Source organism: Salvelinus alpinus, chromosome 12, assembly GCF_045679555.1.
Source record: "Salvelinus alpinus chromosome 12, SLU_Salpinus.1, whole genome shotgun sequence".
In the NCBI taxonomy this organism is placed as follows: Eukaryota; Metazoa; Chordata; class Actinopteri; order Salmoniformes; family Salmonidae; genus Salvelinus; species Salvelinus alpinus.
Window position 1 is genome coordinate 32,103,376 of NC_092097.1, and position 121,896 is coordinate 32,225,271.

At 39.6% G+C, this 121,896-nt stretch overlaps 5 protein-coding genes and 1 long non-coding RNA gene across 6 annotated transcripts; 5 read left to right on the forward strand and 1 right to left on the reverse strand.

The window, feature by feature from the left end:
* The first annotated feature begins 37,761 nt into the window (after window positions 1–37,761).
* LOC139535881 (homeobox protein Hox-C13a-like) lies at window positions 37,762–43,085 on the forward strand. Its single transcript, XM_071335765.1, has 2 exons — window positions 37,762–38,564; window positions 42,041–43,085. Exons 1-2 carry the CDS (start codon window positions 37,904–37,906, stop codon window positions 42,298–42,300), a joined length of 921 nt encoding a protein of 306 aa, XP_071191866.1. The 5' UTR covers window positions 37,762–37,903; the 3' UTR covers window positions 42,301–43,085.
* A 10,619-nt stretch (window positions 43,086–53,704) lies between these two features.
* Window positions 53,705–57,933, forward strand: LOC139535882 (homeobox protein Hox-C12a-like). The gene is made up of 2 exons (XM_071335766.1): window positions 53,705–54,332; window positions 55,246–57,933. The coding sequence occupies exons 1-2, from the start codon at window positions 53,732–53,734 to the stop codon at window positions 55,482–55,484; spliced, it is 840 nt and encodes a 279-aa protein (XP_071191867.1). The 5' UTR covers window positions 53,705–53,731; the 3' UTR covers window positions 55,485–57,933.
* A 12,578-nt stretch (window positions 57,934–70,511) lies between these two features.
* LOC139535883 (homeobox protein Hox-C11a-like) lies at window positions 70,512–92,712 on the forward strand. Its single transcript, XM_071335767.1, has 4 exons — window positions 70,512–71,337; window positions 72,643–73,135; window positions 78,576–78,611; window positions 92,026–92,712. The coding sequence occupies exons 1-2, from the start codon at window positions 70,632–70,634 to the stop codon at window positions 72,873–72,875; spliced, it is 939 nt and encodes a 312-aa protein (XP_071191868.1). The 5' UTR covers window positions 70,512–70,631; the 3' UTR covers window positions 72,876–73,135; window positions 78,576–78,611; window positions 92,026–92,712.
* Window positions 75,242–103,939, reverse strand: LOC139535892 (uncharacterized). Its single transcript, XR_011667219.1, has 2 exons — window positions 103,825–103,939; window positions 75,242–76,151 (listed from the first exon to the last, which is right to left on the reverse strand). It is a non-coding gene; the product is annotated as an uncharacterized lncRNA (long non-coding RNA).
* A 135-nt stretch (window positions 103,940–104,074) lies between these two features.
* Window positions 104,075–107,034, forward strand: LOC139535887 (homeobox protein Hox-C9a-like). The gene is made up of 2 exons (XM_071335770.1): window positions 104,075–104,719; window positions 106,001–107,034. The coding sequence occupies exons 1-2, from the start codon at window positions 104,179–104,181 to the stop codon at window positions 106,243–106,245; spliced, it is 786 nt and encodes a 261-aa protein (XP_071191871.1). The 5' UTR covers window positions 104,075–104,178; the 3' UTR covers window positions 106,246–107,034.
* An 88-nt stretch (window positions 107,035–107,122) lies between these two features.
* Window positions 107,123–114,277, forward strand: LOC139535886 (homeobox protein Hox-C8a-like). Its single transcript, XM_071335769.1, has 2 exons — window positions 107,123–111,734; window positions 112,374–114,277. The coding sequence occupies exons 1-2, from the start codon at window positions 111,299–111,301 to the stop codon at window positions 112,730–112,732; spliced, it is 795 nt and encodes a 264-aa protein (XP_071191870.1). The 5' UTR covers window positions 107,123–111,298; the 3' UTR covers window positions 112,733–114,277.
* Window positions 114,278–121,896: the final 7,619 nt, after the last annotated feature.

Consider the following 121,896-nt stretch of genomic DNA (forward strand, 5'->3'; position numbering starts at 1 on the left):
TTATGGTTACATAAGACAGAAGCCGGGTTAGATGGGTAGGCATAAAACGCAAACATCTAGCAACCAAAAAGGTTGTGAGTTCTAATCTCAAACAATTTTAGCTAATTAGCAACTTTAACTTCTTACTACTTTTTAGCTACTTTGCAACTACTTAGCATGTTAGCTAACCCTAAACCTTAACCCTTTTAGCTAACCTTTCCCCAAACCCTAATCTTAACCCTTTAAGCTAACTCCTAAACTTACCCCTAACCTTAACCCTAACCCGTAGCCTAGCTAACATTAGCCACCTAGCTAGAATTTGTAACATACTACGTTTTGCAAATTCGTAACATATAATACGAGTTGTAATGTGTAACACATCATACGAAATGAGTGATGGATACATACAAAAAGTACCGTATCATACTAAATGGAGTGTCTCAGATTTACATACAGAATAATATGAAATGCTCTGATACCAGGTTGTCTACTCATTGCTAAGTTACATGTGTGGTCCTTGAGTTATGTTGCCAAAGACAATTTGATTTTACAGGTCAGGAGGTTAAATTATTGGCTTTAAGCTGGCTTGCTGTACTAACTTTCATTGACCAGAATGTTTGGTTTGAACTTTTCTCTTTCCCCCCACCTCTCTCTCTGTCTCTCCCTTTATTAAACCACTGTGTAAAACCAACACCTGCATGTCGACACAGTGAGCTACTCTGAAATGTCACTGCCAGCTTTATTATCCAAAGATGCTATAGGGCCCACACACGCACAGAATGTTTTTCCATATCAATCCCAGTGACTAACCACCTGCAAAAAGTATGTACAGTGCATTCGGAAAGTATTCAGACGCCTTCACTTTTTCCATTTTTTTTTACGTTACAGCCTTATTCTAAAATTGATTAAAACTTTTTTCCCTCATCAATCGACACACAATACCCCATAATGACAAAGCAAAAAGAGGTTTTTAGAAATGTTTGCAAATGTATTAATTATAAAAAACTGAAATATCACATTTACATAAGTATTCAGACCCTTTACTCAGTACTTTGTTGAAGCACCTTTGGCAGTGATTACAGCCTTGAGTCTTCTTGGTTATGGACGGCTATTTTCAGGTCTCTCCAGAGATGTTTGATCGGGTTCAAGTCCAGGCTCTGGCCGGGCCACTCAAGGACATTCAGAGACTTGTACCGAAGCCACTCCTGCGTTGTCTTGGCTGTGTGCTTAGGGCCATTGTCCTTTGTCCCAGTCTGAGATCTGGAGCAGGTTTTCAATCAAGGATCTCCTTCTCATCTTTCCCTCGATCCTGACTAGTCTTCCAGTCCCTGCCGCTGAAAAACCTCCCCACAGCATGATGCTGCCACCACCATGCTTCACCGTAGGAATGGTGCCAGTTTTCCTCCAGATGTGACGCTTGGCATTCAGCCCAAAGAGTTCAATCTTGGTTTGATCAGACCAGAGAATGTTGTTGTCATGGTCTGAGAGTCCTTTAGGGTCCTTTTAGCAAACTCCAAGCGGGCTGTCATGTGCCTTTTACTGAGGAGTGGCTTCCGTCTCACCACTCTACCATAAAGGCCTGATTGGTGGAGTGCTGCAGAGATGGTTGTCCTTCTGGAAGGTTCTCCCATCTGCACAGAGGAACTCTGAAGCTCTTTCAGAGTGACCATCAGTCTCCCCCGTTCTTGGTCTCCCTCGTTTGCTCAGTTTGGCCCGGTGGCCAGCTCTAGGAAGACTCTTGGTGGTTCAGTTGGACAGTGTTTCCTCCGACACGTTGGTGCAGCTGGCTTCCAGGTTAAGCGAGCAGTTTGTCAACAAGCAGTGCGGCTTGGTAGGGTCATGTTTCAGAGGACGTATGGCTCTCGACCTTCGCCTCTCCCAAGTCCGTAGGGGAGTTGCAGCGATGAGACAAGACTGTAAGTACCAATTGTGGAGAAAGAAGGGGTAAAAGTTTAAAAACATTTAAATAAAAAATGAATTATGGAGGCCACTGTGTTCTTGGGGACCTTCAATGCTGTAGACATTTTTTGGTACCCTTCCCCAGATCTGTGCCTCGACATATTCCTGTCCAATCAATTGCATTTACCACTGGTGGAAACATCTCAAGGATGATCAATGGAAACAGGATGCACCTGAGCTCAATTTCGAGTCTCATAGCAAAGGGTCTGAATACTTATGTCAATAAGGTATTTCTGTTTTTTTAGAAATTTGCCAAAATTCTAAAAACGTGTTTTCGCTTTGTCTTTATGTGGTATTGTGTGTAGATTGATGAGGATTTTTATTAAATCAATTTTAGAATAAGGCTGTAATGTAACAAAATGTGGAAAAAGTCAAGGGGTCTGAATACTTTCCGAATGCGCTATATCTCTCTTCCCAGTGCAGTAACTCAAGGTCACACTTAATTCTCACAACTTTGCAAATAGTAATGCTGGTTGCATAGGAACAGGGTTCTTTTCTAAATGCATTTCAATCTAGATTATGTTGTAGTTCTTATCTTAAAGTCAAGGTCTCCCTTTGTCGTGATGGTTGCAGAAGGAGCTTTAATGGCTTTGGGGAGTGTTGTGAAATGCCAGGTTTTAGTTTGTCTGTAGCCCCAGGGCTGGGAGAGCGATTTCAGTCAAAACTATTTGAGTCCCTCCGAGCACCAGTGATTTATTACCCTCAGGGACATCTGCAAAGAGCCTTCACTCCTCCCTTCCTTTCTACCCCGCCCCCTCTCTCCACTCTCTCTTTCCTTCTTCTTTCTCCCCTCCACCCCCCTTCCTCGTTGCAGAGATTCAGCAGTAAAATTGAAGATTGTCGACTTTGATGTGACATGAAGAGGGCAGACAAAAAATCCCTCAAAGACTCATAGCCATCTTGGCTCTGCACTGCCATTTCCTTATGGGTCCGAACCAACTCTACTCACAGTCTTGCTTGTCTCCTTTCTTTTCAACATCCTTTCCCTCGCTGTCGCTTTTTTACCGTCCAGCGGGACTTATCAATCTGTGGGACAGCTGACCACCATCTACATCTATAGCACTGGGCAGAGACTATTTTGAAATGTTTTCTTTCAGGTTCTAAATAGTATATTTAAGTAATAATGCCCATTGGGGGTGTGGTAAATGGCCAATTTACCACGGCTACGGGCTGTTCTTATTCATGATGCAAAGCGGCGTGACTGGATACAGCCCTTAGCTGTGGTATATTGTCCATATACCACAAACCCCCGATTTTCGTTATTGCTATTATAAACAGATTACCAATATAATTAGAAACAGTGAACAAGTAGTTTTGTGTCATACCCGGGGTATAGTTAAGCAATAAGCCCAGAGGAGGTGTGGTATATGGCCAATATACCACGGCTAAGGGCTGTTTTAGGCGAAACGGAAAGTGCAGTGGCAATATAGAACAAACCCCCGAGGTGCCTTATTGCTATTATAAACTGGTTACCAACGTACAGTAATCAGAGCAGTAAAAATAAATGTTTTGTCGTACCCGTGGTATACGGTCTGATATACCATGGCTGTCAGCCAATCAGCATTCAGGGCTCGAACAACCCAGTTTATAATATTACATATGAAATACTGTGAGTGTTGTTTCCAACCATTTCAACTGTAGTGTATTGATATTGGTGTTACAGGCTTTGGGGTTTTGGTTGAATTCGTTTTTGATTTCGAGGTTGGTTCTGTTTGGGTGTGGCTTGCCCTGATTGGAGTCACCTCGTTGGTCAGGAGGTGTTGGACCTGTTACCTCGTTAGTTCCAGATGTGCTGGCACAGGTGATATTTAACCAGTTAAATGTAACCAAATGTAATCGAAAATGTAATCTACATAATACCCAAAAGTAATTATTTATAATGAGAAGGCCATAAACAATAACTAGTAATGCTGCATACTCAAAGAAAGGTTATTATCTCACCTTTCTGTTAAAAACAAGTTATACATTGCTGAGGTGTAGTCACTTTTGAGGACACAAGCTCAAGAGCACAGTACAAATATGATACAAATACTGCATGAAAGAATTTATATGATGTATTTTCTATTCAACAAAACTGTATGAATAAGGCTTGAAATTACGTACACTGCCGGTCAAAAGTTTTAGAACAACAACTCATTCAAAGGATTGTCTTTATTTTTACTATTTTCTACATTGTAGAAAATAGTGAAGATATCAAAACTATGAAATAACACATATGGAATCATGTAGTAACCAAAAAAGTGTTAAACAAATAAAAAAATATTTTATATTTCAAAGTAGCCACCCTTTGCCTTGATGACAGCTTTGCATACTCATGGCATTCTCTCAACCAGCTTCGTGAGGTCAATTAACAGGTGTGCCTTGTTAAAAGTTAATTTGTGGAATTTCTTTCCTTCTTAATGTGTTTGAGCCAATCACATCAATCAATGATCGGCTATGAAAAGCCAACTGACATTTACTCCTGAGGTGCTGACTTGTTGCACCCTCGACAACTACTGTGATTATTATTATTTGACCATGCTGGTCATTTATGAACATTTGAACATCTTGGCCATGTTCTGTTATAATCTCTCATAGCCTGGTTCCTCTCTAGGTTTCTTCCTAGGTTTTGGCCTTTCTAGGGAGTTTTTCCTAGCCACCGTGCTTCTACACCTGCATTGCTTGCTGTTTGGGGTTTTAGGCTGGGTTTCTGTACAGCACTTTGAGATATCAGCTGATGTAAGAAGGGCTATATAAATACATTTGATTTGGGTGGTATAGAGAAGATAGCCCTATTTGTTAAAAGACCAAGTCCATATTATGGCAAGAACAGCTCATATAATCAAAGAGAAATTACATTCCATCATTACTTTAAGACCAGATGTTCAGTCAATCCAGAAAATTTCAAGAACTTTGAAAGTTTCTTCAAGTGCAGTCACAAAAACCATCAAGCGCTATGATGAAACTAGCTCTCATGAGGACCGCCACAGGAATGGAAGACCCAGAGTTACCTCTGCTGCAGAGGATAAGTTCATTAGAGTTACCAGCCTCAGAAATTGCAGCCCAAATAAATGCTTCACAGAGTTCAGGTAAAAGACACATCTCAACATCAACTGTTCAGAGGAGACTTTGAAATCAGGCATTCATGGTCAAATTGATGCAAATAAACCACTACTAAAGGACTCCAATAAGAAGAAGAGAGTTGATTGGCCCAAGAAACACAAGCAATGGACATTAGACCAGTGGAAATTTGTCCTTTGGTCTGGAGTCCAAATTGGAGATTATTGGTTCCAACCGCTGTGTCTTTGTGAGACACGGTGTGGGTGAAAGGATGATCTCCAAATGTGTATTTCCCACAAGAAAGCATGGAGGAGGAGATGTTATGGTGTGGGGCTGCTTTGCTGGTGAAACTGTCTGTGATTTATTTAGAATTCAAGGCACACTTACCCAGCATGTCTATCACAGCATTCTGCAGCGATACGCCATCCCATCTGGTTTGGGCTTAGTGGGACTATCATTTGCTTTTCAACAGGACAATGACCCAACACACCTCCAGGCTGTGTAAGGGCTATTTGACCATGAAGGTGAGTGATGGAGTGCTGCATCAGATGACATGACCTCCACAATCCCCCGACCTCACCCAAATTGAGATGGTTTGGGATGAGTCGGACTGCAGAGTGAAGGAAAAGCAGCCAACAAGTGCTCAGCATATGTGGGAACTCCTTCGAGACAGTTGGAAAATCATTCCAGGTGAATCTGGTTGAGAGAATGCCAAGAGTGTGCAAAGCTGTCTTCAAGGCAAAGGGTGTCTATTTGAAGAATCTCAAATATAAAATATATTTTGATTTGTTTAACAGTTTCCTGTTTACTACATGATTCCATATTTGTTATTTCATAGTTTTGATGTCTTCACTATTATTCTACAATGTAGATAACAGTAAAAATAAAGAAAAACCCTTAAATGAGTAGGTGTTCTAAAACTTTTGACCGGTAGTGTGCATGTTTTCTAATGATAAAATAATCAAATTATAAAACGACTAACTAAGATTTCACCTTCGTTTTAAGTGTAAAATACATATTTGTATGTTTAGTGTTAGGGAAAATGTGCATATTTTCTAAAGGTTTCTCCTGATCAAAACGTCTGCCTCGATCCCTGTGAACGTTCCACAGATCTTTAGCTTGCCTTCCTGAACTAGTTAGGAACTCGCCTTTCATCTCACATTAATATTATCTGTCTATGACAAACAGAAAGTGTTTTTTGTTTAAATTATTTTTAATTAATGGCTATACATCGATCTCTGGATGTGTTACCATGATGAAACAAGTATCTCCTACTGCGCTACGATGTCACGATTACAGGCATGTGATTTGTCAGTGGCTGTGATGTAGGGTTCAACCAGGATTTGAAGAAGAGTCGGAAGAGCAAATTAAATACTAGTAGGGACATCCCAGCTTCAAATGGTTTCATATTTCACATCCTACATCATACAGACTCAGAAAACAATACTACTCTGAACCAGGGCTATTGCTCAATGCCATTTCAATCTACTGTGTCAGAGTATTCAGACCCCTTGACTTTTTTCACATGTTGTCATGTTACAGCCTTATTCTAAAATGTATTAAATTGTTTTTTCCCCTCATCAATCTCCACGCAATACCCCCAAAAAACAAAAGCGAAAACAGGTTTTTATACATTTTGGCAAATGTATTAAATAAAAAAACTGAACTATCACATTTACATAATATTCAGACCCTTTACTCAGTACTTTGTTGAAGCACCTTTGGGTATGAAGCTACAAGATTGGCACACGAGTATTTGGGGAGTTTCTCCCATTCTTCTCTGCAGATCCTCTCAAGCTCTACCACTGAAAATATCAAAGAAGAAGATCCAAGTGTCATCGACAGAGGGGATCAAGCTGATTCTATACCAATTTACAGAGGCCAGATCATGAAGGAAAGCTTGCTCATTAAAGTCTTTTTGCAAGCATCTATGACAAGTCAGGACAGGTCGTTTCACTGAGCAGCCATTGCGAGCACAGGTTGTAAAACAGTGATCACTAAGGTCATTACAGAAAACACCAGACTGATACCTATCAGGATTATTTGTAAGGATAATATCAAGGAGAGTAGCCTTTTCTGGGTGTTTGGAGTCATACCTTGTGGGATTGGTAATAATCTGAAAAAGAGTTAGGGAGTCCCATTGCTTTAAGACTTGGTCAGGTGGTTTAAGCATGTCCCAGTTTAGGTCACCTAGCAGGACAAATTCAGACTTGGTGTAAGGGGCCAGGAGAGAGCTTAGGGCAGTTAGGGTACAGGCCGGTGCTGATCAGAGGACAATACCACCCAGCAACAGTCAACAAAGTTATTTGAAAGTTTAATGCGTAAAACCAGCAAATCAAATTGTTTGGGGACAGACTTGGTAGAGACAACCCGAGCACTTAAGGTGTTCCTTGGTAAAGATTGGCACTTCACCAACTTTGGAAGATCTGTCTTGCCGAAAAAGGTTATAACCAGAAAGGTTAACATCAGTATTCAAAACACTCTTCTTAACCACGTCTCAGTAATGACCAACACATCTGGATTGGAGCTGTGAACCCACACTTTGAACCGACACTCATTAGGAACACGCCTTTCATCTCATATTAATCTTGTATGTCTATGACAAACAGGAAGTGTTTTTTGTTTAAAATCTATCAATTATTTTAGATGAATGGCTATAAATCGATCTCTGGATGTGCTACCGTGATGAAACCACTCTCTCCTGCTGCACTACGATGTAACAATTGCAGACATGTACTCTGTCCGTGGGACACAGGGCTATTGCTCAATGCAAGCCATTTCGATCTACTTTGTCCAAAGATCGATTTATAAGCCAAAGTTTCAGTCGGAACCGGTACCTAAACAGGGGACCTTACATCTTTAAGATCAGCTGGCCCATTGCTCCAGTTGGCATGAGAGATGTTGGAAGTGCTTGACCGCGGTTTAGCTCTTCCTCTTTGGAGTGTGATAAAAACAAAGCCTTTTATCTTGTGTTCTCCCCTTTGATTTGCTACACTTGCTTTTAGCTCCATATTATAAGTTGGTGTAGGTTTTTATTTTGGTTTGCCTTTTCTGGGGCATATTTATTAGGCGCTTATGGTGGGTGTCTTTTAGGGCCCAGATTGTTGTTGCTAGTCAGCTTTCAGTGGACACCCCACGAGTACCTTTGAGAACGCCTCATTAAACCCCACCTGTTTTGTTCTGGTAATCTGTGGCTTATTTGTTAGTTCCCTAATTTTTCTTATTGGGGCTCGTCCGGGATATTGTTTTCACCTACTCTGAAGCTCTACTGTGCCCAGATATTTGAGTTTTCAAAATACACTTTTGTGGTAGAGTTTCTGTCACTGACAACCACTGAAGGGTTATAAGATTGGTGAAATAATTTTGAAGTTGCATAAACACACAGGCTAAATAAAAAACAAACAAAGAGGGGCCTCTCGAGTCGTGCAGCGGTCTAAGGCACTGCATCAAAGTGCCAGAGGCATCAGTACAGACATGGGTTCAATCCTGGGCTGTATCAGAACCGGCAGTGATCGGGTGTGCCAAAGGGTGGCACACAATTGACCCCATAATTGGCTCTAGCAACTCCTTGTGGCGGGCCGGACGCCTGCAGGCTGACTTCAGTCATCATTTAAATGTAGTTTCCTCCAACACATTGGTGCGGGTGTGTGTTAAGAAGCGTGGTTTTGCGGGTTGCATAACTCAACCTTCACCTCCTGAGCCCGTTGGGGAGTTGCAGCGATGAGACAAGATCGAAATTGGGAGTGGAAAAAAATAATACTAATAATAAATAGATAAAGCCAAGGACTTTAAGTTGAATGTATTTGTGGGAAACCCTACAGGGGAGATGCTAGATAAATGTACTAAGGCAAATCTGATCATCATTTCCAGGTATTTTGACATCAGTGTAACCTCTGCCCAGTCAAAGCAGTAGGCAAAGAGTTGCTCGATGCTGCTTTGGTGCAGGAAATCCTCCTAGCGAGAGCGGCTGACGAAAAGGTGGCTCCCTTAAATGTGCAACTGAGGGAGTTAGAACTACAGGCAAAGTTGGAGCAACAGAAATTAGTTGGAGCACAGAAAAAGACAACAGGAGCATGAAGTCAAACAGCAAGAGCGTGAGCACTCCATTAGATTAAGAGAGATAGATTTGGAAGCACTCTAAATGCACCCTAAAGAGGGTTTGATCTTGGTCGGAACAGTCGGATTGTACCACATTTCAATGAAAAGGAGGTGGATGTATATTTTACTCTGATTGAGCAGATTGCCACATGGCAATATCTGGTCACTGGTCCGTGGGGAAAAGCTCAGAAAGTGTACACCACTTCATCTCTTAATCAGAGTCCAGATTATGACACTGTTAAAGCTGCTATTCTTCGGGCTTATGAGTTGGTCCCAGAGACCACAGTTCCGTAAATTACGAAAGACAGAATCGCAAAGCCATGTTGAATTTGCAAGGGAACAAGCATTTCTTTTTGATCGGTGGTGTGGTTCTCAAGAGGTCAAAGACCTTGAGGATTTTAGAGACACTCATACTATTTGAGCAATTCCAAAATTGCCTTCACAAAAGCCTTGCTACCTACATTTATGAGCATAAGGATCTCACTCTTGAGGAAGGTGCAGTCCTTGCAGATGCGTTTGTATTGACACAAACTACCTTCACAAACAAAGCACCCAGTAGTTATCCCTACACAAAAAGCAATTCCGAGAAGTCACAGCCTACTGCGAGGTTTCAGTCTTCTTCCCCAGTGCCCAAAGACAAGGATCAGCAGAACTGTTTTTTTGTATCCTCCAATTTGTTGTCATTATTTCTATGAGAAAGGACACATTGTCTCTCAGGGTCCTAAATTGAAACAGAAAAATGAGAGAGAAAAATATGTTTATTCTTGTGGGAGCACTCCAGCTTGTTAAGTCTGGTTGGGACTGGTTTATCTCCTAAACAAGATTTTGGATCAGATGTGTATGAATCGTTTGTTTCAGACGGGTTTGTGTCTCTGCAGACTGGTGACGCTGTTAAGCAGATGGTGAAGATACTGCGACACCGGGGCCGCCCAGTCCTTTATTTTGGAGGCTGTTTTCCCTTTGTCTGACACTTTAACAACTGGTTACAGTGTGTTAGTTCAAGATGGGTTGCATGGAAATTAATTTGTATAATGTGGAACTCGATCTTGTTTCTGGTTCCGTTGTCGTAGGAGAGAGGCCTGGCATACCAGTGAATGGGGTCTCATTCATTTTGGGCAAAGATGTGGCTGGTTGTGCCAAATCCTGTTGTTTGAAGGGAAACCGAAGTGGAGGAACCTGATGGGTTATAGGAAAGTACCATAGAGTGTTCCCAGCATGTGCCGTTACACGTGCTATGTCTAAGAAGATAGCTGAGAGAAAGTCTCATGTTGTGGAGGATGTCAGCGATCACACCATGTTCGATCAGTCTGACACATTTATGTGGTCCTGATTTCGGTAAACCTCCTGAGTTGACCTCTCCTTTGAAAACCTCAAAGGTGAGCGAGTTTGCAGGACCTCTACAAGAAGAGGGTCCCTACAGTTGACACTTCGATATCTTGGAAGTGGCAGATTGCTGAGCGGAGTAAAGATGCTTCCCTCTCCTCTCTTTTTGCTGAGATATTTATTTTTACTTTGATTTAGTCAGGTGAAACCCAGTGAGACCACGGCCTCATTTTCAAAGGTGCCCTCTGCACAACAATACAACAGTACAAAATGGTCACTCTGACAAAGATTTTTTTGGTTTAATCTGATGAGGATATGGCATTTTCTCGCCACTTCTGGCAAGATGATTGGACCAGTGTACGTCAAATTGTCATTCCAGTTACACTTCGACAAAACACTAAGGTTGGCTCCCAATAGCAATACGGCAGGCCATCCTGGGGTCAACAAGATGAATATCTTGCATAACTTCTTCTGGCCTGGTCTGAAACAGGACGCTGAGGCTTACTGTAAATCCTGTTACATTTGCCAGTGGATGGGTAAACCAAGCTGTACCAGTTGTACCTTTGTAGCCTTTTCCTGCTTTTGATGAACCTTTCAGCAGGGTTCTGGTGGGCTGTGTTGGTCCTTTGTCCAAAGTAAAGAGTGGTAACCAAATTCTCAAATTTATCAGACTTTGAAGTCTATGTTGAGAGCTTACTGCCCTCTTGTGCAAATGAAAATGAAATGTTAGTATGATCGAAAGGCCCGAAGCCACACTTTCGATGTGTGTGACCAAGTCCTGGTTTTGTTGCCCATTCTGAGGACAACGTTGCAATCTTTTCTTCAGGACCTTACACCATAGAGAAAAAAATTGGTAATCTGGATTACCTCATCACCACACTGGGGAGCAGGAAGAATACCAGGCTGTGTCATGTCAATATATTGAAACCGTACATCTCCTGCTGCGATCGGGCAGAGAAATCGATGGGAACCGGTAGTGATCCTCTACCTGTGGCCACTGGCAGGACCCGGATTGTTGTTGCTTGTCAACTTTCAGTGGACACCCCCATGAGTGTCTTTGAAACCCCCCCTCTTTAAACCCCATCTGTTTTGTTTTGGTTGTTCGTGGCTTATGTTAGTTCCCTATTTCTATTGAGAAACAATATTTTGGGTTTTCTTATTGGGGAACATAATATACTGAACAAAATTATAAACTCAACATCTGTTGGTCTCATGTTTCATGAGCCGAAATAAAAGATCCCAGAAATGATCCATAAGCAAAAAAAAAAAGAGTATTTCTCTCAAATTTTGTGCACAGATTTGTTTACATCCCTGTCAGTGAGCATTTCTCCTTTGCCAAGATAATCCACCCACCTGACAGCTGTGGCATATCAAGAAGCAGATTAAATAGCATGATAATTACACGGTTGCACCTTGTGCTGGGGACAATAAAAGCCTACTCAAAAATGTGCAGTTTTGTCACACAACACAATGCCACAGATCTCAAGTTGAGGGAGCGTGCAATTGGCATGCTGACTGCAGGAATGTAATGTTAATTTCTCTACAATAAGCCACCTCCAATGTCGTTTTACAGAATTTGGCAGTACATCCAACCGGCCTCACAACCGCAGACCACGTGTAACCCCGCCAGCCCAGGACCACATCTGGCTTCTTCACCTGTGGGATGGTGATACCAGCCACCCGGACAGCTGATGAAACTGTGGGGTTGCACAACTGAAGAATTTCTGCACAAACGGTCAGAAATCATCTCAGGGAAGCTCATCTGCCTGCTCATCATCCGCATCAGGGACTTGACCTGACTGCAGTTTGGAGTCGTAACCTACTTCAGTGAGCAAATTCTCACCTTCGATGGCCACTGGCACGTTGGTGAAGTATGCTCTGCACGGATGAATCCCGGGTTCAACTGTACCTGGCAGATGGCAGACAGCGTGTGTGACGTTGTATGGTCGAGCGGTTTGCTGATGTCAACATTATGACAGAGTGCCCCGTGGTGCTGGTAGGTTATGGTATGGGACGGCATAAGCTACAGACAACCAACACAATTGCATTTTATCGATGGCAATTTGAATGCACAGAGATACCGTGACGAGATCCGGAGGCTCATTGTAGTGCCATTCATCCTCCGCCATCACCTCATGTTTCGGCATGATAATGCACAGCCCCATGTCGGAAGGATCTGGAAGCTGAAAATGTCCCAGTTCTTCCATGGCCTGCATACTAACCAGACATGTCACCCATTGAGCCTGTTTGGAATGCTCTGGATTGACCTGTATGACAGCGTGTTCCAGTTCCTGCCAATATCCAGCATCTTCGTACAGCCATTGAAGAGGAGTGGGACAAAATTCCACAGGCCACCATCAACAGCCTAATCAATTCTATGCAAAGGAGATGTGTCGTGCTGCATGAGGCAAATGGGGGTCACAAGATACTGACTGGTTTTCTGATCCATGCCCCAACTTTTTCATTTATTTACCTGTGACCAACTGATGCATATTTGTATTCCCAGTCATGTGAAATCCATAGATTAGATGCTTAATTAATTGATTATCTTACTCAGTAAACTCAGTAAAATCTTTGAAACTGTTGCATGTTGCTTTTATATTTTTGTTCGGTGTAGTTACCTAAGTCAACAGAAGTCTCTGGTTCATTTCGATGTGTACATTTTCTGGTACATTTACCCTAACCATAACTCTTAAATATTGTAGCTAAAAAAGCTTTTGGGACTGGCCACCCCTGACATGTGATGGGTGAGGTTGCTGTGGATTTAAAGGTTAGAGGGGGGATTTAGTTGGCATCCAATCACCCCATGACCTCATTTGGTGCCTGCCACCCAAGACTCCACCACATCCTGTCTCTCAACGTGGCCCATTAGCAGAAAAAATACATATTCAACACCTCAGGCTATACTACATCCACCAAATACACATTTTCATCTAGTCCCCTTTAAAGTTATTTTAATTGGCAGATCAATTAGATTACTTTAAATAGACATTTCTGTGGCTCAGTGTTTAAATTGCACTGTCAGATGTGTGTTTGCCTGGCTGTGGTAAGGATGACTTCAGTGGGTATGACATTTGCCATCCTTGGTGCAGCAAGCTGAGACACTCCTCTGGGCAGTGTAGGGCATAAAACACAATTATCTGCTCATGTGAAGGAACAAATAAATAAAACAAACTAGAATACACGCTGTAGAAAGGGCACATTGCTGAATGATCAAAGGCAGACAACAAATGGAGAACTCTGCACGGTGTAAAAGATGTGAGGATGAATGAACAAAAGAGTGAAACACAGTGGGCTAGGTGCTGTGGAGAGACAGCGATGAATGAGTTATTTTTACAAGTCCAGGCGGATAAAAATGCAACGTAATGATGCAGAAGGTGACCCACCCAAGGCATCTTAGTTATTTATCAGTGTTTTTCTGAAATTTTCCCAGCAGCCTTTTGTAAAACGTTGTTCTAACACACTGTAAACAATAGTCATGAAATAAATCAAATGATTGTGAATTAATTTGACTTAATAAAAAATTATGTTTGTTCTATTTAACTTCAGGTATGTTGTATGGATCATAATTTGCGTAGGACCAGTCTATAGTCTGTAATGGACATGTTAATGTGAGCTTATGACAAGAGCCTCTGAGTCTGAACCATTTATCTATATAACATTAGGAACTACTTCCTAATATTGAGTTGCACCCCCTTTTCCCCTCATTACAGCCTCAATTCGTCGGGGCATGGACTTTACAAGGTGTCAAGCGTTCCACAGTTTCCCGTGTGTATCAAGAATGGTCCACCACCCAAAGGACATCAAGCCAACTTGACACAACTGTGGGAAGCATTGGAGTCAACATAGTTGTGTCAAGTTGGCTGGATGTCCTTTGGGTAGTAGACTATTCTTGATACACACGGGAAACTGTTGGGCGTGAAAAACGTAGCAGCATTGCAGTTCTTGACATATTCAAACCGGTGTGCCTACCATACCCGTTCAAAGCACTTAAGTCTTTTGTCTTGCCCATTCACCATCTGAATGGCACATATACACAATCCATGTCTTAATTGTCTCAAGGCTTAAAAATCATTCTTTAACCTGTCTCTTTCCTTTCATCTACACTGATTCTAGTGGATTTAACAAGTGACATCAATAAGGGATCATAGCTTTCAGTGGGCGCTGAGATGAAGCTACCATGCCTCCATCTTGGCACTCCCCCACCATTGAAAAAATATTTTGTAAGCTATAGAAATGCATTTTATTCTTGTCTACATTTGTTTTTGCCACCTTGACATTTTTTATTTACAATGATTTCTAATAGTTAGAAGTATAATACTTAAATACTGTACATGTAATTTTGTCCTTGAAACATTTAATTGAATACTGTAGAATTCCATGAATTCCTATAGAGGACTACTCTTACTGGGGAGTGCAAATATACAGTATATTGCCGACCACTGGCTTCAAAGCCTCTCAATGGCCAATAGATAGCATCAACAATCCAGGGTTTCTATACATAATTGCTCTTATCGTGGTTTGATACCATGAAGTGTATGACAAAGAGTCCTTGTAGTAATGCTGGGATGTATAGTCAATAAAATGTGATTGCTCTATAGCACGCCAGTCCGACTGGATGCCAGTGTGGTATAAAACAATGTTTTTAACAGAGGTAACATACATTTTTTAATTTGTACATTTTAGTCATTTAGCAGACGCTCTTATCCAGAGCTCTTATCCAGCAGCTGAGTGCATAAATGTTCATACTTTTTTGTGCATATAAAAGTAACTTACACCACACTCATCTTCATACAGGGTTTATATTCTGGTTTTAGGAGTTAACAGAATGTCAAAGTAAAGCAGACCGGCAGCTAGGCTTACTCGGAATTCAAAATAACAATTAGACTATTTCGGGCCTCTGCATACCAGCTAAAGCCACACTCATCAAAGTGGGCCAAAAACAAAATTGCAAACAAATGGAGCAAATGCATCCCAAGACATTCACACATGCAAATAGCATTAGATTTTCATGACATATCTAAGTGTCATGACAACAAACAAAAAAACATGAATGGAGTAATCGGTTCTTTAGATTTTTGGTTATGATAAGATAAGAATATTGTACCAATTTATGTAGGTTCTTTGAAGTCATATTCTTCCAAATCTAGGGGTATATTTCATTAGTTGAAATTACTGAAGCTTTAATGAATAAGAAGTAGACACAATTACCAACGTAAGAATCATAAATGTACTAATTGTAAAAACTTCATCAAACGCTATACTTTGGCACTTTTGTGATAATTTTTAAAAAGTAAACATAGAAAAGGGTATATCAACAAAGGTTTTATGTAGGGTGAGTGATATATTGTATACTTGCAACCTGGTCTCAGAGCATTTTGTATGTAAATCCGAGACACTCCTTTTAGTATGATATATCACGTTTCGTATGGTATGTATTAATTTGTGTATGTCCATCACCCATTTTGTGTAATATGTTAAGAATTAATATTCAAATTTTATGTTACAAATTTGCAAAAAGTTCAATATGTTATGAATTTGAAAGAAGTATGATATGTTTCGAATTCTAGCTAGGTGGCTAACATTAGCTAGCTGGCTAACATTATCTAGGCTAGGGGTTGGGGTTAAGTATAGGAGTTAGGTTAAAGGGTTAAGGTTAGCCGTAGGGGAAGGGTTAGCTAAAAGGGTTAGGGGAAGAGTTAGCTAACATCCTAAGTAGTCGCAAAGTTGCAAAAAATTGTATGTAGTTAAAAAGTTTCTAAAATGCTAAAGTTGTCCGTGATGAGATTTGAACTCGCAACCTTTGGGTTGCTATAGACGTTTGCACTACACGCCCACCCATCCCCCCAACCAATCAGCCAGCATACTTTCTGTGTTGCCTTAAGTAACCATCTGTATTATGTAACCATACCAAATGTAACATATACTAATTTGATTGTCTCCGATTTATGTTTACTATGTTACGTCTAGTCTATGAGACCAGGCCAATATTTATTATGATGTGGATGGGCAAAAACAGTGTCTGTGGCTGTCGGATTTCAGCATCCCACAACATTTAGCCTGCGTGCTAATCGGTTTGTGCCTTAATGCCACTTCCCTTAAAAGATAATCACCACAGGTAATTGATTTGATAACATACCCAACAGCTCCAGTGTGTTAATCTTTATTGCTTTGTATAAAGCAATAAGAACAGTGAATATAAATATATTTTGAAGAGGGAAGGGGTAATACCAGCAGGGATATTACTTTGGGGTGCTTGGCAAAGGTGTTAAATATTTCCCTGGCTTTGTCATGGATGGAGTTTGACAAGGTTGGTCCCCATACGCAACATAAATTTACTTGGCTGGAAAAAACAACAGTCTGTTGCTATGGGTCTCCAACCCCACCGAAGTTCAATTACCATGGAGTCCATCTTTCTTCTGCAGCTTTTAATACAAACCATGCTCAAGTGTAATGTTATTCTTACTTCAAAGATCCCACGCATGCACACACACACACAACTGTACTTGCAGACATTTACAATTGGTCTGCAGTCATAGTGAGTAATTGTAGTTTCGAATGACTCTAGAATATTCTGGACAAAGAGACATTATCTTTCTTAATTTGTTTAAAGTTTTGAACTTGATTTTCAGTTCTGTAGATGCAGCTTGTTTGTGCCAGATCTCTTCTTGAGTTTAGGTTGTGTGTCATATTTTGCCACAGGATTTGACAGTTTGCTTTATGGTTCTGCCATTATTTTGGAAATAATGTCTCTGCACGTTTTGATCAATCAGCTTAAAGCTTGCCTATATTACACACATATTGTGGATAGTCCAATGTGAATATCAATTTCAAGTATGGAGAAGTTATTAATATGGATACATGTTAGCCCTAGATAGCAATAGTGAAAAGTTCTTAAGTAAAAATACTTTAAAGTACTACTTAGTTTTTTGGGGTATCTGTACTTTACTTTAATATTTATAGTTTTGACAACTTTTACTTCACTACATTCCTAAAGAAAAATATGTAGTTTTTACTCCATACATTTTCCCTGACACCCAAAAGTACTCGTTACATTTTGAATGCTTACCAGGACAGCAAAATGGTCTAATTCACATACTTATCAAGAGAACATCCCTGGTCATCCCAACTGCCTCTAATCTAGCAGACTCACTAAACACAGGCTTCATTTGTAAATGATGTCTGAGTATTGGAGCATGCCCCTGGCTAACACCCCCCCCCCCCCCCCCAAAAAAAAATGGTACCTTCTAGTTTGCTTAATATAAGGAATCTGATATAATTTATACTTTTTCTTTTGATACTTAAGTATATTTAAAACCAAATACCAATAGACTTTTACTCAAGGAGTATTTTACTGGTTGGCTTTCACTTGAGTCATTTTCTATTAAGGTATCTTTACTTTTACTCAAGTATGACAACTGGTTACTTTTTCCACGACTGCTAGATGGTATGGACCTTAATCCAAAACGAATGATTGGAGAGTTGTCAGATACACGCATGTCCAGAACCTAACGCCAACCACTTATGTATGTCATGATGGTTATGAGACTATTCTTTAGTCCTGGTAGGTACGGAACTAAAGGTGATCTTTCACATATTTAATGTAACCAATAGACCTATGTATTGACATGATTAGAACCTGATTGGCTACTATTACCACAAACAAAATCCACAGGTCAATTCTCCATTGAAGGTCTCCCGAGTGGCGTAGTGGTCTACGACAGTACCTGGTTCGAATCCAGGCTGCATCACTTCCGGTCGTGATTGGGAGTCCCATAGGGCTGCGCACAATTGGCCCAGCGTCGTCCGGGTTTTGCCGGGGTAGTCCATTGTAAATACGAATTTGTTGTTAATTGACTTGCCTGAGTAAATAAAAAATTTATTTGGCAGCACAGCTCTCAGGGCAGAGAAAAGACTGAATGAAGTGCACGTCTGCATCCCAATAATGGGATTATGCCCAGCAGTTGTATACTCTGCCTATTTACTCAGTTACTTTCTCTATTTACCAAAGACTGACAAGCCAAAGATCTAATCCTTACTCTGTTACAGTTCACTCAGCTAACTTTCAAGGAGGTATTTTTCCACTGAAACAAATGTATGTGCATAATCGGTTGTGAGACCTTTCCAAACATGCGACATTGACCTATCGAAAGCCCCACGAGGCAGTTTAACTTGCACGGTGTATGAGTAGAGGGGAAGCCTACTGTTAGGCCTACGTGTCTTACATTTCTATTTGAGAGGCGTTAGACATCACGCAGCCATTTTATGCACACTTTGGAAAAGTATTGGATCCTGTATTTCTGCAGTGAATATTTCTCAGTGAAGCTCAGCAACGTGTGGTTATGTAGAAGTCATACAGTGGCTTATCAAAACAGATTGCCATGTATGCCTACTCCACGCATACTCAATCATTTAACTGTTAAGTTATGATGAGACCAATTCCAGTTTAGTATATATTTAGAGTATCTAGTTGGATTACTTTCATTGCGTTGTTGGGAGATATTAGCTTAATTTATGTAGCCTATATTCTGCTTTGGGTTTAAGAAACATTTTAACAGAATCTTGTGTTTTGTCTCCCATAAATGCTTATTCTGATGGAATACAGTTGCAGCTTAAGTACAGGCCTACCTTTTGACTGCGATATGCGTTACTTTTAGGGCCTTCTTCTATTTTAAGAGTCGTATGGGTAACCCAGCTAAACACAAACGTAACACTTTGGACATAAATAAGGAACCAATACAAGAGTTGTAGGCAATTGTTGGTATTAAAGACTGTATATATATTTTTTAATTATGATTGTTTTTACACTTTGTGCATGCCTGAGTGGCCTGTTTGGTTCCTTTGGCTGCATAAAGGAATCGTATTCCTTTACGAGTTTGAATTAAAGCGCCTGCCGAGACAAATAAAACGTACACAATTCGTTTATTTAATAGATAAATAGAAGCATTTGACTTCTTTAAATATCGTATTAGTTTCACTCTAATGTATTTTACATTGTTTATTTTCACATATGCAATTTTAGGACAACAAGAGCAGGTGGTCAGGTAGTCATAATTCTGATACAATAAGATGCCGAATTTGTTTCCATTAACCGTGAGGATTTAGCTAATCTCGTTAGTCGATTGAAACATGGCATTTTCCGATAGCATTGTCTCAAATCAACTTTTTTTTGTTACATGCACAGAAAACAACATGTGCAAGCCATACAGCGAAATGCTTACTTACAATCTCTTCTTTACTATGTAGTCTTTTTTCCCGACGGCGCACATAATTCATGCTGAATTAAATTCTGTAATGTTTGATTTTAAATCGTCTTTTAAAATAAACATAGGCCTATCGTTGATCAAGTAATCTTATTTCACCCTGTATAATTTGCTCGATTCAAAAGGGTGACTTGGATATGTCTAACTATGTGTTGAGATGTGGCATTAAAGTTTCAAATATTGTCAGCAAAAAAGTATACTGACAACTATTTTCCTCTCCCAATGGCCCATCGATTTACTTGAACCTTTTCATATTATTAGTATTGATGGTGTTCCTATCAATTCTATATTGAAAGCTATAGGGTTTGCAGTGGTTTATTTGTCGGCTAAATAAAACAAACGGTTGATTTCATGTCCTGGTTGTTGTGCCTCGAGAGTCACAATCTTGAACTTGAACTTTGATCTTCCAGAGAGGACCAGTTCATTCTACCAGACGTCGGCTACAACTAGTACCACAGTATACTGTAAGTGAATTTTCTATATATAGTATAAGTAAATATAGCAGATTGTGATGGACCTCTTTACTCTGGGTCATGCTTGGTTGCATCCCAAGAAGTGGTGGTAAATTCAAGTTAACTTCATTGGCATGGCTAAAAGACATGTCAGGACAAATGTGTCCTTCCATTTATTTTAAACTACTACTAGTACTATGAAGCTGTATATAAATGCTCTGCCATAATGCTAGGCTATACATTTGCAACTGTGGTTTCCCCTCCCTAATGTGGCAGCAGGGTAAGTGCTCTGTATAGACAGGGTATCTATTTCCAGTGCTAGCCCTTAAATGTATGGGGAATTGAATGATCAGCTGATGCTAGTGCATAGCTATCACTCATTATACCCTAAAATGGGTATGCGTCTCAAATGGCACCCTATTTTTTATATAGTGTACTACAGTCCTATGGGCCCTGGCCAAACGTTGTGCACTATGATGGGAATATAGTGCCATTTGGGATGAATCCATTCCTACTCTCCATCCCACATGGACCAATGCCTCCTCCCCAAGATGGACCCTCTCTTTGACTCTTTCCCCCAAGATGGCCTCTCTCCTCTTTTTCTTAAGATGGACCCCATGCTCCTTCTCCAAAGATGGACCTCTTCCAGTTACGCTGGGCCACAGTGCTCTGTTACACCTGACTCGTTACACCTCCTCTTCTTATCCTCTACATCTCTTGGTTATGCAGGAGATTAAATAGTTGTTTTAAGATGTTGCATAACTTTTAACGTAGCAGTTGTAGAATAAGATTGCTAAGAATAGATCACTTGATTTCTAGGTGCACTTGCTTCTTGATTAAGATTATATTGTATTTTTATATATTATGTTAGTTTTTGAATTGTTCCATGTATACTGTTACCATCAATATCATTATCCTCAGCTATAACTCACAAATAAACCCATTCCATACCATATTCCTCTTTTGTGAAGTAGTGGAATAGTTTTAGTTAAACTATATTTACTTAAACTGTTTTGACAGTATGACTACTCTTGTTAGAGAGGTCAATGGAAAAACTTGGATTAACCATGCTAACCTTTTTCTTACATTCAAACTATATCCTTAACATTAACTTCAAATTCGCTTCCCTTAGCGGCTCCTAAAAAATAACCCTAAGCCTACTTTTAAAACTTTAACAAGCTTCCATTGCAGGCTATGTGTAACGGCTTTCTTCTTCCTCCTCTGATGAGGAGTAGTAGGAAGGATCGGAAGACCAATGCGCAGCGTGGTATGTATCCATAATGACTTTTAATAAGAATGAATACAACAAAATACAAACTAACAAAGTGAAACAAAAAGGGAAACCGAAAACAGTTCTGTCTGGTGCAGACACACAAAGAAATAACCACTGAAAATAACCACCCACAAACCCCAACAGAAAACAGGCTACCTAAATATGGTTCCCAATCAGGGACAACGATTAACAGCTGTCTCTGATTGAGAACCATATCAGGCCAAACACAGAAATAGAAAATCATAGAAAAACTAACATAGACAACCCACCCAACTCACGCCCTGACCATACTAAAACAAAAGACAAAACAAAGGAACTAAGGTCAGAACGTGACACTATGGGTGTTACTCTGGGCAAAGGCTCAGCCACTTAAACAAACGTGTCCTCGCATTTTATTAAATCTGTTACTTTTCCACAGGCTTAAATCTGTGGCCCTCTTACCATACCATACCCCTTAGGATATGTTTTATAACACCTTAATGTTGACATCGCTTGTAATGATAACCCTAATGGCTGTTGTTTTGTTTTATCTTTTCTATAAGTTATAGGCTACATGAAGGTACTTCAACCATTCTAAAGGCTTCCAGGAGCTGATATCACATATTTTACCTGTATCCACAAGTGCATTTCATATGTTATTGCTTATATAAGGTTTGTGTAGTCAGCACTCACAACAAACATGTTTATTAAACTATTGGGTATACTGTGCCTTCAGAAAGTATTCACACCCCTTGACTTTTTCCACATTATGTTGTGTTCCAAACTGAATTTAAAATGGATTCAATCAATATGTTGTGTCACTGGCCTGCACACAATACCCCATAATGTCAAAGTGGAAATGTGTTTTTAGAAGAATTTTTTTTGGAAATTTTTTAGAATTTTTGTAGAATTTTTTACAAAATGAAAAGCTGAAATGTCTTGAGTCAATAAAAATTCAACCCCTTTGTTATGGCAAGCCTAAGTAAGTTCAGGAGTAAACATTTGCTTAACAAGTCACAAAATAAGTTGCATGGACTCACTCTGTGTGCACTAATAGTGTTTAACATGATTTTTGAATGACTCCCTCATATCTGTACCCCACACATACAATTATCTGTAAGGTCCCTCAGTCAAGCAGTGAATTGCAAGCACAGGTTCAAGCACAAAGTCGAGGTAGGGAGATTTTCCAAGGCCTCGCAAAGAAGGACAACTATTGGTAGATGTGTGCAAATTTTAAAAAGCAGACATTGAATATCCATTTGAACATGGTGAAGTTAATTACACTTTGGATGGTGTATCAATACACCCAGTCACTACAGAGATAGAGGCACCCTTTTTAACTCAGTTGCCGGAGAGGCAGGGAACCCCTCAGGGATTTCACCATGAGGCCAATGGTGACTTTAAAACAGTTAGCGTTTAATGGCTGTTATAGGAGAAAACTGAGGATGGATCAGCAACATTGTAGTTACTCCACAATACTAACCTACATGACAGAGTGAATAGAAGGAAGCCTGTACATAATACAAATATTCCAAAACATGCATCCTGTTTGCAATAAGGCACTAAAGTAAAACTGCAAAAAATGTGGTTAAAATAAATGAACTGTCCTGAATACAAAGCATTAATGTTTGGGGAAAATGCAACACAACACATCACTGAGTATCACTTTTCATATGTCCAAGCATGGTGGTGGTTGCATCATGTTTTAGGTATGCTTGTCATCGGCAAGGACTAGGGAGTTATTTAGGATAAAACACAGGCAAGGCCTCCTGAGTGGTGCAGCGGTCTAAGGCACTGCATCGTAGTGCTTGAGGCGTCACTACTGACCGGGATTCGATCATGGGCTGTGTCCAAGCCGGCCGTCACCGGGAGACCCATGAGGCGGCGCACAATTGGCCCAGCATCATCCGGTTTAGGGGAGGCTTTGGCCCGCCAGGATGTCCTTATCCCCTCGCGCTCTTGCGACTCCTGTGGCAGGCCAGGCACATGCATGCTGACACGGTCGCCAGTTGTACAGTGTTTCCTCGGACACATTGGTGTGGCTGGCTTCCGTGTTAAGCAAGCGGTGAGTCAAGAAGTAGTGCGACTTGGCAGGGTCATGTTATTGAGAACGCATGACTCTCGACCTTCTCTCCCGAGTTCGTACGGGAGTTGCAGCAAACTACCAAATGGATATCACGAAATTAGGGAGAAAAAAAGGGGTAAAAATAGAATAAATAAAATAGAATAAATAATTAACACAAGCAAAATCCTAGAGGAAAACCTAGTTCAGTCTGCTGTCCACCAGACCCTGGAAGACAAATTCACCGTTCAGCAGGACCTTAAATATAAGGCAAAATATGCAGTCGTGGCCAAAAGTTTTGAGAACAACAAATATTAATTTTCACAAAGTTTGCTGCTTCAGTGTCTTTAGATATTTTTGTCAGATGTTACTATGGAATACTGAAGTATAATTACAAGCATTTCATAAGTGTCAAAGGCTTTAATTGACAATTACATGAAGTTGATGCAAAGAGTCAATATTTGCAGTGTTGATCCTTCTTTTTCAAGACCTCTGGCATGCTGTCAATTAAATCCTGGGCCACATCCCGACTGATGGCAGCCCATTCTTGCATAATCAATGCTTTGAGTTTGTCAGAATTTGTGGGGTTTTGTTTGTCCACCCGTCTCTTGAGGATTGACAACAAGTTCTCAATGCGATTAAGGTCTGGGGAGTTTCCTGGCCATGGACCCAAAATATCGATGTTTTGTTCACCGAGCCATTTAGTTATCACTTTTACCTTATGGAAAGGTGCTCCATCATGCTGGAAAAGGCATTGTTCGTCACCAAACTGTTCCTGGATGGTTGGGAGAAGTTGCTCTCGGAGGATGTGTTGGTAACAATCGGAATGCCCCAAACAATCGGAACGGGGATTCAGAGAAAATTACTTTATCCCAGTCCTCAGCAGTCCAATCCCTGTACCTTTTGCAGAATATCAGTCTGTCCCTGATGTTTTTCCTGGAGAGATGTGGCGTCTTTGCTGCCCTTCTTGACACCAGGCCATCCTCCAAAAGTCTTCGCCTCACTGTGCGTGCAGATGCACTCACACCTGCCTGCTGCCATTCCTTAGCAAGCTCTGTACTGGTGGTGCCCCGATCCCGCAGCTGAATCAACTTTAGGAGACGGTCCTGGCACTTGCTGGACTTTCTTGGGTGCCCTGAAGCCTTCTTCACAACAATTGAACCGCTCTCCTTGAAGTTCTTGATGATCCGATAAATGGTTGATTTAGGTGCAATCTTACTGGCAGAAATATCCTTGCCTGTGAAGCCCTTTTTGTGCAAACCAATGATGACGGAACGTGTTTCCTTGGTGGTAACCATGGTTGACAAAGGAAGAACAATGATTCCAAGCACCACCCTCCTTTTGAAGCTTCCAGTCTGTTATTCGAACTCAATCAGCATGACAGAGTGATCTCCAGCCTTGTCCTTGTCAACACTCACACCTGTGTTAACGAGAGAATCACTGACATGATGTCAGCTGGTCCTTTTGTGGCAGGGCTGAAATGCAGTGGAAATGTGTTTGGGGGATTCAGTCCATGTGCATGGCAAAGAAAGACTTTGCAATTAATTGCAATTCATCTGATCACTTTTCATAACATTCTGGAGTATATACAAACTGCCATCATACAAACTGAGGCAGCAGACTGTGACAATTCATATTTGTGTCATCCTCAAAACTTTTGGCCACGACTGTACACTGGAGTTGCTTACCAAGACAACTTTGGATGTTCCCGAGTGGCTTAGTTACAATTTTGACTTAATTAAATTGGCTTGAAAATCTATGGCAAGATTTGAAAATGACTGTCTATCAATGATCAACAACCAACTTGACAGAGTTTGAAGAATTTTTAAAAGAGTAATATGCAAATATTGTACAATCCAGGTGTGCAAAGCTCTTAGAAACTTATCCAGAAAGACTGCCAAATGTGATTCTAACATGTAATGACTCAGGGGTGTGGATACTTAAATAAATTAGATATTTCTGTATTTCGTTCTAAATAAATTAGCTAAAAAAAAATGTAAACATGTTTTCACTTTGTCATTATGGGGTATTGTGTGTAGATGGGTGAGAAAAAATGTTGTTAATCAATTTTGAATTTAGGCTGTAACACAACTAAATGTGGAATAAGTCAAGGGGTATGAATACTTTATGAAGGAATTATAAATGTTATGAAACATAAAAGTATTCCAAATGCATTTGAACATGTTCAAGTTTAAGGTGTATTCACAGGTGACTAATCCTGCTTCAAATTCACTGGTTATGGTAACTGCCAATTTAATTAAGCAATTTAAAGGTATGATCTGGGATCTGGGAACCTGTTCAATAGTCATTTCAATTCTTGATGTTTACACATTCTTGAAAAAGGAAACTTAAACAGTGCATTCAGAAAGTATTCAGACTCCTTGACGTTTTCCACATTGTTACGTTACAGCCTTATTCTGAAATGGATTAAATAATTGTTTTCCCTCATCAATCTACACACTATACCCCATAATGACAAAATAAAAACAGGTTGAGGAATTTTTGTACATTTATTAAAACAAAAAAACAGAAATACCTTATTTACATAAGAATTCAGACTCTTTGCTAGGAGACTCGAAATTGAGCTCAGGTGCATCTTGTTTCCATTGAACATCAATCAAGTTGTAGAAACATCTCAAGGGAGTCCACCTGTGGTAAATTCAATTGATTGGACATGATTTGAAAAGGCACACACATGTCTATATAAGATCCCACAGTTGACAGTGCATGTCAGAGCAAAAACCAAGCCATGAGTTCGAAGGAATTGTCTGTAAAGCTCAGAGACCGGATTGTTTTGAGGCACAGATCTGGGGAAGGGTACCAAAACAATTATGCAACAATGAAGGTCCCTAAGAACACAGTGGCCTCCATCTTTCTTAAAATGGAAGAAGTTTGGAACCACCAAGACTCTTCCTAGAGCTGGATGCCTGGCCAAACTGAGCAATCGGGGGGGGGCTTGGTCAGGAAGGTGACCAAGAACCCAATTGTCACTCTGACAGAGCTCCAGTGTTCCTCTGTGGAGAAGGGAGAACCTTCCAAAAGGACAACCATCTCTGCAGCACTCCACCAATCAGACCTTTATGATAGAGTGGAAAGACAGAAGCCACTCCTCAGTAAAAGACACATGACAGCCCGCTTGGAGTTTGGTGTTTGGTGAAAAAGGCACCTAAAGGACTCTCAGACTACGATAAACAAGATACTTTTGTCTGAAGAAACCAAGACTGAACTCCTTTGCCTTAATGCCAAGTGTCACATCTGGAGGAAACCTGGCACCATCCCTACGGTGAAGCATATTGGTGCAGCATCATGCTGTGGGATGTTTATCAGTGGCAGGGACTGGAAGACTAGTCAGGGTCGAGGGAAAGATGAACGGAGCAAAGTACAGAGAGATCCTTGATGAAAACCTGCTCCAGAGCGCTCAGGACCTCAGACTGGGGCGAAGGTTCACCTTCCAACAAGACAACAACCCTAAGCACACAGCCAAGACAACGCAGGACTGGCTTCAGGACAAGTCTCTGAATGTCCTTGAGTGGCCCAGCCAGAGCCCGGACTTGAACCCGATCAAACATCTCTGGAGAGACCTGAAAATAGCTGTGCAGCAACTCTCCCCATCCAACCTGCCAAAGCTTGAGAGGTTCTGTAGAGAAGAATGGGAGAAACTCCCCAAATGCAGGTGTGCCAAGCTTGCAGCGTCATACCCAAGAAGAAGGGGGCTTCAACAAAGTACTGAGTAAAGGCTCTTTATACTTATGTGAATGTGATGTTTCCGGTTTTTATTTTTAATACATTTGCAAAATGCTTTGTCATTATTGGGTATTGTGTGTAGTTTGATGAGGGGGATTTTTTTTAAATCAATTTTAGAATAATGTTGTAATGTACATTTTTGGGGGAAAAAGTCAAGGGGTCTGAATACTTTCCCAATGCACTGTAAATTCCTCAGAAGCTTAGCACAACTGTATAATAACCAATATGTTATTACTCAATTGTTTAAAAACAACAAACAACCCCCCAATAGCCTCAAACTGAAACATAGATGTTGTGGACTGTCAATTATTGCATCTAGAGCACTGTCTTTGAGAGGGGTTACATTTCCCCATGCCTCTGTATACAAATCAAACCAACTGGCAAGGATATCATTTTGCTCAAAGTCGATTCCCAGATTGTAGCTTTAATCTATGCATTTTACATGTAGACCCATACTACATATTTAGAGGGTGCATGTGGCCCTACCTTTTTCAAACCCATACTAATAATATTAAGACATATTGAAGGATTCTGTAAAGGTGAACACATTTAGCGATTTAGATTGATAGTAGCCCTATCCTAGTCGACAGACATGAGGGATGATAGAAGTGACATTTAAATACCAGTATTTTCCAAACATATTGAGGGAGACGTGCATTTCTGACCGGTGAATAGTCTCATCAAAGCCAGTGATGTGGCCTATACCACCAGATCTGGTGCAGTATTATGTATTTGCCTATGAACCCCCCCCCCCCCCCCCAAAAAAAAAAAGTGAAGCTGTGATTACTTTCCTCTACAAAGACATGTCCATCCAACAAGTGAAAAGTTAAGTAGAGACTTAAACTTCAAAATATAAACAGTAATATTTGCCTATTTATTATGACACGACATTTGCATACCATTTCCTCAACCGAAACAGTGTTAGCAGAGAAATGTTTCCATGAGAGAAGACGGACCAATCCATGTCAGATGTATAGGCCTAGTGCACATGGTGGCCTAATTAGAAAGACGTGGCCTTTTTTGTGTAGCCGTCTGGACAGAAGAAGGCAGTAGACGTCTCTTTTAACTTGAACTTGGACTTCTGAGGTACATGTGACAGGTATATTACCATCGAGCTATTTGCATCATGGTACCATGAAACCACCTACACATTGAGATTGCAGTGTTTTACCATATTATAATAACAGATGATGTTGATTAGAAAAGACTGTCCCAATCCATGTGAGATGGAATATAGTGCACATGGTGACCTGACCATAATAACGGATGATATTGATTAGTCTAATTTGTGCCAATGTTAAATATTGTCTGAATAGCCTAATACAGTAGGTCCAGTTTGACCCTAATCCACTAACGGCCAATTTTAGACTCGCGCGCATAACTCGAATTCAAGCAAATTAAGTTCGGAGTATTCTCAAGATAGGTTGCAACGCCACGTGTGACAGTTTGATCTAGTTTTACCCTTGTACAATTCAGCAATGTAAATGTAATTGAAATTGTAAGAGGAATCTTAATTTTCCGTTAATAGGTTTACAGTTATGATTTGGTAAAAGTAGAAATAAGGTAACCTCCAGTACCCTAAATTAGCAATAAAGGATCATAACCCCGCTTTTGGTAATGTGAGGTTGGGTTTACAACGATTTCGATTCTCATATACTCCCAGACGATATACTATATTCATCCAGGCGATTAGTACATCTTTATACAAATACTTTGTGTGCTTTTTTCTGTAACAGCCTTTGCATGAACTTTTTTCATGTAGGCCTATCTGACATGAATGAGTTTCTGTATTATTTTTATTTATTTGATTTGACCTTTATTTAACTAAGTCAGTTAAGAACAAATTCTTATTTGCAATGACTGCCTACCCCGGCCAAACCCTAACCCGGACGACGCTGGGCCAATTGTGCGCCGCACTATGGGACTCCCAATCACGGACGGTTGTGATACAACCTGGAATCAATCGAACCAGGGTCTGTAGTGACGCCTCTTGCACTGAGATGCAGTGCCTTAGACCACTACGCAACTCGGGAGTCACTTTCTGTCGTTGATGCAATTATATACTGGCGTTATCATTGTCTCTCTATTTAGGTTGACTGGTATAACGTGCTGAAGTGATCTCAAACTGCTACTTCGACTAACTAATGTGCGTAATGTTACATGTTCCAGATTTGGAATTGGAGTCCATGCTGTAGAATATGACAGGCAATGTTAATGTCACTACATAGGAGCATGAAAAACTAGTTCTGAATGCTATGAAGCACATCATCTAATTTACCTGCTGCTTATTTTACATTCTGGAAAATATATATTATGGCCTTTTTATGAATTAGTTTAGGAAATCCATTTGATGACGACCAACCCTGGTGTAGAAGTGTAGTGTAGAAGTGTAGTGTAGAAGGAACATTATCTTAATTGTCATGTTTTTTTGGATGCTTGTGAGAAGAAGAAAAAAATCCCAGAAATATATTGTTTTAAAAAATCGACTTTTCAGGTATGTGGACCTGGCTCACGTTCAGAAGTGAGTGAAAGCATGTAGGCTAAATCAAAACCATGTTTTCCGTTAAGATTTAAAATACTTTGCCATGATCCTTGATCAAGATAAAAGCAGAAACCCCATCTCGTTTTTTGCATGAATCAAATGAATAACTTTTTTCCACAAAAACATGTATGGACGTGTGTTTTCTATTGAGGTTCTACAGAGGTGGATGTTCAATAGGCTACTGTCACCACCAGTGCAATGACCAAGCTTAGTTTTAATCTAAATCTCCACCTACTGTTAGTTATTACAATAACTGGGAGAAGGTATATGGGAAAACTACTCTCTCCAACTTGACATGTGTTTCTGATACAAAAGATGTCCATTGGCTTTCGGGGAAAAGTGTCTGCCCAGCTCTATGAGTGACTCCAGCCAGCACTGGAAGCGAAAAGCATACCCACCCATGATAGGCTTACCTGGTTTGAACATATTGCCGGAAATAAGACTGAATAGCCTACTCGTTCCGCGGCTTGGGTTTGTTCTTCAGTTACCCGAACTTTACTTTAAATTCATCCTCTAATTTAGATGGCAGCAACATTGTATTGTTGAGGGTTCCGAGGTGGCTCTGCACAGTGTTATCATTCGAACACTGCTGAGGATCCATGAAAAAATCTTCCAGAGGGCTGAATCTTTACTAGGCCTTTGTTGTTTGCATGATGCCACGTGGCTGTGGGACAGTCCATACTTTTCACCAGGCCTATCGATACATGTAAATAATATACAAGTGTAGGCTAGCTTGCAGCTATATTGAATTATGTGATTAGTAGCTTATGTGTCTTCTAACTTTAGTCCGGATGAAAGCGCCTATAGGCCTAAGACTGAAACCAACGAATATAATAACACAAATATTGAAGCCAATCAGTAGCAGTTCCTCATTGGTAGCTTCAGATAATGTTATGTCTTTTTTGCAGAAAAGATTATCTCAATGAGAATATGCCCTTGATGTTTTAAGAGTATGCCTTTTAAATTAGGTTATAACTGTGATGTAGTTGACTCATTTTGGTTTCCTTTGACATTTCTAAACTTTGTTAACAATTTATGGACGATTCAAATAATTAAGCTCTCACGGAATGCCGTACCCTGCATAGCAACACTTCTCATAAAACAATCTAGTATAGTGTTCCAATCATAGGAAGTGCTATTTATGAATGCACCTCGGGAATATTGCCCCAAGGTTTACGTTTTTTTCTTGGTCCCATTTTTGATGGTATGCACATATTACAGTGTAGCTTTAATGATTACAGAATGTATATTTATGATATTGTAGCCTATAGACCTATACCATGCTTGGGAGAGAAATATATTTTTCAACTTTAGTTAGTCAGAAACATTTCAAACAAGTTCAAACAATCCAGTCAGGCTATTAAATAAACAAATATTAATAAAGTAAAAATAACAAAAATGAAAAGTTTGTACTCTGTAGCTCCATAGCATTAACAATTAACGTTAATAGCAAAAGGACCTCTGCAACTTCCCAAATGATTATAATAAAAAGGGTTTTACTTGTTTATGTTTTATTGGAAGACAGAATGCATATTTGTTTATTTATTATGGACTGTACAATGCAATTCAGCGCTAAGCCAAAGTTTTTACCATGGAAATTAACTAAACCTTAGGCTACTTACTATATATGCCTTTCAAGTCGTGAATTTTGAATCAAAAAATGGTGGCTTAGACTTTTAACATCCATGGATAAAGAAAAACACGTTTAAGTGTATCTTCCGAAATACGTTACACTGTATCTTACAACTTTTACATTTTACTTATAAAATATAGACACATTTCCGCTATATACCTAGGCCTACTGCTTGTAATTTAAAAGACATCCCCATGTGTTCATCATATAGAATTAGTTAGCCGGTTGATTTTGTCGCATTCTTGCTGATAATGGAAATGCGATTATATTGTGTGTAGGCCTAATAGGCCTATGTGATCACAAAAACGGTTTAAGAGACTTGTTTTGTTTAGCCCTCTACCCAGATGTTGTTTCCATGATAGCTAAATGTTTGGTTTGATGTAGACTATGGCGAGACAGGACTGTTCCGTCCAGATTTTGTTTTCTGAAACTGGCTACTCGGAAGCGTCATTGATGGCTCTCCTAATTGGAACGAGTTTACACTTAAGCTCCACAATGCCGGTGTGAAGTTAATTCTTGCCTGTCTAGACTTATTACGACAGTGTTTGTCCGCGTTCCCTACCTTGACCTTGGACTTCCTTGTGTCTGCCATTTTTGAATGAATGGCAGGAATGAATGGTCAATATTTGTGAGTAGCTCCGCTGGCCGATATGAGTTCCTATTTCCTGGGACAAACTGAAGAGTTAGTCCAACGATTTTATTCCCTGTATCGCTTCAATTCCAATAGCCTAGTCCAGGGTTCTCCAACCATGTTCCTGGAGAGCTACCATCCTGTAGGTTTTCGCTCCAACCCTAATCTAGCACATCTGATTCTAATAATTAGCTGGTCGATACGCTGAATCAGGTTAGTTACAACTGAGATTGTAGAGAGAACCTGCAGGAGGGTAGCTCTCCAGGAAAAGGGTTGGAGAGCCCTGGTAGGCTGTGGTTTGTTTCATGTTGCTTTTGACACAGCGCCCATACCTGGTCAGCCCAGCCTCACATTCAATTCGCGCATATATGTACAAAATGTATTTCAGCAGATTTCGTGCGTTTTTGTGCATTTTTGGGGTGGTTCAATTCGTTTGAAAATACACGAATTTCTGTGCTACTTAATTCGTGCAAAAATACACGAATTTCTGTGCTACTTAATTCGTGCGAAAAGACACGAATTTAACCAGTAGGGACGACACACAAGCCGTTGCAACAACCATAGACGCGATCGCCTGTATTCATTTATTTTACGTTATGAATATATAGATATTTTGTATTTTTTTAACCATTTAACCATAAGAGGTTATATATATATTGTCTTTATTTAATCCCTATTAAAACATTGTGGTTTTATGCCTATATGTACTGTTTTCGATTTTTCTGAACAGACTTTTCAGGATAGAATGAATGTAAGCAATGCATGATGGTTAATGGTGTTTTATTCGGTTGTAGTTCCATGTATTTCTTAAAAAATAAACGTGTAAACCATATTTATTGAACAGAATGTAACTGAAAATACAATGGCAGCCTTGCCATTGTCCATCAATAACAAAACTTTTTTTTTTCGTATAACATTTGGGGAAACGTATGCAGTCATTGTAGTCTTACATTTTGTTGGCCAACCAAAATTACCAAAACGTTAACCCGTAATAAGGCTAGGGTGGCTGAGTGTAAATACATGGCTCTGAGTGTAAGCACCTTTTCACTAGAAACGTTCTTGTGTTCAAATTACCGTCAGTGCGAAATAGCTAGAAAGCTTTCGTATTTCCACTTGGCTGCACCTACGGTTACGATAACGATAAATCAAGTGCAATACCTGCGTCGACCTGTGTCGAGCAGCAAAACACCGGAAAGCTTCTAGCCTACCGGAAAGTTACAAGAAGAACAAGAATAGTTACCTCATCCGGTCATGTGACACTCTGGATGCCCCCTAAAAGCAATTTCAACCGTTTTGAAAAATGACGCCTGGTAACCCCAAAAAAATACCAGGTGCATGAAAAGTTTGGACTTAGAATATTTTTTGAAAACCTCCATAAATCACTCAGGCCAGCACCCATTGATTTGGGGCGGTAGTATAGCGCTCCCAGAGCGGGTATGGAAGTCTGGATCCCCCCTAAAAGCATTTAAGGCTCTGTGTGTCTTTAAGCACCATACTTTTTCACTCCATCCTTGCTGTGTGTGTGTGTGTGTGTGTGTGTGTGTGTGTGTGTGTGTGTGTGTGTGTGTGTGTGTGTGTGTGTGTGTGTGTGTGTGTGTGTGTGTGTGTGTGTGTGTGTGTGTGTGTGTGTGTGTGTGTGTGTGTGTGTGAGAGCTTTTCTTTGACATTTGTTTAGCGAAATTACTGATTTACAGTTCATGAGGGTTGACCGATTCACACATTTAAAGTTTTGGAAAGATCTGACTTTTTTAAACCTTCGAAACAGCACCTATGACCCCATTTTAAGGCACTTCCGGTTGGCACAGGAAGCTATAAGTAAATACATATCCTGATCGGGGTATGCTTTTACAGAATCCTGAGTTTTAAGTCTATACGTTAAGAACTGACTGATTTACACAAGGTTGAATGCACTATATATCACAAACTGCTGGTTGGGTATGGCAAAACACTTTTAGGGTGATTTTATCACTTCCGGTTGCTCCAGGAAGCTTAGAATCAACACAGGTAGACCTCATAGTGGCTTGATGGATTGTCATTGAAGACAGGTTCATAAGACATTCATAACCCACATAGGCTTCAGGTTGAATTTAGGGGTGCAGGCAATGTGTTCCTATGGGGTGAGATGTCATTGTAAACTGTTTGATGTAAACACCTTCTTTTAACTGTTAAGGGTTAATGCCACACGGTCAATGTTAGGCTTGCACAGAGACCTTAGGAACGTTCCTGAGGTCAAATTGTGCTTCTAAACCTTAACAGTTCTCTCTCTGTCTCCCAAAAGCAAAAGACTTGAAATGTAGGTCAAGGGTCATCTTCCTGTCACTGTCGCTGCGCTCAGACCGAGCAAGCTACGGTCAAGCGGGGCATCTCGTTGAACTCGGCACGGCCTGGAGATAATGGCAATGCCATTTCAGGCTTTGTGTGTCTTTAAGCACCGTACTTTTTCACTCCATCCTTTTATCCCCTTTTCTTCGTGGTATCCAATCGCTAGTAATTACTATCTTGTCTCATCGCTACAACTCCCGTATGGGCTCAGGAGAGACGAAGGTCGAAAGCCACACGTCCTCCGAAGCACAACCAGACCAAGCCGCACTGCTTCTTAACACAGCGCGCCTCCAACCCGGAAGCCAGCCGCACCAATGTGTCGGAGGAAACACCGTGCACATGGCCCCCTTGGCTAGCGCGCACTGCCCCCAGCCCGCCACAGGAGTCGCTGGAGCGCGATGAGACAAGGATATCCCTACCGGCCAAACCCTCCCTAACCCGGACGACGCTAGGCCAACGGACCTCCCGGTCGCGGCCGGCTGCGGCAGAGCCTGGGCGCGAACCCAGAGACTCTGGTGGCGCAGCTAGCACTGCGATGCAGTGGCAGAGCTTTGAGACCCACTTAAAAAATGTTCGTCTGAACACACTGCAACTGGATCTGTAACTTTTTTTTTTTTTTTACTCCTTTTTGTGAACATGACCAATTTGTCAATGTACGATTTCTCTTAAATTACGATAGATAAATGGCTGGTTCTTTTTTTCCTGACACCGTATGCTTATGTACTTTGACGTGAAGCGGTCAAATTAGCACCCTACTTTACGTTTTAGCCCTTTAATCCCAGAAAAATGGCCATAACTCAAAAAGCGTTGAGGCCTCGACGCCATCTTGTTCGGGGCCAACTGTCCATTACGTCTTCGAAATATTTTCCGTTTAGGAGAAAAGGCCACATGCATTTGCAATGTGCTTGTGCATTTGCAATATTATTTATTTTCCCTCTGGTGGGAATTTCCTAGACTGCGGAAAAATGACCAAAATGTGTTATTTTTATAAAACGGAAACCGAACGTCCGAGAGATTTAGTTTGATGACTTCCTGAAAGATCTCTCCCCCGCGCACGGCCCGACGCCGTCCGCGAATTTTAGAAACGTCGCAGGACGTCTAGTAAGGGACCTTACATTTGCAATGTGGCGTTTCTCACTAACGATATGGCGAGTGCTAAAATGTTCCCTTAAGGTATGGAAAGGCCTTGGAAAGGCCATAAGTGTAAGCCAACATAATTCATTATTTTACATTAACATGTAATACATGCATTATGAAGAAAATGGTGTAATTTAGGCTCCACGAAATATGAAATGGGTTATGAAGAAAATCGTGTATGGTTGCCTACATGACAAAAAGGCGTTCTGATTACAAGTGCACCAGTATCCAAAGTATTAAGCGAAATCAAGCACAGAAAACAGCATTGGCATTAATAAAACAATATTTCCCACGAATTAAGTCGCAGGTAAATGTGCGTCTTTTCTCAAAAATTCTGTTCAGCAAGTCTAAAACAGTACATATAGGCATACAACGACACATTTTAAAACATGGTTAAACAAAGACAACATTTCTGTATATTCATGACGTTGAATTAGCCATTAAGAAGAACAAAAATGAAATATAAATTATCCGTCTATATGGTTGTTGCAAAGGCTTGTGTCGCCTACTGGTTAAATTCGTGTCTTTTCGCACGAATTAAGTAGCACAGAAATTCGTGTATTTTCGCACGAATTAAGTAGCACAGAAATTCGTGTATTTTCAAACGAATTGAACCACCCCAAAAATGCACAAAAACGCACGAAATCTGCTGAAATACATTTTGTACATATATGCGCGAATTGAATGTGAGACTGTGTTGACCTGGTGCATTCAGCTATACAGGACTGCCTCATGACCACCATGGTGTCCTTCTTGTGTTGTACTTAAATTTTAGATGGGCTTAAATAATCACAATTTGTGTTTATAGTGCGACTGAAACTTCACGAAACACGTTCTCGCCCAGTACATACACGCCCCCAAAACACTATTCTTAGAATATAGCAATATCCTACATTTTTGGCAAAAATAGGCCTACATTTTAACTATGTTTAGCACATCGTCTATGCAATTATTACTAAACCTGAAATGTAAGGCATTATAGTTGGTCAATAATTTATTGTCCGATTAAATAATTTGAGTACAGGTGCAAGCATGGGCGTAAGACCAAGGCCTTGCGTCCCTAACACAGATTCTTGACTCAGATGACAAAAACGGCCAATACACATCTTTATTGTTCATTAGCCTATACTGGAGAAAATAATACATTCTGTTAGATTGAAGAATATGCATGGACCACTACTTTGGAGAAAACGTTCATGTTATATTAGAGAATATGCAATTTAGGAGGGGTGGATAGTCTGTAGCCTATGTTTTTCATATTTTCAGTTTTGCCAAAATTGCACCGCAATTTATGTTTAATAACCCCAAATTATAAAGACCAAGCAGTTGCATGTCTCAACAAACCACTATTTCCGAGTATCCAACCGCCATAAGGATACGAGCAAAACAAAGTGGTTTCTCTGTGCCGTAGAGAAAAGTTTTATTTTATATTTAATACCTTTATTATTTCCATTGTTAGTTTCTTGTGTCAAATGTATTTGCCTATTGTTTGAGATAGTGGTAGGCCTACATTAACGCAAATAAGCCTACCAATCATTATTAGATTCAAACAAACATGTCTTAGAATTTGGAAAAATGAAAAATGTCAGTCAAGTTAAATAAATGTAGCTGTCATTACGCATTGAGAATTATCAGAAGGTTTCAGACAGGCCTATCTACCATTGACAGAGCCTACGACGAGAAACATCATTTCCTACCAAAAGTCCTATAAATTACAATCCCATTTTGAAGGGTGGTGTGTTATGCTGCACTCTACATCTTCTGGTAAGATTAGACATTTTGAGTAAATCGACTGTTATTTAATGTCATATACTACATTTAAAAGGTCCCACAGCCAACAAACTCAGGTTCTCTTTACAGACATTGTAACTTTTAAAACGCAAACGTAGCCTATCCTTTCGCTGATGGTTGCTAAATGTTGTATTTCAAAACATTAGACTATAAGTGATGTACCTTAGCCTAGTTGATTACATCAGAATATTGTTTAACCAAAATACGCCCAACAAGCCTAATCTTTACCTTATCAAGAACCGAAAATACTCACACGTATCTAAATAGTATCACTGGCCCGGCGAATTGTTCAACATCGCCAACGTTATGTGGTTTAGATTAAATACTTTTCCGTTTTGTAAAATATGAAGATTATGGCCTCTTCCACCTTCAAACTGTTGAGCATGTTTTACGTCCCCTTTAAGGATACTTGCCTCTGACAACCCAAGCCAATGAGAGTATCCGCTGGACTTTGCAATCAAGAAACAAACACCAGTGGTGGTTTAAAGGGATGAGCCACTCGCCCCCACCCCTAGCACACTCTCGTGTCGGTCTCGTTATTGTATCACGTGTCGGCGGATCTAGGGTCTCAATAATGACCTGGACACTTGAGTATTGCGCATGCGTAACATGTGCTTGGAGATGAGGTGTCAGTCTTGGAGTAGTCGACTTTTAAAAAGCTTCGGCAACCCGTGATATGACGACTTCGCTGGTTCTGCATCCACGCTGGGCGGACACCTTAATGTACGTATATGAAAAAAGCCCGAATGAAAATAATCAGAATAAAAACCAATCAATGGAGGGACTAGGCGGGAATTGTTCTGCTACTCACTGCAGGGAACTGATCTCGCACTCAGCGTTGGGACGACACTCCGGCAGCCTAAACCACCAGGGTTCTGTGTACTCGGACATACCCTCCCAGGACACAGGGCGACATTGCTCCGCTACCCAGACTTCCTCTAGCACCACCCTGGGTTATGGCTACCCGTTCGGAAGCCCTTATTACGGTTGTCGATTGTCACACTCGCACAACGTTAACTTGCAGCAGAAGCCATGCTCTTACCACCCTGCCGAGAAGTATACAGAACCAAGCGCGGCACTGCCCACGGAAGAGCTGTCAGGCAGGGCAAAGGAGTTCGCCTTTTACCCGAGTTTTGCCAGTTCATACCAGACTGTCCCAGGTTACTTGGACGTGTCTGTGGTTCCCGGTATCGGTGCGCACCCGGAACCGAGACATGATACTTTGATTCCCATGGATGGATATCAGCACTGGGCTCTATCTAATGGCTGGGACGGACAGGTGTACTGTTCTAAAGAGCAAACACACTCAACACATCTCTGGAAATCTCCATTCCCAGGTATGAAAACCTTTTCACTTTTATTAAAATGCATGGTTCATGTAATGTTTTATAATACCAGTGGTTTTTACGTTTCACACTTGTTAGTGTTACCTGCACTGCACTAAGACGAACAGGACCAAAAGTGTGTGTGTGTGTGTGTGTGTGTGTGTGTGTGCGCGCGCGCAGTGTTTCCCCTATTTTCATTTAGCAGTGGTAGCCCACCGTTGCTAAATTGTTGCCACCCCTGCAAAAAATGTCATAAAAAAATGTGTATATATATAATTTTTTTTGCAGGGGTGGCAACAATTTAGTAACGTTGGGCTACCACTGTATACATATCTCTCTAAGAAAGGATCGACATTTCATGACATACATTTGCTTTTATTTATTCATTTAAAACCCGTTTCCTTTGTATAGCCTTGTCATATAAAACAGCTTATGACTATAACGCACTTGAAGTGCATGATATCACAGGGTAGTGAGAGTGTTTGTTTATGTTCGTCTTTGCGTTCAATTCCGGAGAAGAGGCCATTTTTCAATAGCCGGATATTGGACTAGAAACAATGCAAAAAAACAATACCTTTGAATTTATAGTCGCTACAATGAGGTTTATGGATTGGAGCAGGGCACTGTTGCCCTCCCAGATAAAATAACAGATATTTGCTCATTGCAGTAAATATAGTCATAACAGGGAGTGGTGCCTTGAAGCTCGCGATTTTTACGCCTTGCGTTTATTCTCAATTTGCTATTGCGAGCACAGTTGTTTTCAGTTTTTTTCGTGAATATTTCAAATTCAATGCCAAATCAATGGTAATCAAGGGCGACTCCATATAGGATCGGTGAGGTGTGTGTGAGAGAGAGAAAGAGAGAGGGATAAATCAATTATTCATAGACTATGAATGCGTTGAGTCAATTCATAGAAATATGCATTTTCAGTTTTGTTTCCATTTTATAAGTAGCCTTAGAAACCTTTCATGTATAAATTGTCTAGTTCAACCGAATAGATCCGTTAGTTATGTGGTGACACTCCGTTATATAAACAGCAGAGAGACAAGTAGGCCGATTGCCACTATTGAATAGCACATTCAATTTCTGAATACTACCTTGTTGACGAATAGCTCAGATTGATTGGCTTATCATTCACAATCTAGTAAAAAGTTGACACATATGACATTTGGAGCTTGTATTACCACTTGTCGTAGGCCAATACAGTGAATAGCCTATTGTAATATCATGTAGTATTGGGGCTATATGCCCATAACACAGAATAGACTTACTGTGTTTGAACAGTCAAACATTTTCATATAGACTGTACAGTTTTATTTTGTATTGTCCTTGGTTCGACTGACCAATTAACCATTCATAATGTTGTTCATGACCTCGTTAAAATACTCCTTTATATCATCTCTGCTGTCGATGCGCTCTTAAATGAAACCCTCTGAAATAAAACTCAGTAGAATGAATAAATAGGCTATAATAGGACTGTTAACAAACCAAACTAATGAGCACAACCCATCCGTATGATCAAATGAATAGGATGTGATGTCTTCTATTACATCAATTGAAGCTGCATTCAAGTTTAAAATCAGGGGCCATTAATATAGATAGGATTAGCTGCCCAGCCTATTCCCAACCTATTACAAGTGACATTATAAACTGGGTGGTTCGAGCCCTGAATTCTGATTGGCTGACCGCCATGGTACTGTATATCAGACCGTGTACCATGTGTATGACAAAACATTTATTTGTACTGCTCTAATTACATTGGTAACCAGTTTACAATAGCAAAAAGGCACCTCGGGTGTTTGTGGTATATTGCTAATATACCAAATCTAAGGGCTGTATCCAGGCTCTACGCGTTCTGTCATGCATAAGAACAGCCCTTGGCCTTGGTATATATCACATATACCACACCCGAGGTGCCTTCAGATTATTAAGGCTTAATATTCGCAGTGTTTTCCTGTCAGTATGCCAATTTCATTTTTATGCATAGGTTACATATCTATGTTTGGACTAAATGGTCATCATGGTGTGCCTAGCCAGCAGGTCGCCGTGATACAAGTCAGTATTAGACATACATCCATGTCTGAGGACTTCAGGAGATGGGCTTGGCAAGGCCGAAGTCATTTAAACATTTAGATAATACGCTATATATACAAAAGTATGTGGACACCCCTTAAAATTAGTGGATTCAGCTATTTCAGCCACACCTGTTGCTGACAGGGGTATAAAATCGAGCACACAGCCATGCAATATCCATAGACAAACATTGGCAGTAGAATGGCCCGTACTGAAGAGCTCAGTGACTTTCAACGTGGCACCATCATAGGATGCCATCTTTCCAAAAACTCAATTTGTCACATTTCTGCACTGCTAGAGCTGCCGTGGTCAACTGTAAGTGCTTTTATTGTGAAGTGGAAACGTCTAGGAGCAACAACGGCTCAGCTGCGAAGTGGTAGGTCACACAAGCTCACAGAATGGGACCACTGAGTGCTGAAGCGCGTAGCACAGAAAAAACATTCTGTTCTCAGTTGCAACACTAACTACAGAGTTCCAAACTGCCTCTAGAAGCAACGTCAGGACAATAGCTGTTCATCGGGAGCTTCATAAAATTGGTTTCCATGGCCGAGCAGCTGCACACAAGCCTAAGGTCACCATACGCAATGCCAAGCATCGGCTGGAGTGGTGGAAAGCTCGTCACCATTGGACTCTGGAGCAGTGGAAACGCGTTCTCTGGAGTGATGAACCACGCTTCACCATCTGGCAGTCCGACGGATGAATCTAGGTTTGGCGGATGCCAGGAGAAAGCTACCTGCCTCAATGTATAGTGCCAACTGTAAAGTTTGGTGGAGGAGGAATAATGGTCTGGTGCGGTTTGTCATGGTTCGGGCTAGTTCCCCTTAGTTCCAGTGAATGGAAATATTGCTACAGCATGCAATGACATTCTAGATGATTCTGTGCTTCCAACTTTGTGGCAACAGTTTGGGGAAGGCCCTTTCCTGTTTCAACATGACAATGCCCCCGTGCACAAAGTGAGATCCATACAAAAATGGTTTGTCGAGATTGGTGTGGAAGAACTTGACTGGCCTGCACAGAGCCCTGGCCTCAACCCTATGAACACATTTGAGATGAATTTGAATGCCAACTGCGATCCAGGTCCACATACTTTGGTCATGAAGTGTATATTTTGATATAACTATACCATAATGACTGCAATCTAACCGTAGCCTACCTCAAATATTTAGGCCCATCTTAATAAAGTAGCCTATAGCCTAGCCCTGCCCAGCCCAATCTACGGGGACCATGAACTTCACAAAATGATTTTAAATGCAATGCATCAGAATCCAGTGCAGGGTGCTTTCACATTGTTCTGCCTGTAATAAAATCAAGTAAAAAACTATATTTCCAATAGTTTCTTCTCATTTTCAAATGTAGGCTAACAGTCGTTGTTTTCTCGGCCTTCCTTTCAGTGTGTTATGCCCTTCTTTTCTCAGATGTCGTGCCTTTGCAACCAGAGGTCAGCAGCTACAGACGAGGCCGCAAAAAGCGAGTTCCTTACACCAAGATCCAGCTGAAGGAACTAGAGAAAGAGTACGCAGCCAGCAAGTTCATCACCAAAGACAAGAGACGTCGAATATCTGCCACTTCAAATCTCTCCGAACGCCAGGTCACCATCTGGTTCCAGAACCGGCGGGTGAAGGAGAAAAAATGTGTCTGTAAATCTAAATCAAGCTCTCACATGCATGCCACTTGATTCAGTCCAATCTCACTGGCATGACAACTCAAATACTTTTTTATCACAGAAACGCTCGATATTTATATCGACAGAATTCTCACCTATGATGCATTGCGAAACACAAACTTAATCTCACCTCCCTATTTGGACATAAACTGGGGGAAAATACAGAAGATTGAATGAAAACTGGTTGGAACGAACGATCACATCCTTACAGGAGCATCGAAAGCAATACCAGCATTGTTGGTATAGCCTCAGACCTGAATTACAAACTTTTGTGCCTGATAAAGTAAACTGAGGTCTTTGGGGATTTCATACAGTTATCTTGTTCAGACATTTTCAGGTATTGGACGCATCAAGACTGAAAACTCACTTTTCAATGATATTGTATATGGCCATTTTAGTTTGATCCCACGGGATTGAGCAAGGTTACTATTGTCTATTGTACAGTGCCATGCATATTTAATTAAAAGTTGTCTCGTGTGACGGGTTGTAAATTGCTACAGACTATTTTATGGTTCTCATATTTTGATCATTTTTGTCAGTGAAGGATATGTCTCTGTAATGCAACTGGAATGATTGTAATCAGTATAAGAATATTAAAAAGTATTGCATATTCATGCAGAATCTTTTGCCATTTGGTTTGTATAGTGAGTTAGGTCTTATAGCATTCGGGCTGTGCATTCCGATTGTACGACATTTTATTCCTTTTATTTGGTGCAGTATTTGAACTGTGTGGTGCTCGATCGAAATGTACTCAATGGAAACATGTTTCATAAATAAATAAATATACCGATCAAACAAGATCAAATGGATCTGTTTTCTATAGAATCTGTTTTCTATTTTATCGACATGACCCTCTATCTGAACCCGTCTCCCACTTATCAGGTTTTATCGCTTAATGTCTACTCTGGGTTGTGGTGCCAGGAAAATGACCTCTCACTCAACGTCAACAAAACTAAGGAGATGATCGTGGACTTCAGGAAACAGCAGAGGGAGCACCCCCCCCTATCCACATCGATGGGACCGCAGTGGAGAAGGTGGAAAGCTTTAAGTTCCTTGGCGTACACATCACTGACAAACTGAAATGGTCCACCAACACAGACAGCGTGGTGAAGAAGGCGCAACAGCGCCTCTTTAACCTCAGGTGGCTAAAGAAATATGGCTTAACCCCTAAAACCCTCACAAACTTTTACAGATGCATAATTGAGAGAATCCTGTCGGGCTCTATCGCCGCTTGGTACGTCAATTGTATCGCCCACAACCGCAAAGCTCTCCAGAAGGTGGTGCGGTCTGCCCAACTCATTACCGGGGGCAAACTTCCCGACCTCCTGGACACCTACAGCACCCGATGCCATAAGAAGGCCAAAAAGATCATCAAGGACATCAACCACCCGAGCCACTGCCTGTTCACCCCGCTATCATCCAGAAGGCGAGGTCAGTACAGGTGCATCAAAGCTGGGACCGAAAAACAGCTTCTATCTCAAAGCCATCGGGCCGGAAACAGCCATCACTAGCACATCAGGGGCGGCTGCCTGTAGACATAGATTAGGAATCACTGGCCACTTTTAGAAATGGATCACTAGCCACTTTAATAATGTTCCGTATCTAGCGTTACTCATCTCATATGTATAAACCGCACTCCACAATATTCTACGGTATCTTAGTCGCTTTTAAATTGTGTTTACATATTGCATCACCCATTTCATATGTATATACTGTATTGTATTCTGGACTACACCACTGACTGTTAAACAGCCATCTCCAGCACGTCAGAGGCTGCTGCCTATAGACATAGATTAGGAATCACTGGCCACTGTCTCCGTATCTTGCATTACTCTGGGGCGGCAGGTAGCCTAGTGGTTAGAGCGTTGGACTAGTAACTGAAAGGTTGCAACATCAAATCCTCGAGCTGACAAGGTAAAAATCTGTCGTTCTGTCCCTGAACAAGGCAAGGCACTGTTCATAGGCCGTATCTTAGTCACTTTCGTTGTTTGTAGATATTGCATCGCCCATCTCATATGTATATTCTGTACACTATGCTATACTATTCAACCAGTGTGTGTCAGTTGGTGAAGACATCAGACAAAGATAGATATAATCAAAATGTATGTATCTTAGTCCAATACTGTATATATATTCTTAATCCATTCCTTACTTAGATGTACGTGTATTTTGGGTATATGTTGTGAAACTGTTAGATATCACTTGTTAGATATTACTGCACTGTCGGAGCTAGAAGCACAAGCATTTCGCTACACCCGGAATAACATCTGCTAAAATGACCAATACATTTTGATTCGATTTGATTTCGATTTGATTCTATTCTATCTTTGTCTGAGGTCTTCACCAACTGACACACACTGGTTGAATCAACGTGGTTTCTATGTAATTTCAATGAAATTACGTGGAACCAACGTGAAATTGACGTTGAATTGCGCATTGACAATTAGTTGGTGCATGAGAGATAAGACTGTATGCGCAAATGTTGTGCAAATCAGAAAAGCATTTGAAGTTTTGTTGAGATACCAAATTATGGACCACAATCCAAAAAAAGGAAATAATAACCTATGTTGATATTCTAGTAATGTTCTTATTTGGTAAATAAAACACAGTCCAACCTCAAATGTTCAAGTGGAATCTTTAATAAAAGTGCCGAAAGTTGGCCACAGCCTAATTTGATAACATTATCTCTTTGAATTTGCATGCAACCAGCTTCACTGACGTTAAGCATGGCTACTCCTGGACTAAATGGTTAAGAACCCCTCAACTGAAAAAGGATCCATGACTATGGTTTAGATTCCAGAATGATTACGTAATCCAGACTTTGTCCTCATCATATCATTTTAATTCTGCTTTCAAGACCAAAAAGTCGATCTACTTGAGGACCAGCTGATACAAATGAACCTCCTTACTATCTCAATTCGACATTGGAAGATTGTCATGCCAAATAAATCACTTTCAAAACTGGGTTTAGTCGGTCTATAGGTTAAGTGAAAATATCTCAGTGAAAACTAAAACTACATATTCTGAATATGATTCTGTCAAAATGGAATGATAGGCTAGGTATTTTGTCGAAAGAAGAATTGTCTGTGTAGATTATTAACAAAACGTTTAGTCAGTAGCCTAAAAAAAATCTGTTATGTCGCTTGGCTGTTTCAGTTTTTAGTCTCCACAGCAACGTGATTAATTAATTAATTCATATGGCATTAACTAATTTGAGATTATCATATGACTCTTATAGCCTACATTTGTAATATTATAATATATTATCTAAAGCCTATATATACCTATGTAGACTACATTTTATTTTATTTAAATTCGACAAATGGAAATGTCACACAGTTTTGAAACAATCGGTGAATAAATGGATAATATTTTTGAGGAAATTGTCCTTTTTTCGCACGCGTTTAGTTGTGCGTAAAAAAAGTAACCCTCGTGTAGCATGTATTCCTTGAATACGGTGCATTTTACCCTAAAACATGTTAGGCTATAATTTCTTCATCAACATTCAAAAATGATTTTACAGGTTCAAAATAATCCATATTTCAACTCTATTATCTTGCATCTGTGTCTCAAATGCACTTTTTTTGCGGAAAACGTTTAGTGAACATGCGAGCCCACCATTTCAAAATGAAGGTGTAAACGGATACGGAGCTAATAGTTGCGTGCGAAGACTGCATGAAGCATCTCCTATCTGAATTGACAGATCCTAATGGTTTCATTTTTAAATCTCAACTAAATACTCTATAGGCCTACGTGATAGTGCTTTTGGCATATTGGTAAGATTGCTTGTGGATGACGTGTGATTAGAGCACATAAAATAATATGTCGTTCTGCCCCTGAACAAGGCAGTTAACCCACTGTTCCTAGGCCGTCACTGAAAATAAGAATTTGTTCTTAACTGACTTGCTTAGTTAAATAAAGGTAAAATAAAATAAATAAATAAGAGGCTATACGAATCTTTAAATATGATATCTAAGGTATCCTGAGTGTTTCTTAATAATCGAGCAAAATTCGTTTGGTTGACTTGGTAGGCCATGTGCTCAAATAGTAGCCCAATTTGCGCCATAGTCGTGTTGATTATTAATGTAGCCCATACTCAATAAAACGCAAAAATCCGTCCTAATTTTAACCATAGGCCTTGGTTGCTAGTATATTTTGTTGAATAAACTTTTAGCAGAAGTTTTTGGGCTTGTATCGTACCCTGGAATGCAACTGCGGAGCTCCTCGTCTTTTGTGTCTGTACGTCACTTCTTGGCTACCCTTGACCATGACTATGCAGTCACTTTGACCTTGACATAACAACAGCTCGTGCATAGCAAACAAGGGAAGGTTGTGCTTTCTTTCTCTGGTGGGATGGATGGTGGGCACCGGCCTCGCGGTTTGTTTGCAAGGCAATAGAATGTTTGTTCTAGTCTAGACAGGTTATCGCTAGCATTCCATAAAATAATTTACTGTCAATGCTTATTTGATATCATCCCCAAAGTATAGCCATTTTAATCCGTTTCTGTCGTTCATTTATATTTATTATTCTTAGTATGTTTCCTTATTTTCTGCCTGACGGTTTTACAGAATAATCTCGCCCCGGTCTCCAGACCTTAAATGATACAGCACACTTACACAGTCATCATAGGGAGTGTGTGGTATTTTGAGCATGTATAACAGTCATCATAGGGAGTGTGTGGTATTTTGAGCATGTATAACAGGCATCATAGGGAGTGTGTGGTATTTTGAGCATGTATAACAGTCATCATAGGGAGTGTGTGGTATTTTGAGCATGTATAACAGTCGTCATAGGGAGTGTGTGGTATTTTGAGCATGTATAACAGTCGTCATAGGGAGTGTGTGGTATTTTGAGCATGTATAACAGTCATCATAGGGAGTGTGTGGTATTTTGAGCATGTATAACAGTCATCATAGGGAGTGTGTGGTATTTTGAGCATGTATAACAGTCATCATAGGGAGTGTGTGGTATTTTGAGCATGTATAACAGTCATCATAGGGAGTGTGTGGTATTTTGAGCATGTATAACAGTCATCATAGGGAGTGTGTGGTATTTTGAGCATGTATAACAGTCATCATAGGGAGTGTGTGGTATTTTGAGCATGTATAACAGTCGTCATAGGGAGTGTGTGGTATTTTGAGCATGTATAACAGGTAGACAGACCATTGACTTCTTGCAAGTCCATCAGGTTTGACACTGACAAGTTTGAGCTGTAGCGTTCTTTTCAAATCGAGATTTAAGGTGTGCTCCTTGCGATGAGCTGTGCATCTGCCTTAAAGGAAAACAGACGTGGCCATGAACTCATTTTGAAGGTATGTAGGTTGTTTTTATACCTTGAGTTCACATAGATGTACAGAACTGTATGGCTATATCAAGAGTGTATACCTGCCCCGTTTCAGATTTAGGACTTCAATAATAGGAAAGAGAATAGCGGCATGAGATTTGTCCTCATAAGATTTAACGTTATTTATTTATGTGTGCTTCACACCTATGGTCGTATTTTTGCATGTGGGTTGTGCAGTAGCCCAAGGTTATGAACTATCACTCATTTTGCTTACACAATTTCATGAAGTAGCCTAGATAGCACTGGTAGAAAACAACCTTAAAGCTTCTGTAATAGGAGTAGCATGTTTTAGTGAAGACAGGCAGCTTCGAAACAAATTGGTTTGTTATTTTGTTTCATTTTAAATAGCAAGAAAAAACTATTTTATTGGAATATATTGCGAGAATTGTACAGTCATAGGCCTATGGAGGCGTTTAGAGCACACTTTTGATAGACTGTACATATTGGAATAGCACGGCCTAATTCTTGCTTGGTTTCGATGACTGCTCTTACAAGACCAAATATCTGAAAATCTACAAATTCATTTCTAGAATGGAAATAATTTGAAACAGTTGTTGAACAAATGGCAAACATTTTAAATAAATAGTGAGCCTTTTGCGCACGTGTTTATTTGTGTGTAAGTAGCATTCACTTATCCAATTAAATATAATACAATGTGGATTATATTTTCAGTTTAGCTTTTTAATGTTTAGGCCCATGCATTACGTTTCTGAGCTGTGGGCCAATCTGTATTCCTTAGACCATCTGTAGTTCCAATTTCACATTTCGGTATATCGAAAAACTTGAAATGGCTTTTGACAAATATCACTTTGTTATGTCTCGGTAAACCACGTAGTTGAGCTGCTTGTTTACAATTAAAATCACTGGGCCTCTAGACCGTAATACTGTATTATTTTGTCTCACTTGTAGCCTGCCTACATTTGAACAGTGTTCCTAAACTAAAAAGTTCACAATGTAGCTCGTTTTTGGATAACATCTTAAAATATTAGGCTATATTTCTTTGTTGAATATCTTGTCACATTCTGTCTTCGGTTTTATGTTTTATAATTTACATAATTTACTTTTTGTCCACTCGTGAGTCAATATCTTAAATTAGAACCGTGGGGACCGATCTAGGGAAAGAGCTCAGAGAGAGGAGGCTTTCATGGTCAGTCGACCAGAGTTTAGGCCGGAGTATGAGTGAGTGAATATATTCTGTCCTGAGTGGGCATGCTGAACTGAGAAGGAGGATGACAGCCTCTGGTGGTGGATGGATGGAAATTTCAGGAAGTAGTGGATGGATTAACCCTTTGCAGTGCATAGGTGAGCAGAATTGGAAGAACAACATTGTCACGTTTTAGTTGTTTTTATCAAAAGATTTGTCTTAATGATCTGAGATTTTTTTACGTATTGCCTTACTCTAATCCAAACAACCACCTCAACCACCCACGCAGAAATGTTTCGTTTTTATCAATTGTAGTTGAAAGTAGTAGTCTAATTAATATTTTTTTGAATTTAGGTTTTTATAGCATGTGCCATGTTGCATGATTTAAAGCTAGTTTGTCAGCCAGAAGAACTGCCTTTATCCTGAACAGCTGAACTGTGTTCGAGTTGACATTGCATCAGCAAAAAGCTGCAGCCGTTCCTTTCAGATGACGCATTCACACGCAGGGAAATTACATATTGTAACATATTATGGCAGATGTTTATTTTAAGCAAAAATTCTTGACGCGAAATATGATTAACAGTTTTTATTGTTATAACTAATTCTGGATGAGTAATTTGGTAGGTAATCGGAAGTCTTTATGACACACACAATCATACACACACATACACACACACACCACAGACAGACAGATTTATGAGATTTGCATCACAGTGCCAAAACCGCATGTGTGTCCATAATATGCGGTTATGCCTTACCAAACAAATCACACGGACTGTTGCAAAATAGGTCATATAGCCTACAAATAGAAAACATAATTCCAAACGTATTTGAAGCCATCCCAGGTGATGTCTTTAGGCTATGTATTTGTTGTATATATTTGGGGTTTAGGGTAAACAAAATGTAGCCTACCAAATAATGTAGGCCTATCGATTGGAGTAAGGATGCTATTGACTCAGTATGAATATTTTCTTAATCAATGCCCATGAAGTATATTATGTGCCCATGAAGTATATTATGTGCCCATGTAGTATATTATGTGCCCATGAAGTATATTATGTGCCCATGTAGTAGCCTAAGTTTCATATTACGAATTGCAGATGTCTTGTAAAGTAAACCTTATAAGCCTAGTTAAATTGAGACTTGTTTACTTTATCCAACTGGTTAAACCCTCTTCTTTTTGTTTACTTTAGCTGTCTTTATACGATAATACATTATACGGGGTAAATTGGTACTAAGGTTGTGCATTTGATTTTGACTGAAGTAAAAACACGTTCTGTTTTTATTGAGACTAATCAAATCAAACGTGGATTACATTTAAAAATAGCCTTGTAATCTGTGTCAAACTCAGATTAAAATTGTACAAAATGATATCGATGCCATGTGGATGAAGTTGCTGAAATAATGAAGAAACAATCAAGTGCTAACACGTGCTCTGATGAAGGCGCCCCGACACGCGTCAGCATGAAACATTATTGAAGGGGATTAAGTTGCAGTCCTTAGTTTCTTTTACATTCCAGTGCCCAATTGTGTTTCTTAGATTGCCAATTTAATATTGCTATTGGTGTTGCCTGTACGAAACCTATAGGCTGTAGACTGAATAATTATATAATTTCATTCTGAAACATTTCTAAAACGTTCATATATTAGGCTATATATTAGGCTACTCAACGATTAGATAACTCAAGTGCTATACTTTTTATATGCTACCATCTAAGAATGAGCTATAGTGGCCTAATGTAAACACGTCTGACAAATATTTGGCTTCAGGATGATTTTTGGGGGGACAAAAGAGTCTCATGAGTTTCAAAACGGTGCTGTAACTTTGACAACATGTTGTAACGAACTCAAAGGAAGGAAACGCTCTTTGTTGACGCTATTGTCCCTGTCTGGACATGGCGAGAGATTCCAAGACAGTTGTGTCAATGAGCCAGCAGACATCAATGCACTAGACAGTGACCTTGAACTGCCGAAGCGCCAATTGGTAGGCCCATTGCGTTCTAAGGTTAAAAAAAAACGTAAAGAATGAACTTGAGTCAGAGAAACGCGGAAGTTTCCCCACCTTTTTACAACTAAACTGTATGTTAAAATGTGATTCATGAGTCTTGTGTTCAATATAAATATAAGTGATCTTGCTGTTTTTTCTTCTTCCTTTCGAGGCGTCAGGTTTTGTAGTTATTCTTTTTTTTCAATGGTTGTCATTATGCGGCCTTATCTTCTTTTTCACCAAGGTAACTTCCGTGTTTGCCAAACTGACTGTTCTTTAACCTCATAACTTGTGATAAGCACTGTGTGCGCTGATAAATGGATAGGCTACATTAGCACAAACATCAAATATGTATTGGCCTGTGTGTTAGTGATCGTAGAGATCATAAACTGTTGTTATGAGATTCCCCTTGCTACTTTGGTCATTACCATCCTAGCACCCTAACCTTTGCAATGACTGAAGCGGTGAATGACTGGAGGTCGATGACTAATGGTGTCTTTTTCTGATAATAATTATAATATGCCTACAACATTTTGTGAACTTTTGCAGCATATAGGCCTACTCCGCGTAAGTAATTGCGGCAGGTAGCCTTGTGGTTAGAGCTTTGGGCCAGTAACCGTAAAGTTGCTGGATCGAATCTCCGAGCTGACAAGGTGAAAATCTGTCGTTCTACCCCTGAACAAGGCAGTTAACCCACTGTTCCCCGGTAGGCCGTCATTGTAAATAAGAATTTGTTCTTAACTGACTTGCTTAGTTAAAAAAAATATGTAACTTTTTTTTTAACTAATCCGAACGCTATTGATTTGAAAATCCACAGCAAATGACCCATACACAAAAGTCGTTTTGAACGATCCACTAACTACATCAGTTATTTGAGGCAGAACAAAACAGGTTATAAGTACAAGACCACAAACAGTCCTTGGAAATCCATGTCATGTGTTTCATTAGTTTGTATTTGCAGTCATTTGTTTATGGAAAGGGTCCTATTTTGGGTAGTCTATTACGCACGACATTTTTTTAAATACTCGGGGTTTACCCCCCCTAATCTTTACCCCCCAAAAAACATACTAGCCTGGGAATCAGATATTGTTTCTTTTTTCTTCAATTGTCTTTTATCATTGGTAAAAAGGGGACACATTGATTGACAGCTGAAACAGGCTATGCGTGCTCTTTGAACATCTATTGCATATGCAGTTTAAGACCCGTGGCACTTTTTTAACTCACATGTCCCAAATATTAAAGATTGCACTTATTGTAGCTATATTTTTAACTCCTTCTGACCTCAGAAGCCTTCCTTCCGTAGCTCTAATGCAAAGCTTTCGTTATCCCATTTAAATGTTCCATACAGAAAAACTATCTTTATTTTGGGACTAATGTGATATTTTCTTTCTCACAGAAGTATGCAAATGCACATGCAAATGCACTGCCGACTTCCAAAGCTGACGTTAGTTATAAATGTGGCATTGTATATTAGGCCTAGCCTCTTTCCAGCCTTCTTGGCGAATATCAATCCTTACAGATACAATAATACTTTTTTTTGTCGCATAGCAGAAGCTGCTGCAGAAGCCAATGCTTCCATGAAAAGTGATATGTATGGGCAGGTTTATTACACATTGATAAAATAGCGACTCCTCTCTTTAAGATGTGGAGTATGCACACATAGGCCCACTATTGCACTGTAACAAGAATGGCAATCCATTAGCAATTTCTTAATATGCAATGTTTTGTTTACAGCTTACGTAATTGCTATCATTTGGCAAATAGGCAAATTATTAGAAAGCGGTGAAGGTTGTCAGGAATTTCGAGAATAGCAACATTAGGCCTACACGAGTAATGTTAAAATGAGAAGTGGGTAGTGGGTAGTGGGTAGGCCTATGTCTAAGCCAAAAATTAAGTCTTTGTTCAATTCCATTTCCTACATGTTGTTGTGTTTAGAGGCAATGGAACACTTTCCTAATTGCACCAGCCAGTCTCCTCATGGAAATGCGCACGGCTCAATGCATGCCTATTTTGCAATTTCTTTCGATTAAATATGATCATTACTCGGGGAGCCCTTGTTTCACAGTATCATACAGATGTTTAGTTACCTTACTCAACTTGTTTGCGACGGGGGCGCTCAATTGCAAATCAATTAATAAAAACGCTCTGTGATGAATTTCGACTGATGAAGCGCTTTTAAGCTGCTTTGACCACCTTGTTAAACCCACATAAAAAATAATAGTTTATAACAAGCTACCCAATGTATGGCTACGAACGTTTAATAGGATAAATGTTGAACTTGTTCCTTGGAAATGCTCTTAAAATAACCTTATTGCAGATCATCTTTTTTACAGAGTCAAAGGTTTCAACTTACTGACTCCGTTACTGTAAATACCAGAGAAATGAGGCTGTGAGTATCAGTCGTTCCCTAAAATAGACCCGTAAAGTGGAGCATCACAGCTTTATATGACATTCAATTCGTCTGTAATTTGCTCTAAAATAAAGAGTGAGGCATGCACACCCAACAATGGTAGATATTTGGTGGGGGGAAAACAATATAACACTTACAGGCCTTTGTGCAGCTGCCTTGTAACCGTTAAATGACATATTAAAAAGAAAAGGCAGGCTCTGGGAAAACTTTACTAAGATCAATATGGCCTGTAGCCTAATATTAATGGATTGGGTCATCACTTGAAAATAAAAGAGTAGAGTATTTTGAAGCAATAAGGAGAAATCAAACAAGCAATAAAGAGAAAACAAACCCAGATTTTCTTTTGCATAAAATGTATTTTAAAAAGCATATAAAACCCATAGTACAGAAGTTAATGTTTTGTTTGGTCAGACATGGACATAGTGGGTGGCACCTTCTGTAACACAAGTTGGTGAGGACATGTGACCCTATTCCGACCAATCAGGCGTGCCGCTCGGTTTCACTATGTTAAATGTCAGATCGCTATAAACTAGAAGCTCTTGGTCCGGCCCGCCGAAATGGGCGAGCATAATCTTCTTAATCCTGGGTCCGGGTTTGTGGGACCTTTGGTAAACATCCACACTGGAGACACATTTTACCTCCCCAATTTCAGAGCGTCTGGGGGACAACTGGCGGGTCTACCCTCTCTCTCCTACCCAAGAAGGGACAATGTATGCTCGCTCCCTTGGACCCCTTCGGAGCCGTGCAATGGATATCCTCAACCCTACTTTAGCAGTCCCATGCCCATTAATCCCTCTTTCAACCGTGCATGTGAAATCACCAGACAAGATGAAAGCAAATGTTTTTACAGCAACGGTGGCGGCAACAGGGAACCCTGCGCTGAAAGCGCAATCCTCAAACGTGAAGAGAGGGCAAGAGGAGACTCCTCTTCTTCCATAACGACGGAGCATGGACAGCACAACGGGATGGGCAACAATGGTCCATTTTCCAAGTACGACTATGGCGCCGAGCAGTTGACCCAAGATCCGCCATCCTGTCAATCCCTAGAATCTGACTCCAGTTCATCGCTGCTCAATGAAGGGAGCAAATCTTCTGCAGGCATCGCTCAGGCGTTGACATCCCCTGGCAATCACGCACTAAGCACAGAAGCGGGTGGAGGTGAGTTATTGGACATTAACAATGGAATGTTATGTGCTTGTTTTTGTCATTGGAATCTTATTTCTTGATTTGTTGATAGTCCTATTGCTCGTCTTTATAAATTCTTAGGATGCTGAATTGACACGAGGCTTGCATGTTGGGGTGAGCGCCGCTAGGGGAAGCATTCAAGGAAGGGTACATATTTTCGTTTACACTCAGCCTTTTACACACCAGTAAACCCTTACAGCACCATAAAAATTCGATATTGTTTGTGGTAAAAATGAGAATGTCTTGTGGTAAAAATGAGAATTGACACACAATATTTTGAACAATTTCAACCTATAGGAGATCAGGATAAAGTCAGAAAAAACATAGACTCAAGGTTTTTGATAGTTTGTTGCAAATTAAATCAGACACCGAAAAAATGCATGCTGTTATTCACAAGAACTCTAGCTTGCATGCCTTTGGCAATTCGATATGCTTGCATGCTTGAGAGTGAGACTATCGTTATTGACGACCTTAACTGCCACTGTAAACCTGACACAGACTAATGTGAATTACAGCGTATCTATCCACAATCAAATTACAAGATGTCATACGTCCCACTGTCTCACCACACATTCTTTGGTGAAATTCAAAATTGTAAATGCCATTTACATAATAAACAGTAGTAGTATAATATAATTTGTTTGAGTGTCCATATTCTACTCCGAATGTTAACTCATTGTTTTAAATTAGTCTGTTTTAAGACTGGGCCAGGAACTGCTCACACTGATGACAAAAGCTTTCAAAATACGTTTGATAACCAGCTCTATAGAATCAACTGATGCAGTGCAGGACTTTTACCTTAGCTTGGCGATGTATGCCAAACTATAGGCTATAGAGCCTATACGTTCATCCATGCTCACCCATCCACTTCTTCTACCCTCTCCAGGCGCCCCGTGGTATCCAATGCACACCCGAACCCGAAAGAAACGTAAACCCTACTCCAAACTCCAGCTGGCTGAGCTGGAAGGCGATTTCATGCTCAATGAGTTCATCACCAGACAGCGGCGGAGGGAACTCTCTGACCGCCTAAACCTCAGCGACCAACAGGTTAAAATATGGTTCCAGAACCGGCGTATGAAGAAGAAGAGATTGATGCTTAGGGAGCAGGCCCTGTCCTTCTTCTAAAAGGGAGAGAGAGGGGAAAGAGAGATTGTGAAGCGGAATATAGGCAGGCAGTATTTTAAATTAAACGTACTGTATTTTGGTGTTATCAAATTCGATCGCATAGCATGCACAGTATGAAGTCTGATGTCCTTAAGAAGGAGGACGCATCTGGTTTATCACTACATACTTCGAAAAACATATTTCCAAATATATGTTTATCTGACCTTGAGTCGCATAAAACGTTACTAAAGTAGTGACAGTGCAAGGGGGTAAAGTATTCCCTAGCCTGTATTCTGTGTTCTTTGATAGGCCTATAGAAACATCTAATTAGTAAACGCCCTGGAATGAAAGGCACAGTAATTTGGGAAAATATAATTTGTGATTTGTAACTTTTTTGATACATATATATTTGACTGTGTAGTTTCCCATAACTTTACCAATACAATAACTACACACTTGTGGCTCACTCGCTATGGCGGAACGTCCTAGATCAACCAAGGTCACAATCATTGAAAAAATGTTTTGGAACTAATCAAAGTTTATCTGGGGTTTAAAAATTTATTTGATTTAAGATATGAACAAGTAGCCTATAGTTGTGAAGAATATGAAGCTAACAGAAAGCTACGGATGTCATGCTATTGGCTTCAAGTCAATTGTAAGTATCAATTAATAGCTCAGTTCAATTCACGAATGCATAGCAGCCTGTATTTATAAACCATTTACGTCCATTACCTGAGTTTAGTGGAATTATGATTGAACTGACCACGATTCTGTTTCATAAGTTAGAATTTATAGCGCTGCTATAGCCTATACGTCTATGTAGGCGACGGTGCATTATGGCTATGGCGCATAACAGTTTACATCTAATCTACATTCCACCAGTAGTCTATTTAATAAGTCATGACATTATATTTTTCCAAAATCGACCCCAGAACCTATAACAATCATTACATTGCAGAATCCTAAAACAATTACAATGGTAATGCAAGGCTGAATTTGAGCTATGGTCTAAATAAGCATAGGCCTATTATTTGATAGCCTATTATCTTGATTGTATAGTGGACAATAAGACATTTTTGGGGCATGCAATTAAAATCCTTAGTTACGTATTTTCAATCAGTCACCGGCTCTAGGGGACGTGCATGGGCACGGTCAAGGACAACAACAATGCCCTACACCCTACTGCTGTTTTATAAATTGCGTTTCGATATTGTTTGTCAATCACAACACTTTGATTTGCCAAAATCGGTTATCTGGTATTACATTTCTCGTCCCACTTAAACACACAAACACACACACACACACACACACATTTGTTGAGTTGCAGTCTTTAAAGGCTGGGGGAACTGCGATAAGCTATTTGAGGGTATTTTGGGACGGGTGGGCAAGTGTCCATGCTGCTATTTCTGTGCGGAATGATCCGCTGATTCTCTCGACGCTTGAGCGCAAAGTAATAGCCTATGTACGGTCATGACTATTTATCGACTGCGATCTGTTTACTGCAATAATAATTGGCGGCTTGTGTAGACTAATATCTTTTTCCGTAAACACTCGGACACATCCCTATTAGATCCCTCTTTAAAACGTGTATTTCCTGTGTAAATAACTGAGCAGTTGTCATGGAGTAGGTGAAAATGGTCTGGTTTAAGGCCGTCCCTTACTTAGCCCCACAAGGGTATGAATGAGAGCAGTGAAAATGGGTCCTAACTGCAAACGGCTCTTCTTTCGATTGGATTGATATTTAATACCAAAAAGACATGTTTTGAGAAGTACATGTAATGTAGGCTTGTATAGGATATCCACTGTAAGATGTGAATTAGGTCGAGAAATTGCGCAAAAAGGATTTATTGTCGCGCAATTTGGGCCTATCCGTTCCATCACCAAATACTGAAATTCACTTACCTTCTATGCATTGATGATTATTGCTTGTTGTCTACTACATATTTTCTATTATCCTTATAGTAATTATCATATTGAAAGCTATAATTAGGCTATATTTTAATGTTTTAAAAAGTAGTCAGTAGCTGTATTATTGTCGAAGTGACAGTGTTTGCAAAGAATTTGGAATAAGTTCTCCCCTATAGGAATTTCGTTCATGAAAATACAGTATAAATGTCCTGAATTGTTTATGCTGCTCTCTCTCTCTCTCTCTCTCTCTCTCTCTCTCTCTCTCTCTCTCATCTCATCTCATCTCAGTATTATTCATATGTTACCCGTTTGTTGTCTCCACGTAATCAACTCACTTGCGAGTAGGCATATGCTATATTGTAAAAATTAGAATGTAGATAACTGCATTTTAGAATGTCCAATGTGATAGATTTTCGTTTTGTCTGTGTTGTTATGTAACATCATATCCAGTGTATAGAATACATTGGCGATTGTGTGCCCTGCCCTATACCAATATGAATTACATGAATGTTTCAATGTATGTGTAAGGTGTATTATGTCTATTAAAATATGTTAACTTTTATATTATTATCATATTGTTAAGGTAATTATCCAGATTTTTCTGAGTTACAGTTCATATAAGGAAATCAGTCAATTGAAATAAATGAATTGCGCCCTAATCTATTGATTTCACATGAATGGGAAACAGATATGCATCTATTGGTCACAGATACCTTTTAAAAAAATGGGCCTCGCAATGGGTCTCAGGATCTCGTCACGGTATTTCTGTTAATTCAAATTGCCATAGATAAAATGCAATTTTGCTCGTTGTCCGTAGCTTATGCCTGTCCATACCGTAATTCACAAGGTTGACGTCACCAAATACTGAAATTCACTTACCTTCTATGCATTGATGATTACTGCTTGTTGTCTGCTACATATTCTCTATTATCCTTATAGTCATTATCATATTGAAAGCTATAAGTAGGCTATATTTTAATGTTATAAAAAGTGGTAAATATGACACCATACACGTGGTCTGCGGTTGTGAGGCCAGTTGGACATACTGCTCTAAAATGACATGGTAAAGAAATTAATGTTAAATTATCTGGCAACAGCTCTGGTGGACATTCCTGCAGTCAGCATGCCAATTGCAGCTCCCTCAAAACTTGAGACATCTGTGGCATTGTTTTGCGTGACAGAACTGCACATTTTTAGAGTGGCCTTTTATTGTCCACAGCACACGGTGCACCTGTGTAATGATTATGCTGTTTAATCAGCTTCTTGATATGCCACACCTGTCAGGTGGGTGGATTATCTTGACAAAGGATAAAATGCTCACTAACTGGGATGTAAACAAATTTGTGCACAACATTTGAGAGAAATAATATTTTGTGCTTATGGATGTCTGGGATCTTTTATTTCATCTTATGCAACACGGGACAAGCACTTTACAAGTTGCGTTTATATTTTTGTTGTGTAATTGGAGTAATGATTAACATCAATATTGCTACACGTGGAGGGATTATAGACGTTTTTGTGTGCATGTAGGCTAAACATAAAGCACATGTAGAGTACACGCCATTCTGTGCATCCTAACAACCAACATAATATTGCAAACGCATTCACCTTACCCGAGGCGCACTAACAGAAGTAGCCTGACGCCTTTTGATTCTCAGCCACTAATATCAAGCAAATCATTTTATAAGGTATAGTGAGTGGTACGAGGGCTGATAGCAATGAATCCCGTTATGTTTCCTTTTTAAACAAGCTGGCCGTAGCAAGCTATGCTTTTACAAGGCTGCGAAGAGGATGCAATAAAATAATATATTTGCTGTGTAACACTTTTCCCGCCGCTTGCACATCCGCATAACAGTATGGTTCAATATAGGCTGATTAGCGGAAATTGCAACATGATGATATTTTTTTAGGAACGCATGTCTTTGTTTTGCTTTGCTCTTGAAATTTGTCATCTATCTTCAACCATACACTTTGCTAAATAGATTTTGTTTTATGAGAGGAACTTTAAGTTGTGAAAACATTAGTTTCTCAGCGCAGGTTTAGAACCGTTGGATCGGGCCTTGTTACAGCACCAGAGACCAAAAACATCAATAGCAACTACCACTTTGTGTTCAGAATAAAAAGCTTATTCCATCATATTCATGCTTTTACATAACTGGATTTCTCGCACTGAACTTGAGTTAACTTAAAGCTTTATTTAGAGAAATGCTTTCAGATTCCCACATTCAACACGTAGGCCTGCCTCTGATCACACATAGGCTACCTCTACTCAACTTGACATTGGGTTTAGCGAAAACATAGTATACTGTTCATTTCAACCACTTTTAACTTTAGTAAATACAATTAATCTTAGATCAACTCATCGAGTATGCTAAAGGCCATCCATTGGCTCTCTAGCCTAAATTCCTTTTACAAATAATTTAAGCATTATCCAAATGTCTTGTCTTGACCATATATCTGCGTTAAAAAACATGTATTTAAAAGCCTTTTTGTGATTTAGCAAATTATTTTGATTTTATCCTATCGTAATCGGTTCTTAAATCTAACCTAGATATTGTATGTCTGCGAAAAAGAAACGAGAAGTGAATTAGGCTGCACTTAAAGGTAAAATTCACTAGTTTTGGCCATGCATGTTTAGGGAGGGGGACAATAGTCACAAATGGTAGGCATTACTCTTTGTACAGAGCTATGTGTCTGCACTGATTATACTCCTGTTCTTGCCGTCAAACAACAAGTCGTGTGGAATTTAGATTTAGTCTCAGGGTTACATTTTATCAAGTAGGCTAGTCACAATGTCTTATTCTAATTATTAATGTAGTAAAATTATATCTTCCCATATGCACGGAGACGCTGAATGCTTTTCACCTAAACCTTTTGGTCAAATGTGTCTGTATAGACTTAACCTCCCTTTGCATCTGGTACGTCCAAGTGGAGCTGCTGAATGTATCATGTATATTGAAAATACAGATGCAAGTGTATGACATATATCATATTGGATAACCAACAGCTAGTTTTGACTTTGAGACGGTCTGCGGGCTCTTTTATGGCGGCTTGTCTGTGAAGCTCAAAGGTCAGAGCTGTCTACGTTGACGCAGACCTTGAATGTGGAACCAAGGCCTCCCTCTGCCGAGAGAGACCGGCTGGGAGATTCTGTTTGTGAGTCTCTGCGCTCCATAGCGTTGTGTCACATCCAAAAGGACCAAAATCGAAATTTGCCCTCAAGAACGTTGTGTGCATTTTAGTTTTAGAGTTGAGTGTACTGTTTTGAACTATAATAATATATATTTACAAAAGATAGGATAGAAAAGGCCAAGAGTCTCAAAAAACGTCGTGCATAATCATCCACCCAAAATGACACACACACACACACACACACACAGAGAGAGAGAGAGAGAGAGAGAGAGAGAGAGAGAGAGAGAGAGAGAGAGAGAGAGAGAGAGAGAGAGAGAGAGAGAGAGAGAGAGAGAGAGAGAGAGAGAGAGAGAGAGAGAGAGAGAGAGAGAGAGAGAGAGAGAGAGAGAGAGAGAGAGAGAGAGAGAGAGAGAGAGAGAGAGAGAGAGAGAGAGAGAGAGAGAGAGAGAGAGAGAGAGAGAATAAGGGCATGTAATTTCCTTCTTAATGTTAGATATGCATACATAGGATAGCCTTCTTCCGGTATTAATTATGCTACGAATGAGAACTTAATAAACGTTTTCCATATTTTCGGATGGTTTTACCAGATTTGTATTACATTTTATGTGACCATTTATGACATTGTTTTTCCTTACTTTAGTCTATTGAGAAAATGTATATTTCAAGTAGATTTTTTCTATTTTCCATGTAAATGTCATAATTGATTGATTAGGTGAAGCGTAGACCTAACATAAATATTAAATTGATCTCGGTCCAGGGATAGACAAAGAGAATATTTAGGCTAGTTACAAGAAGTGAATATCACTGTTTTACGCGTGAGGTTTGTGTGTAAAACCAAAATACATACATTTTGCCGTTTTCTGTTATGCCTCTTGAACTGTGCTGTAAGCGAAAACAATTATAGGTTTTCCAAAAAGTGTTATTGTGTTCATTCAGCATCTTGATCGAAAAACTACGGGATGTAACATTTGAACGCTTCAGTATTAGCCTATAGTCAGATCACTAGTCTTTAGATGAGTTATTACAGGCCTACATGTCTGAAATTTTAGGATGAAGAAGCAATGGCATACCTTAATGTGAAGAAAGTGTGTTTATTTTTTTTGCTGTTACGTTTCCTAACTGATAACGACTTTTTAATAGGCTACTCCCCTCAGTTTTCTTCTTTCGAGTTGATCTATTTACAACTTAATGAAATTATATAAAAGCCTATGCCAAGCAGCATATGCAAATACTGTTCGACGGATTGTGTGTAGTCGTTATCCATGCTTAAGCTAATAACAATGCCTTGATAAAATCTAAAATGACATGATATACCTACATTATATACAGTAGGCTATAAGCATGAGTATTACAATGTCAATACCAATAATGTTTTCTATAATCAATAGACAGAAATGTTAGTTTATAATGAAACACAATAGTTTTATCAAACCAAGTCGAGAAAAATAGCCTGCTCTTGGATTTTTTAAGAAACACGAGGACTGATTATAGGTCCATGTGCCTTTATTTACAATAATATACATTTATATCGACTAACCTGTGGGTCTAGATTAATCACTGGAAAATGCTTCTGGATACATTGTATTCTTAAAGAGGAAGTTTCCTTCATTCTTGCCCCTTCTTCCACCATTTGCTTTTCACTTCCAGAGCCAATTGCCAAGTTCAGACACCATTGTTTGTTTGTTTGCGCGTGCGTGCGTGCGTGCGTGTGCGCGTAAGGGGGAAATAGAGAGAGAGAAGAAAGAGAGGCCTACACAATTTAGCCTGGCGTATTCACTGTGTATTTTATTGTCATAGCACTATTTAACGAGTGGCAAACCATAGTTGTAGCCTACATAGCTAAAGTCTTGCACCCCAGATTTTTCCCACTAAATTCGGTAAATCGGTGTCATGGTCATATTTGGAGCATGTGCTGCTTATTTACAGACACCGTATCACAATTCTCTATCAAGCAACCGATAGATCTTCAAATATGGCTTTGTGAACAATATATCACTGATATCTGAACAACGAATCTAACATAATATTGAATTACACTTCATATCCAAACCTCAGACGAAGGTGTTGTTATCCCACCTTCTTCAGTGACAACAAATTAATTGCGGTTTTGTTTCAAAATCTATATGGGCGATGCCATTTTTTAAAGTGTTTAAACACAATTAAAACAAACAAACTAATCTAAAACTATTTTAGTTGTATCCGTTTGTATAAAATATCAAATTGTATTTGGGCAATTTGCTCATCTCGGCAGATGTTGGTGTCTGTTATTAACACTCTTCCAATGGAAGGAATTTAAATGTTCACATCTTCCGAGATGGCCTATGCCTTCTTCTTAATTTAAAAAAAAAGAAGTGTATTTTCACAGATATAATTTAAACAACAACTGAATTGGAATAGGCATGTGAATTTATACACCCCAATATAATATGGGAGCGTGGTAAAACAAAAAGGTGGCCTATGCCAAATTAAGATTAGACCCTACATTCTTTACAAATTGTTTAAAAAAATGTATTTGCATGCTTTTTTGTCGTCCTAGTTATAGTCTTCATTCACATTTTGCTTAGATTCTGCCCCCCCAAAATCGAAATGCATCGTCCAAACAAGGCATATAAACCTACCACCTCGATTCATTTCAGTAAGACTAACCGCGCATTGGTTCGGCACCGCTTCAACAATATAAGCTACTTTCAAGATGATTATGTTTCGACATATGGCCGTGTTGATATGTTTGATATGTTTAGATTCAAAGAAGGTTTTGCGCACACCTTTTGTCTATTATTTTTTTGCGATATTGCACGCTTATATGATAGGCCTAGGTTTTACGCACACCTTTTATATTTTCTTAAATTCAAAGTAGGTCTGGTATAAAATAGCCTACGGCTATGTTGGTATGTTTGATATGTTTAGATTTAAAGTAGGTTTATGCACGCCCTTTGTCTTGTATTTTTGCGATACTGCTGTTTAGACATACCGCGTCTCCTCATAGAATTTCGACCTTTAGCACGCTAAGAATTTTGACTTTTATACACGCTTATCAGATAGGTTTAAGTTTTACGCACACATTTAGTCTATTCTTAGATTCAAAGTCGGCCTGATATTAAATTACCTAATTAATCTCCATAATGTCTTGATAACTAAAACGCATCACCTGAGTGTTTTTTAGAGTCATAGTCATCACTATACTGTATTTGGAATCTTGTTGGGCTGTTCAGTATGCATGTGCTAGGCCTTGCGACATAATCCTTCGTCATATTTGCCTTTAGGCTATAGGCCTACCTACTGTATGAAGACCTATATGCTTACTGAAAAATGCCATGCGAAAAACTATTTCAGAGGTGGATATCAAAGAAACATTTGTTTCCATATGAGTGCATTATACAAATGGCAGTGTTTTGATGTTCAAGGTTTCCACACATCTGCCCCAGAGGACGGTGCGGCACATCGTCCCAGTGTTTCCTGCCGTCTATGTGGGCGGGATCCCACATACAAATTGAAGGTCAAGTTAGTAAGCTCCTTATATGGGGCTCCACTGTCCATCGCAAATGTTTTAGGAAAAGGGCAAGAAAGACCGGTTAAAAAAAGAGGGGGAAAAACTGTTATTTAAAGTCGTAGCTATATGGTGGTTGTATTTTATTTTCAAGTTCTCGTTGAGTATAAAGAAAGACTTACAACTTAGATGGATAGAGAGAGACATGAGAGGAAAGGTTCCAGGGCTCGTTTTGAGAGAGTAAATTGTTTCTCAACAAGAATAGAAGATGTAATATATCCAAAGTGATCGGGATGTCAACTTCAAAAGCGGCAGTCTCCGCTAGATCTGAAGGCAGCAGTGTCTAGAGTTGGAAAGGAAATTAAACATCATAAAGAGAGAGGCTCAATTAGGGGCCCAATGCTTAAGCGCTACCGAATCCTGTAGGAAACAAAGACGGATATTCGGTAAGAAAATACAGATTCTATTTCCTCTCTCATAAATCTACTTTACCTTTCAGATACTTAAGAAAAAAGTTTTACCGCGTTTTTTGTCTGGTCTTAGATAGTCAAATGCCAAATGTCTCAAGTCAGCGAAAGTTCATCGTGTATTTTGGACATGTCGTGATTTTTAACCCAGGCTATTACTAAGCAATGTTATCCCATTTATTAATACTATAGAATCGGGAAAATACTACCTTTTGGTTTGCGCTAGCATAGTAGTACGCATAATCTGAGCAACGCTATTTTCCCCTTTTTAAATGAATAAATTCGCACATTTATGGTTACTTAGGTTCATGTTTATTTTCACAAAGGTAGCAGGTGATTTTATACGTTTTTTCAGAACATTATCAAAGTCAATGATGCATTACAATGTAGGCTTACTTGTGGTCATCCTGAGTCGTGCATTGGTACGCACTGATATTTTCATTCTATCAGTTGATTTTAGAGTATGTCCATGCAAAATGGAGACATTGGCTGGTCCTGGGATATCGACCACATGACTTGTTATCCAAACTCCATGCAAATATATGAAGGATAATTCTCAATTCATGAGGTTTATGACGCCTCTCGTCAAATAGCCTATGGGACGAACAAACAGACACGATTTGGGTTCAATTCCATTGAAACTCGGGCAGTTCAGTAAATTAATACAAATTAAATTAGCGTTTTTGATGGAAACCATCATTCAAAATATAATAGTACGGTATGCTAAGTATGTTAGGCTAAGTATGTTGGCCATGCGGGAATCAAATATAGGCCTACACAATCCTGATCTTGCAGGCACCATGTTCAAACCAACTGGGTCATCATAACCCTAATATTGAACAATTACCAGTTGAATCAGCTAATTAACGGAATTGACTGATGAGGCCTTGGTGCAGCCATCACTTGCATGCCCATAATGCGTTTGAGAGCTCCACGGGACATGGCACATGTAGTCTGAATGATAAAGGGCCTCATTGGCTTATTATTGTTTGTCGTAGTGACAATATAGTGGTGGTATATAGTACTTTTATAGCTATTTAGGTTATAGGTTGTTGTTTTGAGGGGGTATGCTTTCCACTGGATGTCCGTTTACTATTCAATTTGATCAATATTTGTTTGTTGTTGGTTCAATGTGGCATTACCATGTGACACTACTGCATGTCGGTGTGTTTTGGTTTGAACCAAGACAAGTGTGTTTTGGTTTGAACCAAGACAAGTGTGTTTTATTAGTTCGTTTTTAATAATCTAATTCGTTTTCAACGTTGATGAGACCTAATCACCTTGACGAGTTTTGTCTGAAGTATTACTGTTTTTGATCAGTTGATACTTATCATTAGGCCTACTGCACAAACGTTGCGTTTGTTCTTGCACATGGAGGTACAAACGAAATCTACACACTAGGATGAATGTTGAGTCCTTTCCAAATACGGTGACGTAGACTAGTGGTTATTTGGGCTATATTAGAATTGAAAATATTGCCACAATTCGGCGTATTCATGCTCTAACGTATGTTATTTGAATAATCGATAAGTTATATTACTAATCTATACAATGCAGATATTGCAAATATATATACAGTATACAAAAAAATTGGCTTTATGATTGGCTTTAATCGTCAACTTTTGATAGGCCTATCATGGCTAACTCGAACATTGCTTATCGCTTATGGACCCACTTTATAAGTATTTGTAATGTTTTTTTGGTGTGTTTTTTAAGAAATAAACTGTGCCAACTCAAATGTTTTCATGAATTTGTATGTAGCTTATTTAAGACAGAGGAAACACAATTAACCACAGCTTTGGTAATAGTAGGCTATATTAACTTGTTGTTGCTTTTGGGATCGTAACAAAATTAGTATTTGGTAACGACTGACTGACTATACGTCAGATGCCAATTTCCATATTTAAAAACCAGTGTAAAAGCCGCACACTAGGGAAGACAGGCAACCGACCTTAAGTTTAACTATAACGTTTTCAGTGTTTGTTGATACTAGTTTTTCCTGACAGCATCTAGACACATTGCTGTGCACAGGGTTTTCTCATTCTTTTTGCCCATTTCCTATTTGTCCTAAGATATGATAGTCCAGTAGGCTTGTCCACGCCAGTCGTGCAGATTCAACCCACAAATGACAGACAATTCTCACAAATACATCTGTAAATTGCAGCCTATTCGTTTTTTTTCTTCTTCGTATAATGCAAAAGTGCAGTCATTGAAATAACACTAAATTCTAAACCATACGCCTACAAATTACTCTGCCACAAGGTGGAGAAAATTGTCCACCAAAATCAAACCACATCCCTTAATTTTTATATTACACCATATTGGAAGTGACAGATGGGCTATGAATAAACAATGAATTAAGAAAAAAAATCGTTATTATATGTTGTCGCGGTTTTGGTGTTTATTGCGCACACAAGCATAGAATAAATATATCTCATTCGAGGAGCGATATTCTTACAACGCTGACTCTCCCTGGGTTAGACCATACCTCAGCTAACCCTCCAAAATATTTTTTCATAGCACATTTTGGTTTGTTATATCCATGAGTGGGCTACCCTCTCCATAAATTATCCCACCAATAACGAGACAGAAAAATCCACACATTTAACGTTGGGTACTTTATCGTAAAGTATTTTATTCATTGTTTATCATTGTTTTAGGCTATATATTGTAGCCTATGTTTATAGCCTATCATCTATATGGCCATAATCAATAGGCTATCACATGATAAATCCTCTCTTCTTCAATAATGGTTCGCCAAACAAAACTTGCACAACCAAGGCCTACTGTTGTGTGCTTCGGCCTACTGCACAGTTAACGTATGGTATCTTCACGTAAGGGCCTATGTGTTAAAACCTGTTTCCCATTTTCAGTCGCTGTGGCTCGTTGCTTTTGCCAGGTCCTCAGTGTAACCATGGCCTTTTTTGTTGATGCTTGAAACTCTTCACAGCTCATACAAGCGAATTTAATAGGTTGGCTTACATCCAATTAAAATTATCTGGGCCATGAGGGGACAATAATGTTATTTCACACGCTTGCCACATTGAGCGCTTGTTTCAGCTCGAATTTATGTGGGTATAGACATTTGATGGAGCTAACTTGACCACTGTCTTGAGAGAAAATATAGCCTATCCTCTTCTCCCTTTGGTCTCTATTTTCATGATTTCTCTTTGGATTAAAAATACTCAAGGTCTATAGCCTTGTTGGTTTACTATAATGGGTGGTGAGGCCTTACGTGGATTTCGCGAACAGACACTTTGTCAAGTCTTCTCCCCAACAGTGTTATTTTCAAGCAGAGAATGGCAAATATTTACAAAAAAGCTCGTGTTCAAGTCTCATGACGCTAGAGACAATTGACGCTTTTAGGGATATTAGGATACCCTCATCGAGATTATATTTGCTACACACAATATTAAACGGTTGAAGAGAGACAGACAGTTTTAGTACAAATATCTTAATTCAGGTCGAAGGAATATCTCGATTTGTTTTATATCAGTGTCCTATTACGAGCAGGCTTGAGCTAACCTAGCTTTCCAAGTGCACGCAGGCCTTCATGAAAGCAATGTAGCCACTCACATTCAGATGCTATAGGCTACATGCTAATCTGTATTGAGAAATAATCTGTAGAAAGAATTTGTATTGTGCCTAAAAGAAACAGTATAGCCAGTATGTTCAAATGAACACTGTATAGTGTACTTGGCATCCCTGCAGCATGGAAGAGAGCACTTAATGGCCATACACGGCCGACTGTCCCAGGAAGAGAATACAATTTTTATGGCAGGCTATCTGTTTATTAGTTCTACTGCTCTCCGGGTGCAGTTTATGCATACCGAGATTCAATCTTATCTTTTGCTGAATGTGACAAGAGATATACAGATATATTTCAAAGCAAACACTATTGCTAACATTATATTATGCACACATCGCACCACTCTTTTCTTGAATTTCAACAGCTTTAGAATGCATGCATGTAGCCTATGAAATATTTAACACAGTAAGTAAACACAATGATGTATAGTCTTCTTGTAAATGTCTGTTTCGGGTATGCTACATTTTGTGATTGTGGTCGAGATGTAAGAAATTAAAATGGCACAAATCTATGTAAACTTCGCTCCTTTCAACAAAAGCGTACTAGCCAAAGAGGTGAAGAAAAGTCCATTTACTGCAGCTCTTCCGCCTTTTATGGTGGTTGCTTTCAGGATTTTGGTGGTCAAATTCAAGTGCCGTGTCTGGACAGCTGTCGGATTTCTTTGTACTTGATTGCAGGCTTCTTGCGGCTCGACCTCAGGTCCTGAACATGTTCCTGCTTTTTTTGTACCTTTATTTAACTAGGCAAGTCAGCTAAGAACAAATTCTTATCTTCAATGACGGCCTAGGAACTGTCGGTTATTTGCCTTGTTCAGGGGTAGAATGACAGGTTTTTACCTTGTCAGCTCGGGGATTCGATCTTGAAACATTTCGTTTACTTGTCCAACGCTCTACCCACTAGGCTACCTGCCGCCTGCTGCATGAATCTCAAACGATGCGGTATTTATTTGTCCGCACAGCATAACGCTGAACTATCTTAAATAAATAGCAGCCGGAATGTAGCTTTAGCACTTTCTGTAAGATGTCTGGCATTATATATTGAACACTATTATATATTAACATTATTTATTGAGCGCTTTTCCTCACTTCTAGTTCAATGAAACCATTTGGTCTTTGTTAGTGATGGGAAACTTCTGTTTTCGGATATGCATAATGGCTTGTCATCCCGGGTTCTGGTTGATGCAAAAATGCATGGAAGAAAACTAATGTGCTATAGAGAGCTTGCATTCCTTTTATGCCTTCTCTCTTTTTAGCCTATTACCAACGTGCAAAGTGCAAACGTAGGGACATCCGAACACGTGTAGGGAAATGTTATGGTAAAGCCATATTTATATTTGGATTTATCTGGAATATAAATTAAATAATAAATTCAAATGAGTGAAATGTTACAGACCGAGCAATTATCCCATAAATAGATGGCCAATATACAAATATAATGATATTAAGTGGTTTATATAATTTGTCAAACATATATAAATCTCGACGAGTAGGCATATAAGCTAAAATCTACATATGTAAAGGCGGGTTAATGTCTTAACATATTCATGCAGGGAAAAGCATGGGTGCGCGCGCGCACACACACACACACACACAGGTTATAAACTCAAGAACTATGTTTTTGCTCTCTGACTTCCTTGATTCCATCACGTCGCCAAACACTGGCCTAACAAAAAAATATATTCAGAATTTCGATGCAAATTTCTTTCTTTCCGTGATCTTGGTTATGGGGGTAGAGCAATGACCCGCGTTTAAATTGGGTTCTTAACGAGATCTTTAAACCAGTTATTACAACAGGTTAACTTGGAATTCATAACATATAAACTAAACCATCAGACTAGATGATAATGAACATTTGATCTATCTTTTATTTGCTGAAATATCAGGTTATATGGAAATTGGGCCTTCATGCAAATTCATTCACAAAAGACGACTGTAAGAAATTCTAAGTGTTATCATCATTTATTTGTAATAATTCAAGAGTTTGTAGAATATGTTCAATATTTACTTCAAGGGTTTTTTGATAGGATAGAGGATTAATAGAGGTCTTTCATTGATAGGAAAATAAATTGGGGAAAGGGCTAATCTCAAACACTGCACGCTCACATAGTCGAAATTCACTAAGGGCTTGCAAAATAACCATTATAACTGACATTTGCATGGCCTCGTAATAATAATAACCATAATAATAGTAATAATAATAACATTAATAATCATTATTGTTATACTCAAAAACCCGTACCTTTTAGTTATTTACTATGCATTGCATTGCGCGTGTACTATACGGTATTCATATTTTGATTATATCGTTCAGAGACTAAAGCAAAAAATGGTAAGATACCTGATATTGATTTTTATAATACTCCTGCGGTGTTGGAAAACCAATCGTTTGAACCTTCTATATCTTACCTAAGTGAACCACTCCTACGCATGTAAGTGTTCCAAATTGATATATGACAATATCTACTTTCAATCACGTGTCTTGGGGCGACTTAGACGGATAGCACGTCATCTCGCCTTCCCAAAATTTCTCCTTCTGCAGTTCGAATCCAAAACATCTATCTATAGTGCAAGAGAACGGGGAGAAAGATGTTTAACTCGGTTAATCTGGGAAACTTCTGCTCACAGACGCGAAAAGACAGGACTTCCGAGTTCGGAGACAGAGCGAGCTGTGCGTCCAACCTTTACCTCCCCAGCTGCACATATTACGTCCCCGAATTTTCTGCTGTCTCTTCGTTCCTGCCACAGGCCCCATCTCGGCAAATCACCTACCCTTACTCCACGAACCTCTCCCAAGTGCAACCGGTTCGGGACGTTTCTTACGGTTTGGACCCCTCAACTAAGTGGCACCATAGAGGGAACTATGCGTCCTGCTACTCTGGGGAGGAACTGGTACATAGAGACTGCCTTCCGCCATCGTCCACCATGACAGAAATGCTGATGAAAAACGAAAGTGTATACAGTCATCACCATCATCACCACAACCACCCAAGCTCCAACCACCTATCCACGGGCTTTTATTCGGGTGTGGGGAAAAGCCACGTTCTACCGCAGGGCTTTGACCGCTTTTTCGAAAGCACACACAATGGGACGGAAAACATCTCGACAGAGAATTGTGCTCAGGACGGCGAATCCAGTAAGCTGGATTCGGCGTCCCAGCCGCCTGCCGCCCTCCTCCACAGAGCCACAGACCCTGAGAAAGACCCAGAGGGTGAAGAGGAAAACGTTAATTCTGGTTCTTGTGCTTCTTCATCGGGCAAGAAAGACGCCAGCGCCAACAAAACAAGCCACTCGAGTAGGTACCGAAGCCGAAGCTGTAAAAAAGGTTAAGGGACTAGCCCCGTATTTTTGTCGGTCAGATTTTATGTGGAGTTTTATAAGCATTCAAAGGATTTTATTATAACCTACAAAGCTCTTTCTTCCAACAAGAAAACATTTTACGATGGGAAAGCGCTTTGAAAAAAACGATACGTTACACACAGGCAGCAGGCAGCAGCTCTCCCAGTCTGTGAAATTTTAAGAGCCCGCTATTGTGACAAACGCTAACTTTGATCATGAACTTGCGCTGGGCGATGTTTCACCAAGTTGTCGAGGGTAAAAAGCAATTGAGCAGAACACTGCTTTTGGGCGTCCTTTGATTTCCCCCCCTTCTCAGCAGCCTCCTGTAAAATGCAGAAATGCTACTGTGTTGCTACTCTGCACAGGTTACTTTACGCATTAACAGCAGCTAGCCTATATGTTCGATCGAGATTGCATGTAAAAAAGAATAGCCTAATAATAGTTGTGATAATCATAATGTTTTGTTTCTTTGGGACCTATGCTCTTCTCAAAACGTGCATCTGTATTGGTAACCGTGAAAGTAGGCTAGCCTAGTATTTTAGTTTGTAGACTAATCAATTATTTAAATCTTCCAAGCGTTGAGATCTTAGTCTAGGCTATTCTGTAAATCACCAACAAACTCGTTCGGTTTTGTTATAGTCCATGTAGAATATGATAAACCAATGAGCAAATAGCCTAGATATAATTCACTCATATTCATTTGCGACTATTAAACAGTGGCTCCCAGTCCGTAGGCCTAAACTCCCCCATAGTGGCATGGAAGAATTTGTCTCTAGCCTATAATTATATCCCACCTATTTGATTGGCAGTAATGCTATCTAGGTATCCAGTGTTAATTCGCTATAGATGATCGCATTATGATATGAAAGGAAGGTTCATATTTTCCATGATAGCCATATATTCCCATGTATTATGTCAGTGAGGTGATGAAGTGCGATGTCTTTGTAGTTTCGTGAATAGCGTTACAAAACTCGTCAAGAGATTTTATAGAGATGGTTGATTATAGTTGTATGTTACAAGAGGATGGCACTGGTGGCCATGGATTTAAGGATACAGAGAAAGAAAATGAATGTGCAGGCTTGAGGGTAGGCTACGTGTTTAGGACACTTACATTTTATCAAACTTAACATACCTACGTTTTGAATCCCCATACGTTTCAGCGTGTATCTTAATGCTTGTTTTATTTGAAAAAAGTTTGGCCTACATGTTGAATACACTCGACCTTACATTCTTCTGATTATTTGTTTTATATTGCTCTAAGGTACACCACGCACGAGGAAGAAGAGGTGTCCGTACACGAAGTTCCAGATTCGGGAACTGGAAAGAGAGTTCTTCTTTAATGTTTATATCAACAAGGAGAAACGGTTGCAGCTCTCCAGAATGCTAAACCTCACTGACCGTCAGGTCAAAATCTGGTTCCAGAACCGCCGAATGAAAGAAAAGAAATTAAGCCGAGATCGGCTGCAGTATTTTTCTGGAAATCCCTTATTGTGAACTAAACACTAAACTGGTAGCTTTGGGGGGGAAATAATCATCAATATTATCATCTCTGAAACTGAATTGCCTTTGGAGGATAAGGCCGGAGTCGACTGGCCAAAAACAAGTGTTAGGTCATTCATGGAAACGCTGGGACTGGAAAGAAAAGCACTTATCAATATGTTTTACGTTTCCTTGTTTTGTTGAACCAATAACAAGAACCAGCATAACACAAGACATCAGAGAAATGTATCTCTGACAGTAGCAGAGCAATGAAGGTAAACTATTCCATTTTTTCCAATGAAAGATTTATATTTACGCGTTTGTCACATATGGCCAAACATTTGAAACATTGTAATGGCAAGCACGACATCAGTATTTCTTTTAGTTTGATTATAGCCTATTTCGATTCACTTGTGAAATTCTGTCTTTCCAGTGACGTTTCTCTCTTTTATCTCTGTATTACATCATTATCCTTTCTTTGTGAAAATGATTTTGCTACAAACTTAACCGACTTGAGGACAGCCGCACAGACTCTTCTTCATAGATATGCAGATATATAAACATTTTTGCAGCAACCAAGAACTTCGACACGAATCATTGGTCCCAAATTAATCTCCTTTGACTATATGACTGTATATATATTTCACTTGTTTATAAAATGTTATCACTTAACCTAATTACTATATTTTCAAGAATTCAGAAAATAACTTAGCTCTAGGGCTACAAGCTCTTTGACTATAGCGAGCTTTTTGTTGATTGCTTTCCGTTTACATGTTATGCAGTATGAAGAAATGACGTTGCATAAGCCTATATGCATCAAGTGAAAGAATGTAACATAAAAATAAACGAATAGTGATTCTTAAATCAAGCCATTCTTTGAGAGTTTTATATTATCATTTTTACTGGGTCTAGGTCTGTATTTCAAAGATCAACTACCAAGAACGTAATATTATACTTTGTGTATTCATGCAGAATGCTTGGTCTTTTGCAGAATCAGTTGGGCTAGTCCTCAATGCTTGTAGAACAGCATTGCAAGTTACGTTCTACTTTACTTCTTAAGTAGGCCCTTAATAGCACAGTATACAAATAAAACGTTGTGAAACCCTATACATGTCCCTGACAAGTCGTTGAGATTTCATGTTAAGATTCATGGAAAATAAGTATAGGCTCTATCTCAGAACTCAACTAGGTAGGCTAATTGATACAAATAAAAAATCCTTGTCTACACACAAATCAATAGGCTAAAACTAGGTAAAATGTTAGATTAAAATATTGGGAGTGCTTGTAACATAGTTCAACTATAGACTTGAGCCGCAATTTGTCATGAACATGAGGGTTGTACATTTGTCTTAATTGACCATTTCTCTTATTTTCACGAAAAACTCTGCAAATAATTAGAGGTGCTATAATGTTGAATTGGTTATCATCCATGTATGACCTATAGGCTATATGTAAAGTAAAACACATTTGCGTGTGCGTGCCTGTGTGCGCGTGTTAGTGATGTTGTTGAGTGAATGTGTCAATGAGCTGGCCTGGTCTAGACACTGTCATAAAGACAAGGGCAATAAATAGCTACTTTTCTCTTAATTACACCGTCTGCCCAGTGGAGAGATTCCTTCCATCGTAAATAGAGAGGTCGAGTAGGCTATAGGTGGCCGTTTACGTAAAAACATATAAACATCCTATTTGAAACATGTCTGATTTAGATAACATCCCGAGCGCACTATCTTCACGTCATCCACTAGGCCTATATCTTTATCCATTTGCGCTTGGGACAACAAAACGACGACAACTTGGGTATCCGTTTCTGGAGAGAAAAAAACCTCAAGTTTATCGACCATTTGGTATAGGCCTATACCTCACCACTGATGTCCTGCAGCTGTGACATGTTTTTTTTACTCTGTGGCTGCCGACGCATTTACGCATAGGCTATATCTAATGTAATTCATACCGATGGGCAACAATGTACAGATATGGAGGACTTGGAACGTTTAGGTGTATTTTGATGTATTGCGAGAAAGAAAGAGATATTGTCTTTGAACTTTCGTGAAGTCAAGGCCATCACCTTTAACCCTACTCAATAAAGTTGAATCCGAGACTGGCTTTGCTCTCGGAAATGCGGGTACCAACTGGTGAGCCAGCCAATGAGGGTTGCAAACGAAAGAGTGTCGGGGGGAAAGGGGGATGGGGTTTGAAGGGGGATGTTTAGAGAACCTACCATTGACCTCTTGAAAACTGACGCATATAGGCTAATGTTTTTTTTTCAACCTGTTATGAATGTGGTAGAATTTTGAAAAACAATTTGCCATGTTTTGTTTGCTATTGTTTAATATCTGTTTCATTTTAGGTACTTGTGAACCCAAAATAAGCAAAACAGTTAGTCTGTATTGGATACACTTTATATGCATGATCATACCATTATAATTAATTTGCTGTAGGCTAATTGAAATGGAAAAGCAGCCCCAATTTGACATCTGGAGTGCAGCAATTTGACATCCTCAAGCAATTGAATAGTGTAACATATATTTTGTTAAAACCAGATTGGAACTTTGAGGTCTAAGTGTATAACACTGTCCAACACTCCAAATAACCTAAATGTTTTGCATTTTCCATATTTTCATGTGGCCTCTTATGGGCTACTGCAAAAGTCTTATACATGCAGGATGAAATAATAGTTAGATATAGGCCTACATATACTGAGTGTACAAAATATTAGGAATAGCCTCTCTTTCTTGTCTCTCTTGAGACAATTGAGACATCAATCAATCAAATGTATTTATAAAGTCCTTCTTACATTAGCTGATGTCACAAAGTGCTGTACAGAAACCCAGCCTAAAACCCCAAACAGCAAGCAATGCAGGTGTAGAAGCACCGTGGCTAGGAAAAACTCCATAGAAAGGCCAGAACCTAGGAAGAAACCTAGAGAGGAACCAGGCTATGACGGGTGGCCAATCCTCTTCTGGCTGTACCGGGTGGAGATTATAACAGAACATGGCCAAGATGTTCAAATTTTCATAGATGACCAGCAGGGTCAAATAATAATAATCACAGTGGTTGTAGAGGGTGCAACAGGTCAGCACCTCAGGAATAAATGTCCGTTGGCTTTTCATAGCCGATCATTCAGAGTATCTCTACCGCTCCTGCTGTCTCTAGAGAGCTGAAAACAGCAGGTCTGGGACAGGTAGCACGTCCGGTGAACAAGTCAGGGTTCCATTGCCGCAGGCAGAACAGTTGAAACTGGAGCAGCAGCAAGACCTGGTGGACTGGGGACATGGTCCTAGGGCTCAGGTCCTCCAAGAGAGAAAGAAAGAAAGAAAGAAAGAAAGAATGAAAGAAAGAAAGAAAGAAAGAAAGAAAGAAAGAAAGAAAGAAAGAAAGAAAAAGAAAAAAGAGAGAGAGAATTAGGGAGAGCATATTTAAATTCACACAGGACACTGGATAAGACAGCATAAATTCTCCAGATATAACAGACAGATACTAGCCCCCCAAACATAAACTATTGCAGCATAAACTATTGCAGACATGAATTGTGTATGTGTGCCATTTAGAGGGTGAATGGGTAAGACAACAAATGTAAGTGCCTTTGAATCGGGTATGGTAGTAGGTGGCAGGCGCACTGGTTTGAGTGTATCAAGAATTGGAACACTTGGGTTTTTGACGCTCAACAGTTTTCCGTGTGTATCAAGAATGGTCCACCATCCAAAAGACATCCAGCCAACTTGACACAACTGTGGGAAGCATTGGAGTCAACATGGGGCAGCATCTCTGTGGAATGCTTTCCACACCTTGTAGAGTCTATGCCCCGACGAATTGAGGCTGTTCTGAGGGCAAAAGTGTGTGCAACTCAATATTAGGTAGGTGTTCCTAATGTTTTGTACACTCAGTGTATTTCAAATACGCCTTTTCCATTTTATTTTCAACTAGTTCCAAATACAAAATGGATTGGCTGATGACCGAACATGTATAATTTTTGGCTTATAGCTCAAGTAACATGTAACCCCCCCCCCAAACTAATTTCGCATAATATGCCTACCGGGTGATAAAATACATATGGCTGAGGGAAGAGGAGTAGGTTCTGGATCAATGCTGGAGATCAAGACTCTCACACTACTGCTCTCACACCCCGCTGAGGGACCTTGGGCCTGGACTGGAGTTTTTCGCAACTCAGGGTCCCTCTCACGGCATCAGATTGCCTGCTCTTCTTGGCTCTCGCCTCTCCCTCATTTTACTCTTGTGTGCGTGCATGTGCCTATGAGACCAGCGGTTTCTGGAGTAAGACGCGGATATCACGTTCTGTCTGGTGGTGTCCAACGTCACTCAAAGGTGTGTCAGATCTCTGTTTACAATATTGACATAATCAATACATCCTCTCAAAATGTACCTCTTGACATTATTAATCGGGTAGGAGTCGTGGTTGTGGTACAATCAAATAAATCCAGACCCCCACACAAATCCAGGGCCCCACAAAAACCTGCGCTTTATTTGGTGTTACGTCAATTTTGTTATGACCACGAGGCGACGCTTCCGCACCAGATAGACAATTGTTGAACAAGGCCCTAATGGTACTATAGCCCTCTATTGAGAAGAGAACCACAGGGAGGAGAAAGAGGAATAGCTACTAGGAATATAGCCTACATTGCTTGTAAGCTATGTGTTTGAATGGTTGAACAGGCACAACTGCGATACGAGCTTGCTCTTTTGAAGGCTTTGTTAGTATGGGTCTTTAAAAATAATATTTAGCCTATAAGCTAGCTAGGCTTATGGTATGAAGGCATGGAATTGGACGAGAGGATGCAGTGATGGACATCTTTAGGAAATCAAGGTCAGGTTTCCAAAAAGCAATTGTTTGTGCGTAAAGGCCTTTCTGGTGTATGGTGTGCATAATGGTGGGTGGGTGTGTGACAGAGAGGTAGACTGTGTGTATGCCTATGTGTGTGAGTGCGCATTATTTCAGAGAACGACATTTCGCTTAACCCAGCAAGGCGATGACAAGCCTATAAATAACCAGCCCTGTGCAGTTTGGTAAATTGTTTAAGATTTTTTACGATGTTCAAATTTAATATTATGCTGACTTATCTTGTGGGCCTATATCACACCTGGCAGATTTATAATTTGATTTAAGGCCGAGAATATGCGTCGAGCGTAAATGTACCATTCGTGTATACGGGTATAGTAAAGCGGGCTTCAAGTGCAAAATAGCTCAACGTTGTTTCAAATGTAATATTATTTTACTGTCACTTTGATGGCATGAAGGCGGACTCCATTTTAGTGTGTGTTGTGGAGGATTAGCTGCGTGAGTAAAAATGTTACACCATCAAGGCTTTAGGTTTTCAGGAATGATTTTGACTCTTATCATGTCATGTTATGCTTCGAGAAAAGTCATTCACATTCCCTTCAAGAAAAGTAACGTGAAGCATGAAATAGTAATAAGTAGCCTAAAACACATATATAATTAGGCCGTATAGTAGTCTAATCATATTAAGCTAAAATGAATTAGTAATATAGGAATGTTAATGTGAAGAATAAGAACATGGATATAAATAATGATAGTCCGTTTAATGTTGGCAACGGGCGTTTAACCATTAAAACGTTTCCATTGATGCAACTTTTATCATTAAGATTGCAATTTTCAGAAAATGTGCATGCTATATTTCAATTCAGACTGGTATTTTATGTGCTCGTGTTTATATTCTAACTTGTAAACTTTCTATGCAGGTCTAGACCCCTGGCCCGTTCAGCGTACCCGCGCAGGTAGGCTATCTGTGTGCATGGGTGTGCATATGTTAAGGTCGTTCACCCTGGCGTATTGGAATGTCACAGGATTTGAGCATGTGTGTGTGTTTTGTGTAATAAGAGTCTATATTTTAAGGTTTTGGGGTGTAGTGAGTCCGCAGCAAGGTGACCTAAAATCAATAAACGAACGCCGACATAGCCTACATCTGGCTCATACCTTCTTATTTAAGCAATGTTTTTTCAGATGTGTTGAATTCTATCGCGATAACCAATAAAACCAATAGATTTAGAAATATTAATCGAAAACTCTTTATAGAAAACCCAGATGTTTATTTTTTTTGCCTACTGAAAACATCTGACTGATCCGACTGACTGACTGATCCGATGTTTTTCTACGTATCTTATTTATGAAATATACACTTATATTATGTTATAGTGCTATTAATATGTTATACAGATTATGAAACCATGGTAATCCAAGGCATTTCATAAAAAAATTAAGATAGTTGCACATACTGTCCTACAAATAATATAATTGGTATAAAACACTAACATTTCAGCACACTATGCCTACTTCAAGGCTTTTTGGAATTATAACGCTGATTTTGCTGAAAGCTGACGGGTCTATTCATTTATTTAATTATACAAGAGCCAACAACCAATCACAGTGCCTTGGATCAGTTCTGTCTAAACACACCCTTACAAAAAATATTAGTTTTGTTCCTAATGATATAGGCCTACTGACAATATCTTGTTGATATTCACAAATGTGTGGAACACGGGTCGACCAGGTGCTACCGACAACACTCAGTCACATAACTTCTCTTGCTCCTCACTGTCAGCCCATCCTCTTTAAAAACGTCATTGATATCAAGTAGGCCTATGCTCCAGAAATGGGCTACATACCCTTTTTTGTGATCTTAAGAACCAACCTCTGAATGTAATCCAGTTCCTGCCATGTATTAAACTCAGATAGCCTCTAAGCCTCCTCACCACACTGAACGAGGCGGGATCTCTTAACAATCCTTTTTTAAGATTGTAAATGAAGCCTCTGTGCGCTATAGGCAGGCCGGCTATAGGCCTAGCTGTTTTGTTTTATTTCATATAAACATAAGGACGCGATATTATCAATTGTAACATGGACAGCCACATCACCATTTTGTATTGCTTTGAAATCAAGCTCACTCTCAAAGGGCTGAATTCTTATTTTAGAAACGGCCAAGTACGGGTTGTTTCGCATAAATCATGTCTCTTTATTGATATAAATGGGCGATTTAAGATGCGTGCAGATATAGCCTAGCCCTACAGTTATAGGATTCGACCAGCATAGCCTACATTCACTTTCTCTCCCCCCTGATCCGTGTTTAAATCGTTAGGCTACATCATAACATGCTGTGAAAAGGCTGGGTCATTGTCAGTGACCTCTCTTTCGGCGCCATTGAGGGCAAAAGTCGCAGGTAAACAAACCAGGTAAACAAACCAATAATTCTTAGATGGTAGGCTATAGTTTACTCATTTGTGGATTACATTTATTTTTAATTGCAAGGCTCTCTGGCAGATTATGACAGCGACACGTTAACTGAGAAGTTAGATCAAATATAGGCTTATATGCATATCTGGAGAATGTAATGTTATGTTGTATTTTCTAAATCTAGAAGAAAAAGAAACGCACACCTATTAGGCGAGGTGCTGGCTAGCGGAGTGGAAAACTTGAAAATAAAGGAGAGCAGCACTCTCTAGGAGCTCAGATGCAAAAATTGAATGTCCAACGTTTCGACAGCCAAGCTGTCTTCATCAGGGTATGATCAAACACTGCGGTATGACTCGTTTATATAGTGTCAAAAGACACAGGTGTCTGTAATCATGGCCAAGTGTGGCCTAATATCATTGGTTAATTATCAAATATTAAAATGGCATACAAAGAACAGCATACAAAAAACCAAATGGATAGCATACGATCATAGATTCATTTTAGACTACACAAGCTTTTTATTTATTTTATTTTATTTATTTAACCTTTATTTAACCAGGTAGGCAAATTGAGAACACGTTCTCATTTACAATTGCGACCTGGCCAAGATAAAGCAAAGCAGTTCGACACATACAACAACACATAGTTACACATGGAGTAAAACAAACATATAGTCAATGATACAGTGAAAAAAAATAAGTCTATATACAATGTGAGCAAGTGAGGTGAGATAAGGGAGGTGAAGGCAAACAAATATATGTATAAATAAATAAAAATATAAAAAGGCCATGGTGGCGAAGTAAATACAACACAGCAAGTAAAATAAAAAACACTGGAATGGTTGGTTTGCAGTGGAAGAAAGCGCAAAGTAGAGACAGAAATAATGGGGTGCAAAGGAGCAAAATAAATAAATAAATACAGTAGGTAAAGAGGTAGTTGTTTGGGCTAAATTATAGATGGGCTATGTACAGGTGCAGTAATCTATGAGCTGCTCTGACAGCTGGTGCTTAAAGCTAGTGAGGGAGATAAGTGTTTCCAGTTTCAGAGATTTTTGTAGTTCGTTCCAGTCATTGGCAGCAGAGAACTGGAAGGAGAGGCGGCCAAAGGAAGAATTGGTTTTGGGGGTGACCAGAGAGATAAACCTGCTGGAGCGCGTGCTACAGGTAGGTGTTGCTATGGTGACCAGCGAGCTGAGATAAGGGGGGACTTTACCTAGCAGGGTCTTGTAGATGACCTGGAACCAGTGGGTTTGGCGACGAGTATGAAGCGAGGGCCAGCCAACGAGAGTGTACAGGTCGCAGTGGTGGGTAGTATATGGGGCTTTGGTGACAAAACGGATGGCACTGTGATAGACTGCATCCAATTTATTGAGTAGGGTTTTGGAGGCTATTTTGTAAATGACATCACCGAAGTCGAGGATTGGTAGGATGGTCAGTTTTACAAGGGTATGTTTGGCAGCATGAGTGAAGGATGCTTTGTTGCGGAATAGGAAGCCAATTCTAGATTTAACTTTGGATTGGAGATGTTTGATGTGAGTCTGGAAGGAGAGTTTACAGTCTAACCAGACACCTAGGTATTTGTAGTTGTCCACATATTCTAAGTCAGAGCCGTCCAGAGTAGTGATGTTGGACAGGCGGGCAGGTGCAGGCAGCGATCGGTTGAAGAGCATGCATTTAGTTTTACTTGTATTTAAGAGCAATTGGAGGCCACGGAAGGAGAGTTGTATGGCATTGAAGCTCGCCTGGAGGGTTGTTAACACGGTGTCAAAAGAAGGGCCAGAAGTATACAGAATAGTGTCGTCTGCGTAGAGGTGGATCAGAGAATCACCAGCAGCAAGAGCGACATCATTGATGTATACAGAGAAGAGAGTCGGTCCAAGAATTGAACCCTGTGGCACCCCCATGGAGACTGCCAGAGGCCCGGACAACAGACCCTCCGATTTGACACACTGAACTCGATCAGAGAAGTAGTTGGTGAACCAGGCGAGGCAATCATTAGAGAAACCAAGGCTGTCGAGTCTGCCGATGAGGATGTGGTGATTGACAGAGTCAAAAGCCTTGGCCAGGTCAATGAATACGGCTGCACAGTATTGTTTCCTATCGATGGCGGTTAAGATATCGTTTATGACCTTGAGCGTGGCTGAGGTACACCCATGACCAGCTCTGAAACCAGATTGCATAGCGGAGAAGGTATGGTGGGATTCGAAATGGTCGGTAATCTGTTTGTTGACTTGGCTTTCGAAGACCTTAGAAAGGCAGGGTAGGATAGATATAGGTCTGTAGCTGTTAGGGTCAAGAGTGTCCCCCCCTTTGAAGAGGGGGATAACCGCAGCTGCTTTCCAATCTTTGGGAATCTCAGACGACACGAAAGAGAGGTTGAAAAGGCTAGTAATAGGGGTGGCAACAATTTCAGCAGATAGTTTTAGAAAGAAAGGGTCCAGATTATCTAGCCCGGCTGATTTGTAAGGGTCCAGATTTTGCAGCTCTTTTAGAACATCAGCTGACTGTATTTGGGAGAAAGAGAAATTGGGAAGGCTTGGGCGAGTAGCAGAGGGGAGGGCAGTGCTGTTGTCCGGGGTAGGGGTAGCCAGGTGGAAAGCATGGCCAGCCGTAGAAAAATGCTTATTGAAATTCTCAATTATAGTGGATTTGTCGGTGGTGACAGTGTTTCCTATCTTCAGAGCAGTTGGAAGCTGGGAGGAGGTGTTCTTATTCTCCATGGACTTTACAGTGTCCCAGAACTTTTTTGAATTTGTGTTGCAGGAAGCAAATTTCTGCTTGAAAAAGCTAGCCTTGGCTTTTCTAACTGCCTGTGTATACTGGTTTCTAGCTTCCCTGAAAAGTTGCATATCACGGGGGCTGTTCGATGCTAATGCAGAACGCCATAGGATGTTTTTCTGTTGGTTAAGGGCAGTCAGGTCAGGAGAGAACCAAGGGCTATATCTGTTCCTGGTTCTAAATTTCTTGAATGGGGCATGCTTATTCAAGATGGTGAGGAAGGCATTTTTAAAAAATGTCCAGGCATCCTCTACTGACGGGATGAGATCAATATCCTTCCAGGATACCTCGGCCAGGTCGATTAGAAAGGCCTGCTCGCTGAAGTGTTTCAGGGAGCGTTTGACAGTGATGAGTGGAGGTCGTTTGACCGCTGACCCATTACGGATGCAGGCAATGAGGCAGTGATCGCTGAGATCTTGGTTGAAAACAGCAGAGGTGTATTTGGAGGGCAAGTTTGTTAGGATGATATCTATGAGGGTACCCGTGTTTACGGAATTGGGGTGGTACCTGGTAGGTTCATTGATAATTTGTGTGAGATTGAGGGCATCAAGCTTAGATTGTAGGGTGGCTGGGGTGTTAAGCATGTTAAAATTTAGGTCGCCTAGCAGCACGAGCTCTGAAGATAGATGGGGGGCAATCAGTTCACATATAGTGTCCAGAGCACAGCTGGGGGCAGAGGGTGGTCTATAGCAAGCGGCAACGGTGAGAGACTTGTTTTTAGAGAGGTGGATTTTTAAAAGTAGAAGTTCAAATTGTTTGGGAACAGACCTGGATAGTAAAACAGAACTCTGCAGGCAATCTTTGCAATAGATTGCAACACCGCCCCCTTTGGCCGTTCTATCTTGTCTGAAAATCTTGTAGTTGGGGATGAAAATGTCAGAATTTTTGGTGGTCTTTCTAAGCCAGGATTCAGACACGGCTAAAACATCCGGGTTGGCAGAGTGTGCTAAAGCAGTGAACAAAACAAACTTAGGGAGGAGGCTTCTAATGTTAACATGCATGAAGCCAAGGCTATTACGGTTACAGAAGTCATCAAAAGAGAGCGCCTGGGGAATAGGAGTGGAGCTAGGTACTGCAGGGCCTGGATTCACCTCTACATCACCAGAGGAACAGAGGAGGAGTAGGATAAGGGTACGGCTAAAAGCTATGAGAATTGGTTGTCTAGAACTTCTAGAGCAGAGAGTAAAAGGAAGTTTCTGGGGGCGATAAAATAGCTTAAAGGAATAATGTACAGACAAAGGTATGGTAGGATATGAATACAGTGGAGGTAAACCTAGGTATTGAGTGATGATGAGAGAGATATTGTCTCTAGAAACATCATTGAAACCAGGTGATGTCATCGCATATGTGGGTGGTGGAACTGTGAGGTTGGATATGGTATAGTGAGCAGGGCTAGAGGCTCTACAGTGAAATAAGCCAATAAACACTAACCAGAACAGCAATGGACAAGGCATATTTACATTAAGGAGAGGCATGCTTAATCGAGTGATCAATAAGGGTCCAGTGAGTAGAGGTTGGTTGGGGTCACGGCGATCCAGACAGCTGGCCGGGTAGATGGCTATCGGTAGCGAGATAGCATAGTATGGAAGTCTATTTGTAGATACCTCGTGCGTTTCCGTCGGTAGGTTAGTGGGGTTCCGTGTGGTAGAGGGGATCAATCCAAATTGGCAAAATAGATATAGTGACCCAAGAAAAAAAAAAAAAAAAATTAATAATAATAATAATTGTCCGATATACTTATTCAGATAGCAGCCGATAAGACAGCTAACGGTTAGCGGGCCCCAGATGAGCGTTCAGGTAACGTCGGGACGGAGGTGCCAGTTGGATAACTCCCTCGGGCAGATAACGTCGGCAGTCAGTCGTGAAGGCCCGGTGGGGCTCCGTATCTGCAGCAACAACAACAACAAAAAAAAAAACGGGTCCGGATAGGTGACTGTAGCCCAGGAATGGCTGATGGAACTCATCAGCTGGCTAGCTCCGGAATGATTTGAGTTTGCTCCGGGATCGACGTAAGCCAATAGTCACACGGTTTGCAGCTAGCTAGCTGCAAATGTCCAGAGCCTGCGGCTGAAATCCGGGGAAACTGAGAGAAAAAAAAAGTCCCGGAATGCTCCGGTCCGAGTCGCGTTGCACAAAAGTGCCGGTAGATTATCGAGCTAAAGGAATAGCTGATGACCACAAAACGTGGGCAGCTGAGACACCAACGCTAGCCAGCAGACCGGCTAATTTCTGGGCAGCTACAGATTAGCTTCTGGCTAGCTATCGGATAGCTTCTGGTTAGCTTTCTGGCTAGCTTCTGAATTAGCCCCTGGCTAGCTTCCACGGTGGATTTTCAGATTTGAGGTAAATAATACTTTTTTGTAATTGGTGAAGCGGGTTGCAGGAAAGCTTTTGCAGGAAAGCTTTTGTAGTTGAGTTCTTGGATAATAAAATATATAAAAGATATGCGAAGAAAGGTGTAAATATATATATATACAGGACACGACAATACGAAACAGAAATGACGTCTGAACTGCTAAGCCATCTTGGAATTACAAACAATTACAATGGCAAAGTCACAATAATCACAAGAATGGCTTCAGATCAAAGTCTACATTTGAGACCGAAGGGAGCAAAGGTCTTTAAATTAAATATCCAGGCAGCCTCTCGTTTTACCAATAAATTATCAAGGTCACCCCCTCTCCTAGGGAGGGTGACATGTTCGATGCCAATATAACGTAGAGACGAAATCGAGTGGTTTGCTTCCAAAAAGTGGGCCGCAACTGGGTAAGTAAAGGTTTTGCACCTAATGGTGCTACGATGCTCTGAGATACGTACTTTTAATTCGCGCTTTGTTTTAGCCACATCATTTTTACCACAAGAACAAGTTATAAGATAAATAACTGCCTTAGTGGAGCACGTGATAACACCTTTGATTGGGATCATATGCTATCCATTTGTGTTTTTTTGTATGCTGTTCTTTGTATGCCATTTTAAACCCACGACCATAGCATTTCTAGCAGTGTGCTCTGTAGGCTACTTACTGAGTCACACAACACAATTAACACTTACCTGATTGAATCCAATGATTAAGAATCAGCGAAGAAAACTGAACACTCAATTGCCACTATATTATTTTTTATTTACTTATTCCAAAGTCTCTTCTGTAGGTTTTCTCATGCTATGGGGAAACAGATGACTCTCTATGAAATTGCCTCTCACACATTTTCCTCAAACAAGTGATGGCAGTAAGTTTTACAAGAATTGGAAATAGATTAACCATGATAAAATGGGTTTATTTAAGCAATAAGGCCCGATGGGGTGTGGTATATGGCCAATATACCATGGTGACGGGCTGTTCTTATGCAGGATGCAACGCAGAGTGCCTGGACACAGCCCGTAGCTGTGGTATATTGTCCATATCCCACAAACCCCCGAGGTGCCTTATTGCTATTATAAACTGATTACCAACTTAATTACAGCTGTAAAAATAAATGTGGTATGCGTGTGGTATATGGTCTGATATACCACGTCTGTCAGCCAATCAGCATTCAGGGCTCGAACCACCCAATTTATTATTAAACTGTATAATGAACATTACGTTGGTAACCAGTTTATAATAGCAATAGGGAACCTTGGGGGTTTGTTGCCAATTTACCACGGCTAAGGGCTGTATCCAGGCACTCCGCATTGCGTTGTGCTTAAGAACAGCCCTTAGACTTAGTATATTGGCCATATACCACACCCCCTCGGACCTTATTTCTTAATTATATCATGGCATTGATGAAAAATCTTTCTGATTGGATTGAAGAGCATTCTAGAGTGCTCGTTATTTCCCTGTAACGCACGGTATATCAGTTAAATGGTTATAGTTCATTCTTACATGTTCTATTGAGCTGCTTTTGAAAGCAGAAGTCGAATTGAAAACATTTTCTGGCATTGAATTCGATTTTCATAATAGCAAGCTAGGACTGATAGTTTGGTTAGCTAAACTAGCAAGTCTGTTTGTTTGGTTACCAAGGCAACTACTGTAGCTTTCAAGTAAACTTGCTAGCTGCTTCAGTGGATGTTGACCACATTTCTACCTGTGAACAGTGCTTGACTTGGGCAGGCGCTCACTGGAGCTGAGTACAGGCACCTCAAAGTGTCTACTGCTTGAGCTCCTGTTTCTCTTATAGAATCTTAGCTCAAAAGTATTGTGGAGCTCCCGCCCCTAAATATAAACAGTACCTGCACCCAAAATGAGTACTGCAACCTATTTTGAACCTAGTCAAGCACTGCTTGAAAATGAACACATTTCTAGTGGCAAATGTGTTAAATTATAGCCATGGTTTAAAAGGGATAATCAACTTGGGGCTCCATGCATCCTCTGGAAAATATTGAAACACCGTGGAAGGTGAGTTTAACTCCCGTAGCGCATCGTGGAACACACCTTCCACGTCGTTCATTATTTTCCTGAGAACGCATAGAGCCCCGAGTTGATTATCCTTTACATAATTAAATAATATCATGATGCAAATGTTTGCATCACTATTATAGCCACTATTGTAGCCTATAGCCTATATGTGGTTCAACTATATTGATCTATGATTAAAGCCAAAAAATGGCCAGTAAAATTAGATTTAAAAAAAAAACATAAACAATTCAATGGTTTAAATAATTGTAATTTAAAAAAAGGCAAACAAAAGGGGTAGTAGTCTTTTGCTTACTTTTGAATTACTTGTCAGACAACGACTGTCTAAGTGTATAAAAACAAATATAAAGGTTTGCACACAAAAAAAGAACAGGCTTTTGATAACAGGTTAATGCATAGTAATGTGAGAAATTCTCTAAAACACATTACAGTACCTTTTGGCTATCGATAATAGTGTTTATAAACCTTACATCCCTGATACACTTTCAAAGCTACTGCGTTCATCAATTGTATTGTTCTTTCTCTTTTATTATACCCTACTATTACATGCCATTTATAAAACTCTATGAAAGAGACCTTAAGTACTGCCATGTCCAGTTTTAATGAACTATAAGAAATATAAACAACAGATAATGTTTCGTTATTACCTTTAGGAAACATAGTTCTAATAAGATCAAATCATAGAACTATTTGGCAGTTGATATTTCAAGAATCATTGTCAAAACGTTTGTTTTTGCTCTTGATGCTTTTAAATGAAATAAATAGCATGAAATAACAATAGTCTTATTTTTTTGGAGTGCAGACCCTCTACACAAGAATCAAAGACAGCACTTATCATGATGTAATGTCAGCCTACATGTTGTGCAATTTACATAACATATCTTCTTTAGGTTTATCCTCTTCTTTTTTGCCAGCTCCATTGCTCACTTTTGTTTTCTAGAACACATAATTCGATAGAACACTATTTTAATTAGTCTCTACTACTGTATGTTCAAGAACTTGCGTCTGTACCCTATCTGTATCTGTCCTGCTAGATGGCGCTCTTACTCTGTCATAGAGCTAAAAACTCGACAACTTGCCGCTAGTGTCGTCATGGCAGTCTGGTGCATCACGGCCACTTTCAAACACCTATTGGTCTGAAAGTCACGTGGCATGCCTCGTACGTCCATAATTATGTTGATTAAGTTTTTTTGATGCTCCACGCCCCCGACTCGAATATGTCAGATTTCTACCCGACTATAATCCTCTACGAGGGCTCTGAACAGTGGTATCAACATAAGAAAGATAACAATACAATGGAATGTCCAAATAGAATCCCAGCTTCTAAATTCCATGTGGAATAGTTGGTAGGAGGATCCTCTATGTGCAGAGATAAGGGCTATTTTGGCAGTTCCGGAATGCAGGCTCTTAGAGGTTTCGACTGAGTATGACTGTTCGACGGTGAGAAATGATGGAATCGCGTCTTCGCCTCTTTCCAAAGGACCAGGTGCGCCATCTCTGACAAAGACGGCTCTCACCACCTACCATCACCAACATTACCTAACGCAGCTAAATGCTTTTGGGGCTGAAGATAAAAATGCATCCCAGATAACACTGTTTCCATGTTCTTTCCCATCAGAAAGTGTGAAAAAGGACTCAATGTGCGTCCTATATAGCGGGGATCCAAACGGACGCACGTAGACTGTTGTTTGACCTTGTTCCTACAAGAGGATGGCTGACAGACGCCATGACAGTCAAATGCACGAACATTCTCGTCCGGAATCGCCTACAGCCAGTCAACGGTACCTGAGAAAGAAGAATGTGCATGGCTTCGGCCCATATAATATCTTCTCTGTGGTCGAAACTGGGACAGAGAATCCAGAAACATTTAACTACACCTGCGAAACCAATCAGGGGGCGTATCTGGCAGACAGTAAACTCGAGGAAAATGACAGACCAACGAAACAACTGTCTGAGAAAGATATTGTCCTCAATACGGACGGAAGCACAGACAACTCAGACAGTGAGGTAACATACACACGGATTATATCACATAAACAAGCATTATCAGACCACGCTGATTAAGTAGACATTTCCCCTAAATTGAGTAGCCTAAGCCATACACTTCCCTCCCTACTCCATCTTTATAATTATAGAATCTCCGATTCTTATCTCTTTCCTAAACATCTCCAAATAACATTCACACAATACCGGTTAAGCACAGGCCTGCCTGTAGGCTACTTTTCGTTGTTTATTTCACTGGACTACGAGGGTGATCTGGAAGGGTAGACTGCGTCTGCTCTTGACATAGCCCATTTAAGCAACTTTATTTCGTTCCCAAAACTGCCATGCCATTGCCAATTTTCTGGGAGGAATATAATCCGTTAACCATTGAACTACATTTTTGATTTTGAGAAATTAAATCGCACACTGCATAGCCTCAGATACTTTGCAGTTGAGATGGAGCTCATTCATTCTTATTTTGAGAAGGTTTAACAAATGAGATTTGTTATGTCTAATTGGTGGTCATGACAATAATAATAATCAGATTGGATAGACTTACTATAGTCCCGATGTCTCGCTTGGATTTTTTATAATAAAATAATAGGCTACTAGTAAAATGGGAGGCCTATCCAAATGAATACACAGTAATTATATAGTTACGGCAATTAATAAAATAAAGCATAATTCACGTTGTTATGTGCTTCTAATATAGCCTGGTTTATATCTCATTGGATTTAAACAGAAGATGCTGGTTTCCCAGACACAAATTCCTAGACTAAAAGCATGTTCAATGGAGACTCACTGTTTAAACTGTATTTAATCTGTGCCCGGGAAACTGACCCGAGAAACCGACCCGAGAAACCGACCCGAGAAGACATAGCCTACAGACAAACTGTGCAGACAAAAAAAACAAAAAATATAGGCTTTTGCTTATGAAAGTTTCCTGGGAGGTGAAGGGTAACGGAATGGGTGCTTGTATGATTGCTTATGTTTTTGCAGCTTGTTCGCTTTTGAAAGTATAAAACAACAAATATAAAACACATATAACCTCAAGTTATGACGTTTTATTTTGTAAGTTCAGGAAAGAAAAACTGTTATAAAAACAATTGTAGGACCCACTGGTGATTGGTTTATTATTATTATTATTATTAGGACTATTATTAATATTATCATTATTTATGTATTCTTCTTAGGCCTGGTATTGAGCATATGTGACCACGGCATGTGCATCCGAAATTCACGCCAATGCTTGCACAATTAATGTTTTATTTATTTAACTCTTGTTTAAATCCGGCAGATATGGTGCTTCTATTTCCATGTAATTAAAAACAACGTAGGATTTAGGGCGAAATATTAAAAGTTGCTTCAGTCCTTAATTTCTCTCTTCCTTAAATCTGACAGATTCGTTACAATAGGCCCTACTAATAACTTGCTATTAAAATATAGCAATATATACTTTTATCCCACATTCTAAAAGACTAATTCATCAGTAATTCACTGAAAAATGATAAAAACACTGCGCCGTTGAATTACTAGCCTTTATGATTTCCGGATTGTTTTCCCCATGTGAACAGTGTGATTAGTTTAATTATTCGTGCCCGCTGCACCATGTAGGCCTAATCAAGACAGAAACTCCTCCGGACTCCTTTATGGATAGACTCGACTATACACCCCGGACATCGTCCGTGGTATACATCCCTCTTACCAAGACCTGTATTGCGGCATTAACTAATATCTACATTTAATGTATCTCTTATGCTATTTATGAGGGGATTGAAAGAACAGAATGTAATTCTTATCGCCAAAAAATACACAAGTTACCCATATGAATTAACAGTGTATTTTTATTAGCCTATGTGCCTGATGAGATCAACTCACATTTTTCGTGGGCCCTGTGTTGCTATATTGTTAATTGTTTCAATTGGCCTTGATTGAGCGTAGGCTTCTCCAGATACGCAAATAATGCAGCATTAGTTAAGCTATATTCTCTGAGAAGAGGTAATTTATCATCTCACTAAAGACTATGATTAGGCAATACCTCCGTTCATTAATAAGGCATCAAAGACAACTACATGTTATGACCTTTATATAACCTTGAAAGAAAACAATTGGAGTTGAAATTATATATATTTTTCCACTGAGTTGCATCATTAGCAACTCCATTAAGCTATAGGCCTACAGTGAAGTTGTAAATACAATGGCCAACAGATAAAAATCCTGTAATGATATTAAATGACATGGCATTCTTGGTAACCTGATTTAGTTCGTGTTTTATCAGTGGTCTGAGCAATGCTTTTCTACACATTTTGCCATGAGGCTGAGAGAAAATGTTGCAGTTTTATAGCTAATCTCATATTATTCTACACATTTTGCAATGAGACTGTGAGAATTGAGCATTTTTAAAGCTGATTTCCTGCAATTCTACACCTTTACTGTGAAGCTCAAATATAATGTTGCCATTTTATAGCTAATCTCCTGCTATTCTACACATTTTGCAATGAGGCTGAGAGAACATTTTGAAATTTTAAAGCTAGTTTCCTGTTATTCTACACATTTGCCATGAGGCTGAGAGAACATTTAGCACTTTTACAGCTAATTTCCTATAATTCTGAACATTTTTGCCATGGTTTATGACGTGTGTGGGTGGGTGTATGGGGGAGGGGGGCTACCTCCAGGGGTTCCCCAACCCTAAATACTGCGGAGGTGTGTGGCATATGCCAGTGATTATTATGTTCTATCACAAATTAGGCTACGTTTAGGCTATAAACGAATAATTATGTTAATTCAACTAATTCCTTTTTTTTACAGGGGACACCAGATTGGAGAATTGCATTGGAAACTGGATCATAGCTAAAAGTGGACGGAAAAAGCGTTACACCAAACATCAGACTCTGGAACTGGAAAAATAGTTATTGTTCCACATGTATCTGACGCGAGAGCGCCGCCTGGAGATAAGCAAGAGTATTGACTTATCTGACAGACAGGTGACTACACCTGATTTGACTACACCTTATTTGAAGAGAAATTTCACAAAAACAACACTTAGGCTACACATAAGCTAGCAGACTAAACTCCACTCCATTGTTAATGAAGTTTGCTACACATATGCAAACAAGGCCCAGCTCTGCACACGCTACACGCATGCAGGAGAAAGCATCTAGAGCAGGTTATAAATTGAGTTCATGCATGGTTTTGTCAAATGTTTCAGTTTTTAGGACTTGACAGTGAAATGCTATTAACCTCTCCAGATGCACATTGTTTTAAAACGCTGGACATGAATTGTTTAGAAAAATGTCTTAAAGTGACAGTAGTGCGTTTGAATTGTTTTCCATACACTTTTGATGAATTTTGATGTGTTTACTTGGTCTCTGACTTTCTTTCGTTTATGTTGCTTTGTGTTTAGTTGTTTTTTGTTCATCTGAACTGGACGTTTTGTAAAGATAGAAGATAAGCCTATACAAAAAATAAACAACATGTGTATGAAGCATAATTTCCCCTTGCTGTCCTTCTCCTTCGTTTCCTTTATCGCTTGCTTTGAGAAAGAGAGGGGAGAGGGAAAGGGTGCAATAGTGGGAGTTTTAATGTGAGTGGAAAGACCGACCATATAGCGGTGGTTTAAATAGCCAGGTGACCACAATAATTCAAGGTCATAAAATAGTAACGTCATGATGGTCGGAGTACAGCGCTAGAGGTGGTTTTTATGATCTGCAAGTATAATGTGCACCGCAGCAGTAAAGATGCGTTTAAAGGTGAGGAGGAGGAGGTCTATACCCACGGAGCCGGGCTAAAATGGGGTTGGTTAAACGGGCGCACGCCACTTCTTTCACCAGATGAGGGAAATGTGACCTTCTCCAATGGATGATGGAGAAAATGATGGAACAAAAAGAGACCGGGTGATAACTTTAAATGAATGGATATGATGGAACAGAGTCAGCAACTACACGACTGCAGGAGCATGGCAACGGATCCCCGCATGCAACCTGCGTTGAAGGTAGGACTAGCCGCTGGCATTTCCCTTCTTTGCTTTGATCACGTCTGGCTCTGTTCATTTGTCATATTTGCAACAGGCAGCACATTCATTTCCATAACACCGAAGGTATCTCGTGTTTTTCTGTTGCTCTATTTTAACCTCATGCAGACATTCCAGATCCGACCAGTGATTGTTGTGGGGGTTTTCTATGTTAATGAGCTGCTCGAGATTTGCAAGTGGACTTTGGATTATGATGTGTGCTGTGACAGTTTTGTTCAATTTACCTCTGCCTTGGATGGACAACGATGTTTTGTCATAGAATGAACAGACGACTGTGAACCTGAATGTGTTCATGGAGCATGCTATCCTATTAACAAAAAATAGAATATTACAAAGAATCTTACTAAATGTGATCACTCCTTGCTGGATATGCATTCAAGTCGTGGATATCATAATATTAGGCCTATCTTGCTATTTTCAAATATGACTAATATGCGAAACGACATCAAGCATATCAAAGGAGTCATTAGTCCAGTATCCTATTGTCGAAGTTTAACAGGTAGGCCTAGATCTAATTGATGAACATGGAAACGCAGCATAGCCTAGTATCGTTAGTCCTTGTCTACATATGCAGCATTTTTGTTATTCTTTTATTTTCTATCGATTTTTTCCCCCATCGGTACATAGAAAAACAGTTGACTATGAGATACGTTTGATATTGTCTCTAATTCTCAATGGATTGACCTTTCACGTTCATCTGATGCGTGGTTTAGGTAGTTTCATGTTGTTGGGATTGACTTCCTGGCTCGGCAACAAGAAACTGCCTTGATTACGTCAGTTAGCCTTCATCAAGGGCGTCCATTTCTGCAAGATTACACACTCGGCTCAGGAGTCGCCGCAAATGGCATCAATATCCACGACGAGACCTTTTTTCTTAGCTCTTTGGCTTTATGTGGTGGACACTAAAAGTTCTATTGGTGCAGTGGGAGAATTTGGGTTGTAAACATCACGGGGTAAAAAATCCTTTTCAGCTTTGTGTTGTTGCGCAGAGACTTTAGAGGTCTAGCCTTGTAGACGGGATTATTGACCGGAGGTATTTTAGGGATGGTACTCAGCATTCCAAGAGAGTCTCCAGGTGCCATGGGACATCTGCCAAGTAGTAAAAATCCCAGTCTCATCTCTGGACTCATGCTTTTGTTGTAATATACATATTTTATTATATTACTTGTATGATCATTGAAATATAATCAAAGAACATCAACATGACCATTAGAGATTATAATGGTTTGTTTTAGGCCTATATTGTTCGTCATTATGGTGGGCTTGCTTTCTCTTTTGCACTTAATCTCGGCTCAAATATAAACTGCACAAAATGTTTGAAATTTAACATGGATTGCAATATAAACCATTTTGAAACATTAAATTCAGTCGACATCACAATACAGTATATTGTTTATCGAATGGTCACTGAACAGAAATGTGCAGCACGCTAAAACGTGCCACTGGAACCGATTTAGTAGCCTAGATCTGGGCCTTTCTGTTTTCTCAAATTTACCGTTATGAATTTACCTCAACATTTTTGCTACATATAGCTACTTATCTTCGTTAGATATGCCAGTAACTTGATGAGAAGCTAGAAAACAGGCAGAATGCAAATTATTTCGTAAAATGAGACATTCATAATTTATCCAAAAAGCTCAACCTTGGCTATAGCCTGTAGATAGGCCAGTTGTAGTTGTAAGTAGCCTAGCATATGTTACATTTGAACAAATATATGTGTGTTTGTTTATTATCGCCTATTAAAGGGCTATTGTATTATGCATTATTTTGGATATTACTAGCGTAATGGGTTCAAAAACAATTACATCCAGTTTGAGGCCGGTAACACTAGCCTATCTTCAATATTTGCCATTGCATGATATCAGGTGCTCGCTCTTTTGTCTTAATCACCACTAACATTACGTAGACAAAATGTAATTAAAATCCTCCATGAACGACATACATAGAAATTGACACAAAAATGTTAGCCGCAAGAGCAAATCTTAGCCCATGAGTGCACATGCATTGATGTATTGTCTCTTCCCTGATCTGTTTATTTAGTATTTTGTGTATGTCATGGCTCACTTGTAAAAGAGGCATGTGTCTCAATGTGACTCCCTGTATAAAATAAGTATATAGATATAGATATAGATAGATATATATGGGTCCACCTTTACCTACGGACCACAATCACACATAGCCCTACGCAGACGCTGTCATTGACAACATGACCTGTCTATCTACAGGTTTGCAATGCCAACGCTAGGACTCAATATGACTCATTGGAATATTATTAGGCCTTTACTTAATCCGCCGTGTATGGTGGCCATCTCCGATGTCAAATATTTTTTTGCAAATATATAGTCTTCAAATTTGAACCCTCGTAAGAGAAGGTATAGGCCTAGGCAATACTGCTGTCGTAATAGGAATGCCTTTACGATCAGAGCTTTAATCAAACGTTTCCAGTCAGTAAGGCCTTTAAGTGGTCTTTAAATGTGTTTACGAGTTCGCAATGTTACTCCAGTCCACTCCACGAAATTAACGTCAGTAATAAACAGTATTTTTCCAATCCGACTACTCTCAATTTTTAATCGCACGGCATAGGTATAAATGTATGTTATGCACTCTATTGCTAGCAACATTTTATTTAACTAGGAAAGTCAGTTAAGAACAAATTCTTATAATACAACGACGGCCTACCCCGGACAAACCCTCCCCTAACCCGGACGACGCTGGGCCAATTGTGCGCCCCACGATCGCCCCACGATCACGGCCAGTTGTGATACATCCCGGGATCGAACCAGGGTCTGTAGTGACGCCTCTGGCACTGAGATGCAGTTTCTTAGACTAGGCAAGTCAGTTAATACAAACCCTAACGACTTTGGGCCAATTGTGCACCGCCCTATGGGACTCCCAATCACAGTCGGTTGTGATACAGCCCGGAATCGAACCAGGGTCTGTAGTAACGCCTGAGATGCAGTGCTCGGGAGCTTAGTCCCCTGAGCCTTAATATCCAAGAAATAACGTAATATTTGTATTTATATTTTGTCTTTTTGAGAGTTTATGAAAGCTTTAACCAATATGGCGGTGTTGAATTAGGATAGGCATATACAATTGAATTAACGGAGAAATAGCTTTATCTTATTTTTACGTCCTTTCTCACACACACGTAAATCACCTTCAAGATTAATTTTAATACCACCTGCGCTGTCAGTCTCTTAGCTCGTTTGTATTCATGTTCTTAATGTTCTTATTAATGGCATATATATTTTTTATTGTAAATAACAAGAATATTGATGATGTTATAAACATAAACAGCATTTTTTTCAATCCTCTTACACTGATAAAGGTTTTGTGGGCTGAAACGTCTATATTTTTTTATTAACTAATGAACGATAGTCCCGCCTATCTTTGCAAATAGGCAGGAACCTAGGAAGAAACCTAGAGAGGAACCAGGACCTGAGGGGTGGCAAGTCCTCTTCTTGCTGTGCCGGGTGAAGATTATAACAGTACATGGCCATTTAAGGCCAGTATGTTTTTTTAATGTTTTCAATAACGTTTTCAAATGGCTAATGTTTTTTTTAAATTCATTATGACCATTATTCAGTGATCAGTCAGTGTAGCCTATACTTTACAGCTTAGCTGAAATACAAGTAGGCCTATATACCATTAGCCTACTGCTGGCAGTGATGATGTCACCTTAAAATAGGCCTACTAGGCAAATGATGAGCTTAGATTGCCTGATTCGCATTGATCAACATTCGTATCTATGTGCACATTCATATGGTTCTTGTTGTAGGCTAATTCTTCTTAGCACGTTGTTGAGTGTTTTAACACTCCCAAGTTACTAAATAATAAAGCCAATATAGCTGTAACAGTGAATAGAAGTCAAGGCCCCATGTTTACATGCCTTGTACTAGACTGTGGAACAGTGATGTCACCGGAGTGGACCAACGTTGCATGCAGTGTGGCTGTGTGTCATTTCCATTTTCTTAGCAACCGCATGGTGCTCAAATGCGCTTGAAGTGGGTGATTAATCAAAGTAAAGCCTCCTATGTAATTTAAGAGTATTGTTGTTATGTAAGTCATAAAAAACGTTGTAAAAAATAAATACAAAAATATCTCAATGGAATCAATCAGTTGCAACTGGTCTACATTGTGCGTGTGTGTGCCTGTGCGTGTGTCTGTGTGTGTTGGTTCACTTGGATCTTCCCAATATTATGTCAGGGTTGTTTATGTCAATTTCATTTCAGATACATATATTTTATTCATTAAATGAACTGAAATGTAAAATATCCATCCCTGAAACGTATATTTTAGAAGATCTAGGATATTTTATAATGTGAGTTGTTTGAAATGGAGTCAACACCTATTTTGACTTATTTCAAGAAATTACAATGGACACAAATGCTCAATCATCATTTTTTATTTGTTCAGTTTAAAGGTAAAACAAAGAAAAAAAGCTGGCGTGGAAATGTGACAAAAAACATTTGAAGGCTTACATTGATGTAGATTCGTCCATAACTAGAATATGGATGATGTTATATGAGTGCAAAACTAGTCCTACACCGTTACAACTCAACAAAGCCGTAACTAGAACACGGTACCCAAATCTCTCCAAATACGCCCCAGAGCAGAACGTGTAAATGTGAGATAGGCCTATGCACAAACATCTGTAATTCTATATCCTAAGTAGCATTCTCAAATATTACACACATGTTGATTGGCCAATTTAGGGAACATACAATTTTAAAGGTTGAATCATGATTTATATGTAAACTACTGTACACTTACCAATGAGATGGTAATCACGCTGATTCCTAAGAAAGATTGTTCGATTTGGCTGTACCGAAATTAGAGATGGAATTTATGGATTTCTACGGAAGTGCTTTGCTATAGTTGGCACTAAAATAACAAAACAAAAAAAACGATATAGATAAGGATTGCCACTACAATAGAAACAACTAATCAAAGAGAATGGAAAGATAAGCATGCAAAAAAAACGTATAATGTATCCTGTATATAGTTTGGCCTAGTTTGAAGTTGTAATGTGCAACGTCAATGTGTAACCAAATTAGTAGACACAAAAACATACAGGTCGCAGTCTGGGATATATTTTTCATTATTTTGTTGCATATTGCTGATGCAGAGGAACGTATGGATAATTTTCAGTATATATTTATTTACCACCTATTTATGATTTGACAAGTATATGTTTATAGAATATCTGAAATATCCCTAACACCAAGATCATGAGACAATGAATATCATGATAATATAGTCAAAGTTTAGGCCTATAGAAAATGCAAATAGCCTAGTATACTTTTACGCGTGACATATAGAGTTTGCGCACACGAATAGTAGCACAATTCAAAACCAACGCTCATGTTAAATGTTTGGCTTTGAAATACATTCTTGTTTATCTATAAATTAAAAGTTAATCCAGATATTTTGATGTTGTAAAAATATATTCTCAAAACGAGCAATTCAATTATCGATAATAACATAAAATTGAATATAGGCCTATCAAAAGTTGCATTTTGATTGACTATTGACGGTTGCATTGAGAATACTTTTGAGATGATCTTATTCATAAAAATATACGTAGTAATTTCTTATCTGTGTTAGTGGTTGGGTGTGTAGGCCTACTGGATGTCTTCTGGCATTAACATTGGTTCTCAGACGCCAGCAATAGATAGCAAGAAAAACGAGTATCAAGGCTATACAACAGAACACCCTATCGCCTCTTGTTATAAACATTTCCATACTTATCCATTTGCAGATAAGGTCATGGGCACCCCAGTCCGTGACCTATATATTCGAGCCCATGTATACGTGCAATTTGGATAAGAATCTAAACCAAATTCTAATGTGTAGGCAGGCCTACATTTTATTGTGATTGATAGGTTCACCAAATGAACATAGCCTACAGCCTAGACCTACTTTTTACAACATTTTGTGTTTTATATACCAGTTAACATAGCTTTTTGATGTTCAGCATGGCACAAGGCTGCATCATTTCCAGCAAATTATATTTTAACATGGATCTTAGGCTGATCATATAACAAACGATTGGAGAAGGCGCAACAAACAGTCTATTTGTTTTCTCAACAACAGTCACAGAGTCATGTAGCTAGCCTGTAGTTGTTAAATGTATTGAATCGATTAATCCAAGTGGCTTAATTCAGTCAGCCATCTTTTCCATTAGGTTTCAAAAGACAGCATTTTAAAATCTTAAAATACAGGTGTTATTGCATTTTTAGTATATTGCATTTGTGAATAGAATGTGATTTGAGCCTTGGCACCCTATTCTCAGCGAAAAGAGAAAAACGCAGGTTGAAGTGTTGTGGCAAAGGGCTTAACCCAGACTGAATGACAGAGGCTGCGTCGAGACAGGCAGCCGAATTCTGATATTTTCTCACTAATTGGTCTTTTGATCAATCAGATCAGCTCTGAAAAAGATCTGATGTTAAAAGATGTGATGTGATTGGTCAAATGACCAACTAGTGGGACAAATATGACAAATGGGCTGCCTGTCTAAATGCAGCCCAACTGAATGACAATGACTGGTCATCCGACGCCCAGACACTGCACTGCACTGCAGAGTTCCCTAGTATGCATGCCTCTTCATCTTTGGAGAACTTATATATCCAATTTCCTAAGCCAATATAGGCTATACATATCCCAATGGATCATCATGTTACTAACTTTCCAGATTTAGGCTACCCATACCAAACATTTCTTAAAGAGATAATGTGGCAATTGTAGGTTTCTTATTTTGGTAAGGTTATTTAATTTACTCTTGTAAATTGTTTTTGTGCTTGTTTTTATATGAGACGATTTTACGAGTTTCCCTGACGACCACAATTTAAAGTTTGAGGTTGGGAGATGGATAGAGCATGCACATACTTTGTGGGGAGGTTGTTCTTCTAAACTGACATGTTGTTTTAAGGTGGTCATACTATGGATCATTTAGCTATTTGATTTTAGGACACCTGTAGGTATCCCCAAAAATATAAAAACATTATTTGATAAAATATTTAATTTGGGCTTTACTACTATAGCCCATAGAAACGCATTGAATAACACATAAATACATGGAAAAACAGCCAGTAACAAAAAAAATCATAAGGAATAAGCTCAGGAAATATTTTCGTTTTTTGTACACATATGTAACCCTTTTTTTGTTGGCACAAAACTACCTCCATAATTCCATTCAGTTTTTAAACCAGTACATGGTTACCTTCAGACGAGTTCTGTGAGAGTTGTGGGGGGTCGTAGAGCAACACAGACAACACCATCATGTTCGTGTTCATAGTGGGGTCACATTAGTTTGTAACCCAAATGGTTCAGACGCTACAGAGAGAAGTTGGCATGTTTTTTTATATTTATATTTAACTAGGCAAGTCAGTTAAGAACAAATTCTTTATTTACAATGATGGCCAACCCCGGCCAAACCCTAACCTGGACAACGCTGGGCCAATTGTGCGCTGCACTATTGGACTCCTAATCACGTCTGGTTGTGATACGGCCTGGAATCGAACCAGGGTCTGTACTGACGCCTCTAGCACTGAGATGCAGTGCCTAACACCATGCCCAGACCGGACGCGCACTTGCGCCATCGTGCGCCATCGTGCGCAAATTGATTTTGTCCCCCTACACCAAACGTGATCACGACACCCAGGTTGAAATATCAAAACAAACTCTGAACCAATTAGATTAATTTGGGGACAGGTCGAAATGCATTAAACATTTATGGCAGTTGCTAGCTAATTTGTCCTCTTTAGCTAGCTTGCTGTTGCTAGCTAATTTGCCCTGGGATATAAATGTTGAGTTGTTATTTTACCTGAAATGCAGAAGGTCCACTACTCCAACAATTAATCCACACACAAAATGGTCAACCGAATCGTTTCTGGTCATCTCTCCTCCTTCCAGGCTTTTTCTGGTTTGGACATTATATATGCGATTGGCATCTAACTTTCATAGTATTACCACAACGACCACAATCTCAGTTCATCTTTCAATCACCCACGTGGGTATAACCAATGAGGAGATGGCACATGGGTATCTGCTTCTATTAACCAATGAGGAGATGGGAGAGGCAGGACTTGCATCCTTTCAGCGTCGCAAATAGAACTGACTTCTATTTTAGTGCTTGGCAACGCAGACGCTCCATGGCAGTGTGGGTACAATGATTGAATAACATGTGTACATTTATTTTATAACGCGAGTGGTGTGGTCACCATGTTAGACCGCTGCGCCACTCGGGAGCCATGTGTCCTCAGTCCGACTTCAGACAAACGACATTGTGTTCCTGAGAGTCTCATCATATTAGTTTGTAGGCTGGTTCAGACTCTCCAGACCGATTTTCAGGATGTCTCCTGGTCTGACAAACAGTGCTGTAGCTCTGACACTTCTCCACTGCAGATGCGGAAGGCCAACATAGGCGGGACCAAAAAAAACAGATACTGTATCTCTAGCTTAAACTATTATATTAATTAGTTTGACGCACGGGTGCATCAGTAGACTCTTAAAGATTTGTGCACACCAGATAGACCGCAATATTACCACTTAAATCCAAACTAAACTGGGTTTACTCCACATGGCAGTTTGTCATATTATTACTAGTGCAGAAGTACGAGACTGGAACATTAGACTGCACATTCCTCACTCAGTAGATGCGCAATTAAAGGGGAATTAAAATAGTTTTTTTCTGGTCTTCTGATGTGATTTAAGTATTAACGTGGACTCAGAACATCCAATCTCGTTTTTTCTCTATGAACAATTGTAATTTTGAGAGTGAAAAACTAAAAAAATCTAAAACCAGGAAAAATAAAACTGAGAAAACATAATTTTGGAAAAAATAAAACTGAATTTGGGAAAGACATCACAGATTTTATTGGGCCCCCCTTAGAGTTGTTTATTAACCATTATTTTACCAGGTATATTGACAGAAAATATAGTGCACTACTTTCTCTTGTACACTAAGGACCCAGGAAGAGTTACAGGTGTCACAAGCCGGCTCATAGCCTGTGACAAAAATGAGGGGACACAAAGAACAGGTATAGGCCAATTAAAAGTGTTCTTTATTATAAACAAAACTATTAACTTAAACTAAGGAAAAGGAATGAGGTGTGGAAGTATCATAATGTAAGGTGTATGTAAAGTGCATGGATGCGTGAATATGTGTGTGTGAACATGACTGAGTGAAAACTATGCAAAACTACAAAGGAACAAACAAATCATGAGCATACCTGGAGGAGCAGAGAGAGAGAGCGAGGTGATTAGTCAAACAGTTTATACCCTGAGCCCAGGTGGCTCCAATCACTAACGACCCTCTGCCTGCAGGAGGAACCGCCCCTGCAATGCAGAGGAGGAGCCGTGACACAGGTGAGAGGAGAAGAGAAGAATGTACCTATTTGAATGCTAGAAAAAAATAGTAGCTCGGACACGTTTAATTTTTCTAAATGTAGAATGAGTGCTAGAAAAGGTTGGAGACCCCTGGCCTACATGATCAAAAACACATTGTATTGTGGTAGGCCTATAGGCTACTTGCTGTTATCACAACCAGCTCTCAAAGCCTCACGTCAGAATTAGACGTTCATCCATGTTTCTCAAACATAACATTTCGAAGTTGTTCCAAACATCAAATTTCGAAGTGTTTAAGGTTAAGTTCAAGTTTGGGATAGGCTCAAAACAATATGTGAACATGCAACCTTTTGAACCAGAGGCAGATGCTAAAGCCCATCCGCCATCCACAACGCCCTAGCAAAACAGCGCTCACTGTTGCCTCTAGTGGGCGGTTTCCACGTCATCTCCCGACATCCTGAGACATGGATGGACGAATACTGACTTGCATCATGGGTGACCTGCCTGTTTATAAAGAGCTTTATCCTTTAAAAAAAATATATTCACCCACAACTATCCAACCAACTTTTCATTGTAGGATATGTCTATAGGCCTATTTCTACTTTTGACTGTCGCTCAGACCAGTGATGCCCAATTCCATTCTGCAATATGGGTTAAGCATGTTTTTTTCCCTGCATAACATTTTTGTTGAATGTTGTTTTTATATAACTCCTGCCATAGTTGTATTTCGCATCTTGTTCTTTTGGTAATATGTTCGTTTTATGTTTATGTGATATGAATAACTCGGTAGAGTTTTTTTAAATTAACCACACGTTTATGAACAATCAAATGGTTCTCGTAAACATATATTGAGGGACATAAAACATGAGCGATCTCTCTCCGAATTAAGCTGCAGTGGTGAGCAAGTGTTCCCGAATCTCTACACAGTCACAAAGTTTTACAATATGCACCGTGTGTTATGTGTTTCTACAATATAAAAGCCTCATGTGAATCACACATTTGGGGTATATTATTATATTCTTCGATCTTTAATCTATTGCTGCTATTGTGCATGTTACAACAATGTTATACCCATCGAAGTCTATACAATGCATTACGATTGGATAAAAACTCTAAAGGAAAAAGGAATTCTTATTTTCCAAAACTGTTTTACCTCAAGAATTATTCAAATTGTCGACAAAGACAAATTACATCGATAAAAAGTATTTCATGCACTGTGATCAACGTACCTCATTCTCCAATACGAGGGGATAATCCGTTTTCCATGCTTTAAGGACAACAAGGAGAAACGAAAACATTATAGGTGGTGAATACTTCTTAATGATTGCTCATATAATATCCTTCTTGTACATAAATAGCATTCAAAGGTCTGAGGTACACACACCCCTGACCTGTGACTGCTTGCGCATTAATCCACTGTAACATTTTGGGGTAAACATAATCACGTGTTCAACAGTGGCCAATGAGAGTCAAAGACCCCGGGATAAATAATTACCTGCCTTGATTGTTCTAGGGGTAAGATAAAAGTACACATACACTCCATATAATAATCTGATGCATGTAAAAGAGACCAGAGCATCGCCATGTCGACCACGGGTCCCATACGCAATTATTATGTGGATTCTTTGATAAACCATGAGAGCGAGGATGTGCTGGCGTCGCGGTTCTCAGCCCCAGAGCTTCTCCCCATCCGCTCGCGTCAGACGACAGTAGTACCAGAGTGCTCCGATTATCCCTCCTGCAGTTTTGCGCCGAAACCTTCTGTCTTTACCTCCTCCTGGGGCCCAGTTCACTCCCAATCCTCAGTGGTCTACCACCCATACACCCACCAACCTCACGCTGGAACGGACTCGAGGTATGTTCGCTCATGGCTGGAGCCCATATCTGGAACAGTATCCTTTCCAGGCTACCCGGCTAACTGCAGACACTACGGACTCAACCCCAATGGTTTCCCTCAGCCCAGTGCCAGAGACTGCATCACCTCCAACAGTCGCGGATACCCAGACTATTTCTACAACACCTGCGTGGACATCCGAGACAAGGCCCAGCAGATCGTCCCTTCTCCAGAGTCGGAGGTTTTGGCTTCCGGGAAGCACAAAGACGACAAGACAGAATTCGACCCAAGTAAGTGGAAGCCATGCCAGTCTATAAACGGGTATAGGAGTCGTGTGTGTGTGAGGTGGCGGTGTTTGTCATCCATGGGGTTTTTGCTCGTGGTTGTTGTCCCGCTATAAAACGAAATGGTCGTCTCTTTTCTCTTCCCTTTGAACAAGAGGGGAACTGGATGGGCTGTTAGACAGTGTTAGCCAGGACAAACGCCAATCCCCTTAAGGTTGTAAAATAGGAATTAGCTATAAAACAGCTATACAATGGGGAAACTGGAAGCAAGCTTTTCATTGGCGAGATCAGAATCTCTAGTAAATTCCACTCCACTGTCTTCTTACATGGCCAAAACTTGTGCCTAAAAGCATTTTTTGTGCGTAAAAGCATATTTTATTTTACTTATCGAGACATTTGATGTTGTATAATTTATACACAAGAGGTGTGGCCTTATATAGGCTTTGTGTTATAGTGGATTATTATTATTTGTTATTATAGCCTTCGATTTAAATGCACACCCAGAAGCCTAAAATCAACCAACAAGCTAATTCACATGATCCATGTTTACAGAAAAGTTTGCAGAAACCACCAAGAGTCACCATGGTTTTTATCTGCAGTATGATTATAACGGCTAATTTCATTTCATTCAATGTAAACCTATACTTATTTATTGCCCCGTGTTATTTAGTCAATAATGGCTGATTTTTCACGTGATTATTCAACTTTTTGGTACAACCGAAGCCGAGCCAATCACAAAACATAACTTTGCTCAAATACAGCCTATTCAGCAAGGACCAAAACCATTGATATGGAAGTTTCTTCATATCAGTACTTATAAAAACATGACAACACCGAGCTAACGCCCTACAATAAACACAGAAAATAATATTTTAGGCCACAACAGGAATACCAGGGTGAAATGCATCTAGCTGGCTCGGTTGCAGACCTGCGGAGACTTGAAGTTAAAGGCTTTTAAAATATTTTATGGGCCAATAAAGCAAACGGGTGCACTCACAATTTTATGACTCGGTCCTTTTCTAGCACTGTTGAAGATGGATCATGTCTATAAGAGAGATGATTATTTATAATTATTAAGGAAAACATTGATGACGCATTTGACAATGTACATGTATTATATTGAACCAAAGACTTATTCCCCCCAAAAATGTATAAGAGAGTAGGCCTGCTCTCCGTTTGGTCTGTTGTTTGTCGAAGTGTTTATGATAATGATTTTGGGTTATACACTGGAAAAGGTCAGCAAAAGTGCTCAATGTATTTACTTTTTTCTGATTTATCATTTTACAGGCAACCCGGTGGCGAATTGGATACACGCTCGTTCAACGAGGAAGAAACGGTGTCCTTATACAAAATATCAGACTCTCGAACTCGAAAAAGAGTTTTTGTTCAATATGTACCTTACCAGGGACCGTCGATATGAGGTCGCTCGGGTTCTTAATTTGACTGAGAGACAGGTCAAAATTTGGTTCCAGAATCGGCGAATGAAGATGAAGAAAATTAATAAAGAGAAGACAGAAAGCAATGAGCAGTAACGTGCTGTATGGTCAAATTGACTTGTACACGTTCAGAAAAATGTCACTCGTGTTCTCTCCTCTCCAATGGTCTCTCCTCTTGAGAGCTACTGTTTTCCTTTTTGATCTGATATAATTGAGATCTATAGGCCTATTCTTGACAAAGTAGCACATTGCAAATTGGGCCCACGTCTCTCTGTGACAGTATGCAGCTTGTTTTGACTATTTATCCTTTATTACTGCTTCATAGTCAAGACACGAATAGGACATTAGTAAAGAAATGTATTGGGTCAAGTTGGATAACTGTGTATAACAAAACCTGTGTATTTTTGTAGATGTTACATCTTTGGCCTACTCAAGTTTAAATGAATGTTTTGTACACGAAGTACATGGAACGAGTGTCTTGTGTTTCGTCTAGGCCTATGTGGATATAGATTTTGTTGTATGGTTTTTATATTATTTTCTCTCGACGCTACAAGTTTACGTTATACTGCAGATTGTGCTCATCTTTCTATCCGAAATAATCTCCTTTCCTGTCTTTGTTGGGTCATTATTAAAACGTTAGAACCTTACCTTTATCATAAATATTAACACTTGCAAAAATGACATTCTGAGATGGCTTGACAAGACAGTAGGGTACAAAAATATAATTCGCAGTTGTTGTTGGGATATTAGTAATTCAACAATTCCAATAGGCTACAGACTAGAATTAGATACGGACTACTCCTTATTGAAAGCAGATGTGTCTTTTAACTCATTAATCTTCCTTTTCTATTTCCTTTTATAAAGCACGTTTCCTGACCACTTCCAGCCGCTGTGTTTTCTGAAATGTGAATGGTTCTGGGGGGAAATAAGGTGACATTTGAGGCCTTGTGTAAACACACTGCATCGCGTTGTTTCCATTGTACGTGTTATCCAATCATAATCATTTAAGATTATTGTAACTATTTCAAGGAAAAGCTTTAGCGTATTATTCTGACACTGAAACGTTTTCAGTTCGTAATCTGTCCAGGCCTGGCCATATTTCTAATTGGTGGTCATTTAACAAAACATGCCACACATAATAACTTGATTATTGCGATTCGGTATAACGGAGGTGGGCAGTGAGAGTGCATTTCGTGCAACAATGTGGCATAGGCCTATCTCAACGTAGGCCTATCAATGTGGCATAGGCCTATCTCAACGTAGGCCTATCCGTGCGTAGTTCTAAACAACGTTGGCTAGTTTACCACGTGAGGTGTTTTATAGTTTTTACTTAACCTTCTTGTAGCCTAGACACTCCACTATTTTATAATACAAAATGTCGTCTATATGAGTGTTAACACTGGGCACACACTGGTTGAATCAACGTTATTTCCACGGCATTTCAATGAATTTACGTCGAACCAACGTGGAATAGACTTTGAATTGATGTCTTTTCCCAGTGGGTTGTTTCCATATCATAAATCGCGAATATAGGGCCTGGGCTACACATTGTTGACGTTACGAAATAATTTGTAATAGACTAATGCAAACTTTCGGTCACTGATTTGAGGCTGTTGTGAGCCAAGCAGTGCGCTATATTCTTTTGGTCTAGCTGAGTTGGTGCTCTATGTTGTATTTTAGATGGGTCATGCTGGCCATGTGTCGTGGGTATGTAACCCACAGCAAACGGCGATACAAGTGTTCCCCTGTGTCATGGTGCTATTTTTTGGACACCCTCTGGACGCCACACTAATTTGCCGCGTAATCTTTTCCATCTTTTAGCCGATCAGTTCATTTGAGGTGTGTGAAGTATCTTTTCTGGCGTTTATTTTTCTTTCTTGGTCGCTGAACTAAATTGGCTTTCCCTTAAGTGTCAAAAACAATACTGACAGGATGCAGAGATTTTAGAGCCCAATATAGTTGAACATTTCCGTTGTGGTGCACAGAGAAATGTGGGGTTTTACGACCCTGCTTCGGGCAGCACTGTTCGTCTTGAATGCAATCTAACAAAGCAAACCTAGCAGAACTGGCTAGACGTCTAGGCTAAATTACTTTATTGTTCTTATTTCGAGGTATGGTTTGCTGGTTTCAAAGGAGGCTTATTGCACTTGTTTTTGTCTGCTGCAAACGTGACTCCATCCTCCTTTATTTACACACTCTGAATTGTGTGGCAGAAGGGGAAAGAGGAACACATGAAAGGCCCCAAATTGAACTTCCTTTATTCCAAATCTATATGAACAAAAATATAAACGCAACATGCAACAATTTCAAAGATTTTGCTGAGTTACAGTTCATAAGGAAATCGGCCAATTGAAATCAATAAATTAGGTCCTAATCTATGGATTTCACATGACTGGGCAGGGGCACAGCCATGGGTGGGACCTGGGAGGGCATAGGCCCACCCACTTGGGAGTCAGGCCCAGCCAATCAAAATTATTTTTTTCCCGCAAAAGGGCTTTATTACAGACATAAATACTCCTCAGAACCCCCCCCACCCCCATCCCGGATGATCCCGCAGGTGAAGAAGCCCGGGTGTGGAGGTCCTGGGCTGGTGTGGTTACACATGGTCTGCGGTTGTGAGGCCAGTTGGACATACTGCCAAATTCTCTTATGGTAGAGAAATTAACATTTGATTCTTTGGCAACAGCTCTGGTGGACATTCCTGCAGTCAGCATGCTAATTGCGCGCTCCCTAAAAACTTGTGACATCTATGGCATTGTGTTGTGTGACAAAACTGCACATTTTAGAGTGGCCTTTTATTGTCCTCAGCACAAGGTGCACCTGTGTAACGATCATGTTATTTAATCAGCTTCTTGATATGCCACACCTGTCAGGTGGATGGATTATCTTGAGAAAGGATAAAATGGTCACTAACAGGGATGTAAACCGATTTGTGCACAAAATTGAAGAGAAATACACTTTTTGTGTGTATGGAAAATTGCTGGGATCTTTTATTTCAGCTCATTGTAGCACAGTGCAACAATATTCTATTGGAACACTGGCACTGTCCCCTGTCGAATGGCAATCTCCATTATTCTAAAATTGCCTCGATTCAATCCAACCCATACCCATGTGTCTTTATGACTTTGTCTTAGGCTATATATGACTACTGTATACATGTCCGTCATTTCAAGTTTTTTACTATTGGGGCCATATGGCAAAAATGATGAGGACCCCTGCGATTTATAGAGATTTTATTAGAGTTGTAACAGATATAGGTATCCTCATTGCTCATTATTAAATGGTTATTATTTCTACTTTCACTATTAGGCTATAGTATTCTTATACTATATCCCTTACGAGGATTGGCATTTTAGCAAGCTAGCAGCACTAGCAGTAGGCCCAGTAGTGGCAGAAACATTCTGTTCATATGATTCATAGTATGTATTTTAATTATTGGCTACTAATTAGGCCTATGGTTTAAAATCTGTCGCCGATCCAATCTTCCACTATCATGATATGCCATACAAATGTGTAGGCCTAGCATATATCTCACGAAATAATAGCCTCTCATGGTTATGTGAAAGTACTGTAGGTCTAGAACTAGTCCAATTAGTGTAGTACAAATCACACAAAAAAGGCCACTGGATGTCGCTGTTGACTAAGTATTTAACATTTTCGAGCCCATGTAGCCTGTTTACCTTTTGTATGGGAACTTTTGGGGGACTGGAGAGAGAAAATGTTCTTAAAGGCTGTTCTAGGGTTACTAGTCACATGCGTAGAGCTGAACAACCAACAACGTCCGTTTTCTCCAAAACCTATTATTAATCGTCTGCATATAACTTTTACGGATAATAATTATCTTTCTTCTCTAGCCTACACTATAGGCAGTAGTATATCTGTAATATGGGAATATTGTATTATTTTTTTAAGTATCGATATTCCAATTTATTTAGCCTATGTCTATCTACACCCATTTATTTTGTCAGTGGGTCTCTATCTCTGTCTTGGTGTTGTATTGTTATGAAGAACAATTATATTAGTTATAACTGATCAATTATCTTTTACCGTTGTGTTAATCGATAGCCTATGTTCAGTGTTAAGTAGCATAAGGTAGGCTACATCTACTATAGGGCTCAAAAGAACATCAGAACATGTAGGCCTAACTTAATGTCAAAATGTATAGTCTGTAATTGTGAAACATATATTCATATTTGTATTATGTTTGCTCTAAGTAAAGACCAAAAATTCAACCAAACGCGTTTATTTCACTTTTATTTTCATTAATAATGATGTAAATCATGTACAATAATTAATCAATGTCATCAACGACTATTAAGCATTCTAAAATAATTCTGGTAACATAAAAAACATATCAAACCAAATATCTAGGCTGTATTATTAGAAAATACAATTTTGCTGCATATAAACATTTTCGATTAAAATATTTTAATTCAAATAGGCTAGGCTACAAAACATTTCACAGCCACTGGGTGTGCGCGTACATGTGTGCGTGAATGGAAATCATTGACGTAATGTATAAACCTTGCTTTCACATAGTCACTTTCTTAAGGGCAATCAACGGTAGGCCTATTAACTAGGGAGGAAGGCCTAGAACACTACTCTTTCAAATAGACAATGTGTATAAGACTAAACAAAATGATAGTCGACACCGAGTCTAAGCTACGTAAAATATTCAAAATGTTATTGTATTGTAAAGCAAAATGCATAGTCCCTTCCCGTTTGCCTGTTTCATGGTTTAGACGTCTGAGTTCTCAATGAGAATGGGAGGGGGTTGAAGGTTGGTGGGGAGTGGGGAGGGGGTCGATGTCGTGAAGGGGGGGCAAAAACGCTAGTAACTGTGTTGTCGGAGGGGCTAGCCGCTTTAGCTATATAGCACACATCAACCATGCATGACATAAGAAGCTGATTTGAAGCTCCAAAATGAAATAGCCAATAAAAAGCAAAGGACTTCCTTTGGTAGCAGGGCAGTGTTTTAACAAGGGAGAGGTGGATAAGGAAACAGGCTTTATTATCTTATTCCTTAAACCTGTCTCTATGATTTCGTGGTTTCGTTCGTTGTATGTGTGGGGTTTGGAACAAAACTAAGGCAATACTTGGAATTGTCGTAAACTAAGTTCTTCCACTGTAACATTGTAAACCGTAAAACATGAGCTCCTATTTCGTGAACACTCTCTTTTCCAAGTGCAAAGGCAGTGAAACGTTGGAACCAACTTACTACAACTGCAGGTTCCCTCAAGGAGTCACCCGGAGACACGCGCTGGTGTACGGTGCGGGAGCGGCGACGACGGGATTTCAGCACCCGCCCCATCACGTCCAAGACTTCTTTCACCATAGGACGCCGGCGATCTCCACACCAGGCTACCAGCAGAATCCATGCGCCTTGGCTTGCCATGGAGATGGCACTACATTTTATGGATACGAAGCCCTTCCAAAACAAACGCTTTATGGTACCCAACAAGAGGCAAGCGTGGCGCTATACCCAGGCTGTAAATCGTCAAATGGCACTAACCTCGGAGAAGGACAAGGCCACCTAAATCAAAACCAGTCTCCTAGTCTCATGTTTCCATGGATGAGACCCCACGGTTAGTAGGCTACTTGTTTATATGTGCATTAGTGCAATTATATTGGCTCTAACATTATAAGAGTAGGCTACAGTTAGGCTTCTTGTGTGGTTATTTTGTTGTAGTTTTCATGGCATGTAGCCTACATCCGGTAACATATGATAACGTTTTCGGAGCTTCACTTATCACTCAAATTCGTCGCTTAACCGTGGCACAATGAGTCGCTCTCATCAGATCTTAGCTACTGTGATTACAGGCGTATACATACCAGTAGATCTGCGTCAGTGCTGTGCCATTAATGGCGGCTCAGTTGATCGCTAGTAGATGAGAAAATAAGCAGAGATTAATAACAACGGTAAAAACGAATTCAGTGAAAGTTCACCAGAAGCACTTGGCATGGCGTTTATCTTCACACACATCCGGACAGCTATCCAAGGGTAGAGGGTATGTATAGTCAAACACACACACACACACACACACACACACACACACACACACACACACACACACACACACACACACACACACACACACACACACACGGGCACGGGCACGCACACAATCTCAAACAATTTATCTTATATTTCAAAAACAATAGTGAACCAGACACAGTCTTGCAACAATTCCTGCTTAATTGTAAGTTCTATTTCCATTCTATAGCCCCCGGAAGACGGAGTGGCCGACAGACCTACAGTCGATACCAAACACTGGAGTTGGAGAAGGAATTTCTATTCAACCCTTACCTCACCCGTAAGCGTCGGATCGAGGTGTCTCACGCTTTAGGACTGACGGAGCGGCAGGTGAAGATTTGGTTCCAAAACCGAAGGATGAAGTGGAAAAAGGAGAACATCAAGGACAAATTTCCGTGTCAAAGAGTAGAGACGGAGAACGAGGGTAATGGTGATGGTGAGGGAGAGGGCAAGGGAGAGGGAGAGGGCGATGATGAAGGCAATGATGATGGTGAAGGAGAAGAGGGAGACAAAAAGGAAACGGGAGATGAAGAGGAGGCGAAAGAGTGATTTTTATTGCTCTTTCTTTTTATGGTTATATGGCTTAAATGTTGAAAGATGGTCCCGGGAGAAGGAGATCACATTTTATCACCACCGTTTTATTGAGTCAACAAGATGAGAGAAAACAACTGTTCTGGATTCCAGCAAATGGCTCTCTCTATGAGGATAATAACTACTAATAATGTTTAGCTTATACAGTCTCCAAACGCTGCAAAGGTTCTCATAACATAAAGACCTAAAGCACTTGCAAATCATATTGTTACGCATATGTCCATATCACAGAATGCACAAGAGGATAGGATGGCTGGAAATGTTTAAATGTTCCATCAATGTTGTCATTCGAGGAGAAGGGTTCATTATTAATACAAATTCTTTGTACTTTTTTTTCCTCGAGTATTTTTTATGTGGATTTGTGTGTGTGTATTGGGATGATGGGACTTTTATTTGATTCATAACTGCCAGTTCCAAAGGTGGGAAAATGGGTGGCAGTTGGCTCAGTGGTTAAATTCGTTCGGCCAGTAAGGGATATTTCATGTTGTTGTTTCTCAAATTTCAATCTATACGCCTATTATTTTCACAAATATAGGCCTACTATTGTGTATTGTAATGTAGCCTATATTTTGTAAACATTGTGAGCGCAGTCTGTTCTTTTGATCGCAAATGGTCCCGGGCCTATTCAATCTGATATCAAAACAAATCGGAAATTCGACATATGTAGAATATTTCTTGATTCTTGACCTAATTCTGAAAAATGTAAGATTCTAGAAGGCAGTAATAAGTTATGTTTATGTGATTATTAGCCTATATTGGTTTTAATAGACCGGGAACTCTTTACTACCTAAGATGCACTTGGAGGCGATGTTAAAATCTACCAAGAAAACGGTTTTGTCATTAGCAATGTTGATCTATCCATTCTCACTGAAGGGACAAGCCAGTGCAATGATAGGCCTATAACACATTATATTGCATTTGATTGCACAATACTTATGGTGTTACTTGTGGCGGTATAGTAGGACCTATATTGATCTTAGAAACAAATGTCTCTGCGCCATACTACCTAGCCAGCTAAAGGACGGTGTAACAACAATTGGTGTCCCAACAACTTAAACTGCCTTAAGTAATGCACATTTATTTAACCAATATGTTATAATTGAACAAAGAATTGTACTTCAGCTTTTAAATACCATTAGCCTACAATATTGTACTGATGCAATAGACTCGTTTTTTATTGCACTGAATATGACCTCTGTATGTCTTCGTATTTCTTGTTGTATGAATCAGCTTGATTTCTTATGTTTCAAGTTAAAGGAGGGGAGGTTGGTTGCGAGTGCACACACACTTGATTTCTTATGTTTCAAGTTAAAGGAGGGGAGGTTGGTTGCGAGTGCACACACACTTGATTTCTTATGTTTCAAGTTAAAGGAGGGGAGGTTGGTTGCGAGTGCACACACACTTGATTTCTTATGTTTCAAGTTAAAGGAGGGGAGGTTGGTTGCGAGTGCACACACACTTGATTGGCATGAACATGTTCAAATAAATGGAAAAACATTTGAATTTCTCTTCCTCATTCTTGATACCATTTCGCAATTTATCCGAATTGCGATAGACCAAAACACACACACACACACACACACACACAAATTAGGTAGGCAATCCAAACATCTAATTATGGCTGTTTTGTAATTTTATGATGTTTACCTAATAACATCAATGAATTCTAAGAACATTTAATCACAATATCTTACACCCAAACAAAATGACATTATAGAAAATATTTTTTATCATGACTTGTTTTCAGTCAGACCAATGGATGAAGGAATGGATACGCCTGTATTGATAGTGGTTCATAGACATTTTTAGTTTTGAGACACAAACGCCTGCAACGTAGTTTATATTTGATAAGGGAAATATCATGTATATAAGGAGTTATTTTACCAATAAGCAGAGTGGTTTTATGATGTAGAAGCCCCCCCTTACCTAAACTATTTCGTAGGCCTACAATTCGAGTGCACGTAAATATGCGATATCCATTTGAGTACTTAATTTATTATATTTATTTTACCTTTATTCATCTAGGCAAGTCAGTTAAGAACAAATTCTTATTTACAATGACGGCTTACCCCGGCCAAACCTTCCCCTAACCCGGACGACGCTGGAACAATTGTGCGCCAACCTATAGGACTCCCGATCACGGCCTGTTGTGATACAGCCCGGTATCGAACCAGAGTCTGTAGTGACGCCTCTAGTGCCTTAGACCACTGCGCCACTCATACTTCCAAGCTACCTTATAGGTGCCCAAAATACAGTATAAATGATTGTACAAGTTAGTGTGTGTGTGTGTGTGTGTGTGTGTCCACTGGATATCATAAGGTGAATGCACCAATTTGTAAGTCGCTCTGGATAAGAGCGTCTGCTAAATGACTTAAATGTAAATGTAAATGTAAATGTAAATGTGTGTGTGTGTGTGTGTGTGTGTGTGTGTGTGTGTGTGTGTGTGTGTGTGTGTGTGTGTGTGTGTGTGTGTGTGTGTGTGTGTGTGTGTGTGTGTGTGTGTGTGTAAAAATGCAATCCAACATGTATTTTTTTTTATGGAAAGAGAAACAGGTGAGTAGGCTTCTATGTGCATCTTTAATCTCTTGTAGTCAATACGTTATTATGCAACGATTAGAGTATGCTACAGTGCCTTCAGTATTCACACCCTTGACTTTTTCCACATTTTGTTATGTTACAGCCTGAATTTAAAATTGATTAAATATAATTGTTTTACTGGCCTACACACAATACCCCATCATGTCAAAGTGGAATTATGTTTTCGATTTTTTTTACAAATCAATTAAAAATAAAAAGTTGAAATAACATGAGTCAATAAGTACTCATACTAAGCCTAAATGAGTTCAGCAGTAAAACATTTCTTAACAAGTCACATACTAAGTTGCATGGACTCACTCGGTGTGCAATACAAGTGTTTAACATTATTTTTTAATGACTACCTGTACCCCACACATACAATTATCTGTTAGGTCCAGTCCCTCAGTTGAGTAGTGATTTTCTAACACCGATTAAACCACAAACACCAGGGAGGCTTTCCAATGATTCGCAAACAAGGGCATCTAGTGGTCAATGTGTATAAATAAAATAAATACAGACATTGAATATCCCTTTGAGCATGGTGAAGTTATTGCACTTGGTTAATTAATACAGGCGTCCTTCCGAACTCAGTTGCCAGAGGAAGGAAACCACCCAGGGATTTCACCAGGAGGCCAATGGTGACTTTAAAAAAGTTACAGAGTTTAAGGGCTGTGACAGGAGAAAACTATGAATGGATCAACAACATTGTAGTTACTCCACGATACTAACCTAACTGACAGAGTGAAAAGAAGAATACAAATATTTCAAAACATCCATCATATTTGCAACAAGGCACTAAAGTAATACTGCATAAAATATGGCAAAGTAATACATTTTTTGTCTTGAATAAAAAACATTCTGTTTGGGGCAAATCCAATACAACACATTACTGAGTATCACTTTACATATTTTCAAGAATAGTGGTGGCTGCATCATGTTATGGGTATGCTTGTAATTATTAAGGACTGGGAAGTTTTTCCGGATAAAAAAAAACAGAATGGAGCTAAGCACAAATAAAATTGTAGAGAAAAACCCTGGTTCAGTCTGCTTTCCACCAGACACTGGGAGATGAATTCACCTTTCAGCAGGAAAATAACCTAAAACACAAGGCCAAATCTACACTGGAGTTGCTGACCAAGAAGATAGTGAATATTCCTGAGTCACGGTTTTGACTTAATTCTACTGGAATTTTTACAAATAAATTTTACCTTTATTTAACTAAGCAAGTCAGTTAAGAACAAATTCTTATTTTCAATGACGGCCTAGGAACAGTGGGCTAACTGCCTTGTTCAGGGGCAGAACAACAGATTTTTACCTTGTCAGCTCTAATCTATGGCAAGGCCTGAAAATGGTTGTCTAGCAATGATCAACAACCAATTTGACAGAGATTGAAGAATGTTGAAAAGAATAATGAGCAAATGTTACACAATCCAGGTGTGGAAAGCTGGTAGACACTTACTCAAAAAGACTCACAGCTGTAATCACTGCCAAAGGTGCTTCTACAAAGTATTGAATCAGGGGTGTGAATACTTATATAAATGAGATATTTCTGTATTTCATTCTCAATACATTTTTGACAAAAACACGTTTTCAGTTTGTCATTATGGAGTTTTGTGTGTGGATGGTTGAGATTTTCTTCTATTTAATCAATTTTGAATTCAAGCTGTAACACAACAAAATGTCGAATAAGTCAAGAGGTATGCATACTTTCTGGAGGCACTGTACAAGATGTTTGCGATGTGTTATTCTAGGTTATTTAAATTCAATCAAATCATACTCAGAGTAGGCGATGTAAGAAATCATATGCACATAGGCCCATTACAGTCTGCAGGTTACAGGAAATAAGAAATGTTCATATTTAAATGTTAAGTCCTTTGAGGCCTATCGGTCTTGTCTAACATTTTCCCGAAACCTTTCAGGGATTTGTTATTTTATGGAGGCTAACCCTTAAAATAAGGTGACCAAATATATTCGTAACCAGCGCAGTGTGGCAATTGGAATATGGTGCATATCCTATGCATATTTAGCACCACACAGGCCTAGCCTAGACTCAATATATTTTTTTAAACCATCTCTTGGAATAAAATAAAAAATGCCACATATAGCCTGCATTAGGTCTAAGTAACATGACTACAAACAACTCAAGAACAGCTTGTACAATGAGAAATAAAGATATCCCGAGTGGCGCAGCGGTCTAAGCCACTGCATTTCAGTGCTAGAGACATCACTCCAGACCCTGGTTCGATTGCAGGCTGTATCACAACCGGCTGTGATTGAGAGTCCCATAGGGCAGCGCACAATTGGCCCAGTGTCGTTAGGTTTTGGCCGCGGTAGGCCTTCATTGTGAATAAGAATTTATTCTTAACTGACTTGTCTAGTTAAATCAAGGTAAGATACAAAACAATATCCTTAACATGTACATTTACAGAATAAAACTCACCTTGTCAATCAATGCCGCCACAGTCAGATGTTCAGATGCCTTCTTACCTACACTGGGCCCCTTATAGAAAAAACTCTCTTGACTTGAATGTCTCCGGCTAGATTTAGCCAATTCTATATGCTGTTTACTGCCGAAATTCCGGAAGTTTTCTGGAAAGTGACAATTGTCTGTGAGCATTGTCTACCTGTCTCCCTTTGTACTTTATATTGTCATGAGGGGAGACCACTTCCGTAATAAGGTCGTAACCACCTGTTAACTTTATGGACGGCAAATAAACTCGACAGTGTCTCTGTGTTCTGACACACTATAGCCCTCAAGCTCAACTTTGGACCTCGAAGCCAGTTCCACTGCATTTTTTCATTGTTCCCCTCTAATCACGGAACGATTTAGACATGGGACACCAGGTGGGTGAAATGTATTATCAGGTAGAACAGAAAACCAGCAGGCTCTGGACCTCATAGGGTAAGAGTTGAATACCCCTGCACTAGTATACTGGTGCTTTCAGTGTAGGCCTCCACAAACAATACGATTGTCTGGTTTTCTCTTCTTTGACCGGTTGTTTAAAGAGGAAAACCTAATACACAGCCATATGGACAATTAAGTCTCATATTTGTTCTTTAAAAACTTTAATTATTAGATAGCCCAACTTTAATGTATTTTACCGACTTATTTAAAGTGTACTGTGTATAGGCTACATATTCAATTGCTAGAAATGTTAAAAGGAAATGTAGTAGGCTTACACGCTACAATGTAAAGAATTCATAGAATTGAAAAATAAATCGAGGCTCAACTCTCTAGGTATAGGCTATCCATTATTGTGTTAAGTGTAAACAATGATGGCCAATCTTGAGTTATCCTCCATTGCTAATTAATTGTGCACACCAAGAATGTTCCCTATTATGGCGGACATTTTCTTCCAATAACTAAAATGCAATCCTCAATTATATTTTAGTGGAAAGAGGAATATGCATCATGTGAAGGTGGCTTGCACCTTTATTCCGTTGTGGGCAAGTGATCACCCTCATTACATCGCTTAATAATAACAGGTAGCCCTTTCTTGCAGTCATATGACCTTGTAGCCTCATTTGTGGAATGTTATTAATATTTTTCATAATTTCATAATTAATAAAAAACTAAAATAATTAAACAGACGATAATCCGTGTTTCTATGTCAAACAGTTTTGTTTTTTTCAGTCTTCTGTGATGTATATACAGTGTATTGGGATGTATACAAAAAAATATATACATTTCAACTCTATATCTGACATGGTATAGGTGTCTTCTTCTTTTTAAGCCCATAATTATGTGTGTGAGGTGTATACTTTTGTTTCAAAGTAGATTTTTGTTCAAGACTCCAGCCACCCTAGTCATAGACTTTTCACTCTGCTAGCGCACGGCAAACGGTACCGAAAAAAAGGTTTCTTAACAGCTTTACCCTCAAGCCATAAGACTCCTGAACAGCTAACCAAAGGGCTACTCAGACCCCTCTTTTACGCTGCTGCTACTATCTGTTAATTATCTATGCATAGTCACTTTAACTCTACCTACATGTACATATTACCTCAATTACCTCGACTAAACGGTGCCCCCGCACATTGACTCTGTACCGGTACCCCCTGTATATACCCTCGCTATTGTTATTTTACTGCTGCTGTTTAATTATTTGTTACTTTCATTTTCTATTTTCTACTTAACATTTTTTTTCTTCTTAAAACTTCTTAAAGCATTGTTGGTTAAGGGTTTGTAAGTATGCATTTCACAGTAAGGTCTACCTACACCTGTTGTATTCAGCGCATGTGACAAAAAACATTTTGTGTTCACACAGCAAAGATCTTGAAAGTCATCAGCCACTTGTTATAATAGTCCAAACCACAAGGAGGCAGTAGCGTTGTTTGTTTTTTTAATATATTTTTATTTAAAAAAAAATGTTTTTAAATACATTTTCTCCCCTTTTCTCCCCAATTTTTCGTGGTATCCAATCGCTAGTAATTACTATCTTGTCTCATCGCTACAACTCCCGTACGGGCTCGGGAGAGACAAAGGTCAAAAGCCTCCGAAGCACAACCCAACCAAGCCGCACTGCTTCTTAACACAGCGCGCCTCCAACCCAGAAGCCAGCCGCACCAATGTGTCGGAGGAAACACAGTGCACCTGGCCCCCTTGGTTAGCGCGCACTGCGCCCGGCCCGCCACAGGAGTCGCTGGAGCGCGATGAGACAAGGATATCCCTACCGGCCAAACCCTCCCTAACCCGGACGACGCTAGGCCAATTGTGCGTCGCCCCACGGACCTCCCGGTCGCGGCGACCGGAGACTCTGGTGGCGCAGCTAGCACTGCGATGCAGTGCCCTAGACCACTGCGCCACCCGGGAGGCCTTGTTTGTTAACCTCTTGACGCTAGGGGTCAGATTTTTTTTTTTTTTTTTAATAACGTTCCCAAGGTAAACGGACTATTTCTCAGGTCCAGATCGTAGAATATGCATATAATTTACAGATTAGGATAGAAAACACTCCAAAGTTTCCAAAACTGTCGAAATATTGTCTGTGAGTATAACAAAACTGATTCTGCAGGCGAAAACTTGAGGAACTCCAACTCGGAAGTGCTTTTTTTACATCTGTGTTTCCTTGCCCGTCTTTCTTCCATTTAAAGGGGTATCAACCAGATTCCTTTTCCAATGGCTTCCTCGGGCTGTGACCAGGCTTTAGACATAGTTTCAGGCTTTTATTTTGAAAAATGAGCGAGATTTTTCAAAAGTAGTCAGGTGTCCTTTGATTAGTTCCTGCGCGCGAGAGGGGTAGCTCTCCATTTTCTTTCTCTCTTTTATTGAATAGGTTACGGCCCGGTTGAAATATTATCGATTATGTTTTTTTTTAAACAACCAGAGGATTGATTATAAAAAACATTTGACATGTTTCCACGAACATTACGGATACTTTTTAGAATTTTCGTCGAACGGAACGAGGCTTTGGTTTTCTGAACATAACGCGCAACCCAAATGGCATTTTTTTGTTATAAAAGTAATATTTATCGAACAAAAATAACATTTATTGTGTAACTGGGAGTCTCGTGAGTGCAAACATCCGAAGATTATCAAAGGTAAGCGATTCATTTTATTGCTTTTCTGACTTTCGTGACCAAGCTAACCAAGCTAATATAAGGCTAACTGTTCTAGCATTGATTGATACACTCACAAAAGCTTGGATTGCTTTCGCTGCAAAGCATATTTTCAAAATCTGACACGATAGGTGGATTAACAACAAGCTAAGCTGTGTTTTGGTATATTTCACTTGTGATTGCATGATTATAAATATTTTTAGTAATATTTTTGAATCTGATACGTTTGGGAATTTTCTTCTGCCTTTCAGGACCGGAACGAGGCTGTAGTTTTCTGAACATAACGCACAACCCAAATGGTGTTTTTTTGTTATAAAAGTAATATTTATCGAACAAAAAGTAAATTTATTGTGTAACTGGGAGTCACATGAGTGCAAACATCCGAAGATTATCAAAGGTAAGCGATTCATTTTATTGCTTTTTTGACTTTCGTGACCATGCTAATTTGGGGCTAACTGTTCTAGCATTGATTGATACACTCACAAAATCTTGGATTTATTTCGCTGTAAAGCATATTTTCAAAATCTGACACGATAGGTGGATTAACAACAAGCTAAGCTGTGTTTTGGTATATTTCACTTGTGATTGCATGATTATAAATATTTTTAGTAATATTTTGCACCCTGCAATTCAGCGGTTGTTTAGGAAAATGATCCCGCTAAAGGGATCCGTAGCGCAGAGAAGTTAATGCATATCCGTGCGTATTGCTTATGGTAGATTCCAAGCTATCTGCTTTAATGTTTCTATTTTGTAGAAAGCCTTTGTTGATACTAGCCAGATGGCCACAGCTAGTTAACTACCTAGCAAGAAGACAAAGAAACAATTTAATTCACTCGCCATAATCCCATACTGCCAGTGCCAGCCCATAGACAAATGTTTAGCTAGCTAGCAAACGTTCGCATATTCACTAGCACAACATAACTAGCTAGCTAACTTGGCACCTAACACAGGCAGCTGTTTCATGGAAACTAGCTAATCCATTGTGATTTAAT

Coding starts and splice junctions, on each gene's coding strand:
- LOC139535882 (XM_071335766.1), top strand. CDS start 53,732: ATGGGCGAGCATAATCTTCTTAATCCTGGGTCCGGGTTTGTGGGACCT. Junction 54,333..55,245: donor AAGCACAGAAGCGGGTGGAG/GTGAGTTATTGG, acceptor TACCCTCTCCAG/GCGCCCCGTGGTATCCAATG.
- LOC139535881 (XM_071335765.1), top strand. CDS start 37,904: ATGACGACTTCGCTGGTTCTGCATCCACGCTGGGCGGACACCTTAATG. Junction 38,565..42,040: donor CTGGAAATCTCCATTCCCAG/GTATGAAAACCT, acceptor TTCTTTTCTCAG/ATGTCGTGCCTTTGCAACCA.
- LOC139535883 (XM_071335767.1), top strand. CDS start 70,632: ATGTTTAACTCGGTTAATCTGGGAAACTTCTGCTCACAGACGCGAAAA. Junction 71,338..72,642: donor CAACAAAACAAGCCACTCGA/GTAGGTACCGAA, acceptor TATTGCTCTAAG/GTACACCACGCACGAGGAAG.
- LOC139535886 (XM_071335769.1), top strand. CDS start 111,299: ATGAGCTCCTATTTCGTGAACACTCTCTTTTCCAAGTGCAAAGGCAGT. Junction 111,735..112,373: donor TCCATGGATGAGACCCCACG/GTTAGTAGGCTA, acceptor TCCATTCTATAG/CCCCCGGAAGACGGAGTGGC.
- LOC139535887 (XM_071335770.1), top strand. CDS start 104,179: ATGTCGACCACGGGTCCCATACGCAATTATTATGTGGATTCTTTGATA. Junction 104,720..106,000: donor CAAGACAGAATTCGACCCAA/GTAAGTGGAAGC, acceptor ATCATTTTACAG/GCAACCCGGTGGCGAATTGG.